Source organism: Patagioenas fasciata, chromosome 15 (assembly GCF_037038585.1).
Source record: "Patagioenas fasciata isolate bPatFas1 chromosome 15, bPatFas1.hap1, whole genome shotgun sequence".
Taxonomy (NCBI): Eukaryota; Metazoa; Chordata; class Aves; order Columbiformes; family Columbidae; genus Patagioenas; species Patagioenas fasciata.
Genome location: NC_092534.1, coordinates 13590642 through 13703425, shown reverse-complemented (window position 1 = coordinate 13703425; position 112784 = coordinate 13590642). Strand labels below are relative to the sequence as shown.

The 112784-nt window shown below is 51.5% G+C and overlaps 4 protein-coding genes across 5 annotated transcripts; 2 read left to right on the top strand and 2 right to left on the bottom strand.

Moving 5' to 3' along the window:
• Positions 1-30292: 30292 nt before the first annotated feature.
• MAP2K3 (mitogen-activated protein kinase kinase 3) lies at positions 30293-63453 on the bottom strand. 2 transcript variants are annotated; one of them, XM_065850928.2, is made up of 13 exons: positions 63338-63453; positions 44869-44901; positions 44388-44457; positions 42474-42522; positions 39815-39928; positions 39229-39348; positions 38690-38806; positions 38512-38563; positions 37604-37731; positions 36898-36975; positions 34328-34467; positions 33479-33524; positions 30293-33002 (listed from the first exon to the last, which is right to left on the bottom strand). In XM_065850928.2, the coding sequence occupies exons 1-13, from the start codon at positions 63351-63353 to the stop codon at positions 32919-32921; spliced, it is 1047 nt and encodes a 348-aa protein (XP_065707000.2). In that variant the 5' UTR covers positions 63354-63453; the 3' UTR covers positions 30293-32918. The 2 variants fall into 2 exon arrangements, with proteins under 2 accessions (XP_065707000.2, XP_065707001.2); XM_065850929.2 differs by lacking the exon at positions 63338-63453 and adding an exon at positions 49676-50225.
• A 4927-nt stretch (positions 63454-68380) lies between these two features.
• Positions 68381-77580, top strand: NATD1 (N-acetyltransferase domain containing 1). Its single transcript, XM_065850985.2, has 3 exons — positions 68381-68589; positions 73670-73788; positions 74309-77580. Exons 1-3 carry the CDS (start codon positions 68493-68495, stop codon positions 74423-74425), a joined length of 333 nt encoding a protein of 110 aa, XP_065707057.1. The 5' UTR covers positions 68381-68492; the 3' UTR covers positions 74426-77580.
• Positions 77581-80158: 2578 nt separating this feature from the next.
• TMEM11 (transmembrane protein 11) lies at positions 80159-89052 on the top strand. The gene is made up of 2 exons (XM_065850777.2): positions 80159-80271; positions 88116-89052. The coding sequence occupies exons 1-2, from the start codon at positions 80207-80209 to the stop codon at positions 88630-88632; spliced, it is 582 nt and encodes a 193-aa protein (XP_065706849.1). The 5' UTR covers positions 80159-80206; the 3' UTR covers positions 88633-89052.
• A 2993-nt stretch (positions 89053-92045) lies between these two features.
• Positions 92046-102218, bottom strand: DHRS7B (dehydrogenase/reductase 7B). The gene is made up of 7 exons (XM_065851007.2): positions 102170-102218; positions 96937-97112; positions 95551-95666; positions 94650-94860; positions 94230-94322; positions 93173-93325; positions 92046-92835 (listed from the first exon to the last, which is right to left on the bottom strand). Exons 1-7 carry the CDS (start codon positions 102187-102189, stop codon positions 92630-92632), a joined length of 975 nt encoding a protein of 324 aa, XP_065707079.2. The 5' UTR covers positions 102190-102218; the 3' UTR covers positions 92046-92629.
• Between the last annotated feature and the right edge of the window lie 10566 nt (positions 102219-112784).

Here is a 112784-nt window from a genome sequence, read left to right as displayed (position 1 = left end):
CAGTGACCCTCCTCATCCCCAGCTCCCATCCTCTCCCCACCACGGTGATGAAGCATCGTGCTTCCCCTCACCATTCCCAAACACCAGAGCATCTCAGGGCGATGCTCACAGCACTGCCTCCTCTCCCTGTTGGCCTGTCCCATCTCACCCACCCCACAAATACTGGATTTTAACCAACACTGGGTGTAAAGTGCTGCAGAACCCCAAAACACTGCTCTCTTCTACCTATCAGGCACTCCTTTGCACCCTGGATTCCTCCTCTCCTGCCCCCCACACTGCTCATCACTCATGGGAACCTTTCCAAATCCCACCCCCCACGTCAATGCCCAGCCCCAGGCTCCCCGCACCTGGCCCCATAGCTCCCTCCAGCAATAAATATAATTAACATGCTGGGCAGCCCGGAAATTGGCTGCAGGGCTGGGGCAGCACTGGCCATGGGCCAGGGCCGGGCAGGGAGGCACTTTTCAGGGCCGGGGGAACAGCTGTGGGGACCCCTGTCCCGTCCCTGTCTCACCTGCTGCACCCCAACACAGTGCTCTGATGGTGCCAGTTTGGAGCTGCGTGGGCAGAGTGTCACTCCAGCAAAGTGGCAACTGGGAGATGTTTGAGGCTTGTATGGAAGGGGAGACATGGGCACCCTGGGGCGCCGCAGCCCTTGGGGATGGCAGAAGGGAGCTGGGCAGCCCAAACTGCTGAGGCTCATGTTCTCGTCACCCTGCCATGCTGGTGGCTCACCCCTCACTCCCCAGTTTGCTATGGGAAATGCAAATAAAATACCCTGGGATTTCCATCCTGGCAAGACTTGGGATTCACTCAACCCACCAGGGGGACAGAGAGGATCCCCATGTTTTTGCCATCGACTCTGGGCACTGGGGAGAACTGTGGGGAAGCCCGTCACCCTCAGCACAGTCTGTGGGTGCAGGACTGCAGCCCCAAGGAGCCCCATGACCCAGGGGGGTCTTGCCTGGGGAACAGCTCCGGTCAGGATCTGTCCTCACCCTGCAGCCAGACCAGCCTTGGCAGTTTGCTCAAGAGCTGTTGAAGCAAGTAAAGGAGGGCGAAAGGGTGAAACAGGGAGGGGGGTGCGCCCCAGCGGGGTCTCCAGCGGGTCTCTTCCTGCAGCGCGACTGCGCAGGGCTGCGAGCATCTCAGCGCAGAGCCATTAGGGCTAATTTAATCAAGACGGATGGCCCGATTGGAGGGCTGCCGCCCATAAATCCCGCACTCGCGCTGCATTAGTGTCAGGGCTCCTGGAGGAAGAGGCCAAGGGGGAGGCGAGGGAGGAGCAGGGCTAGGGAAACCTGCTAAGTCACCCATCGCACAGGGCTGCTCAAACAAGGGGCCACCAGCATGGCGTGATCCCCATCCTGTGGTGAGCAGTCTGGCCCTGGGACACAACCTGCCATCCTCCAGACCCTACAAAAACTCCACAGCTGGAGAGGACGGGATTTCAAGCAACCTGGTTTTGCTGAACCCCAAAAGGTGCGGGGTTGTTCACAAATCCCGCATGCCAAAGCAAGGGTTTGTCCCTGTGGGAATCTCCCCTGCTTGGTTCAGGGGGTTTTGCAGCAGAAGGTAGATGGGGTGCTAGGAGATATAGGCTTCAAGGCCCACAGTAGATCTCAATACGCCAAGACCCAAAAATACAAGCTGAGAAAGACCCAAGGCTGATGGATGCAGCATCCCCCTCAGAATCCAGACGAAACACCCCAAACTCAAGCCATGCCAGCCTGCCGTGGGGCTGCAGAACACCCCCGTGGGATGCCAGCTCCACTCTCCCAGCTCCCTTCCCACCTCTGCTCCTAAAAAGGTCATTTTTTGACTCTGAGTGATGACCCAAACCAGCCATGTTCCCCTGTTCCCATGCATTGAGAAACACACATGCCACTGTGCCACATGAGCCGAGTCAGGAAATAAGCTCTCATCTATCAAAGTTAAAAATAGCCATTATCTGTGCCATTAACACGCGTTACCCCTGACTCTCCGGCTGGCCGAGCTGGCTCCGATCTCACCACCTGCCCACCGAGGCCACCAGGCTCACGACCGAAAAATCAGCCACGGGGAAGGGACCGGTCGGCTGCTGCCATCTGCTCCGGGCACCGGCATCGCTGTCGGCGTGGGATGCCGGCTCTGCCAGGCCACGCTGTTGGCTGGTGCGGCGATGCGAAGGGCCAAGTCCTGGTGGGTTTCGGGAAGACAACGGGCCAGGGGATGCGGCGGATGGATGGGAGGACAGCATGGGTTTGTGAGCATGACTCTCACCCCCAGAGCTCTCACCGAGGCTCCATGGTCTCCCAGCAGGGGAGAAAACAGGGGTGCTGGCACGGTGCAGAAGAAAATGTACTTGTGTGATGAGGATGTGGGTTACCAGGGGGATCTCAGCCTGGGAGAGTGACTGAGGACATCAAGGATGATGAAAAGATGGATGCTCACACCAAGTCTCCGTGTTCGGTGCATCTCGAGGATTATGCCAGCAGCCAGTTAGCAGGCAGCATGACTGAAATAGCTCAGGGAAGCTGAACTCCATGCACAAGGAGCAATGAACCATTGCACTGCCATAGATTTATCTGGAAAAAGGAGACCGCGCATCCCTGTGCACCTCTGGGTTCTGGCTGTGCTTCAGGGAGGGCAGGGAGGGAGCCAGCTGCCGGCAGGAGGAGCACGGCGGCTGAGGCCAGCGCTTGTCCTGCTTTCATGAGACCATATGCAAGGTCCTGGAGACCAGAAGGTGCTGATGGGGACAAGAATCAGCCGCTGCCATGCAGGGGTGCAGAGTAGATCTTCGCAGGCTGGGTGCGAGCAGCACCATGTCCAGCAGGTCCAGCTCCCTGAGCTCAGCACCTTTGCATCCAGCTTCCCAGAAAATAAAAGCAAAGGCAGGATTGGGCCTGAGGAACCACCAGCCAGGAGCACCAGCCCATCCCATGAAAAGCCATGGAGCAGGTGAGCCATTTCTCCCCCTAAACAGCTGGCACAGGGGAAAAAAAGACATTTGTATTTCTGCCAGCCAACAAAATGAGACGCCACTTGTAGCCAGTGAAACTCTGCAGATTTTGCTAATAAAGGATTGCTCCGTCCAGCTTCCAGCTGGATTCCAGCCCCAGCCACAACGCAGACACTGCCAGCATCGGCTGTCGCATCCCAGCGCTGGTGTCCCTAAGCCCCGTGACACGCTGCGGGTTCAGGCTCACTGCAAACTCACGCACTGCCCCGTGGCAGGGACACAGCTCCCGTGCTGAGCTTTGCTCCCACCCTGTGTTTGCCAGGAGGACCGTGCTGCTGGGATTGCACCGCGTCCCTCGGGAGGCTGCAAGACATCTCAGGAAATTTTCCCTTTCTATTCATCTTAATTTCACCCATTAGAGCTTGTTTCGGCAGGGTCCCCAGGGAATATCGCTCCCCACCATCCTCCTCTGACTCTTCCTCTACTTCTCTCCTCCTTCACACACACACTGCTTGCCTCAGGGAGGATGGTCCTTGCTCCATCACAAGCAACGCTGGCCCAGACAGTCATATCCTCCATAAAACATGACCCTACCCCACCCTAGGTATAGCATGTACATTTTCCACGTGGTCGTGATAGTCTTTTTTTAGGACTTCAAAGGTGCTGACCCTGCCTCACCACATGCAAAGAGGTTGAGCCCAGGTCTGTGGGACAAATACTTCGGGAGAAGTTGGTCAGGACATCACACCACAGCCCAAGGTGGGAGCCTGGTCCTTATCTGCAGTGGAAAAGCGTAAAAAGAGTCAGTTTGGGAAAACCCTGTGCCCTCAGCATGACACCACCCCGAGATCAGGACAGAGACTATGTCATGCTGCAATCCTGCCCAGAAAATATAGGACAATGCAGTAGGCAAGAAGCACATCTGCTGCTGTTTTGACCTACGGTGTTTGGGGGCAGGATTTGGGGTAGCAGATGGGATTTCCTAGACCTTGTGCATAAGCCCAGCGCTAGCTCCACGTCCTGGACCAACTGGGATGAGCACAGCTTTGTTTTTTTTACCACGGGATACTCCAAAAGGAACAGCAAAGGGAAGCTCTCCTGGCCTCATGGCAGCCAGGAGAAACCTTCAATCCCCTTTCTGCTCTCCTCACTCCTCCACCAGTGCCCCGTTCCCCTCTCCCTCACCCCCAGGGTGGATTATTTAGGGACAGGGAGGAGGAAAGAGCATCAGCGACCAGCAGATCAATGGCTGCTCATAGCAGAGCCCATGGGGGCTGGACATCCCAGGGGCCAGACAGGTTCGTCGTGTAAGCCAAAGCCTTCCCCAAAGGGCTCAATGCAACCAAAGGGCGCAGCCGGCTTCTTACATAAATGACCTCAGGGCAGCGCCTCCGAGACCACTGTACCAGAGAGCAGATGCTCTGAGGCAAAATCCACCCCATCCCCAGCAGACGTCACCTAATCAGCATGTTGGCTCCCTCCCAAGACAGTCTTGGGGCACACAGTAAATATCTTACATAAGCATCTCTGGCCTGGGGTCAGAACCAGTTCAGCTTTAATATACAATGATGTCCTCCTGGACAGAGGCACCAGGGGTGACCCCAGGGGCCAGAAGGGGCTTTTGCCAGCATGGACCTGTTATACAGTTGTAGGAGCCCATCTCCACAGCTTCACCAGAGGAGGTTCCAGGAGGAACCCTGGTGTCTGGAGAAGAACCGTGCACCCCCAATGGTGAAAAAGGACAGAAGAGGGGGTCAAAATGACAAGTCACACCTACCCTCAACTTATTTGTCCTCCAGGACTTGGTAGCTGGGTACGTAGCTGGAGAGAGCTTGGAGGGCCCAGTACCCCTTCATAGCAAGGCTAGTCCTTCCAGCCATCACTGGCCCAACCTTAAGCACCAAACCAGGACTCACTCTTACCACTTGGGAAGTGTCAGGTCTCAATTCTGCTGCAGGTTAACCCCCTAAATTTCTCAGCACAAGAGACATCCTTCATTTTCATCGTGAACAGCATCCTGGAGCCCACTGGGGCTGCGGAGTGGGAGAGCTCATGGACAGACAGAGCCAGGCTGCAGAGGATGGACAACCCGTGAGCACCTAAACCATCAGCACTGGTCTTTCCTCCAGGCTGCTCCATGAGGTGGAAACTGAGGCAAGGGCTGTGCTGGCAGATGTTAATTCTCTTTTCAATGCTTTCCCTCTGGCCTCACATCTCCAGGGTGTTTAGAATGTGTTCGTACAGGGTTCTTGGTTTAGAAAAAAGAGCAGACTTGAGCCCCTCTATTGCCTTTACCTGCCAGCACCAGGCTTAGGGGACTTGTCCATCCATAGGACATCACCTTTCTGCCAAAGCAGATCACACAGGAGCATGGCGGGTTCAGACAGCAGCAGGAGGGGAATGCTCACATGCGCAGGGAGCAGACAGGACATGACCTGTCCCAGCATCCCTGCTCATCTCCGACAGGTCACTTCAGCACTGCAGCCAGCCACAACCCGTCCCCAACTCTCACAAAAGGTGTTTCACATCAACCCTCACTGCTAAATAATGAGAGAAGAGGAAAGTCCTCCCTCTGCCACAGCAGCGTGGGCCTTAAATTTTGTCCCGATGGGTTAGGAGCTTGGCTGTCACCAGATACATACACACACGTGAAAGCAGAAATGTATATATAATATGTTCTTCCCTAAGGACTGCAACCAGCAGGCTAGGGCTGCCCCTGCACCAGGCGCTCCGCACTTCTCAAAGATGCTTCTTTATATTTTCTTGGCTATTTTTACCCTCTTTCTCCATCCATTCTGGATGATAAAAGACAAAGCAGCAAAGGACTTCCCAGAGCCCAGGCTCAAGACCCCTCACCTCCCTTGGTGCAGGGGAGATTCCCAGTGTAAATTTTTATGTTGCTTAGCAGGTATCAAACTGTGCCTCTCCCCAGGGGATCTTCCACCTCTACTCCATTAAAGAAAAGTAAGAAGTGTTTTAAAACCCCAATGTTTAACAAGGCAGCTGCAGGGAGGCTACTTGACTGATTGAGTTTTTACCTGGCCCTTACAGACAAGCTACAGTACTTAACATAGAAATGAGGTTTAGTCACAGCAAGGCATGTGGGATTAGAGTCAGCTGGAAAAACCTCTGATGGAACCACGTTCCTCCAGAATATGCACTCTTGTCAAAATTGAAATGCTTTGTAAGATTGAATAGGTTTAGCCAGAAGTTCATTTTCTGGAGAAAATAAGTTGAACGAAAAATGTGCTTTTTCTTTGAGCCATACTGGTGTGTATGTTGTTAGGGAGGTTTTGGTTTGTTTGCTTACGGATTCTTTGTTCAGTTGTTTTGTTTGCTTTTTGTTTCTTTGGGTTTGTGGGGGGTTTTTTTGTTTGGTTGGTTTTAAAGGTCTACATTACTCGGGAATTAACCATTTTCTCTCTGATTACAAATTCACCCAAACTCAGGAATTCCCCCCTCCCTGCTGCCTCACAAGCTGGGAGACATGAAGACATTAATGTCTCCACGAGAGATGTTTGCCCCTGGACTCTAAGGCCAGCATGACTCAATAAAAACACGCTATTGAAAGCCACCTGGAGTGAGCCTGGGGAGGCAAGGAAAGCCCAGCAGGACCCAATCAAGCAGCGTAATTGCAAATACAGTGATGAATTTTAAGAAAAATTTTTTCACATAAAATGTTTTTGGGCATTGGAACAGGCTGCCCAGGACAGTGGTAGAGTCACCATCCCTGGAGGGGTTGAACAGACACGGAGATGAGGTTCTCAGGGACATGTGGCAGTGCCAGGATTGGTTTAATGGTTGGACTCAATGATCTTGAGGAGCTTTTCCAACCAAAATGATTCTAAGATTCTACAGCACAAACATCAGCCCATATTACAGCAAAACGCATTCCCCAGGCCATGGAGGAGCCGCACGATATACAAGAGGGTTTTTTTGGGGGGAAAAAAAACCAAGAACCCATGATCCAAGGGAGCAAATTCCCAGTTACCCACTCACTGCTGTTCAAAACCAAGGAGGGTTTGTGCTGGATCTCAGGCTGGTCGGTGGCCACGAACCCTCTGACCACTGTAAGCCCAGCTGTGTGCCCAGCCATCCAAATCAAGCTGTATTGGGGTTTGTTTTTGTTCCCCCCTCCCCTTGCTTTGGGATGAGAGGACCTTTATAAATGATTTCCGCTTAATCTCGTTGCCAAGCGGACGTTGCTGGGTTCTGCCACCACATCATGCTCTGAAGACAGAGTTTTTTGCCCGGGCTTAAAAAGAACATTGTTTGCAGAACAGAGCGAACAACACGTGAAAAGGAGAAGGAAAAAAAAAAAAGTCTGTGATGTTTACTGGATGAAAAACTCACTCATTTGTTTGGACGAGGATTCTCAGCACGTACAACCTCAGGAACAAAAGGAGATGCTTGTTCTTTGCCGTGTTTGTGGTAAGAGTCCTGTAAATATTCAGGCGTGTTCGCGCTATACAGAAGATCATCTACCTGTCTCCAGAAACTGTTCCCAGCACCCCCAAAAATCACTGCTGAGGGGTCCGGCCCTCACACAGTCCCTGTCCCCAAACCCTTTATGTTCCATAGGAAATAAGCAGCCTGTTCAAACAGAAGTAACCACAATAACAAAATTCCTTTGGGCAGAAGTTTTAAGAAGAAACACGGCTCTGTTTGACCTTGCTGGTACTTAACGAGATGTAGGTCAAATATTTTAATTGCCAGGTCACTAATCCCCACAGGCAGCATTTCAATATTTGTATTGCTGTGGACTTATCGCTTTCTGAAGCTGCGGGGGGGGAAAGAAATAGCTGTCTGGATGGATGGGCTAATAATTTCTGCCAAAAATACGGTGCTGGATACAACTGCTTGAGATGAATGGCTGTGACTGCAGGGAGAAGGGAGTTGAGCAGGGGGGAGTTGTTGCTTCGCCAGCTGCATTTTCACATCAGATTCAGTGCTTCTGCCACCTTCCCAAAATCACAGCTGCACCCTCCAGTGTCCAAGCACAACCGTCCCGACCTACACAGACAGCACATACAGTTCAAATACAGACTTCAAACCCCACCATCCCATCATCATCTGGAAACTCCGAGCAAAAGAGTGTGTTTTATTTTGGTAAGCAATTAGGGAACCAGCCCCACCGGTGTGAAGTCCTGCAAGTGTCTCACAGGCTCGGGAGCATCTCTCCAGAGCTCACACACCTGCAATGCAGCCACCTCTGGGCTGCAGCACTCCCTGCAACCCCCGACTCCTTCAGCAGGGAGAGGACTAGCAAATTGTATGGATGCTCACCGAGGAATGTGAAGAGATGTAACTACACATGCTGGAATTTGGCTCACACAAAAAAAACCAAATCCACAACAAAAAAAATAAACACAGCTCCTGGGTTACACAGGGACAGGCAGGAGGGAAGAGGACCCTGAATCATCAACTCCAGACCCCACCATCACCGGCAACCATGTCACATAATCCAATTCGGAAATCTATCATGGAAATCTTAAAATTAGCTCAATTTTCTGCCCTCCCACTGCTGCTGGCATCCTGCTTTGTAGCTGCCTCCTTGTGACAGCCCCGAGGATGCTCCAGCCCAGGAGCTCCCACCTCGGGATGAGCTTCCCCACGTGTGGGGGCACAGGGAGGTCCCACACAGTCACACATCACCTCAGGGCTGGTTTCCCACCTGGTTACAATCAGCGTTAGCTCAGTGACAGCATGTCTAGAGAGGGAAGAAAATGGAGAGCGAAAAAGTGTGGCACAGAAAACATCGCATTTTCAGGCCAGAATTAAAAGGTCAATTACTTTATAATGTCTCGAGTACAGGAACACTATTGCTCATTCAAACAGAGCTTAAGACCAGATCCTGGCCCGGAACAGAGATATTGCTGCAGACCCGAGAGCAAATAATAAATTCTGATGAAGACAGAGGTCACATCGTTAAAAAGGAGCGGGCTGGATTCTGGCCTTATATCTACCCCCATAAATCTTGGGCAACGGATTTTCTAGATTACGTATTTGCATTCCTTTCCCTGTTTCTTCATTAAACAGCACACAGTGTACACCGGAGAAATCACCCCAGGCATGCACAGAGCAGGCAGCCGGTGCTTTGGACCTCGGGGCTATCCAGAGAAGATGATGCTCTGAGGAAAGAAAAGACTGAGGGTTTTTTTCCTTTTTCCCAATTGTCAGGAATGATGTATCTTTGCTTTTCTATACTGGGCAGAAAGCTCAGGTGGTGACACCGGCAACCCACAAGGTTTGATGCACAGCAAGCAGTTGGGCAGCTTGTCTCGGCTGCAACAGAGACCTGGGACATGACGGTGTCTGCTGGGGCATCATTTGAAGGTGCTTCTTCCTCAGCATCAGTTTTGCAAATAAAAACAGGGTTTTTTTAAAATGCTATTTATTTTCTCTTCTCCTTAGACTCAATTAATGAAACTCTGTTCCTCGGACACCTGATAGCAAGGGATTCTCTAGCTTTGGGATGCAGGAGGATGGAAGAGGCTGTGCCTGCCAGGATACAAGGTTCATACCCCTCCTTTGCTTCATTTCCGCCACATTTGGCCACTACAAAGGGAGCATCTTGCTGGCAAAGTCATATGTGTAACTACACAAAGCCCATCCCACAGAGAGCACAGCACAGGTTACAAGAGAGGATGCTGCTCTCTGGGCCGGGCTGGTCCTTCCATACATGAAATCTCACCAGTGTCCCACGAGGACAATTATCAAATAGGAGAGTTAGTCATCCTGACCCAAAGCCATTAGTTACAAAACAGGGATGAGGGCTTAAAGCTTTTATGCTTGAACATGTTAGCTCAGCCCTTTAGGGAACTCTTGATGTGCCAGAGCATCTAATCTCTGCAAATCACTTTTATTCTGCCTTGCTCTGAGTTTTCCTTTTTAATCAACATAATCTTTATTCATGAGGTGTGTTGCTGCATTACAGGAACACCCAGATCCTGAGCATCAGGCTCAGGGAACGGAAACTGGGGAAACTTGGTGTTTGTTCCAGCCAGGGCTTAAGGCCTGGAGCGATTTATCTGGATTCGTGGCAGGCACTAGCACTCCTCCATGTCCCGGCAAGGAAAAAGGAGGAGGTGGTGGGGAATGACCCAAGCACGTACGGGACAAGCGCTACACCCGAGGCTGGCACGCTTTGATCAGTACATCTCATCGCTATATTTAATCAGCAAGGTCCACGCTCGCCTGGCATTGCTGATGGAGCCTTTAAAAAAAGGGAATAAGTTCTTTGAAATAAATATAATAAATTAGAGGGATCAAAGCAATGAGCAACCAGCAAACGAGAGCAGTGCAAAGAATAAAGGAAGCGCTAATGGGATTTCAAGGGGAGAAGCGGGACAGGAGGGAGGCTTTGCTCACAGAGAGTAAAGAGTCAGGATGCCATGATCCCACAGCTTGTCCCACACGGGCTCAGCCCGTTATCCTGATCCATCACCACCTAAGGCAGAATTTCATTAGCCGTCTCCAAAAAGGGACACAGGCAGAGCGTGGAGTGAAGGAGCACAGCTTGACACCCAGCACAAGCTCCCAGGAGCGTGCTGGGAAACACCAGTGCCAGCACTTCTGTTTAAGAAAGGTGGCAGCAACTTCCACACATGCTTCCGTGGAAACAAAGGGCCATCATTCTGGGTGACCCCATCCCCAACAAATCAGACCCAAAGAACCCCTGGTTTCCCCGTGCAACTGGTGGGCTCTTACTTGCATTCTCCAAGAATCAGCTTCCACGCACCCTCTGCCCCACCGAAACATGATCCCAAGGTACTAATGGGATTGTAATTCCTCTAATGAGCTGTAATTAATTACCCTGTTAGCACAAGAGATTTATATTTCTTTGGCAAGCACAGTGCCATCTTTTAGCTAGAAGGAGGCTCTTCCTCAGCACCATCCGGCTGTGATCGCAGCTGCAGACAAACCCCATCTTGGCACCTTTGTCCCCCTCCACCTCCATCCAACACTGTAGCTGAGGGAGAGAACCCTGGAAACAACCACACAACCCACAGATCTCCCCCAGGTTACAGACAACCAGGTCACAAACATCAGCTCAGAGGGGCCATGGACATCTCCTCCAACAGCCCCTTGAGAATATCAATTCACCCTGGCAAATTTAACAAGAAAAACACCCCACAGGCAGAGAAGGAGAGATACCAGGACCCTCTACAGTCCTTGCAGAGCAGGAGCATTAAAGCACTGACAATGAAGTCAAAGCGGTGTCTGAGCTGTATTATGCATCACAGCAGCTCCGGGATGCTTGTAGCCATCCCACAGCCTCCAATGTGCCCAGGTCACAGGACTGCACCCATGCACAGTGACAGAGCCCAGTCACCTCTCCCAGCTCAGTTTCTCCATCACCTCCACATTTAATAATTGAAGGACCAGTGTAAAGGCATTAAAGTTTCAGGTCCTGACATAGGCTGCTGCTAATTAACCCTGCACAGTGCAGGCAGCGAGGAGAAGGTCCCTACTCATCTTCCCCCATGGATTTATCCTTCCTGTCCCACAAATTTATGTCTTCCCAGCTCTGCTTCCGAAGAGCATCCACCCCACGCTACAGGCAAAGTTTTCAAAACATCAGCTGCCTCTAAAAATTTGTAATAGAGTTGTGGCTCTTCCCAGAGAGGGTGTTTTTTTATAAAGCACGTGGCTTTGCATGGAGCCAGCTCTGAGCAAGGGTTACAAGGTACCTTTGGCTGGTTGTGGATGCTGAACAGGAGGACGCTTCTGCGGGAACAGATGGAGCCAACGTGCCTGGGAGCCAGCCCAGCCCAGCCCTGCTGCAGTGACAGACTGTCCCACGCCGCCTCCCCCAACGAGGCTGCGCTGAGACCCCCGTGCAGGAGCTGGAGATTGCCAGGGGACTGAGCCCCGGCACGACTCATCCCACCACCAAACTCCACACCAGAGAGCCCTTCTGCTTCTCCTCCAGCATCCAACTCACCTTACTTGTTTCCTCCTATATATAACCAGCAGGCTGGGGAGGAGATGCCTCTCCCCTCGTTAGGCTCAGCTGGGCAGAGTGCACCACCTTCCCTCACTCACAGCAATTAAGCTAATTGCATCCCCCTGGGTAGCTGATGCTGGTTCCCTGATCACGCAGCCCAGGCTGCCCCAGGAAAGAAGGTTCTGGGTCCCTTTGCATTTTGGGGGATATGAGCTCCTTACACTCAGGATGGGATCCTGCAGAGAAAGACTCTTTACATGCATTATTTGCTCTTAGAGCCTCGTTGAATGTGACTCCAGCCAGGGTAGGTGCAGAGGCAGAAGTTTGGCTTTGGTGAAGCCCTGCCTGTGGACAGCAGGGCCAGGAGGGGTTTGGGGCTGGGAATGGGGTCCAGGAGGGCTCAGGCAGCCCCTTTGGCTTCCCTTTGCTTGCTGCATCTCCAAAAACAAGGCGCTATTTGCACAGATGAGTGGGGTCATCTGAACCGAGCCTGTCACCAGAGTCAGGTTTTGGTGTGCCAGGACAGCAGCTTGGCAATTAATCCTCCCCCGTGACACTGCCTGGGCCGGGGTGCAAGTGAGCATTACCTTGATTAAAAGAGATGGGCTAATGCAGTGTTTTGTCCCAGCAAAGCAAGGCAGGACTGTCCCCTGTCATCGAGTCCAGCTTCCTGAATTGCAGGTGATGGTAGGGAGTCCCATGGGTCCCCAGGACTCTGCTCAGCACCCCAGGCTGCCCGCTGCCAGACCCTCCTAGGGATCATCCCTCCTTGCCAGGCAGCCAGAGCTTGTTTCCCTCATTAATCCAGCATTTGCTCCTTTGAGGATGCTCCTGTTCTTTCAAAGCTTCTCCTGCTTTGCCACTGCCTTTTCACATGCTGCAGACACAAAAGATCCTATTAACCTTGCAGTGCCGCCAGTCAGGTGCCTGGACTGGGCAAGCACCAGCACCCCTGGGTGCAACGCTGGAGTAGAGCTAGCAGTGCCACCGGTTGCCTTCTAGCCCAGCTCGTTGTCTCCCTTTCCAGCCTTGTTTCACCACTTTTGGTTTTTAAAGAGATTTTTTGGAGGAGTTTCTTTCACAACAGTGTTATAAATGTGATGTTTTGCATTTTGAAGGCCACCTTCTCAGAGCTGCACAGGACTGTCCTGCTGCAGCCAGCCCCATCACCCAGGCTGGTCCTGTTTGGGCTGGTCCCTCTCCTTCCCATCTCTGGAAGCTGTGGCCACCTCTCCCAGGGACCATCCCCAGGTCCTTTTTCCCCTTGTGTTGTTCTTGCACCTGCTTTAATTTGCTTAACACTAAATATTTTATTACCTCTCTGGAAAGTTACTGGGGAGATTTCCTAGAATAGAATCATAAAATCATAGAATCACAGAGTAGTTTGGTTTGAAGGCACCTCCCCAGCTCCCCCAGTGCCACCCCTGCCATGAGCAGGGACATCTTCACCAGCTCAGGTTGCTCAGAGCCCCGTCCAGCCTGGCCTGGGATGTCTCCAGGGATGGTTCATCCACCCCCTCTCTGGGTACCTGGGCCAGGCTCTCACCACCCTCAGAGGCAACAATTTCTTCCTCATGTCTAGAAGGAAATAGAAAGAATAAGAAATATTCAGAGCTGTGAGCGGCTCCTGCAGGTGCACCAAGCCCAGGGATGGCTGCAGCCACCCTGACCCTGAACAGAAGAGCTTGGCAGAACCTCCAGCCCCAGCCTTTCCAGTTTGTCCAGGTGCCACTGAGCACGTTAGCTGTGCTTGGAATGAGTTTTTTTTATATTATCAGCCCCTTTTATTTGGGCCTCTGACCAAGTCGTGAACTTGCGCTGCTTCACTGGTGGCTTCCGAGATCTGTTTGGCGTCCACCGGCGGGGGGGGCGGTGATGCTCTGCGGCTGCTTGGCTGGCAGACATCTACCCTCCGCTTTTTTGGCAAGGTGATGCTCAGCTCCTGAGCACGGCACGAGTATGGCCAGGGACATGCAGCACTGTGGATGGTTGCAGGGTGGAGAAGGTGGGTTCACACCAGCACCTTGGCCCCATGGGCTCTCCACGATGCCCCAGTTCTCTGTGCTGGGTGTCAGGATGATAAAGCCGAGCCAAGCTCGCCAGAGCAGGTGCAGCACCCGGCAGCTCCCATAATTAATGGCACCGCCAGCATTACCCTGCCAGACCATGAATAAAACATCTTTTCTGAGAAACCAAACTTTGAAAAATCTCTTTTTTTTCCTGTTAATTAAATTTAGTGGGACACTGTGCTTTTATTATTTTCTCCTCCTGCTTAATCAGGGGTGGGAAAGCTGGTTTGCACCCCCTTCCTTCAGACTGGCACCTCATTTCTCAGAGGGATGGTGTAACTGCCAGGGAGTTTTCCCCTCACAAATCCCCTTTCCACCCCCTCAGAAAAGCGCCCACCTCTGCAGCTTCAAACCTAGGTTTGCTAAAGCGAGTGACAGGAGAGTGATTTGCAATGTGTCAGGTTTCCTGCCCTTTCTCTTATAGCTTCAGTCTACAAGAATATATTCCCACTGGGATTGCTTTGGTTCCATTGTTGTTGACCAGTTTAAATCCCTCTTTATTATTTGTATTAAGGGAGGGCGTGGGGAAGCTCACTGCCTCGTGGTACCAGTGCCCAGCGAAGGCCAGACCCCGTCATGGCTCCAGGATGAGGAAGGCCAATTTCCAAACCTAAGCAGATGGAGGGAGGTGCCCATGGACACATATGCAGGGAAGGGTTCACAGGTCACACATGCTGTTCCCCACCACCCCAACATGCTGCATTCTGCCTCCCTACGGCTTCACAACCATCGCTAGATGTAGCTTTTACTGGGGAATCGAGACAGTCTCTGCTTCCTGGACTGGGAAATGGGAGGGTGGGATGAGATGAAGCAGTTCATCCAAACCCATGCAAAACCTCAGCAGCAGATCTGAGTCCCAGCCTGCAGCGTGGCGGCGAATCCTCCTGCAAATCTCTGATTTATTGAAGAGCATCGGGGGATTTTTTAGTGGCCCTGTTTAGATTACTCATGCATTTTCCTCTCCACCTTGGCAGAGTCAATTATCTTTATTAGCTCTAGGTTTTCACTGCAGTGATAAAGCTACTAGAAGATCCCTTGCCTCTGCAGACCCTTCAGCTCTTAAACATGTGAAGCATCCTTAGCTTGTGTGAGCAGATGCGACTGTATTTCCTAGTGCTAAAGGTGCCAGTTCTTCCCTTGGAGAGCACTTCAAGCACTTATACTCCAGCTTTTGAGAGTTATGGCACAGAGCTCTCTGAGTATTTCCAGGACCTTCAGGAAAACAGAAACAAAGGAGAACACGCAGAGGATGCCATCAACCATCCAGGGGGATGAAAGGAACGGAGAAGGCACCTTGCAGGATGGGTAAGCCAGGCAGAGCAGGGACTAGTGACCATCCCAAACTGGTTGTAACTCTTGATTGTGTTCAGTTTGAGGTGCTGGAGCAAGTTGAGAGAAGGGAACGGGGCTGGGGAAGGGGCTGGAGCACAAATGTGATGGGAGCGGCTGAGGGACCTGGGGGGTTCAGCTGGAGAACAGGAGCTGAGGGGGAGACCTTCTGATCTCTGAACTGCCTGAAAGGAGCTTGGAGCCAGGGGGGGTCGGGCTCTGCTCCCCAGGAACAAGCACAACGATCAAAGGAAACAGCCTCAAGTTGCGCCAAGAAAGGATGAGATTGGATCTTGGGAACAATTTCTTCCCCAGATGGCTGTGGGGCATTGGAACAGGCTTCCCAGGGCAGTGGTGGAGTCACCATCCCCGGAGGGGTTGGACAGACGTGGAGATGAGGTCCTTAGGGACATCGGTAAGTGCCAGGGTCAGGTTATGGTTGGACTCGATGATTGTGAGGGTTTCTTCCAACCAAAGTGATTCAATAAGTCTATAAAGGAAAACCAAGCAGGGTGTCCTAGAGTTGGAACATGGCCCCATGGGTCCTTCCTGGAGTCAAATCCTGGCAGCAGCACCACTGAACCCCAGACACCATGAGCACCTCTTTGACATTGACACAGAATCTGGGATCTGCAAACAGCCATCAGCCCTCAGTCAACCTACCCTGCAGGTTATAGGAGACACAGAATGACTTGTCCATACACAGAGATAAAAAATCCCTCTTGGTGACCAAAAATCCAGGGAGTCCCATCAGATATCACCCTACAAGCTGTGAACAGTCCCCAGGAATGGGCATGGCGAAGCTGACAAGGGCAGAGCAAGTGAAACCCTTCACAGGAATGGTTCCCCCAAAAGCAAGTGCCTGGTCTCACGTTGTTGCCCAGCTGGGAAAGAAAAGCCCTGCTCAGGGGCTGGAGTACATTTCTTCACCCCAGGGTAGACCAGGAAACCACCCCAAGTCCCCTCAAGCACCAAGAGAATCCCCAGGACACCACATCCATTCTTCCCTCCACCATTGGGGGCAGACAAGCAGCCCAGACCTGGAGAAAAACACCCAGTTTCCTCCCAGCCGTTCTGGGTCCCATGGGAAGTGGCTGGTTTGTTCCCTGAGCTCCTAGGGCAGCTCCAGCAGGCATGGACTGTTGAAGATCATCCCTTTGAACCTCCAAATTCCCCTTTCTGGCAAGTGAGGAGCCTCCTGGACTATGGTGGGAGGTGAAGCACATTTGAAGCAGTCACACATACCCATCCCATCCCAACTCACCCACATGGACTCGGGCTCGCTCAGCTCCTTCTTTCCCAACACGCTGAAGATGGCTCCTGGAGCTCTCCTCTTGCTCCTACCTCCAAAGCACTGGTGGAGAAAGATCTCACCTCTTCAGAGCCAGCGCTCACCACCCTCCTCTGCCACCGGAGCCCAGAGATGACCACGGCACATCCACTCCTCCCGTGGGTGAGGCTGAGGAGCATCAGCAGCTCAGAGAAGATCTTTCTCCATGGATGGAAAGAGCTGGAGCAGCAGGAAAACTTGCATTTGAGCCAGCAACGCTTGCTCAACCACTGGTTAGTGGCTTCACAGGAAACACCTTCCTGTGTTTACCTGGAAAGGCATGTTCCTAGTGCGGCAAGGCCGTCAGCGAGCAGGGAGTGGACGGGTGGCTGCAGGAGGCACACACCTTGGCAGGTGCAACCTCATCTTTGCCACAGCTGGCAGAGGAAAAGAGGCTGCCAGAAAATCCTTCAGCTCCCAAAACACTTTTGCTCTCCGCTTTGCAGCATTGGGGTCTGCTATGACCGTTCCTTGAGGAAAGGGGTTTTCTCATTTAGGACTAATCCAGCTTGGGCTTGCTCCTAGGTGGCGCTGGTATTTGTGGTTATAATACACCTTATATTCTGTAGTTTTATTTTAGACTGAAGCCATGAGGTCTCATGTGAGGCTTTTGGATGAACACTGCTCCCTGCCCCTTCCTGAGCTGCCCCATAGCGAAGCATCTGTAAACAGAGCTCTGCAGGGACACAACATGATCCCAGTCCAAGCTACGTCTGGTTAAAACCAGCAACTTGGGTGAAAAATCAGTGGACCACGAAGCTGTGGGTTTTCAGTTGCTGTAGAGCTTCTTTGACCCTTGACAAATCCTGAGCAGTAAGTACCAGGGGGCTGAAAAAAGTCATGGGAAGGACCCCAGGCTTTACCACCAGCTCACCAAGACATCTCAGCAGTAGTGATCCTCCTGACAAACCTGGCTGAAAGCGTCCCAAAGGGCTGGGGAGAGCAAAAACCTGGAGCAGGAGGTTAGGACAACGTCATGCCCAGACAGGTCTCACCTGCTTTATGGACAACAACCCAAACCTGCCTGTCTCACTCATGCAGGACTTTCTGGGTGACAAGGAGAAGCCACCTAGGTCCATCTCCCCACAGAAGTCCTCTGTGGCCACCCTCCTGCTGTCAGCTCTCATGGACGGGTACTAGATGTGGTGGCCATGCTTTGGGACACAACGCCCATGACTCCTCCACTGACTTCCCTGGAAGCACAGGATGCAATAAAAGTCCTCACTGTCAGGAGAAGGTTACTCAGATCAAAAGCATGTACTTGTGTGTCATCAAATGAGATGCTGCTCCCTCCTCCCACCACCCTCACCACGGAGCTGTGTGCTATCTCCAGTGCTCACCACAGCGCTCCAACCACACGGCTCTTGGCCTTGCTGGCCAGGAGCACCTTCTCTGTCACACCTCTCAGGGCATGGGCTGGAGAAGAGGAGACCTGCATGGACATGACAAGAGTAATTACAAAATCATAGGATAGTTTGGGTTGAAGGCACCTTCCCAGCTCCCCCAGTGCCACCCCTGCCATGAGCAGGGACATCTTCACCAGCTCAGGTTGCTCAGAGCCCTATCCAGCCTGGCCTGGGATGTCTCCAGGGTTGGGGCATCCACCACCTCTCCGGACAATCTGTTCTACTGATCACATCCCTGAGGGGTCCAGCAAGGCTCTCCCAGCTGGTACCCAGCTTTACCTTGTGACATGGGACGTGTCACCCTTTCTCCTCCTCTGCCACAATGGTGCCAGCTGCTCAGAGCAAAGGAGCATCGCTCCACTGTCATCAGTGCCACAACTCTCAGACATCTCCCAAAGGCTGGTCTCACTTCTCCCAGGTGTTGGGTACTTTCCATGCTCAGATCCCCCTGCAGATTCTGCTTCAAACAGCTCTGGATGGCTGATTAAGGCACATATCAGCTACCTTCCCACATCTCCATGAGGCCACATGCCTGTTCTGGTCCAGAGCCGTGGCTTCCCCAGGCTCAAGAAGGCTGGGACATTAGGTGGGGAAATGCTGATTTCGCAAGGGGCACAGAAGAAGCAAAGCCATGCTTGGGAGAGCTGCAGATCAAACCAAGCCAGGAAGCATTTCTTGCCGATCAGGAGTGAAGGAAGGAGAAGAACCAGGTGAAGCTGGGGACAAAGCACCATCTGCCATGTGTCTTTGCAGGATGCCAGCCAGATTTTGAAGCTCTGAAATGGAGACCTCTCATTTGCAAACACATGATGGTGTTTGGTGAAATCGAAGGCCTGTAGGGTCAGGATGAAACACTCCTCCACAGCCATGAGTCAGCCTGGAGCATTGCTGTGGACAGGAAACCTGTGAGTCATGGGCTGCAGCTGCGTTGGAGATGACCACCTAGAACATCCCATGTTCTTTATATCCAAGACACTGATCTGGGCAGAAAGACCCCAGCAACTGCCCTGGGACACAGGTCATACAATGCATTACCAACACATCTCTTCCTGGGTATCTTCTGATCTTATCTTCTGCATCCTCATCTTGGATTCCCAACTTGGAGGTGAGTTCCTGGTGTGCTGGATGTGCCCCCTCATCCAGGCGACACTCTTCATTGAACAGAGAGTCCTGATGCGAAAACCAACATCACTGGTTGGCTAAATACAGCATTTCCCAAAGCTCTCCCCGCATGGGTACCACCGCTGGAAAAAAATGCATGAAAGAACAAACACATATTTTGCAGAGGGATTTCTTACATAATTTATCCACAATTCAGGAGGCGCTAAGGAGATAAAGGAACTCTTGAATGAAGCATTTCTTCTGCCTTGGAGGGCTTTCCAGCAAGATCGCACCTGGGTGGCTCAGGACTCTCCTCTTGACTCCATAGTGAGCCTTCACCTCAGGCTCATCCTCCATCCTCCTCTTCACCCTCATTTGAGGCATTTGGGTTGAGCATCACCGTCGGGAAAGGAGCAGCTGTGGGCACAGCACGCGGAGCTGCCAGGCCAGGAGCAAAGCTTGCCAGGAGATCTCAAGAAGGGCTGGTTAGGAGTAGCTGCCCTTTGCGAGCTCGTTTGCCTCATGCCTCCCTTCCGACTGCGTGGTGCGCTCAGCCAAATATCATCAAAGGTTTATTCACACACTGATCACGTTATTTGCCTTCAAAACTGGAGTGATATCTCTCTGCCTGGGTTGCAACATCTTCAAAGCCAAGGGAAGCTGTGTCCACTCGCTCTGAGCTTTGCGTGGCAGCGGGAATTCATCAGAAGGCCTTGGAAAGAAGTGGCTGATGCCTTCAAAGTGGAGTATGGTTTGATAAGAGTGGAGTGGAGAGAGAGATTTTAGCTCCTGCTGCGTAATTATCACCTGAGGAAGGCTGAGGAGTTAGCTGGTGGGAGGGAAATTATAACCTCACATAAAACCAATCTCTTTCCCAAATCCAGTCCCTTCAGCGTTCAGGAGTGTTTGGTCTGGTTCCAAGGCTCAGCTTCTGAAGGAGTTTGGAGAGGTCCCTCGATAGGCCTCCAACACGGCTGCAAAGCAGAGACTGCATCCCTTCTGTTCAGAAGAGCACAGAAAAATGGGCGATGCTGCACAGCAAGAGGCTGAAGGAAAACAAATGGCTTCATTCAGGAGAACCAGTTGTGGTGAGATGAGAAGTGACTTAATTACAATAAGTCCCTTTACAGCAAAACTGCCAGGTTCTAAAAGACTTTTTAATTTAGCAGAGAAAGGCAGGTCAACACCAAGCATCTGGAAGCTGAACCCGGAGAAAATCCAATTAAAAATCAGGCAATGCTGCAAGTGAAACGAGCTACGAAGTGATGGATTATTCATTCCAGGATACCGTGAATTCAAGGGAGGGAGAATCTAATAGATCCTTCCAACATGATATCTACTGATGATGAACATTCCTGCTCAACTTCTGGGAGCATGCTCACTTCATTGCAAAAGCAAGACCAAGAGTTTGGCTAAATACAAAGTTCCCGTGCGTGTGATGGAGGACAGCCCACAAGTTCTACTAGGTAAGTCGCACTGTTTTATGCTTGGAGGCATTAATAACCCAGAACTAGCAGCCAACACCATGGAAACCAACTGGTACTCAGTGACAAGTTCTCCTGTTGCTATAGGAACAGGGCCCAAACAAATAAAAATTACCTATAATTTTTCCTCCCCAAAGTTCTCCCACATTGCATTTCCATAGCAACTAATTAGCTCATCAGTGATCTGAACTGAACCACTAGACTGGTGGAAGTGTCCAGCTGCCATGCCCAGCTCTGTCCCCTCTCAGGGTTTGCTGAGAAGAGCCATTAAATAGTTTATGCCGGGTTTAAGGGGAAAGGCTTGAGCCCAAGGAGTTGGGTATCTCAGGGCTGGATTTCTTCATGCTTTCCTGCGATACCTCTGACAAAAATATCACTTGGTCCCTTCTATTTCTGGCTGTCACCTTACACTTCAGTTTCTCAACCTTGTTGTTTCCTTTCCAGACTCCCCACATCTCCTCCAGCCTCAGCGTTGGTCTGTTTGACAGCTGCATGCCTTGGCAATGTTCTCTTGTCCTTCTGGCCCTGATATTCAGGTCTCTTGACTTGTTGCTATCTTCTGCTCCGAGCTAACACGCTTCTTCTGCAAGGCCTTTGCAGAAGTCTCTCTTTCCTCATTTACACTCTGCAACTGCATCTGTTCATTCTCCACAGGCAGTTTACTGTCATGAGTGTCCTCCATCTCCAAGACATGATGGAGATTTGTTCAGCCACTTCCACTTAATTCCCCTGGTCTGACCCCTGGGGAAGCCACTGCTCAACCCCACTCAGCCAAACCACTGCACAAGTCTTATGAGGCACAGCTGAGGGACCTGGGCAGTTCAGCCTGGAGAAGAGGAGCTGAGGAGAGACCTTCTGATCTCTGAACTGCCTGAAAGGAGCTTGGAGCCAGGGGGTAATTGGGCTTTTCTCCCAAGTAACAGGCCACAAGATGAGTGGAAACAGCCTCAAGTTGTGCCAGGGGAGGTTTAGATTGGATATGGGGAACAATTTCTTCCCGGAAAGGGCTGCTGGGCATTGGAACAGGCTGCCCAGGGCAGTGCTGGAGTCACCATCCCTGGAGGGGTTGAACAGACATGGAGATGAGGTTCTCAGGACATGGGGCAGTGCCAGAGGTGGGTTAACGGTTGGACTCAATGATCTTGACGGTCGTTTCCAACCAAAATGATTCTATAAATCATGCTGGTCTGAAGAGACCCACCACTGCCTTGTTTAAGGGAGCAATGGATGCTGTTGTCACCATCCTGGCCAAGGAAAGACTGCAGCTAGATGCAGGACTAGAAGGATGTGTTGGATCACGCTCTCTTGATTTCAAGACATTTTGGACACAACATGACCCTCTCCCAAGGCTGATGGACACATTCATACCCCACAAACTGCCTGTTCAGCAGAGCTCAGGCTGAACAGCTGGCCTCAGCAGGCACAGGAGGTGACCAATACAGAGCAATCAGGTGTTAAAAATCACCCAGGGAATAAAAAAATAACCAAGTAATAGAATTGCTGTTGACAAGTGTTGGTGTAATTAACACAAACATGTGCATCTAAGGAGATTAGACGTATTAAACCACAGCTGCATGCTCACAGAGAGGAGATGCTACCTTTGATTAGTGTCACAAACTTTGGAAGACAGAGATCGAGTCTAATTTCCTACTCTGTAGTAGAAATCTGCTGAATATCCCCAGAAATCTGCTGACTTGCAGCCACAGGGAAACACAGCCCAGGTCTTCTTGGTTTTATTTCCTATTATTTGAATATTTTGACACCTCTCAAGGAGTAAGTTATAAAAAGATGGTATAAAGGGAGGGGAGAAGAATTAGCCATAGTTATCACTCAATTAGAAAAGCTGCTGTTACAGCTAAACCAAGTAAAACAAAGCTGGGGGGGGTTGAGGGAAGTTCAGACAGAGCAGGTCCACCAAGCCTCAGTCCCGAGGCTTTGCGAACTCGGTGCAAGGCTTACGGCCCCGTGCAACCACAGCACCGCCTTACAGGGCTGCAGGCATCCACGGTTGCATTGGGGAACCCCATCTTCTCACCTCCAAACACCCCAGGAAAGCAGCACTGTCATGCTGGAGTGAGGACAGATGTGTCCCGTTGATGCCTCATTGAAGAAGTTGAGGTCAGGGTGGAGAGTGTTTTCCCCACAAGCTGGGGGATAAATGCCCAATGTCTCAGGCAAGGGATCGCAGCTTGGGATCTCTGACACCTTTGCTACTGCATTCAGGCCACTGCCAAGTACTGGGATGTAAGATCATTCTTCCCCGCCTGCTTCATTACCTCCAAAATTACACACATAAACAACCCGTTAAACACTTGCTGATAGAAAAGCATTTGGAGCAGGGGGCAGCACGGCTCTATAAGGAATATTCCCCCATCCTAGGGGCTGCCCTTTGAGGTCAATTGACGTAAATCACACATGAATTCCCATCATTAAACACTGCCGTCCCCAGCTCTGCACATGCGGATGCAAGTGATGGCAGCAGGGTGGGCATGTGGAGGAGATGGGAGCTGAGCCCACATCCCAGCACCAGCCAGGCCAGGGTGAGGCCAAGCTGGTACCATGTGTGCTGGAGCAGGATTGGATAGTTTGTGTTGAAGGGACCTTCCCAGCTCCCCCAGTGCCACCCCTGCCATGAGCAGGGACATCTTCACCAGCTCAGGTTGCTCAGAGCCCCGTCCAGCCTGCCCTGGGATGTCTCCAGGAACGGGGCCTCCACCACCTCTCAGGTGGTAGCAGCAGCAAGGGGTCCTGGGGGTGCTCCACCTCCAGATTTTGCCCAGCAAATTGGCAGGGGGGGGTGTTGACCAAAACCAACACAACTTGTCTGGTGAAGTCCCCCATTAAGATATACAGTAAATTCACCTAGCACCAAAATAGGATCTGACCCCAGGATGGATGGAGCCCAGCTTCCATGTAGCTCATCTGGTGTCTTGTAAGGACCAAGCAGCACCAGCACACAAACCCCCATCTCACCTCCCTCCTCCACCAGCCCCATCTCCATGTCACCCGTGAGAATCTGATTATCAGCGAGATCTCTGCCGCTGTCAGACGTGATCAAAACCACAATTCAATTAAATTTGATTGGACTGAAAGCAGAGGGTTTCAAGGAGACAGGCACATACACCCAGAACGAAACGTCATCCCCCAGCAAAGTGGGCTGAAATCTGCAGGATGGTCACCTCTAGGTGACAAAAAAAGCTGGGAGGTGGCTCTGGCCCCAGGATGAACTCCATCCCTTGGGGCCAAGACACTTTACCAGTTCACACATCCACCTTCTGGAGAATCCCAGATAGAGTACGGTGAGCCCAGCCTCCCAGGGATGCTTTTAATTCTTTCTCATCTTTTGAAATCAAATAAAATTCCGAAGGAGAAACTTTGTCATTTGAGCAACAGAGCAGGGGGAGGGAAAGGCAAAAAAACCCCACACACATGCCTGGAGATGAAAGGGAATTGTAGATGGGTGTTTCATCTCTTGCTCTTGTAACGAACATGAAAACAGAAAAAGAAAGAAACAAACAAAAAATCCCAGACACAGTTAATGAGCTTTGCATTTAAATGTGGCACCGATGTCACCGGCGCAGACTGTTCCCTCAAGGTTCCGCGTACAGGCTCATGCCAGACGATGGGCGTGGGACAGCCCGTCGGAGCAAATATTGGAGGAGATTAAATTTCACTAGGGTTTACTAAATAAAACATGCGCTTTGAGAAATCAAGAAAAAGTTTGTTAAATATTTTAGTACATCTGGCCTTCTCTTCCCCACCCATATACAAAATGCTTTGCATATTTATTTTAGCCTGCGCTAGATTTATTTAAAAATAGCATCACCAGCACTGGAAACAGCCCACTTGCTTTTCATCTAGATCTTTGCATTTAATCAATGAATCCAAAATTAAACAAGGTTGGGTGAACTAAATCTATACATGGACCTATTTGCTGATCAATACAGAAATGGATGCCTGGGATCTCTTCACTGTGTGAAATATGAGGGTTTGTGAGAGAGAAATTGCTCTTGTTATTACATTAAAAAAAAAGATCAGATTTAATCTCCCCACATTAAAAAATTATTTATCAGAGAGATGCTTTCTCCTAAATAATTCATGCTGGTTGTATAGTACCCAGAAGAAAGACAACTCCCATCTTCCATTCCTGATAAGAGGGAAAAAACCTCCAATATTTTTCTTGGATTCAGTTTCATCAGCATAAAGAGCTGGAGCTGCCCTTGGCTTCAAGTGAGTGTCCTCCTCCACCACCACGGGGAGGCTGACGCCCCCAAAACACAGAGATAAACCACAACGTGCTGCAGATGGAGGGTGAAGAGCTCCAGATGTGTCTGGAGGCCAAACTCAGATCACCAGTAAAAGGCACCTGTTTTTGGCCTTGAGGTTCAAGTGGTGACCATGGTGGTGGCAGAACCCATCTGACAAAGGGAAGAAGGTTCTCCTGAAGAAGCCACCTCAATATGGCCATAAAATAAGTCCAACCTCCACTCCATCTCTCCGTGGCTGGATGTGTTCCTCCAAAACGGGATGGAGGTGAAGCCACCCTGGGATGAACCAAGCATCAGCTCCCCCGGCAAAGGGGAACTGGGAGACGACCAACAGTCAACCCAGGCCACCCCATATGAAGTACGTGGGAGACAGGAGCCACAAAGGTCAGCGGAAATATCTCTTGGCCCAGAACAGGAACAGAATTGGGACTGAAGAGCATGGATTTGGGAAAGATGATTGATTGGCTTATTAGCTCGTTCTGGGGACAAAATTCAGGGCTGGCTTTGGGAATTACATTGCACAGCCGTGTTCTCAGCCAGGTCCATTTCCCCCAAGCATGCAGCAAGAATTGATCCATCAAGGGCTGTACCTGCTCTGCTCTTTATAAATCTGCATATCAGCTGCTTCCATGAATGAAAAATGCATGCGCCAGTAAATTGGAGGTGAAATAATACATCTGTTGTCAGCATTCTTTCTTTTTTTTTTATCCTCTCTTCCCCAAGTTTCATTAAGAAGAGTCATATCATCTGTGATAAAGTTAACATCACCGCTTCACTAATTGTTCCTGACACTTCCCTGTTGCTTTGATGATGGATTGCTGCAGAAACACCAGCCCCAGGCAGGCAGGGAGGGATAAAGTCACCTCTTGGGGCTATTTCTGGAAGAAAACATAAGGAAGCTGCAAAGCTCATGCCAGGGAACTGTCGCGAGCCCTGGCGAGGCTGGGGACACAGGGGCGGGAGGGGTGTCCCAGGAGCTCTGCAAGGTGCCAGCGCTGGATTCGGGTCCTGCAGTGCCACAGCCAGCTCACGATGTGCATGAATGGAAGCAAGAATGAGAAATAACTGGCCCTGGCCAGACAGGTAGAAATCACAGAATCATATTGGTTGCAAAACACCTTTGAGTCCAACATCACATGTCCCAGGGGCAAACTGAGCTCAAGGGACAATCCCAGCCCCAGCTTCCCCCATCACCCTCATCTACCTACATGTTTCAGCCCTTTTCCAGATCAGGAGCTGGGCAAACCCAAAATAACCGGTTTGGGGTCCAGTGTCCTCTCCCTGGGGCACTGGCACTCAGGCCATTCGCATCCCTGCAGGAAGGGACCCCATGGTGTTAGGGATGCAGAGGGACCGGGTGCTCGGTTCCCACTCACACCTCAGATGATTTCAGCCCCCATAGGCACAGCAAGGGTGGTGGTGGCAGCCAGCTCTGCTCAGTGTCACCTCGGGATCCCAGGAGAAGCCAGGTGGGGCAGAGGTAGTGCCAGTGCCCCATCCTGTCCCCATGCTGTCCCCAGTCCCATCCCTGTGCAGCCAACAGTCAGGTTAAAGACTTGAAACACACTGGAGAACATAGCAAAGAGGCAACAGCTGCTTCTCACTGGCCCAGATCGAGGTTTTTAATTAAGGAGAAGATTTGGGGGAATAAAGAGGAAGATCCCTCCCAAAGCTGTAATTAAAAAAACACAGGGCGAGGCAGGATGACAAGGGACACATCCTGCTGCCGATGGGCTCAGCTCAGGAAGGCAGCACAAGGGGAGCAGACACCCCCATGGCCTCGTGGTGCTGGCGCAGCCCCTTCCCCAAGGGGAGGCATCCCCCACCCGAGGGTCACAGGGGCTGCTCTGTACCCCCAGAAAACACCTTTCAGTCTTCACTGAGGTTTCCCAGACCTCTGGCAAGATTCACTAAATACAGCCCCTTGTAAAGGGCCAGAGCCCCCAGGTGAGGCGTGGAGCAAAGTGACAGATCTTGGTACACAACAACCACAGCGTAAGTCTCCAAAAAACACCCCAACAGCCCTAGAAAGACCAAAAAAAAGGTGGGAAGACAACCTGAAGGCACCGCTCCCTGAAAAGCGCTGCTGCCACCCCAGCACCTCACACTGGCAGAGCTCCAGGAGCCACCAACACCTCTGCGTCCTCCTGGTTCACCCCAAATTGCACCCACCATCACCCATCGCTCTGGCCTGGCTTTGCAGGTCACTCCCTGTCCCCAGAGCTGTGCAGCACCAGTGGATATTGATCCGATTCGCATGGCAGCTGCTGTGTGTTTACACAGCGATTACAAGCCCTGCAAAGTGGGGAGGCAAAGAGCATCACTGGGGCTCCCATTCCCAGGGCTGGGGACAACTGCACACCAACTAAACACCTCCTGCCACCAACAAGGGCTCCCCAGGCACAGCTTCCATTGCAGGGCCACATCCTGGGGTACCCCCAAGCTCGTTCAACAGCTTCTCATCACGGATGCTGAGCAGGACCTGTTGCAGGCGGTGATGTTCTGCAGGGCCTTTGCACAGGGGCAGGACGACCTAGGAAATACTTAATTAATTCCCCTGCTGAGCCAGGGCAGTGATACTCAGAGAAACCATGCACGCAATGCACGGTTCACAGCATGGAGCTTTTGTCTGAAACCTCGGATTTTATTTATGAAATCTCAGCTTCCATCAGAAGAAAAGAGCATATCGCTCTAGAAGAGACATAAGCAGCCCTGAGGAGGGCATAACACCAAGGAAAACACAGCTGATAGCAAGGTAACTGCTTTGGTTCATCGAGGTGCCCATCTCTTCCACTCCGAACTAATGTAAATCCGATGTAAATCAAGTGCAAAAGCCACCATGGCTCACCAGGCTTCTCCTCTGCCCACGTGCCTGCAGCACTCGCCGCCGTTCCCGGCGTCTGGAAATAAACAGCCTGTTCCAGCACCACTTGGTATTTCGAGAAAGGTTAACACAGCATGTGAGGGGCCAGAGTCACCGCTCACGGGGGCTGGAAAACCTCCAGGCGAACTCGCCGGAGGATGGGGGCTCCCTGCGTGGGAGGCGACCTCCTCACCCCCCTCACAGCATTCACTTCAACCTTCGATATTTTCAGGCATTGCACTGCGAAGGTTTCCTTCTCCCACCCCCATGTTTCCCCATTAGCATTCCCACCTCTGAAAAAGCAGCAGAAATTTCAAGCTGAGAGGAAAGCCAGGAGGTCTGTGTTCACTGGGCAAGCTGGGAGATTTCCCCCTGCTTTGGGGCTCCTGCTGAAGGCAACAGAAAATCACCCCAGTTTTCCAACACCCCATCACTGGGGAGCTGCTGTCAGCCCTGGTGCAGATCCCAGGGGAATGCAGGGGCACAAGGACTGGTCCCCATGGCTCAATTCATAAAGACACACTCGTTGGGGCTGTATTTGCAAACCAGGCTGCTAGGACACACAGAAAAGGCTTGGAGATGCTTTAACCGAGGCAGTGGTGAAAACAGAGCAAAGCTTAAAAACCTTATATCCAGAGATAACCGGTTATCAGGAGGAAAAAAGGCCACCAAAGCACATGGATAACCATCATTAAACCAGAGCTTGAGCTCTCCTCACCCTAAAATAAGCCACCTACCCTTCTGCTGGAGAGAAGAACTGGGAAACATCTTCAGCAGCTCCCCATGTTCAGCAAAAACCTTCCCCCCCGCCTCATTTAACCCCTTTCCTCGCTGATGGGCTGCACCAGTCCCTCCAGGTACCAGCTGAAAAGATTTTAAAGCTTCTGGCTGGACCTGGAGAGGTTGATCCATATTCCTGAGGTGTCTCATCGGTATTCTGCAGCTTCAGCTCATTAGCACTTAGGTGCTACAAGAGCAGGAGCGTTGGAAGTTTCTGGGCGAGACAGCTATTAGGGGAGGATTGAACACATCTCGCACCAACTAACGGCCTGCATGAACTCTCTAATTTATACTATCGATCTAGAAGGTGCCCAGAGGCCACCTGAACCAAAAAAAACCCGCCCTAGATACAGTCTCAGCCACCTGCAGAAAAAGAAAAATTAAGCAAAATAAATAACCCGCAGCCCCAGAAAACTGGCTGCATCATCACGCCCCCTGCTAATGCTATTAGCCAGCCCTCCTCCACAAATGGATCTTCAGGAACGGTGGGAACTCCAGCTCAGCAGCTCCTGGAGAAACCCACCAGCCCAGCAAAGGACCAGTATACCAGTACAAACACCCACTGTATACTGGAGGACACATTTGGGTGGCTGCCCCCTTAGAGGGACCATGCTCCCAAGACGTGCTGCTCAGCAAAGGGCAGGGAAAGCTGCTGACCCCTAAATTCAGCTGCCGCACCCTGACAGTCCCCATGTCCCCTCCCTCTGTTGGATGTGCTGAGTTTTCCCTTCTCTGCAGCGAGATCTGTGTCCTCGTCACCCGCATTTGGGCACTGCCTGTTTACACCTCATGATAGACCCACAGGTAGGTCACTGGACAGAAATAACCCCTTTCAACCTGTATTTGAGACAAATGGGGGGAAAAAACCCACCATTTCTCCTAATAATGGAACTCAAAGTGATGAATTTTCCGCTTCTCCTGAAGTTCTTTCCTCGGAGGCACTGATGCATTTTTAATGGGTCTTGATGTAGCTATTAAGCTGGTAATTTAAATGAAGATCCCTCCAGCTCGGAGGGGGCCCTACAGCAGGTTGGGGCCCCCCAAACCGAGTGGGCTAGTGGGTTTTCCTGAGGTCCCCACTCACCCACAGCACCCCTGACTCCAGGCTGAGCATCACCACCAAGTTCCCGGAGCTTGAGGGACTCGGTGTCCCCAGCCTGATCCTGCCCAGTAGGGGCTGACAGGGGCAATATTTGGGGAGGGAGCCATTTCCCTTCTCCCGGTCCCATTGAAAGGGGGAAGCGAAATAACACACACACACTCCCCAGCAGCTCCACATCCCTGGGCACGATGCTCAAGTGACTGCGGATGCCCCCGGCCACGCACCCCGAGGCGCAGCTGGAAGAAGCTCGGGTCGGGGGTGCAGCAGGCTGGGGGTGCCCGGGGGGGTACAGCGGGTTGAGGGGTACCCGGGGGGGTACAGCGGGTTGGGGGTGCGGAGGGGATGGCGAACCCCGCCCGGTCCCGGCGGCTCATCCCTGCAGGGCCGGGCGCTGCCTCCCCCTCGCGGCCGCGGGCGGGCCCTGCGCCCCGGGACCCCCCCGCGACCGGGACATCCCGGTCCTGCGTGGCCCAGGTGGGGAGCAGAGCCCGGGGTGCCCCCGGCAGCGCTCCCCGGGGGGTCGGGGTGCTGCTCTGGGGACCCCGGCTCGTACAAGCGCCGGATCGGGGCCAGCGTTACCCCGCGGTACGAGAAGGGACACGGGCGACAGGACCCCCCTCCCCACCCCTGAGCAGCCCCACGGGGATACTCGAACAGCAACAAGAAGCAGGTTTGAGGGTGAATTTTATTGAAAATAACGACGGGGTTTAATGGGTACAGACCGTTCTCAAAAATACAAGGCTAGAGGGGCTTTCTGATTTAAGTTTAATCCCTCACCCACCACGAGGACGAGCTGGTTGCCCCCAGGGCTGGCATTACACCCCCCCACCATGGCAGAGGGGACACGGCAGGACAGGAAAGTGTCAGATGGAGAGGGGCAGGTGAGAGGCTGAAGAGGGACAGGTAGGACCCGTGTGGAGCGCAGCAGAGATGTCACAGGGAGGGGTTGTGTTCGTGTTTGCCCCTTCACTTTATCCACAGGGTCCCAAGCCCACCCCAGAGGCATCTCCCCAGGGTTTGAAAGGGCAGATGCTCCCTTTCCCCAAACATCAGGAATTGCTCCGGCAGCCCAAAAAACCAAAGTACATATATAATCGCCACCCCCCAAAGCACAGGAAGACACAGGAAGGGGAAAGGGGTCAAAACAAGGAGAGAAGGGGGGAAACAAAAAAAAGGACAAACAAAGCTCAACATCAAAACGAGAAATAATCCAAAGTAACCAACTACGAAAAGAAAAGTAAAAAATAAAGAACAATTATACATCTCAGCTGCAAAGCTGTCAAAGCAAGCAGGGAAAGGTGCGGGTGCCCCAGGTGGTTTGCAGAGCAGGACCAAAAAGGACATGTGAAGAAGAATCATTTATTTTACATGAAGAGGTGGTGTGGGGGGGTCAGGGTCAACCCAAAGCTGAACAGCGTTTGTCCAGCTCAGCCTGGGCTGGTTCTGCCAGGGATGGGAGCGGTGACAGGGGCAAAGTGCTGGTGCATGATGCCCCAGCACAGGGGCACAAAGGATCAAACCCCTTTGGCCCTGAAGCAGCTTCCCCCAGGAGCAGCTCACAAAAATAAATGCTGAGCAGCCAGTGCCACAAACCCCAGGTTGCAGGAATGGGGAGCAAAGAATTGAAGGGGACATTCTTCATCGGGTGGGGAACACTGGAAATGCACCTCAAAATCCAGACCTCCAGGGCATGAATTTCAGGGGAAAAAAAAAACCCAACATTTTTTAAAGATTCAGTTAAAAAATAGATGCATTTCTTTTAAAAAAGAGTCTTAGGCCAGGGTGTCTTGCAGTGACCCCTTCCCCCATCACCCCAAATTGAGCCAGAAAAACGCTAGCCATTTCACCAAATCTGCTTGCCACATAGACATTCACACATTCATCGATTTAAAAATATATAATATATATATAATTGTGCACACACATACACACACACAAATATATATTAGAAAAGAAAAAAAAAATCCCTCTGAAAACTCAATCTGTTTAAAAAAAAAACCCAACAAAATCCACAGCCGGTGCGTTTATCCCGTGATCACATACAGTAGAAGACAGAAATTCCTTTTGCTCCCATAGCTCCTCGCAGAACGTTTGGGCTGGGAGAGTGAGGGAACACATCAGGTTTTCACAGTGGATTTGTTAGCAGAGAAGGAACTGCTCCTCCCTCCTCCCACACAGAAGGGCTTTAATTTATAGCAAGTTAGATTAAAACTAGGCAACATGTTACAAAGTCCATTATATATAGACATAAAATGTACAAGTGGCGGCAGCCCCCATGCGAGTCGCTGGGGTTTCGATCTCGGTTGATGCCTCGGCTGCAGCTGGGGGGGCTGAAGGCAGTTTGGGACACAAGGGGTGCGAGTCCGGCCTCCGAAACGAGCGAGTGTCACAGTGCGAGGTCTTACGTGAGCTCAACAGGTTGGGAAATGGAGCAACATCTTCTCCAAGAGCCGGGGAAGGTGGAGGTGGGGGCTGCAAAAGGCATTAAGATGCCCAGGGGGAAGATGTATCCTCTTAGCCCAGGGCTGGAGGGGTGGGAGGCAGCACCCGGGGACCTGCTTGTCACCCCCCGTGTCACCTCATGCCCGTGTGTGAAGGGAGCACTGTGCGCTGGATGGAGGCCCGTGGGTTAAAGTGTGTGTTGCAGCTTGCATCAAGGTGGGCTCATCAAAAAATGCCGTTTTACTTTTCACTCCCCCAAAAGGAGCAGCATATCGATGGAGGGAGGGGGGCGCCTGGTCTGGTGCTGCCTCGAAGGGTCATTAAGATGTGGAGCCAGGCATTAAAACAGCCACTGGTGTGAGCAGTGGGATGCCAAAGATGTGTAGGCTCCTGGGGGCGGGGAACCAGGCACAACGGGAAGGCGAGACCAGACTCTGGGGAAGGGGCTTTGGGCAGGCAGGGGAGGACACAAGCACAGCAGCGCTTTTTTCCTCTCTGCCTTCCCCAGGCAGCAAAGAAACAAACTCCCTGCGCTGTGCATGGGGCTGCAGGGGAAAGGAGATGCCCTTGGGCAGCCTCTGCCCTGGCCCCACTCAGACCCCACGGACACCGTCCTCTCCCCGGGCGGGACACGTTGGCTTCGGTCTCTGTGGCTTAGTCGGGAAAGTGTCGGCTTCAAAAGGCTTGTCCTGGGGGATTTAATTTTCAGGGCAAAGAGAAAAGAGATCACGAGGCCAGATGAGGCCGGAGATGCCCACGGTTTGTGCAAACCACCACTAACTCAAGTCCTCGTTCGCTCTTCTGCGCAGGAGCCAGGATGGAGGGGCTGCATGAGGCCACGAGGTCGGAGTTAGGAGTCGTCCCCAAGGATCTCTGTCACGAAGGAGGCCATGTCAGTCTCTTTGGTGTCATGCAAGGTGAAGAACGGGTGTTCCTGCCAACAAGAACCAAGATGACATCAGCTCACACCCAGGGACAGACAAACCCAAGAGCAGGTCCCAGGGGAAGTCCAGCAGCTGGCAAGGTGCTGGGGGAGAGCTGGACACCAGCCTCCTCCCCAGGTTCCCACAGACACCACCCTTTAGCTTAAACTAACACCTCCAGTTTTGGTGTTTCTAGACTCAACCCCACCAGGGTCGACCACCTTGGCAGCTGCACTATCATCATTTGAGCTCTAAACTCACCAAGAGCAGATAAGGAGAGAGGGAAAAAACACCTAGAAACCCTGACCTTACCACCCATGAACTAAACACACCCTTCCACCTTAGACATGCTACACCCATCCCGCTCTGTGCCTGAAAAAATATATCACCCACAAGCCCTGTTGTCCTATTGCCCCAGGACCTGCTGGACCATTCGACTTTCAAAATGCATTGTGATAAAGACCAGTAGAAACGGCTCCACGCTTACCATAAGTTCTAAATAGTTCATTCTCTCAGCAGGGTTCTTCCTTAAGCTAGAAGACAAAAAAACAAAAGGAGAGAAAGGCTGTAGGATCTTTTTCTTTCGCTGTGTGTGGTCTGTCACAGGGGATTCTCCCCTCCCAACCAACAGGACACCCTTCTCATGGGCAGCGCCTATTCCTTTCCCTCCTTGGCTGAGCAGGTTTGAACCACCAGCAAAGCGGCCAGGCAGGTAACTGGGAAAGGCCAACTCAGAGTGTTTTGCCACCAAAAGAACAAGCCGAGCAGCTCGCTGCAGTCTGTCCCGTACAGCCCTGCTTGTCCGCACAGACCAGAACAAACCAGGGAAGGAGAGGAGATGGTTTCCCACCCGCCATGGGGTGAGTAGACCATCTCAAGGCTTGTTTGAGCCTTGTCTTGGTGGGTCAGCCCGGTCTGGCAGCTCCAAGCAGCACCTGGGGAGCAGAGGGACACCCCGAGAGAAGCAGCTATCGTACGGAGCACCCACAAAACCACAAATCAGCTTTCACCCAGAGGCACCCAGATGCTGCCAGGGGGTTTGTTCTCGTTTCATTGCTGCTCTGCCAGAAATCACCAAAATTTCAGCAGCAGCAACGGCAAAAGGGGAAGAGAAACCTCAGCACCTTCCACCCAGCCTGGGTGAGTCAGGATGAAAGCAAAACCAGTTTGGGCAGCGCTTCCTGCCGTGGCCGAGCACCAGCCTCAGTACGGTGAAGTGGGGAGAAACGTGCTCAAAAGGATGACAAACCCAGCCCCAGGCTTTGCTCCAAGCCCTGCAGATCAGGGTTCCTCTTCAGCCAGGCTGGGAGAAGCCACCGGTCCCCGGCAGACTCACCACTGCGCTGTGAAGTCCACAAACTCCTTGGAGAAGCGATCGGCGGGCAGCTGGGGCGAGGGCTCCTCCACCACTTGCTTGAGCTGTTGGAAGGGCGTCCCCCAGGACTCGTATGGGAAGCGAAGAATGGCCAGTTCGATCTGGGGATGGAGACAGGACTACATGAGACATCGTGACGAGCGCGACCCCACGCAGCCCAACTACCTTGGCCTCCGCAACCAGCTCACATTCAGAATGAAAACCCTCTTTCCTTACAAACCATTTTCAATTTGGGTCACATAGCTTCTTTTTATTTTTAATACAAAGACCCAGAGGCCAAAAATACTTCCTTTTGAGGTTGGTTCAGCATATTAATGCATTTACAGGAAGCCACCAAAGATATGTAAAATTGGATTATTTTAAAAGATAATAACAGCACACTTCTTCTGCACTGGTTTCCAAAGTGCTTTGCTCTCCATGAGCCAGCCTGTGGGCTTCAGGCTAGTACTGTATGACCTAGACACACAAAAAATCCACAGACCCAAGAAAAAATAGGTGTTAGGACACCACTGAAGAAGATCTTTGCCAAACCACTTCCATTATTGGGTCCCTTCCTACAAGTCTCCTCTGCTCCATCACCCATTCAAGCTGGAAAAAGCCCATCACAGCTCTTGGCCACTCTCCTCATTGAATCATTTTGGTTGGAAGAGACCCTAAAGATCAATGAGTCCAAACGTTAACCCGGCACTGCCACTAAACCATATCACTAAGAACCTGTTTTACATGTCTTTAAAACCGCTCCAGGGATGCCAAGGGCCAGGTCCCATCTTGAGGTGGGCAGCAGGACCTCCAAGCCCTGCCTGGCAGGGTGGGATGGGATGAGAAACCTGAAAGGACACGGGGCAGAGGCAGCTGCCCCGATCACGTTGGGCTCAGGTTCAGGGAGCTCAGCTCCTGCTGCTGGAAAACAGAATGAAACCACCAGCCCAAAAATGCCTGGATTAGCCCTGCAAACTCAATGGCCCTAAAACCAGCTGGTGAAATTAAAAACAAACAAACAAAAAGAACAGTAAGGCAGCCCAAGAGGAAGACATTAGAGGGAATCAGACAGGTTGTGGCTCCATTCTGCTGCAGGCTGGCAGGCTTTCAGCAAGGTCCTCTCTCGCATTCAGCTTTGGAAAGGTTCGAGATTTCATCATTCAGGCAATCTCCCATCCCACAGGTTCCTGCGCCTTGGGAGGAAAGCTGAGCTGATGACATTTCCAGCCAGCCTGGCTCTGCACTGGCATGGGGACACCGAGGAAAGGGGCTTGGATTTGACACTGCAGACAAAACCAGCTGGGAAAGAGGTGATATTTGCTAAGAGATCCGTGCAGGGATGCAGCACCCAAACCAGAAGTCACAACTAACAGGGTGCAGGAAAAATTCTTGAAAATAACCATGAGATAGCCTCCTGGAAAGTGAGAACCGCATCTCCAGGCGGCATCTCCTTGGAGCCAACCGCTGGGATTTCCTTCATCCTCTGGCACCAGAAGATTTCAGCTTTCTGCAAGATCCATTTCTTGCAGGAGGTAGATAAACCATCCTGAGCAGCCGCGATTTTGGAAACGAAAGTTATTTCCCCTTCCTGTTGGCTGCTCTGAGCTACCCTGCAGGCAGGACTTGCTGAAAACCTCACACAGCAGTAGGACAGGTGAACTCATCCCGATCCTCCTGCAAGGCTTTGCTAACATGGGAGGGTTTGCACACAAGGCTGTGACCCAGCTGCAGCAAACCCCGCTCCACCGACTCCAGAACTGCAGAGCAATTAAAAGCCAGACTCTTGGATGCCCAACTAAGCCTATTGTCATCCAGGTATTGTCCCCCAGGAGTTTGCCAGCCACATCAAAATAATTCAGAGCCAACTGGAGGTATTTGGAGCTAGAACTGTACGACAAATGTGCTCTGTGCAACAAAGTGGAGGGGTACAAGGGAACCATGTGGGGATCACAATAGTTTGGGTTGAAGGGACCTTCCCAGCTCCCCCAGTGCCACCCCTGCCATGAGCAGGGACATCTTCACCAGCTCAGGTTGCTCAGAGCCCCGTCCAGCCTGGCCTGGGATGTCTCCAGGGATGGTTCATCCACCACCTCTCTGGACAACCTGGGCCAGGCTCACACCACCCTCAGCATCAAAAATTTCTTCCTCATTTCGTGATACATAAAAAGCCTGTATGTATCTCCCAGGATCCAGCAGGAACATGCAAGAAGGGAGAAAAGAGAAGGGGCAGGAGACGAATTATCTCCTGGCAAGCCTGCCAGCCAACACATCAAGAGCCACAGCAGTGGTAGCAACACTGGCTGCACAATCAGGCTCACCGTGACCTGTCCCAGGGTGAGGTGCCCCTGTGTGCACAGGGCAGCACCACCACCCTGTCGCTCTGGGTAACGTATCTCATGCCTCAAGCTCTCACACCCAGAATTTAGCCCCGTTTGCTGGGCAGCCATCCAGGGGTGCAGCCACCAGCTGCCACCACTCACAGCAGGGTCAAAGCCCCACCACACAGACCCCATCCCAACCCCAGGGCTGCAAGCCCCATCCCTCGGCATTACCATTGTGATCCCCAGACTCCAGACGTCCGACTTCACGTTGTAGCCCTTCTGGTTCAGCTCAGGGTTTATTCTTTCCGGCTATAACAAAAAACCAAAAGGTATTACAACTCTATTTCATTTTCTTAGTGCAAAACCCACAGAACAAACCTCTGGCTCCAAAACCTAGGTTGGGCAAGTTCCCCTGGCTCACGTCCCCATGGAGACAGAGTCTGAGGTTAAATCTTAGCACCGATTAAAGCCACGTCTTGCTCCATACAGCCTACAAAAACTCTCCCATCCACCTCCTGAGTGAGACCTGTACTATCCCTGCAGCATCATCCCTGTCCCAGCAGCAAAAACCACCCACACAGATGCCACAGATGGCAAGGGGAAATTCATACTGATCTGAGGACGAAATGAAACGATTCTGCCAATAAAAGCCTCAGCTCCAACAAGGAGCAGCCCTTCCAACCACCACAACCAGCACACCAGGCCAGTCTTTTACCCTGCTGCAAACGGAAGGTGGCAGAGGAAGAGTCTGCTGCAGGATTAACGCGCACAGCAGAGCTTACAGGGAGGGTAATCCCATCCTTGGGGGACTCTGCTGAGTCAGGAAGCCCAGAGCACTCTGAACTGGTTTCTGTCTCAGGACAGAGGTAAACCAAGACCGATTTCTAAGCAGCAGCCTCCTTGAGTCGAGGCTGAAGGCTGCCAGCCCCACACTCACAGCCATGTACGGTTTGCAGCCAGCATCCATGGTCTTCGCAACTGAGTCCACCAAGTAGCCGCTGATTCCAAAGTCACACATTTTCACGTGTCCCTCCTTGTTGATCAGCACATTGGAAGGTTTCACATCTGAGAGAGAGAACACGAGAGTAGATTGGGCTTTTGCAGGGGTGTCACAGAGCCTGAGACAAGATGGGAAGCTCTGCACCAAGCTGGCAGAGGACCAGGCAGGACCCAACACAGGAGAAGGGAGACACAACCCCACCGCTCTCTTAAGTCAATAAAACTCCTTGACAGGTAAAACTATAAACCATGCTCTCCAGACAGAAAAGGCTGAAATAAAAGTAGTTAATGCCCAGATCCTTAGGAGAGATTTATGTGCCCAACAGACTCTTAAAGTTTTCCACTACCGAGTTCTCAGGACACCTTGTCTCATGCTCATCATGATCTGTCCACAGCTACACAAGGAACTACATCAGGATGAAGAACAGAACCCAAGTGTTACAATTCCCATGAGTGATTTGCAAGGTGTCCTTCAGCCCTCACCTTGCTAGAGCTACCCAGCCAGGAAGGTCTGGGGATTCTGTCCCCAAGAGCTGCCTTCAAGGTACCTCTGTACTCAGAGAGAGACAGAGATGCCCATAAAAACGCAGGTAGTGAGGAATTCAGTTACTGTATTCAACCCTTCATCTGGAAAGGAAGATGGGAACAACATCATGCAAGCAGATGCATGAAGGATCCATCTCAGGAACAGATCTTGGGCATCTAGATTTGTCTACCATGGTCCCAAGTACCACTGGACCCCACCACAGGCATCCCAGAGGGACACGCCACGCATCTCCCAAGCAGGAGTCCTCACATAACTTATTTCAAAGACACCACATCGTGCTGATCCCATCCAGCACCTACCTCTGTGGATTACGGACAGTTTACTGTGCAGATGCTCCAGAGCTCGTACAATCTGGGGACAGAGTGAAAGGGTACCTGTTAGTCACACACCACCCATTTCCACATGCTGCAGGCCTCAGAGACCTCCAACGGGCTCAGGGGATGGACAAAACCAAGTAAGAATCCAAGAGGCACTCACAGACACAGCCATTTTCCCCAAAATGTCTTCAGGGATGGTTTTCTTCTTCTCCAGTACTTTCTTGTAGAATTTATCTAGGGAGGTGTCCATGAGCTCCATACAGATCCACACATCGCCCTGTGGATGGAGAGAAAGCAGTTGAGAAGGAATTCCCTGGAAATCCCTGGGAGCTGAAGGGAATGGTGGGGACAGATGGACACACAAGGCAGGCCTAGGTCCCTGCCACACAGCCACTAATGGCCACACCACCGGCACAACAAGGGCAGAGATGTCCAGGTACCACCAAAACTACCTGCGATGATCTACCCCAAAGTCAGTTTGGATCACGGATAACACGCTTGGGCATCTGCCAGGGAAGTGAGGGACGGGACCTGTTCAACGCTGCCTGAAGGAGGCCAGCCTTTAGGTCATGGCAGCATCTCCAACAGCCCAGCTGGGCTGATGGAAGCAGGGGTGGTTTGGGACAGTTGGGTGCCTTCAGCACAATCACATAGGGCGCAGGTGTCACGCAGCCCACCAGCCATCCAGCGGCTTGGTACCTCGCGGAAGAGGGCTCCGTAGAAGGTGACGGTGTAGAAGCAGTCAACGGTCCTCATGGAGATGTCCAAGTCCATCAATAACCTCTTCTGCTCCTGCGTGTTCACAGTCGCTCGAATCCTCTGAGACAAAGAAAAGAGGTTTGGTGTAGGTGGGATAATACAACTATTCCTTCGGCTGACTCAGGACCTGTGGTTCTGAGGCCAGGGCAAGTGTTTTGGGCTTAATTTGCAGCCAGTAGCACCCCAGAAGATGCCCAGATTCCATCTTCCAGATGCATGACAAACCCTTGACAAGCTCTGCAGCCAACGCAGGATCAGGCCAGCAGCCTGGACAGACTCTGACACCCAGACCTCGCACCATCTACCTGCAGGCACCAACCCGGCTTTCAGAACCTGCTCAACAACCCCACAGCTGGTATCAGCACAGGTCTCCAACAGCCAAACCCCACCAGGGACAGCAGAGGCTGCAAAATCGGGACAAGACTGTCCCCGTTTTGCTGTGACTAGTGGGGTTCAGCAGAGTCTCTCCACTCCCTTGGAGCTGCACATCCCAACCTCCCTCCCGCTCAGCACCAGTTCTCCTCACCTTCACAGCCATGATGGTGCCGCTCTTAGCGTGCCGGACCTTCTCCACCACACCGTAAGCCCCGCGGCCCAGCTCCGAAATTGCCACCAGGTCATCGGCTTCCACCTCAAAGTTCTTTAGGGAGAGAGACAATAAAAAAAAAACCCCAATCAGACACAAGCACGCTTTTCACCAAGGGCATCATCAGAGGTCCAGCACCTGCAGCTCATTCATGCAGAGCATTTCCAAACAGTCACAGAATCATGGAAAAATCTGGGTTGGAAGGGACTTCCAAAGCTCCCCCAGTGCCACCCCTGCCATGAGCAGGGACATCTTCACCAGCTCAGGTTGCTCAGAGCCCCGTCCAGCCTGGCCTGGGATGTCTCCAGGGATGGTTCATCCACCACCTCTCTGGGAAACCCGGGATAGTGTTTCACCACCCTCAGCACCAACAATTTCTTCCTCATATCTATCCTGAATCTACAGGAACAGGCCCTGTTAAAAAGAAAGGAGTTCACGGGAGTGCAACTAAATCTCGCTTCAATTTGGGAAAAAACCCATCACCAGTGCTCAGCCATCGAGTGCCCCATGCAGCAGGGAGCCCGTGAGCTCCTGCACAGCCCACAAACAAGTTTCCCTAAAGACGCGTTACCCTCTAATTGCCGGCGCTGCTGGGCAGGGCACAAACCCAGTGAGACATGGGCTATTTTTGGATGCTGCGTTCATCGCTCCTAATAAGTCACAGCCTTCTTTTAGCCGGGCTTTATCCAGCCTCCAGTTTTCCTCCGGTCTCAGGGAACAAAGAAATAATATAATACCAGGATGCCAAATCGCCCCAGTAGCCACAAAGGCAGTGAGGGTGGGAAACACTGGATAGCGTGTGCATGCGAGCTGTGCCCAGAGCAGAGAGGAAACAGCTTTTGGCGTTTAGGAGCCAAGCTGGGAGATGTGGCTGCCGGGCTCCTGGCCAGCAACCTCCCCTCAGCATCGGCCGCAGCGCAGTCAGCAGCCACCAGCTCTGCCGGACCTTCCTGGCAGCCCTGTCTCCGTTTATTTGAGCCAGATGTGGCTGGCAGGCGGCCGAGGCGGGAGCAAGGGAGGTGGGAGCCTGAGCTCAGCGCTGAGCTATGCGCTGCCGGCACAGGAAGGTGCCGGCCCTTTCCTGGGCAGGACAGGACGGTGGGTGCAGAGATGGGAGCAGGGCTGGGGGGACATGTCCAACTCCCTGCCCTGGGCAGCTCCAGAGGAGCAGTGCAGGCTCCTACAGGGGCCTCCAGGAAGGATCTGGTGCCTCTCACAACACATGTTCTGCAGTTGTCTCAGGTTATTATATTATTTTTTTTCTTTCCTGGCATTTACCCTAAGGCTTCCCCAGAAGCTGGCGGTTTCCAGTACGCTCCAGGAACCAGCATCGCCCTGCCCAGCACCAAGAGGTGATGCTGGTGCTCCCCTCCAGCATTGCTCACCCTGGGGTTACTGAGCACAGATCTGATGGACCCAAGGTCACCATCCATCCCCATGGCCCAAAGCCAGCCTTCTGTCCAAGCCCTCTTCCTCCATCCCACATTGCAGTGCTCCAAAAACACCTGGATCAGACCCCTCCTGCAAACACCAGCACAGGGAGAGCAGGGGAAGAAGCGAGTCTAGAGAGCTCTCCCTAAGCTACAGCACCCTCCCATTGCACATGCCATACCCTGGCTGTTACACACAGCATCTCTCCCCAGGCTATTAACACAGATGACACAATGGCCAGAAAATGATCCAGGCATCAGAGTTGTTCTCTGGATCCAGCCAAAGCTTCCTCTCCTCTCCTATCTGTCCCCCAACCCTAAAACCTTGCACCAAGGTGCCCAGATCCCGCCAGTCAAGTCACCTCCCAGCCTGGAAGGTAAGCAGCTTCACATAGAGCTGATCCAATGCACCGCACGGTATTTTTAGCTCCATTACAAACAGCCTTATGCAGCCCCAGGAGAGCCCGTAATGAGAGAATGAAATAAAAGAGAGACAGTGGCTATTTCTAGCAGTGTTTTTCATCAGGTCACTAGGAAAGGCTTTGGAGAGCCTGAGAGCTTCATGCCCAGCCTCTCCCGGGCCACAGGCAGTGACACAGCCCTGTGGGTCAGCAGGACAAAGGGACTTTGTCTGGGGCAGCTGGAGAGCACGGTGAGGCCACGCTGATTTAAGGTGGATGGGCTGGGTCTGTGCATTCAGACCAAGGTGGCCAGTGGGGCCACTGTGATCTCCCACTAGGGACAAAACTGCCCACCCAGCCTTTGATGCCACCCATCTTGCAGGCAAGGTGACATGTTCAGCTCCCCACCAATCACTGCTCTAAATACATAGAGGGGAAAGGTGAGATGTCCCATCCCTGCAAAGATGTGGCCCATGAGGCCGCACCAGGACAGCACCGCTCTTCTGATGGGGTGCTCTGAAATCTCAAGAGATGCCCCATCCCTGGGGATATCCCAGGCCAGGCTGGACAGGGCTCTGAGCAACCTGATCTGGTTGAAGATGTCCCTGCTCATGGCAGGGGTGGGCCTAGATGAGTTTTTAAGGTCCCTTCCAACCCAAACTATCCTATGATTTGACAGCAGGTTGTCAGGCATGATCCACAGAAACCTCCATATGAAGGGCAAACAAAATCGGAAGCAAGCAAACAAGAAACCACATTGACACGTACTTTATCTCCAATGGTAATGAAAGCCCTGGAGTCCAAGTTCCTCGGGGGCCTGCAAGAAAAAGAGAAAGAATCAGGAGAAAATCCAGCCTTACCCGTCTTGGCCAGAGCCAGGTTTCACATTCCTTCCAGCACTTTCAGCCGCCACTTTCCACCATACCTTGCTGTTGTGGGTTCAAACCAGCCCCCTCCAAATACTCACAAATGCTTTAATCGTACCAGTAACACCCCAGCCCACACCCACAAGGCACTCGCTGTATCCAGCTAGTGAAAACCCCCGAGAGCCAGCGAGGCGAGACATGCATCAACCCAGCCAGCTACAAAACCGTCCCCGCTCGGGAGACGAGCCTGAGGAACCGAGACCGGTGGGATGAGATGCTTTTGCAGCAGAGCGGCTCAGCTGTCATGTTTTGACAGGCAGGTGTTGTAAGAGGATGGCCACGTAGCCCGAAACACACGCCGAGGGAACAACAGGTAATTCCTCACCCGTGAGTCATTTGTGTACACTCGCGGGCCCGTTTCAGGCAGCGCAGGCAGCACGGCAGCGGCACGCTTCGCACAACGCCGCGCAGGCAAAAGTCTTCCTTTATGGCTTTTTAAATCCTCATCGCTGCCCACTTCCCATTACGGGCAGCAGGGTACTTTTAGAGCCACCGTGAGCTTTTTGGCCCTTGTGCCTCGCTTCTCTGCTCTCCCCATCCCCTGGGACCTTCCAAGAATGGAGGTTGCCCAACTGGTTCAGCTTCTCAGTTCCCATCAGACAAATACAACCACCTCCGGCTTCAAGGAAGTACAGCAGGCTCGCAGCAAAACCTTGCACTGTGCAAATATTTGCGCTGCGCCTTGAAAAGTGTGGAGCAAAGGAGCTGCAGGGAGCTGGCACCAGCTTTACAGGGGCACTCCAGGCATGCGAGTGCTCCACAAACTCTGGCGCGATGCCTTCTCCAGGGGAAATCCAAACGTGGAGAGGAGCACAGACAAATGCAGCCATGGGGGAAAGGAGGCGGCTGCTGTGCGCAGGGCTCGGCGTGTGCACACACAGCTGCACAGTATTAATGGGGGAGTTTCCCTGGCTCCCCCTCCAGTAGATCTGCCCTACCTATCTGGGGTTTTAGGTAACCATATTTCCCCTTCAGGGATTTTACTGCTTTCCCAGAGCTGAGAGGGTGTTTAGAAAGGGTTTCCAGAGCAAACAAGGCTCAGCAATGGAGATACAGCCCAAGGTGTTTTGGAACAGCACCATGGAAGTGAAATTTAAGCCATCTGGTCTTTGTCAAACCAAGTGACGCTACCCTGGGCTCTCCTCCCCCCCAGCACAACAAGCATCAGCTGCATGAAACAAACAGGGCAGAGAGAAATTCCAGTGCCCTGAGATACTGCTGGGCACCAGCTCCTGACACCGAGCAGCACAACAACACAAGGCGTCCATGTCCTTCTTGCACTGAGGCGAGGAACTGCAAACAACTTGAACTGGTGCACAGGTCCGGGGACAGACATCCTGCCATGCAGAGCAACCCCCAACCCTCACCCCCCTCCTCTTGCCATGGTCCTGCTGCCATCACCCCTTTCCCTGCACTAAAACCTTCTCCTCCTCCCTCCCTTGGGCACATTTGCTCTCTCCATGATGTCTTTGCCCTTTGGTATCAGCACAGCCATAAGCAGAGAGAAGAGAATCCCCCAGCGCTCTCCCAGCCTTTACCTTTCAGCCATTTCAAATCAAATGAGCACTACCCAGAGAGACACACGCTGTGTTGGTGTGTCGCATGCACAGGTGTGTGGAATTCCCTCTCATCATTTGCAAGACAGAGCTAAAGAGAAAAAATTAACTATCCTGATTTTGTAAAGTCTACACAGACCATTTCCATGGATCCAGCTCCAGAAAACCACCGGCTGGCTTTAAGCAGCAGAGACACTTACGTTGCGTTGGCAACAGGCTGTTTGATAGGGACGCATGTTATCCTCAGTTCCCGTTTCTTCTTGCTTTTCACTGGAAGAGAAGATGCACACGTGAGCAATTGGCATTTTTACTTCTCTGCCTTCAAGCATCCCCTTGCCTCCGGCCACCAGGCAGGGCCTGGATCCCCACACTGTGCAGCTACAACAAGATGACAAGAGCGTCACAGTGCTCACACCCATTTGCCCAAAATTCCAGGCAAGAGCCAGAAGCACAGGTAGGTCTCAATGGCCCTGCTGGGCACTTGCCTGCAGAAATACCCAGGGGTGCATTGCCAGAGACCATTTTCCACGTCTTGCAGCCAAGCATCACCTTGCAGTGCTCTCAGACACCCCAAACATACTCTTTACCCTTCATGGCCATTAACAGTGCCCTCTCTTTGGGGATTTTCATTGCTTATGTTCAGGAAATGGGTTAAAGCTGCAGTTTCTGCTTGGTGCTTACCCGGTTTGTGTGGCTCCAAGGATCCTTTGGAATCTGAAAGAGAGAAAGGAGACAGAGGCTGAGCCTTCATCCTCCAGACCCATCGGGTACCAGCCTGCATCCCTTGTGGACCCTCACACAGCCCAAGGTGAGCAACCCTGGCTGTGCTGCAGGCACAGGGAGGCAGCAGGGCTGCCAGAGCCAAGCCCAGCAAAGCCTGGCCTTATCCCCGTTTCTCCAGCCACAAGAGGTCCCCATGCCATTAGCGATGCTCCCAAAAATGCTCCCTGTCAGGTCCCTCCTTGCCCCACAGTCCCCCAGCACAGAGGGTGAGGACCACCAAACCTCAAGCAAAACCAAGGGCTCAGTCCCAGCAGGAGAGGGGACACCCAACACTCAACAAAGGGAAACCAGGGCAAAGCCAGACATGAGCTTTGACTACAAGAGACAGTAGTGAGCGAACTGGCCACAAAACAGGTTTGCAGAGGCTGAGACCCCACCAGACAAGGCAGGACCCCCCGTCAGGAGTGACTGGGGGTATGATGCTCTTCCCACTCCTCCCCACCTCCAAACGGCACTGAGAGAACAAACCCCATCACTGCAGAGGGAAATGGGGTTCGGGCAGGCCCAGGGCTGGCCAAACACTGGCAGATGACACTACGGGGACAAGGGACAACGAACACGGGGAGCCAGCAGGCAGGAAGGGGCAGAGGAGACATGCACAGGGCTGAGAATCAGCTCCCCACGGTGCTCCGCACCCCAGGCTGTGCGCCAAAGCCCCAGATGTTCCTCCATCAGAAACAGCTCACCCACCTATCCCAGACCATGCAGGGCTGGGACGGGGGCTGAAGTGACACAGCTGAGAGCATCAAAGTCCTGAACCTCCCCAGAGAGACAAGGGGACAGCTCCACTTTGCAGCTAAAGATGCTTTTGGCTGCACAGACCTGGGAAAGAGATTAAAAAGCACCAACAGTGAGATGTGCTCTGGGCACTGGGATGGGAGCAGGCAGCTCGGTGTGGCCTTGGACAGCCCTTGGAAATGGCTCTGACCCGCCTGGCTCCTGGGAACAGGCACAGGGACAAAGTCCAGCACTCTGAACGCTGCCGGAAAAGGGAGTGGAGAGGTGAGGAGCCGGGATTTCAGCTGGAGATGCAGCACATGAGAGCTCCCGCAGCAGCGAGACAGATGGACGATACAGGCACAGCTGTTCGCAGGACAGACAGACTCCATCCCTCCCTTAGCAGGCCCAGGTGTCTCAGATAAGACAGGTGCCTGAAACGCACTTTTCCAGTCCTGTTGTCCTCCAAACACAAACCTTGCTGAGGCTGCAGGGGAAAGCTGGTCTGCAACACACTGCAAAGGTCCCAATGGCGGGACCAGCAGCATCCCTGCTGAGGGGATCAGCACCGATCAGTCCATGTCCCCACCTCATCTGCCACCTTTCCCCAAGGTCTGGTACCAGCACAATTCCCATGAGCTACGAGAGTAATGGGAACTTCCAGCTTGGCAAAACCTGACAGCGAGCTGTTCCACGCCAAACCGATCCTGCTCGGCTTGGAAACCATCTCTAGAGACCTGACCATGTCACAGTGATCACAGCTTCCAGTTCGTGAGCCTGCAAAGTTTCCCCTCCTCATCAGCCACCGAGCAGAGCTGGAAGGGGGAGCTCTCAACACCCCAGCGCACCCACTGACGACACTTTGCAAAAGATGAGCGACGACAGGAGCAAACGCAAAAGGGAGCCAAATGAAAGATGCCATCCACACATTCAGAAATGCCATCCCTTCCCACACTCAGCCTCTCACTACTCAGGATGGGGGGCTGACCACAGAGCCTAAAAAACAGGGTTCACAGCATCCCTCTGCACCCAGGAAGGTTGGGAGGTCCCCGTGGGCACGTGTCCCGTCCCACCCAGGGGGATGGATTTAGCTTGCTGCTGACTGGGGCCTGGCACCGAGCATCTCTATCCATGACCTGCTCAAAAAGGCGAACAGCATTTGCACGCAGCTGCCCCACAGGCACCCACCAACCACACCTTCACACGAAGCCCTGAAATGCCCCCCATCCTGGTTGCTATTTTGCTTAATCTGTTTGCTCTCCCTCTCCCCAATTGCCATAGTAACCCCACACAGCCGGCACAAAGCGCCTTCTGTGCCACCAGCTCCCCTGGCAGTGCCGGTCGGTGACTCACGAGCTAGGAGCAGAGTCCCCGTGTCCCCAAGCCTGGCATCCGCAGGCTGGGGTGTCAGCCCTTCTGCAGCCCCGGCTGCAAGAGCAAGGCTGGAGGGAGCTGGGAGCACCCAGTCTGGGGTCGGGAATCAATGGGGTGCATTGTTCGGTGGAGCCCAAGCTCATAGGCAGGATTTGCAAACACAGGTTGGAGGGGCAGCAAAGGGACAGGCAAATTCCTCACTAGAAACCCCCTGCACCATACAAGAGTGACATTTAGCATCTCTGAGCACTGGTCATCCCCTGTGAACTCTGCTATACTGGGGATCCTGCACATCAGCCCCCTTCTCTGCACCCCAGACTGCTGCCTATGACTTCCCCGAATCATACTACCGGGGTCAGCAATGATCCCCTTCCTACCCCGTCACACCTAGCCCCAAAAAGCATTTCCTGGCTCCAACCTGAAAAAGCACCAATTAAACCGGAGATATCCTGCCACCACTCCCAGGCTCTGGCTGGGCCACCTACGCTGCTGGAAAACCCAGCTCAGCCCACGCCTGCAGGAATAAAATCACTGGAGATGCTGCCCTGCAGCCGGGGGAGCCAACACAGAGATTGGATTTGCTTGTCATGGCTCTCCCAAAATTTGCTACGAGCTTCTTGCTGCAAACTTCTGCTGCAAGCGCAGGTCTGGCGGGGCGGAGGTGGAGTGGGCAGGCGCTTCCCCTTGAGCACAGCCCGAAAACAAAGAGAAAGCACCGAGTAGCCCTGGAGCTCTGCACAGCGTGCTCGGGGCAGGCAGAGCCGCCCCACTATTGCACTGCCCAGCAATCTCCTCCCACGGGAAAAAGCGAGGAACAGAAAGGCAGTGGGATGGGCACGCCAAGACCTCGCAACCCAAGCCCTTCTGTCCCACACCACAGGGCAGCATTTGCTTTGAGCCCCCGCAGGCAGCTGCTGTCAGCTCCTCCTCACCGCCGCGGCCTCGGCACCGTCTCTCCCATTTAGAGTCAGTGCAGGAGGAATTGCTGGAATGTGAAGAACAGTTTATGTCACCTGAAAACCCTGGAAACACTCCGGTTTCCCAGGGCACTGAGCTCCTGCAAGAGGGGTGGCTGCAAGCACAACGCAACACAGTTGCCCTCTGGAGATCCCTCCACCTGGGCAAAGAGGCAGCAGGGGGACAAGGCAATTTGGGGACATGTCCTGGGTATCCCAGGGTCCTGCTGCAAGCCCTGGGGACACGGGACAGCCAGGTGCTGCCAGCGCAGTGGAAGGGGCTGCTGGCCGCAGGGACATGTGGCACAACGCCTTGCACCCGGGCAGGGAAAATTAGCTGACAGGAGTTCCTGGTGCAGAAGAGACTGTAACCCACGTGATGCTGCAGGCACGCAACTGCATCCTTTATGGTAAGAAAGGAACCATTTCCTCCTAAAGAAAAAAAAAACACACACAAAACCCTAGCAATTTTTTTTTCTCATGCTACAATCTCCACCAGATAAGAACTGACAGACGTTTCCTGGAATTGCTTATTTCAAGATCTGAATCCTCATCTTTGCCACCAGCGACTTCAGTCCCATTAAGCTGCACCCCTCCCTGGAAGGTTTATCCTGCCCACTCCGCTGGCCTGGGCGGAGAGAAATGAACAGGACAATCTAATGAACTGTAAATAAAACTCTTTGTCTGAGCCAACCTTTGAAATTAAACCTCTGTGCTGCCTGGTTCCAGCCCCAGGTGAAGCCCTGGGGACGGCTGTGGCACAGGAGGCTCCTTCCAGAGCCGTGTTGCTTTGCTAGTGCTGGGGAAAAGGTTTCGGATGCACCCCGGTTCTCCTCAATCTGAGGGGCAGAGGGTTGGAGGAGGGTGAATCGCAGCCCTGCTGCAGAGAAAGAGCTGGAATTAAAGAAGCACCAAAAGAAATTTTAAAAGAAAACAAATGAAGGGCAGGGTGCAAAGCAGAGGGGGGAATTTGGTTGCTTCAGTCACGAGAGCCAGCTCCTCACAGGCACGCTTTGTGCTGTTTTCCGCTGTTGAGAGTGGAAAAAGCTATCTGTGGAAATGGAAAAAGAGCTCTCAACCTGCCGAGAGCTGTCACTCATCAACCCGCCCGGGTCCGCTGCAGCGAGGGGCTCCCGAGGGCCATCGCCGCCCCACGCTCGCCACTTCTGCAAAAAAGGCAAGCGAGGAGGAGGAAAAATCCACGCTGCAGAAAAAGCCCCTTGCAGCCCCAAAAGAACCTGTCAGCCTGTGCTGAATCACAGCTCCTGCCTGCCGGGGGCACCCCCTTTCCAACACAACAGGCTTGTTTGCAGGGCATGACCACGCCAGAGCTGCTGGAAAACTCTGCGTCCCGGGAACGCAACCAAAACCGGAGCCAGGAGCTGGCTTTAGCCTCCGAATATTTCCCTTTAGCTATGCTAGATTTGATATTTTTTTAAACAATTAAGATGCCAGTGTTTCAACCCCCCCACAAAACACACAAGTTTGCAGTGCTTTAAAAATCAGATCCTCGGCTGCAGACACCGACCCCCCGCCCAAGCAAGGAGAAAGAAGTAAAACGCTACGGATTGATCCAACAAAGTTACACGGCCCCTTTTAGCACCAGAATCGGCCCTTTGCTCTCCCCCACCACGTGCTTTGGACATTGCAACATGTACCTTGCTTCTTGTCCATGGTTTCTCAGAAATGAAGAACAGCGCTGGCACGCCTGGCAGAACAGAGGGATGGGGAAAAAAAAAACCCCGCAGGATCCGGCCCACGGCACTTCTTGCAAGCACCGATGATTATTTTCGGTGGGAATGCACGGCCCGGATGGCTCGCTGGCTTCACGCAGCTCTCCTCACCCAGTATCCCCGGTTCCCTGGGTTCCGCGGGGCTGGTGGGAGCAGCGGGGAAGGCGAGCCGGGGGAGATAAGGAACGTAACGCCGTGTTCCCTCATCGGCAGCTGCCGAGGTTGGCCCGTCTCGGCTCCAATTACCCTTGAAAAGCTCAACAGTTGTAAAAACTGCAGCGGTGAAATAGCAGGTGACGTCAACAGGAAACTGGGGGGGAGCCAGATCCAGCGCCGGGAGCCACCGAAGCTCCGGATTGCTACAGCGCATCCCGCTGGGACGCGTTTTCTTCCGATAAATTCAATTATTCAAACCCAGCCGCTCCTGCCTCCTCGTCCCCCTCCCCAGGGAGCCCACCGGAGCGGCCCTGGCTTGGGGACAGCGCCCGCTGTCCTGTCACCGCAGCAGGGGGAAGCCCACGCTCGCTGGTTTGGGCGCCAAGGGGATGCCGGGATAGAACGAGGTCACATTTCTTTGTGCTGCAGGTGACACGCTAATTGCTTTGCCACTAACAACTATTACCACAACAAATAGTAGAAATATTGTTCCATGGCGATATCGGCACAGAGCTCAGCAGCTATTCCAGGGTGACAACTGAGACGGCATCTCTGGTGGCAAAATATAAATTGCTGCATGGATTTGGCTGGTAAAAGCAAGGGAGAAAGATGAAGGCACGGGGGCGGGGAGGGGGGGAATAATTTTCCTGCAAAGAAATGCAAGAAAAGTCACAGCAAAGTATCACTGCTCTTCCCCTTTCCCTCAAAACCAGGTGGCAGAAGCCAGCGCTGAAGTTCTTGATCAAAGACAGACTCGGCTTTGATGGGCTGCAGTTTTGTTTTCAATTTCCCTGTCAGCCTGAAGGGGAGATACTGTACTAGCTTCTTTACCTTCAACTAATTATAGAAAACATGCCTCCGGTTCGCTCCTGAGCTGTTCCCTAACTTGCGGGTTGTGCCGGGCCATACGCGTTTGTAGGTAGAAAAGTCAGAGGTCAAGGTAAATGCACATACCAACATAATGAGCAGCTCTAATTTTAAATAGTGTTTATATAAGCCTCAGAAGGACAGCAGAAGATATTTTCTCAGGCGCATTTCCACTCCCAGGGTATAGTTTCAGGCACAGATCATCAGCACATAAAGGATGCTGACGCAGGAGCCACGATCGCAGATGGCACCAAGAGCCACCGGCACCTGTCCCTGGCACTTCTGGGGTGAACGATGCTGCCTTGTCCTCCCCTCATTAACCCTCTGGCTTGAGGGCCAGTTCCCTGACCCAGACATAAAATGCTCCAAGGCTCTTTACAGACACCCACAAAGTCAGAGGTGCTTCGGAGCAGAAAGTCCCTAAATCCAACGGGTGGGATGGGTAACACCATTTCCTTTGAATAAGCCCTTTTAGGTTTCAGTAGCCGAGCAGCAGGGATGGTGTGAAACAGAGCTCCATAAAAGCATCTTAAAAAGAAGAAGAAAAAGAGGGGAAAGAGGCAATTTTCACAAGATACTCCTTTTTCTTCTGGCTGCAGAAAGGTCCATGCCATGGTGTGCACTGTGTGACTGCTCCTTGCTACCCGACCGGGAATCGCAGCAGCTTCCCTGGCCAGGGCTGTATCGCAGCCGCTGCCCCAAGCTTGGGATGCGCTCGCTTTTCCACGTACGAGGTGCACGTCCCACGGGAAAGCCCCGGGTCCGCGAGCCATGCACGGGACCCGCAGCCTGGAAACTCCGCGGCAGCTCTATTTTTAAACAAAGCCTTTGAACCAAATCCAGTTGGAAAGGGAACAGGGTCATCTTTCTCATTTTGGGGACAATCAGTCACTAATACCGTGCGGGGCTCGTCTCCTCCGACAGAGCGGGATGTCACACCGATGGTGACACCGGGGCTAGGTGAAATCAACACAACCTCCTGGTACCTGTGAGGGATTTGGGAATGGCACATTTGCCAAAGGCACCAACAGCCAGAGACACCTCTGGGGCCCGGAGCCGCACCCTGGCTCCGTGCACCGGCCAGATAACGCCACCACGAGCCACACCGGCTCTGCCAGCAGCTCCGGGAGGATGTCACCGCCCAGTGACGTCCCAGTTGTATTTTTAGGTTACCTGCACAACCCCGAGCGCTGGAAAAAAGGTTCAATTTTGTGTTTTGTTCCAAGGTGGCAGCTTGGTATCCTGCAGCCCCGTGAAGGTGGAGCACACAGGCTGCCCTCTGAGAATCCCACACAAGTAGAGAGCAGACTGGCTTCAGGAAGCTTAAAGTCACCTGCTAGATGGCATTTGCACTGTGCCATTATAGGACACGCTATTGTGCCGCTTTGCACCAGAGCTGGTGCGAAACCTCAGTGTGAAGGTGGTTACGGCCACAGGGAGCAGGCACTGAGCCAAGGTGACAGCAGAGCATCCTCTGCAGGGCTGGAGACCATGTCCTTTGCATCCATCACTCTGGCTAGATTCTCTCCCCAAAAAAGCAGCAGCAGAGACCGCACTGAGCAACCTGATGTGGGTGAAGATGTCCCTTCTCATCGCAGGGGTTTGGACTAGATGAGCATTGAAGGCTCCTTGCAATCCAAACTATTCTGATTCCGTGATGCCAAAACTCAGTTGCAGCACAATGTCAACGTGGACCCACCGAGGAGAGGACAGGCAGTGGTGGGAAAATGCTTGGGACAGGTAATTAGCCCAACCCACAGCTTGTTGGGAACCACGGGTCTGGCCAGTCCGCAGGGTGCACGGCCAGCGTGAAACCCGTGGCCACCAGCCATCTCGTGGGACCAGCACAAGCTGCAGCGACTCAGCTGCAGATGTTGGTAAAGCACCACGAGACCAAGGTCTGGAAGTAATCCCGGCCCCAATGCCTTAACTGTTGGGAGGAGGCAAAGGAGACAGTGCTAGAGAGAAGCAAAGAGCAAGCTAAAAACCACAAAATCAGAGAAAGAGGAGGAGGCAGAACCACCATCACCGGTGCCCATCTCCCTGCCAGACGGTGCCCACCCTCCCAGAGCAACGCTCCTCCCTTGGACTTCGCAGCCCAGAGGCAAAGCCATGAAAAACTAAAACCTGTTTGGAATTGATGTCACTGGCTGGTGATAATTTCCTGATGGGAGAGAAAACTCAAACCATTTTTGGAATAGATCATCTTGACGAGAGGCACACCGTTAGCTTTTTTTCCTGTCTGGGGAAGGAAAAAGAGTCATTTGACTTTTTAATTGTCAGCTGTACAGAGTCAACAGAAACTCTTTTTCTATCCAAACTGATGTAACACAAGTACTTCCAGGTGTCCCAAAAACTCTGTAAACTTGGCAAGAGAGAAAAGTATTTCCTCTCTGCTTCTAAGGCAATTATGAAAAAGAAAAAAGCTTTCTACTGCTCTCCCTCCAATTTATTTTTGGGTAGGCATAGAGTGATTTCATCTCTGCAAATGATGTAAGACAGAAGAGGCACCTGCCCTGAAAACTGAATTTATGCAGGGAAGAAAAAAACCAACAAGAAACACCACAGCACGAGGAAGGTCCCGATGTCATCCCACAGCCTGGAGTTTCTTGCATCCCAGGGACCAAGCAAGGACAATTTACACACTTCAGGTTTGTTATCTCACCACAGATGTGGTAAATTCATCTGGGGGGATCCAGGAGTCAGAGCAGGTCTGTCCGCCAGCGCCAGCCACTGACCGTGCTCTGCTTGCCTAAACCAACACGCACATCTATGTCCAACACACCAAACAAGCTCACCTGCTATTTTTACCGTGGTTTTCCCCAGTTACATCCATGCCAAGATCCTCCACACAGCTGAGACAGAGGAACACAGGAGAGAGGAGCTTCTCCACCATCCCAGGATGGCCCAGGGATGCTGCCATGGCTCAGACACAGCATCTTCAGTAAAAAACATCGGTCTCCGGCAATGAGCCAGCACCACATCTCCAGGGTGGAGGAAAACCTTTGATTGTCTCTTTCCAATCTGGCAGCTTACAGAAAGCAGCAGGCAAGCACCATGGCATGCTCCCCTATGCCTCCTGCTGTCCCACACCAATTCTTCGCTCTTTTTGGAGCATCTTTGGTGCCATCCCTTTTCCCTGCCTCCCTCAACCTGTCCCCTCCCAGCTCCATGGAACCGAGCGGGAGACACAAATGGAAAGGGCTCACCACACCAGAGGGCTGGTGCAAAGCAGACACAGACACTTGGAGCCTCCAGATCCTCCATCAGGGTTTTCTGAGAGAAAAATCCACCCCATCACAATGAAAAAGATGAACCAGGAGGAAGGAAAACCAGAGGCTGAGAGCGGCCGGGGAATATGGACACTGTCCAGTTCCCCTCAGGCCATCACTCATCCTTATCTCCATGTAAAGCCTGTTATCGCACACAAACCTCAGGGCCCAGCCGAAAAGCTTCAGTCTTACCCACTAACAATGCTCCCAAATTAAAAGAGGCAGCAGGCGACCCGTTTGGTGCCCATGACCTGCTTGCAACAGGGGCCGGGAAAAAAGGCTGATACAGCAAAGGGAGATCTGGCTCCTGAAAGCCACAGTGAGACAGACCTGCAGCTTCTCCTGCCACTAACCAGACCTGCAGCCCCTTCTGGCCTCAACCTCATCATCCGTCTGACCTGCACCACATACCTCCTGGTCCCCCTTTGCTGCTCCTCTGCCCCAGAGGACCGATGTTCATCCACATTCCCAGAACATGTCCCACATCCAACCAGTCCATGAGATTATCTCCTGCTGCTCACTGCTTTAGGGAGTTAAATAGAGATATATCTGTCTTATAAAGAGATAGAAGCACCACATACTTGCTAAACTGCATGTTTTGCAGAGGTCACCCACAAACAGTTCTACTTTTGCCCCTCCAAACTCTCTGCTGTAAAGCTTAAAAATCCCCCTCCCAATTAAAGCCTGGACCATTAGTACGCCGAAAGCCGCTGCCAGCCCCACTGCCCAGCATCACCCTCTGTGTTCCCCTCCCACAGGCTCTTCTTTGAGTCTGCAAAAGCTTTGCATGGGGAAAACATGTATTTTGGGGCAGATTTGCCTGGTACCCACAGGGCAGCTTTGATTCACACCTGGGAATTGCAGGCAAAGTGCCCGCAGCTCAGCAGCATTTCACTGATGGGAAGGGCACAGCCTCATTCCGCTGCTTCCCTTCGGGTGGGTTTTATTTGTCTTGCTCCCCTTTTTTTCCACTCCTGGCCTATCTCTCTTGAATCCACCCATTGCACTGCAGTTTCGCTGCCGTTCAGGGGAAGTGAGCGGTGCAGGCTTTTCCTAGTAAAGCCGGTTCCAACGTATCCGGCTCATGAGCGGTGACTAAGGGCAGCCCAGCCTGCAGCTTCTCATGGGGCACACTTAGGGCTTCCAAAAACCATTTCCATTTAAATAAGACATAATAACATTTTAAAAATCCCCTTTACCCCCCAAGACGGAGCCTCACAGCTGCGTTTTGGGGAAAGGAGCGGTGCTCTGCAGGGCGGCGTGCGAGACGGCAGGGAGAGGAGCTGGAAGGAAACGTGTGAAACGTCAAACCTGTTCGAGATAAAGCGAAAAACACGTTGGCTCCTTTCCCTGCGACGGTTACACATGGTTTCCCTCACTGAGCTGCAATTGTAAAACCCCACGGGGAAATCCACAGTTACCGAACATGAAATTCTTTGTGGATCCAAAATTAAGGGTAAACTCTTGCAGCAACCTGGAACGTACACAGAAAAGGAAACCACACGTACAGGAGAACCGCTGGAGGAAAAGCTGAGTCGTTTTCTAGCACCTTAGCAAACTACACACAAGGCTGATAAGAGTTTCAATTAAAATTCACCCACAATTTCTGCCTGGTGATTTCTAAAGGCACCTCCTGCAGGCTCTGCTTTACTCTCATCACCCCAGCATCCTTCAACAAACCAGGGGCAGGTGTAATTAATACCTGCAGAAAGCTTCTCTTGGGCAGGAGAGCAGTGTCTGCAGAGCACAAGAGGCAGCACAGCTACGGCACAGCCCCTTGGGTCTCCTTGGCTTGGAGAAGAACCCCAGCCCTGCCCCGTGCCAGTGCCCTCCGGCACCTGGTGCTCACCGCGGGTGCTCGAGGGTAACGATGCTCGCAGCAAATGATGCTCGCAGCCAGGAAATCACTAGGATCAACTAAAAACCTGGAGGAAACAGGCTGCAGAGGCTGATGAAGAGTTCAGACAGCGGTTGTAAAAGCAGCAGATTTAGAACACCCACCACCACCTCCTTTTCTTGGCAGCCTTAAGGCAGCTGCTTCCAGCCTTAACAAAAACGGGTGCTGCCAAAGAGAAAAAGCTGGTCCGGGTCCACGCTGATCCCCCGGCAGCATCACCACCCACCTCCCACCCCCCAGCACCTGCATCCTCCTTTCTGCACCTTTGGCTCCTCTGACCACCAAGCTCCTACCGATGGGAACAGCGTTCGGCAGGGAGCATCACAGGCAAGTCCAGTACGGATTGGGCACAGGGTGGATGATTTTAGTTGCGGGGAGACGCGGGAAACCTCAGGAGGCAGCTGAGCACATGTGCACGCACACACACACAAAGAAAAATGCCTCTCACCGCCCTGCCCGCTGCCGGCAGGGATTTTCTGGGTGCAAGCACAGGGTTTTACAAACAGGCACATGGGGCTGGGGCTGCCACCTACCCCCCCAAGCACCTTTTAAAAGTGCTTGGAAGATGACAAAGAACAGCCAAAGCCATGTATCAGCACACGATCACTTCATCTTTGGCTGAGGTACAACTTGGCAGCAGGTCAGGAGAGAGACCAGGCAGTGCGCAGCGGCAGGGGATTCTGAACTATGCAGAGCAGCTTTCTTAAAAAGCCTTGACGGTGAGCACATCTGGCGCTCAGAAAAAGAGCCACGTCATTTTTTAGTGACGAGCTACAAAAACACCCTCCCCCTGCACCGTGGGGCAGGCGGCCAGGTCTGACTCAGAGGGACCATCCTCGCCGGTCCTCGGGGCTGCACGTTCGGCTGCTCCATCATCTCCCTCTCAAACCTCAACTTTGTCACTCCAACAGCAGGAAAAAGATCTCCATCCTACAGCAAAAGGCACCTGCACCACGCAGCGTGCTTGCCCTTCACTGCCTTTAATAGGAAATGTCTGCTGCAGGGAGAGATGCCGGCAGCAGGAGAGGACATCTGCTCCAGCTGCCTGGAGATGGGTGGCAAATGTCCTCCAGTAAGCTAGGGCAGGGTGCTGCCATCTCAACGGGCTACCAGTAACATCACAGAACCACCAAATAGTTTGTGTTGAAGGGACCTTCCCAGCTCCACCCCTGCCATGAGCAGGGACATCTTCACCAGCTCAGGTTGCTCAGAGCCCCGTCCAGCCTGGCCTGGGATGTCTCCAGGGATGCTTCATCCACCACCTCTCTGGTGAACCTGGGACAGTGTTTTACCACCCTGAGGGTCAAAAATTTTGTCCTCACATCTGGTCTGAATCTCCCCTCCTTTACTTTAAAACCTTGCCCTGTCATAACCAGTAAAGATGTCTAGGGCTGCACAGCACCAACCCACCACAGCCAGCTCCCACGGCAACGGCATCAGCCATCCCTGCACAACTTGGGCTAGGAGGGAATTTATATCCACACACCACAAACAAGTATCTAACTGGCCTGCAAGCCCAGACAAGCTGACACTCCCTAGATAACCCTGTCATCCTCCCCAAAACCACCCCCAGCCTGTCCACGTAACCAGCCCTGCGTGTTTATGATCTGTCAGACACATGATTGTCACCTGCCGAGCCCTGCGCACGGGCTTCTTCCCATCCTGTCCCTCTGCCCTGCACCACAGGTCACTGCACCACTGGTCCCATTGGTCACCGGTGAGGGACAACACGGCTCTCGGCATCAAAGAGATGCCGGCAGGACCCCATCCCACCTGTGCATTCCTTACTGGAAATGTAAGGTTTTAAATCATTAAATCAATCATTAAATTAATTTTAAATAATTAAAAGCTGCTTTTAAGTTTCCTTAATGATACAACAGGGACTATCACGGCAGAAGATGAGAAGAGCAAGGTACAAATGCCCCGTGACAAAGGACAGTTGGTGCTGTACAAGCAGGGCCTGGGGAGCAGAGGGAACAGGCACCGTCATCCTCAGAGGTTCACCATACAAGCAGCGAGGTCGATGCCAGAGCCAAACCACAGCTCAGGTTTGCAGCCTCTGGTGGGAAATTACTTGTATCGAGCACTCTGGAGGTTTCTTCCTTTCCAAAACTAGGTTTTTCTTTGGTGGTGGTGTAGGGGGAGGAAGGGTGGATGCTCTACAAACAACTTCTGGTAAGTGTTGTCTCCTCCTCATCCTTCCTCCTCTTCCACTCAAATTACGGTTTTAAGAGAATTTTATCTTTTTCAAGAAAAAAAAAAAAGCATTTCACTTGAAATGATGAAATTAAGGCTTAGAGCATGGGATGGACCTAGTTCAGCCACAACCTTCCAGAGCATGGAGGCTGCAACAGGCTGGGAGGTGCTGGACTCCCCCAGCACCCAGGGGAGGGGGTAACGGCCAGACCTTCATCTTCACCTTCACCCTTCTCCCTCCCCAGCTCCCCGGGCTATGAAGTCACCACTCCCGGGGACAGGGCAGAGACATCTTGCTGCACCACACAGCTCCCCGAGGTCACAACACTCACATCTCAGAGAAACCCAACAGCACTGGATGTCTTTACAAACAAGATTGGAACACAATCTGGCTTAATTTGCCCAAAAGCTGTTGAACCAACTGCAGTAATTTCTGGAAGCAATGCCCTGACCTCAGGCAGAGCCCAATGTCCCTCCTGACCCTAAAGCCCACAATTCAAGCATTTCTCCGTTTCCCCCGTGTTAGACCCAGCTGCACATCAGGGCAATCACGGCACACAGAAAAGCCCACCAGCCTGAAATGCTCTTCCAAAGCGCTGCCCACCTTCTCTTGCAAGAGGTCGATGGAGCAGACAGTGCACCAAGGAGCCCTGTGGTATTAAGCCTGTGGATTAATTAAGCCACGTGGACAACACAGCACAGGATTACTTGGGGGGGAAAGATGCTGGAGAGGGTCTGCTTTGCTCCCACCTTTACCCTGCTGTGGGTTCAGAACCTCTCCCAGAATTAGGCAGCGATTCCCTCCTTCCCCAGCCTGCTGGGACCACAGGACCCCCAAATCCTGCCCTTCGCCTTCCCCACACCACAACCCCCTGCATCCCGCACGGGCACCAACCTTTTGCTGGTTGCTCCAGCCTTTTGCTGGAAGGAAAGGTGCAGGCAGGGAGCCCCATCCCAGGGCCAGAAAAGGGAGCAGAGACTCGGAGCCAGCGCAAACCGAGCCCAGCTGGGCCACAAGACGCTACCACGGTATCTGAGATAGCTGCAATCCTGCCCGGTAATTATGGCATTCCTCAGGGCAACAGTTAAACTCAGAGCAATGCCACGTATCAGTGCAGCATCGTCCTCACGCAGATAAGAGGCTGCAGGGAGATGGGGTATCTCCCAGGCTAAAAACAGAAAACTTCCAGTTTCCACCATGAAAAAGTCCTCTTTGTCCTTTCCCCCACTCAAAATCCCTGGCTAACACTCAACCTGTGCTAACAAATTGTCAGCAAAGCAGGCGGTGAGTGGATTGAGCTCCATATGTCCCCACAGGCGATCCCGAGTCACGCCAGTAAAACCCAGCATTTTTTATTGGTAGAGTAAAATCACCTCCTCAGCCAACACAAGTTCCTCTCTCAGCTCCTTCCCCAGCAAACAGCCTTACTAATACCAGTAAAAAACATCTTCCGTCCAAAAACCCACAGAGCCCCATGTCCACAGCGGTTGCCTCTTGGGTCACAGAATCACCAGGCCCAGAAACCCAAACCCACAGAGAAGCTCTACCAAGCACAGCTGAGTTTCCTCCAGCAACGACCACCCTTTGCAAACAGAGGCAAAGCAAACTCCAGCTCAGCCCTGGACTGCAGCCCAGAGCTGGAAAATAAAAGCAGCAGCCTTCAGGGAGAAGTATTATCCAGCGAATAAAAGCAGGGGAGCATCCCTCCAGGGAGGCAGACAGATTGCCGAAGCACAGCTAAATATTTATTGCATCCAAGGTGATATTTTGCAGGCGCTCACTGTTATTCTAGCAGAAAGCAGCACGAGGAGGAGGGCAGAAGCAAAGTGCTGCGCTCTCTATATGGTTGTAATTAATTAGATGCAAGCTTCGTGATACTTCTTCACCTAGAATTAAACTATCTGTTTTAGTGGGACGACAGCTCCCAGCCCTGCCACCCCCTGCCCACACACACCCAGGGGACATCAGGTTGGCGGCTGCTCTGCCCAGAGGTGACAGGAGCCCAAAGCCAAAGCTCTGCTTCTGCAGGTCACAGCCACACGTGTATTTTCAGCAAAACTGCCTTTCTTTTCTGGGGGGGGGGGGGGTGGTAGCAGGAAAAGCGTGAATGGTACAGGAGACAGTACGGGATTCACAGCCAACTGACGTGCATGACAGTGACGTGCTCCCACATAGGCCACAGCCAGAGGGACCTGTCCCCATGACTTATTTACCCACCCAGAATAGACGCCACCAGAACAAGCACCCGTTCAGCCCCAGGCTCTGGCTTTTCTCACCGCTGATTTTTTCCAGCCTCAGTGGCAAAACAAAGTTGCCCCCCCAGAAACAGCCTGGTTCCCCTGGATCCTGCCCCCCCTCCCCAACAGCACCTGCCTTTGCAGAGGAAGATTTCTCCCCTAAACAGAAAACTTTGCTTTTGAATTATTTGGGCACTGGGTGAGCACAGGGGATGCCAAGTAGGTCTTCTCCCTCCAGCCCCCACCGGTGCATCTTCCATCCCCGCAGCTGCTTTCTCCAGCAAACTCCCCATTTTTGGGTGCATGCTCCCACCTGTCCCTCCAGGAGGGGCTTCCCATAGGCCACCCGAGTGACAGCCAACAGCCACGGCAATGGGTGCACGGGTCTTCACACACAGGTAGAAAATTTGCCTCAAACAGCCTGGATTTGCACGCACAGAGTTTAACACAGACTCAGCATCCTCCACCGGGCTTCTACACACACCAAAGGCTGCAAACTCCCCAAGGCTTCCTCCCCTTCTGCTTTAACCTCTCAGGTACAGCACTCCTCCCTTCACAGCAGCTGTTTCACCTAAAAGCTCCGGAGCTTCACACGCGATTCCTTCCCTCAGTGCCACCCATCCAATGAAACACAGCTCGAGGGAGTTTTGGTGACCCGAGACAACGGAGTTTTTGCATATTTGATGGCGCAAGATAACACCCAAACACAAGTGTTTTCCCACACACCTGATCCTATAAGGTAATTTGGATCCAGCAGATAGGAGCAATGGGAAGAGGAAGAAAGCCGAAATCCTTCCTAAGCTTCGCATAATCCCCAGAAGGTGTTTATCTCCCAAGCTATGTTTAGCACGGAGCGGAGGCAAAGCTCTCACCCAGCACCATTCCTATCACGCGTGTCACAGCCAGTTACACGCATCCCCAAAAACTCCCGAGGCAGCAGACACCCGTGACTAAGCCAAAATGACGGCACGCGAGTTTTGGCACGCATCTATCATGGAAGTAGCCAACACGACAGTTTCGACCCATCACCCTCCATCGACTACCGTGACCAACTCAAGTCCAAGAAGAGAAGGCAACCAGCAAACCTGAGGCCACTTGCTGAATTTCCCTAAGGAAAATTATGGAAATTCAGCTTAAACTCAGGTTGCCCGAAAGGAGAGGCAGGAGGAGCTGCCGCGAGTGCTGCCAGAACCGTCTGCAGGCCCAGCAGCAGATGCACACATTCAGACCTACAAGCATCCCTACACGGCAACTGGCAAACCCGCTCGGCAGGCCAGCACCGCCGAGAGAAATGCAAAACCCACCATGGACACACAGCGGGGTGAGAGGAGAGAGTTTTGAAGAGGCAGATGCATTATAAATGCTCAGGATCCATCCCCATGCTGGATGCTGCCCTGATGGAGGCAAAGGAGCTCGGGTCAGATGAGGACCCGGAGCTGGAGGTGCCAGCAGAGACCAGGCGCACTCGGCACATGTGCGGCACCACCAGCAAAGGACATCAGGAGTAACTGTATGAATGAATGAATGGGTTCGGCACAACCACCAGCCCCGTGCAACCAAAAACCTGCAGACACAGATGGGTTCCAAACCTCCTCCATGGCCACACAAGCTGGCACCATGCTCCCAGGTGCTCCCACAGGCATCACTGATTGCCACCAGCCAGATCGCTTCCCCCGAAATCCTCCTAGGTCCAGCTTGGCTGTTGTCCCCCAAGAAGTCCCCGGGTCAGGCTCACCTCTTCCCTCCATCCACACATCCACATGCGGCACCTGCGAAGCTGAGCGACAGGTCTGGGCTCCGGCGCCCCAGCAAGAGCCTTTTTAAGAAGGCCGGTTGATCCCTTTCAACACGGGACGGCAGCTGGAGGCATGTGCTGCTACCTGTGAGTCAGCAGCTCCGCTCAGCAGCACCGTAAATCGCCGCTGATTCACCCCTTGCTTACACAGCAAACAGGAAACTCAGGTCCACATTCCCTCCAGTTAAGACACGGATCATTTAAAAAGGGGAGGAAAAAAAAAAGTCACGCCGAGGTGCGTTCATCTGCTCACATGGTTCCTGACTTCGAGTTTCCAGTGCATCACTCCCAAATGAGGAAAACCCCTCAAATTTTATTCCGGTGATAAGAGAGGCAGCAGCCGTACTCCGTGTGCTCCCTCCTCCGTCCGGTCTGCGCTCACGGCGCTGATGCAACCGGCTCCCCGGAGCACCGAGACGCCAGCGAAGCCATTTCCCTGTCTTCCCGGCACGCTGGCGGTGTCACCCCGGGCCAATGCCCGCCAGCCTGTGCTCACCTGGGGACTGCGACCAGGCCACCTTAGTCACAGAGATGCTCTATAAATAACACCTGTGACGCACGGTCACGTTTGCCGGCCACGTACAGCAGAGACAGCGGGAAACCCCATCACGGGCTCGGTGATCTCGAGGGTCTCTGCCCACCAACACGACTCCGTCATTCTGCAGCGCTGCCAGCAGCGCGCTGGGTCACCAAAACCAACAGCCACACGTGGGGACCGGGACTCTGTCCCCTGGTCACGGGCTCTGCTCATCCTCCGTACGAGCTGTTCCACGATGTTTGCTGAGCCGCCACGGCCGGTTTCTTCGCGTGGCACGTTAAACTTGCATTTTTTTAATGATTATTTTACCAAAACAGGCCCCTCACGCCCTCCCTCCCACGCAGGTTCAGCGCCCGGTCGCTCCCTCTCCCTCCCCGCCGCCGCACACACGCCCCGGGCTCTGCAGCTCCCTGGCCCGGCTGCAGGCGCAGAGCAGCGCGACCCTCAGCCGGGACCCGGGCAGCGGAAGCCCGGTCGGCAGCGCGGAGCCCACGCCCGGCGGGTTGGGCAACAGCCCCGCCGTCCCCGCGGGTTACGCCAGACCCGAGGAGGCGGCTCAGCCCGGCCGCAGCCCAGCTCCCCTCGGAACACCCGTCCCGCAGCCCCACCGAGCACCCCTCGGTCCTACCTCTGGGCAGGGACATGGCGGCGGCCCCGCAGCGCCCCGGCTGAGCGCGGCGCCCGGCGGAGTGCAGCCCAGCGCGGCGGCCGCCGGGGAACAGGCGACGGACGGCAGGCTCCGCCCCCCGCGCGGCGGGATTGGTCAGCGGCCGGAGGGAGGCGTGGTTACTTCCTCCGCGGGAAGAGCTTCGCGGTTCTCGGGCACAGCTGGGAGGGTGAAGTGAGTCGGGCGGGCGGCGCTGCCCCGCGGGTGTCCCCGCTGTCCCCGCCACCGGCTTGACACCACCGTGGCACCCGTTTGGGGGCGGTGTCCGAGTGGCAGCACGGCCCAGGGGGTCTTTGTCCTGCCTCACGCCTCCCCTGGTACAGGGACACGGACCGTGGGGGTGAGGGTGATACTGGGCTGGGACGCTGATGCTGAGACGGGACAAGCTCATCACATCACGGTTCAAAAAAGAATCTGGACAGGAGGAAGACATTTTATACAGCACTGGCCCAGGGAGCCCAGAGAGGTGGTGGATGAACCATCCCTGGAGACATCCCAGGCCAGGCTGGACGGGGCTCTGAGCAACCTGAGCTGGTGAAGATGTCCCTGCTCATGGCAGGGGTGGCACTGGAGGAGCTGGGAAGGCCCCTTCAGCCCAAACTATTCCATGATCTTCCATGGGTCCCACCAGGGAGTCTGGCTGAAAAACCGATGGGGATTTATCCCTCTCCAAGTCACTGGGGAATCAATCCCTCCAGGCCCAGCAATGTGCCATGGCACGTCCCTGGGCAAGGATGCCTCCCCAAACCCTGAGCAGGGCTGCAGAATGTAGTGGTCTAACCAGACATGAGTGATGCAGTTGTACAAGCTAAAGGGAGATCACAAATGCCATTTTCTGGCCAAAATTCCTAGCATGAGCCACACAAATACAAAGAAGGGGTTGGAGGGCTGGCAGCTGCCAACAGCCCTGGTGAAACCACAGCTGCTCTGCCTCAGCCTGTTCTCAGCTTTATGTTTTGCAGAGTCTTTGGGATCAGTTTGAGGGCTGGAAAAGCCGCCCCAAAACCAGTCAGCTCAAGGGAATCACTGCAGGCTGGGGTCAAGGATGGACGCCTCCAACGGACCTGGTATAAGATCCAGCAGCTGCAAATTGAAGCTAGAAAAGTTGAAATGGGAAATAAATTACAGGTTTTTAATAGGGGGAGCAATTACCTTCCTGAGAGACGTAGCAGATTCACCACCTTTCAAGTCTTTCAACACACGCAAGGATTATTTCTTAAAGAAATGCGCTGCAGCTGAACCACGGGGTCATCAGCTCTGATGCAAGAGCTGCAGATGTCACAGCTGGGCTGGGTGAGCAGGAGCTGGGAGCAGACTGGACCTTTCTGGCCTTTAGCCGTACGAATCCTGACAACATATTACCTTAAAACTGTGGTTGTATGCGGTATTTGTTCCCTCATTGCCTTTTTTTTAGCACAGGAGGCAAATGGAGGCAAAAATTGCTGTGAGCTACCTGTTTAACTTCTGGGGAAGGAATACAAGTTTTCATAAAAATGATAAAATCAGTCATTTTTAGTTCACGTATTTTATGGCCTAGTACATTTTCAAAGAAGAATTTTTAAGGCGTTTTTTTCCCATACATACTTAGAATCATAGTCTTAAAACAAACAAACAAACCTAAAAGGTCTTTCCAGGACTACTTTAGTCTCTTAGCAAACATTAAAGGAGAATAACAGCCCAAACTGACAGCAAATTTAATTGTTCTGGGAAACTTTCCGTTTTGGCAATGTTAGCTTTACGGTTGGACTTGATGATCTCTAAAGGTCTTTTCCAACCTAAATGATTCTATGACTTCGGAGAATCTCTGAATCAACAAAAGGGTTTGAACTGCAGCCTGGCTGAGTCGAATGGGTTTGGGCTGGGCCAGTGCTGGGGTGCGAGATTCGGGGGGTGCTGCTGCAGGGCAGAGCATCATTAGCACTTTTGCGAACGTGCAGCTGGTTGTGGAGCTACAAGGACCGGTGGGACCGGCTTTGACACCCGGCCCCAGCACTGGTGGCACCTGGGGTGTCACTGCAAGCGCAGGGCACGACCCTGCTATCCCCGAGCATGTTGCATGCGACGCCCTTCCTTCTCCTGCATCCCCGGGCATGGCTGCAGATCACTGCTGGCTCCAGCTGCAATTACAGGGTGGATGAAACAGCCACTCGGTTTTTATTCACCTGCCTTGAACCGCCAGGCACTGCACTGGTGGGGGTTTGTTGCCTGCTCCAAAGCCTCTTGGCGCTTGAATGCTGCAGAAGCACAAATGGAAATGTGGGCACCTAAGAGGTTGGGAAGGCGTGGGGCTTGGGGTGGGACACTCCATGGACGCCCACAGGCTGCAAGGAAGGGACCAGAGTCACCATATGGTCACCTCCTTGTTGGTGGCAGGGCATGGAGACCTCTTGAGAGCACCTCTCTTTTTATTCTCCAACCTCTCAGCGCCTGCCAGCACGGCTCCTTCCTCCCGCACCTCCTCATCAGCTTGAGCTGCTGCCATCGCACCCGGCAGAGGCTTTGCTGGAGAAGTGTATCTGGAAGATCAGAGGCAGCAGTAATTGCTGGCCCGAGGCAGAGAGAATCATCACAGGCAAAGGCAGAGACAAGAGTCCTGATGGAGCCCAAGTGCTCCCAGAAATTTTGGCAAGGGTGCTGGATTTTTGGCACCCCTGGAAGGCTGGTCCACATTTCCAGGGTGCTGTAAATAAACCCGTGGGTTTGCAGGGCCTGGAAGGAAAGTCTAATGGAGGAGGAGATTAGGAGGTGCGGGTGCATCCCAGACCACCTGACACATCGGCACTGGCCCCTCGCTGCAGGGCTGTGCCATGCCCGGGTTGGAAACCCACCCACAGCAGGATGGGGCATCCCCAATGCCCCCAGTACAGTGATCGGGACGGGGGGAAGCACCAAGAAAGCCATCAGGGAGCCCCCCTTTGTGCAAAACCTGCTTCTCCTTTCCCTTCTTTACTCAGGCTTCCCAGCACAGTGACTGCCTTTCCCTCGAGCATCGCTGGGCGCTGGAGGGCACCTGCTCAACCTCGCAGCTCCAAGGGGGTGCAGAATTCAGCCTGTCTCCGTTTGCCCCAGGCTCCCCCTTGCCCTCAGGCTTGTGCCACTCGTCTCCTTCCTCCCTGCAAAATCCCAGCTGTACTTGGCTGTTTGCATCATTTTTGCCTTCCCCCGCATTCCCTTGCTCTGGGCGTTTTTCTGCCTTGATTTTCCCGCCCCATCGTACGGCGTGCAAACACAAGCAGAGTGAAGGCTGCCAGGGAAAGGATGAGGAGAAGGACAACATCTCACCACCAACATTTTTCAGCCTTTCATGGAGAAGGGAAAGGGTAACGAAGCTCTCTTCCTAGCAGACACCCATGTCTGCAGGCTGGTGGGTGCTGCAGCCGCTCATCCCCAGTGGGAACAAGAGAGCATGACCCCGAGGGGCACGACACCAGCACCGGCCGACGGAGCAGCACAAACACAACAAACTGAGTGGCCTGATGATTTAATCAGCTGATGGACTCTTCACTGGGAGCAGGAGCCAAAGGAATGAGTAAACAGGCCAAGCTACATGAGACGGTATTTAGGTGCAGAGTAGCTGCTGGTGAGCTATTAAGAGTTCCAGATTAATTCTAGGGGCTGCTGCTTTTCCTGTTGCACAGGCAGCCACCAGCCCGCCCCGATGTGCAGCCAGCATGCAGATGCCTTGGACAGGCTCAGCTCCTGCCTTCAAGAGCTTTCAGTTCAAATACATCCAGGTGTTGGTGGTACCACTCCGCAGACATGGAGACAACCTCCCCGATTTCCTCCCTCAGCTTTGCACGTGGTGCACGCACCAAGTTTATTGAGTTTATTGATGTACACGATGCAGTATGTGGAGCTCAGGTTACTTCTGCGTTTGAAGGTGCACTTAGCGCAACCATCCCACAAACACCGATTATGGCACTTGTGTCCCCCCCGGGCATCTGTGGTGTCCCGTGACAGCTGGCGCACAAGGTTTCCTTTGCTTTTGGAAGCTCTGGGACGAGCACCTTGAAGCCGGTTGTTTGTGCAGCAGCGTGGCCACTCTGACCAGCCCCCTGGTGCTTTCTGGGGTTTTGTGTCCTGCAGGGTGATGGGATGTGACCTGGCCCTGCAGTGGGGAACCGCCAGAGCCCCTGCCCTGGGAAAGGGCCTGGCCCTGGGGGGACAGAGCACCACATGGGGCAGTGACCTGGGGCTCCCACTGCACCCCGCAGTGTCAGCGCAGGGCACTGGCATTGCACTGGTGCACCAGTCCTGTGTGCCGCGTCAGCACCAGTACAGCAGGGAAGCAACAGTGCAGCCCCAGTACAGGATCAGTGCACCAGCGCAGCAACAGCATAGCACCAGTACACCAGTGCAGGACCAGCACATCAGTGCAGAGAACCCAGTACTGAGCAGGGTATCCAGTACAATAACTACTGTAGAGCAGGTGGCACAGCAGGGCAGCACCCGTGCCCCCGTGCCGGGCTCCAGTGCAGTACCAGTAAGCCAGTAGAGAGTACCCAGTGCAGGACCAGTACACTGGGGCAGGACTGGTGCACCAGTCCAGCAACAACGCAGCACCAGTACACCGGTGTAGGACCAGTACACCAGTGCAGAGAACTCAGTACACGGGCAGGGTTCCCAGTACGGTAGCCCCTGTAGAGCAGATGGTACAGTGGGGCAGCGTCGCCATGCTAACGTAGTACAAGTAAACCAGAGTACCCAGTGCAGGACCAGTACAAGACCAGTAAACTAGTGCAGGACCAGTACAAGTGCAGTAAACCACTGCGCCACTCCAGCACCAATACAGATCAGCAGAGCCCGCGCCCGACGCTCGCCGGTGCGCTCCGGTGTTCTCGGTGGTGCGCGGCCCCTTTAAGAGCCGGGCGGCCGTACCAAAACAAAACGGCGGCGCGGCCATTGGCTGGTGCGCGGGCACGTGGCGCACAGCTGGTTTCCTGCGGCCGCGCGCCGGTGCAGCCCCCGCGGCTCCCGCCGCCCCGGCCCGGCCGCTCTCGCCGCTCCCCCCGCTCCCCCGGCGCCGCCCTCGGGGTTCCGGGGCGGGACCCGTCGCTGCCGCCGCTGCTGCGGGGGCTCCGCGTTGCCGGACGGCCCGGCCCAGTCCGGCCCGGCCATGGCGCACTCGGCGCCGCTCGGCCTCCTGGAACAGGGCTGCCCCATCCAGGTGGAGCACGATCGGAAGCGGCGGCAGTTCACCGTGCGGCTGAACGGTAAGAGGCGGGGGTCGCCGGTACCTTCCCTGCCCCGCTCTGCCCTCGGTTCTGCCTCCTTGGGGCCCCGCAGTACCTACAGTCCCTCATTTCCCCTTCCCAGCCCGTGTCCCCCCCGCAGCCGTGTGTGTCCCCCCCTCTGCTTTGTCCCCCCAATACTCTTCTGACTCCCCCTGTACCTTCCCCAGCACCCCTGGTTCCTGCTGATGTCCCACATCCTTCCTACCCCTCCCCATAAACCTCATCCTGGGAGGTCTGGGGGGGTCTTGGCTTGCTTGGTTATGGGGTGTGGAGCCCCATGGTGACCAGGCAGGTTTTGGGGGGTCTGTCTCAGTCCCCACAGGAGCAGGTGCCTTTGGGTGATGTGGCTGTGCCAAGTTGGCATTAGGGACGTGGCTTGGTGTTTGAGCTGTTCTATGGCTCCTTGGGTTTGGGACTCCTGCAGGGAAGCCTCTCAGGGGTGCGAGGGGCCAACGAGGGCCCCCGTGCTGTGGGTGCTGAGCACCTGGGTCGGTAGGACCCCCAGCACGGAGCCAAACTGCTATTGGCATCTGTGGGACTCGGCCAATCCCCAACAGCTCTGTCACAGATCGGGTGGAGCGGGCAAAAATAGTAAGTGCCACTAAAATTTGTCTATGGCACATCAGTTCTTTTCCAGCTGTCCTCTTAATGGTTAATCCCAAATATTCCACAATCCCAAAGCCTCTTCCCTGTTTGCTTGTCATGCTGAGAACAACTCCGGGGAAAACAGGCTGCCTTGCCATCCTACAGAAATTGCAGGGTAGTTGCCTTTTAAAAATAAAAAATAAAATGGGTAGTTAAAAAATGACACAGACTGCAGGAGCCATTCTCAATAAAACAACAGGAATGGTCTGGATTTTATTTTAGACTCTTCTCCCCCCGCTTTTTTATTTTTTTTTAATTCCAACCACTAATTACAAAGTGCCGGCTGCAGGCTCGGCAGCGGTGGAGCAAGGAAGGAGGAGACGTGCGTGCTGGGTGCGGAGAGAACAATTTCACCAACTGCTTATTTCAAACAGGGAGAGATCAAACGAGGTCCCAGGTGACGGGTCCCCGCCGCCATCGCGGGAGCTGTAACAGCGTTGTCGCTGTCGGCAAAGTTTGTACTTGTGCAAAATAGAGGGGAGAGCTAAGGACCAACAGTTGTTAGGGAAATGTAATCTTTTTATCATGGTTTGCCAAATAAAACCTCTGCCAGCCACGCTGTGGGCCAAGTAGCATTTGATGGCTGAGGGGCATGAGTGGGGTCGGCAGAGGATAAACTTAGAGTGGGAGAATTGACTGTAGAACCCATGGTGGGAGTGGGGCGCGAATCGGTATAAAACCTCCTGGTTCAGGAGGGGACCACTACAGTCTTCCCCAAGGTTCCCAGTGGATCCCAGTGATGGAGGTGTTTTTTTCTGGGAGTTCAGGGAAGCAGAGTCCTGCTGCTGGGCTGACTAACATCCCTGCGGGGCGGGTGATCGTCTCTCCTTCTTGTCAGGCATTTGCTGATAACAGCCCAGCCCTGGACGGTGCTCAGGAGATAACCGGTCTGTGGGAATGCGTGGCGGGGTGTTATTTCCTGGGCCGCTCCCTTCACCGCTCCTGGCACGATGAGCATCAGTGGCACTGAATGTGCTGGCAGGTTTTCTCTGCCCCACTCAGGGGAATGACAAGAAATGGGACAGGTGTGGATTTTAGTGTCAGTGTGTCCTGTGTGTCTCTCTCAGAGCGCTTTTGCCCCATGTTACTGCACTAGAGATGAACAGCAGCTCTTGGGGTGAACCTGCAGCTTGCTGGTGGGCACCAGGGTGACCTTGTCTCCAGTGTCAGGGTCCTGATTTCAGCTGGCTGTCGAGTGTGGGTGGTGTCTGGGAAAACACAGCTGTGTTGGGCTTGTGGACCAAAGAAGCCAGGCTTTGCTGGTCTCTGGGCTGATGGTTTTGCCGTTTATGGTAATGTCATGTTGGGTTGAAAACCTTCCATGGTGATATTTTTATGGAAATCCCTGTAGTAAGAGGCCAGAAACACTGTGAAAGCTGTGAGCTTGTTGTGAAGGTGTTTGTTTTCAGCCTCATCCCATGTTTGCCTCTGTGCCCCCATGTAACTTCATGTCAGGACTCCCTCCTTTTACCCAAGGAAGATGAATTACATTTGGTGTTTTCTGGGTTACCCCATCTTTCCCTTCTTTACTCATTGCTCCCCTCTCACCCCTCATTGCTGCATGTGGCTCCTAAAACCATGGTAGAAACAGCTGCTTTGCTTTAACACATTCCCTTTTTCCTTGCATCCCAGATCCAGAAGCACTGAGAAGCTGAAAGTAAAGCTGATTATAACCAGACCTCACAGAGCTTCGTTATGCCTCAGAGAAGGGGGTAGAAAGAAGCGCAGCTGGATTTGTGATGGGTTAATATAAGCCCTGTGGCTCAGGGGCTGCCTCCAAAGGCTGGCAACCAAGTGTAGAAATCGTCCCACAGGTAGCCAGGCCTCACCAGGCCCCTGCCCTGCTCCTCGCTGGGCACACAGTGGTGTATTTGTGGGCTGGGGTCAGCACAGAGGGACAGGGGCATGTCCTCATGCTGGGGGACGGGTCCTGCTGTGCTGCGGGATCCCCTTGCCAGGCAGGTACCGTGGATGACCTGGGGGAAGAGACCAGCGAAGGATAGGCTGGAGTGGGGTGCCTGTGTCCTCCTGGATGCCTGCCATGTCCCTTACTCAGCTCAGGGCTGGGGACAGGCTCGGGATTTGTCCCCAAGGCTCACGAGCCACCTGGCTTGGGGACTCATGTCTAGCGGTGCAGCTGAGCCCAAACCACCCACCCTGCTGGGGTGGGAGCTCTGTGCCACTGTTCCCAGTAAAAACCCTCTGTGGAGAGCAAGTTTAGACCTGGTCCAGCACCCACTTCCCAGAAAAGCTTCCCCTTCCCCATGCACCCTGCGGTTTGGGGGAGAGAGGGAGGGCTGAGGACCAGCTGCGCTGCCACTGCTGCTGTTTTCATCGCATGGCCCCCTCTCGCTCCTCTTTCTCCCTGGGCTGATTTGCATCGGCTCAGACTCTCTCGCTCGCGGTGGCCTCGACACCGAGTTGCTGCACTGGGGAGCATCTGCGAGTCAAACATCACGATCAGGCCCATGGGGCCTGTTTTGCTAAGATCAATCTGTGCAGGCTGATAAAATCCCCGTCCTGAAGTCTAAGGGGACAAGATGGATGGGAGGGCAGCATGCAGCATCCCTCTTCTGCTCGTGTTCTCTCTCTTTGGGGGCAAATGGCAGCAAGCTGGGGCTGGGCTGTTCCTACATGGGGTCAGTGCTGCTTCCTGCTCCCCCAGCTTTGCAATGTTCCCTTTCCTGGGAGCAGCCCCCCGTGCTAAGGTACCACGTAGCAGAAATTTTGGCTTCTTAGAGCATCATCTTGCAGTGAAGTGTTTCTGCTCCCTCGTCTGGTCCCTCTGGCCCCAGGGTGGCCTTTTGGTGAGAAATGGAGGGTTGTGCCTGGAGGTGCTCATGGAGAGCACGGGAACAGTCCTGGTTTGGGGGTACAACCTGCTTCACCCTCCTTTTCCCAGAGGCTCTGGGCCACGGCATCGGAGAATCCTGGCAGGATGCTGTTTCACAGAATTGAAATCCTTTGGGATCCTGGCTTGTTTCAGGGCTTTTGCCCACCTCCAGCACACTGAGCTCAGGTAAACACATAGCACATGTAGGTGAACCTTGCAGCCCTTCACCCTCCGATAACCACTGGAGGGAATGGAAAGGTTTCCATGATTTAATCAAGCTTGTCTCTTTGATTGGAAGCTGGCATTTCTGAAACTCACTTTCAAATACAAAAGCCTGCTAGAAATGAAATGTTTGCTTTTGTGTTGGAAACAGAAGCTCAGGTTCTGCAGATGAGGGATGCTATTGGCTCTTCTCAGATTGACATGTGTGCTGAAACTTTTTTTCCTGTAACTGAACGGCTGTGAGAAAGGTCAGGGTGTTGCAACAGGAAGCCTGTGTGTGTGTCTGCATGTAAATGTGTGGGCAGAACCCCCCTGCACGCCCGTCTGCGCTTTCCTGTGTGCTTGTGGGATTCATCTCTCCTGGCATCTTCCCCAAAATGTGTCTGTCCAAATGCTGCAACATCAGGCCAAGAAGTCTTGTCCTGTTTTATATGCCACAGCAAAAACCTCAGTGCTGTAGAGAGAAAGGAACTGGGTGTTACCTGGGTCAGCTTTGTCCTGTTCTTCCCTTTCCTTTTTTTTTTTGCTTAGTCCCACATCAGCACATCCCACCCCTCCCAGGTGCTTTCCTACCGTAAAGGTGTCATGTTGGCACATTGGCCTTGATCCAGGGCTGGGTAGACAAGGTCCAGGGGCTTGGAAAAGCCAAACAGATCCTGCTCATTCATCAAGGGGACCAACAGGTGTGTCAAATCCTGGCATCAGTTTTGAGTGCCTCACGACAAGAAAGACCTTGAGGAGGCCTCGCTGGAGCGAGTTCAGAGAAGGGAATGGAGCTGGTAAGGGGCTGGAGCACAAGTGTGATGGGAGCGGCTGAGGGACCTGGGGGGTTCAGCTGGAGAACAGGAGCTGAGGGGAGACCTTCTGATCTCTGAACTGCCTGGAAGGAGCTTGGAGCCAGGAGGGGTCGGGCTCTGCTCCCCAGGAACAAGCACCAGGAGCAGAGGAAACGGCCTCAAGTTGCACTGGGGGAGGTTGAGGTTGGATCTGGGGAACAATTTCTTCCCCAAAGGGCTGTGGGGCATTGGAACAGGCTGCCCAGGGCAGTGCTGGAGTCACCATCCCTGGAGGGTTGGACAGACATGGAGATGAGGTTCTCAGGGACATGGGGCAGTGCCAGGGCTGAGTTAATGGTTGGACTGGATGATCTTGAGGGTCTTTTCCAACCAAAGTGATTCTGTGATCCTAAATGTCACTGGAAGGATGATCTCTGAAACTTTCCTGCATGAGACCACCCAGCACCACAGCTGTTCCCACAGGCACCAGGAGCTGTGCAGGGCTGGCATAGCTGTCCCAAAGCTGCTTGTCCTGTGCTCCCTGGAGACATCCTGAGTCTCATCCTTCTCTTACATCCCCCAGGTTGCCACGACAAGGCGGTTCTGCTTTATGAGTATGTGGGGAAGCGAATTGTGGATTTGCAGCACACCGAAGTGCCAGACGCCTATCGCGGAAGAGGAATCGCCAAGCACCTCGCAAAGGTACAGCCCCAGCCACCCCTTCCCCTGTCACCATCCCAGCCGTGGCCAGAGACCCTGGCTGAAGCCAGGCCCTGTCACATCGGCATCGCATGCATGGGGGTGCTGTGGCAGGATGCCCATGCTCTCCCCACTTCCTTCTCACCCCCACCTGCCTCATGCAGGTGGTACATGTGGACAAGGGGAGGTTGAGGTTGGATCTTGGGAACAATTTCTTCCCCAAAGGGCTGTCGGGCATTGGAACAGGCTGCCCAGGGCAGTGGTGGAGTCACCATCCCTGGAGGGGTTGAACAGATGGAGATGAGGTTCTCAGGGATGTGGGGCAGTGCCAGGGGTGGGGTAATGGTTGGACTCGATCTTATGGGTCTCTTCCAACCAAATTTATGGTTCTATGATAACCTCCTGCTTCCCCCAGCAGGGGGGTGCACTGGGTGCAGGAGGTCAGACCCCCGGGAGCTTTCAGAGGAGAGCGTAGGCTGGGAGTGCCGGCTGTAACCCGTCTGTCCTTTCTGTCTGGTTGCAGGCAGCCCTGGACTTTGTGGTGGAGGAGGACCTGAAAGCTCACCTGACGTGCTGGTACATTCAGAAATACGTCAAGGAGAACCCGCTGCCGCAGTACCTGGAACACTTGCAGCCTTAAGGCAGGACAGCTCTGACACCAGCGCCTGTCCCTGACTGTTCAACGCGGCCTTCGCTTCTCTGCAGTCTCAGGAAACCCCCCATCCCACACTCACAATTCCCAGTTTTTTTTCTTTACACGTGTCCGTGTGGTGCATGAGTGTGGGCACAACCTCCTCTCTGCCCACGTGTGAGTTTGGCTGTGGCTCCTGGACCAGGCTGGTTCCAAGCACCCGTGGTGCCCCCCAGTGCTCTTCTCAAGCCAGGTTGTGGAAGAGGATGATTTTTCCACCAAACTCCATCACAAGACCAGGAGATGACTTGCTCTGTGCCTCATCTTCTCCTCTCTGCATCACCAGCTGTGAACTTGCTGGGGGATGTTGGTTAGGGGTGGTCGTGGGGTACCAGCTCCCCTTTCCTCCTGGCAGGTGGGTAAGATGCTGTGGATCAAGCCTCATGGGACACAAGGAGGTGCTGGAAGAGCCCCAGCCCCGTGGTCTTGCCCAAGCCCACGTGGGGCACAGGTGAGAAGATATGGGCCATGGTGGTGCCTTGGGGGCTTTGCTGCACCAGCTGTGGCGACACTGGGATGGTGACACTTTGGAGCCTTGAGACAGGAGCCATGTGAGGAGCAGGATTCGGCCCTGAGGCTGTGGTGGAGCAGATGCAGCACGAATGTGCTGAGGAGGAAAGGCAGCAGAGTAGCAAATGTTACTCCCTGGAGATGGCAGTTCCTGCTCAGCCTTCTGCACAGAGCCCTGGTGTGGCATCGCCGCAGGGTTGTGGGCCCTCGTTCCTGCTTCTGCTCCCTGCTGTTGGAGTTGTCCACGCTGCTGTGGACAGAGCCTGCTCAGGAGAAGAGCACCAGCCGCGATGGCCAGCCCTGGCCTAAGTGATAAAGGGACATCCCAATGCTTTTGCAGGCACCAGGGTGGTTTCCTGCAGCTGAAGAGGAAGGCTCCCCCCGTCTCCCTTGACTCCAGCTCTTCACCTGTCTGTGCCACAGATCATAAGGCTTGAGCCATCATCACATACTGAGAGCAACGAGGATAAGGCCTCCCGGTCCTGGCCCATCTCCAGGGTTTGGTGCTGGAGCCGCCTGCCTCTGCCTGGATGCTGATGGCTTCTCTGTACGGCCTTTGGAAAGAAGCCCTGGCTGGGGCATCACCCATCGGCTTGCTGGCCTCCTCGCAGCTTCAAACCCCGGGCACTGGCAGCATCATGGGGTCCCCAGCAGCAGCAGGGAGAACCCCCTCACCTTGTGCCGTTACCTCTGCGGGTGATGACCCCGTAGCACAGCTCAGTGTTGCCACAGTCAGATGTAGAGGTGATACCGTGACAGCAGGGTGCTGCCTGTCCTGCCTTGCACAGGTTTTCCAAGGCCTGAGCACAGGTTTTCCAAGGCCTGAGCACAGGTTTTCCAAGGCCTGAGCTAGACCCCAGAGCATCTTCCCCCCTGAGCTCTTGGGATTTTGCCATGTCCCAGAGCTGGGCTGCAGTGGGAGACATGGTTCTGTTCTGGGCAGCTGCTGGGCACTGCAGCCAGGCAGAATGAGATAGAGAGCCTTTCACCTGGAGGCTAAATCCAGACCTAGCTTATCTCTCAGCAGGGACTAAAGTTTACAATCTGTGCCATGGACTGAGTGAAGCCCCAGCCAAGGGGCAGCTCAGCTCTCTCCCAGCACCCCGTGCAAAGTCCATTGCAGCAAAGGCAAAAGCTCCTACAACTTTTTCTCCTGCTTGGGTTGTTTGGAGATGGAGACCCTGTGCCTGATCTCAGCTGTGGAGGCACTGAGCTGTTCCTCCTGGCTTGAGGCAAAGCCCTGCTGCTTGCCTGTGCTTGTGGGCTGCCCACCACCAACATAACACAGCCCTCTGCCCACAGCCTTGAATAAAACTTCCCGAACTCCATCCTTCCACAGCTACAGAGTGAGCTCTGGTTTGTGCTGCTCAGGAAGAGGCAGCAGCAGGGCTGATGTTTATGTGTCTGCCCTCTTGCTGCCTAGTTAAGCTTGGCTGTGACCTTCAAGATGGTTTAGAGGGAGTGGGAAAAGGTTGCAGGTAACAAACTATAGAAAAAAGGCTCAAGAAGAAATCTGGGCTTGTAAATGTTTGCTCTTTAGCGTGCAAAACGGACTTCAACATCTGGAGCGGGGAGCTGGCTCTGTTATAGTCAAGTGATGACAGAACCATCCCTGCTCTTGATCCCAAAGTGAAGCTGAACCGTCTCCTCTCTTGCAAGCCAAGATATGCAAGCCTCTGCCCTGGTTTTGTGCTGATTTCCACTGCGTGGCAGTTCCCAGAAGTATCCCTGTTGTGTCTGCTGCATGAGAGCGGCTTGCTGAGGGCCGTGCTGCGGTCACTGCACGGGCAGGGTCCCAGCGTCCAACCTTGGCCCTGGAGCCCTTCATGCTGCTCTGGCAAGACCCTTGTGCTTCCTGGTGCTGGATTCCAAGTGGCAATTGCTGCCTTAAATCAGGCACAACACATGGTTTTGCTGCTGCTTCCCTTTGAGGTGCTACAATCCCTCCAGTGTCTGACTTGACAGAGACGTGTGCCAGCGTCCGTGCCAACTGTTTCACTTCAGCTATCCCTTCCCTGCGGTCTCTGATGCTGGTGAATAGCAATACCCACAGGTCACCAGCGATGCCGAGGTCCGCGGTGCTCCTGTGCGTGGCAGGAGGTGGGCAGCTGTCCCTCCTGCCTCTCCACCAGCCACCTTTGCCCAGCTCGTCTCTGCAGGAAGGAGCTTGGAGTCCTGTGCTGACCTGCCCCTTGGTGCTGACTTAAGCCTGGAGAAATTGGGGATCCTGGACTCTCTCCAGCAATGGCAGTGTGGAAGTGGTTTGGTTGAATATTGAGGTTCCCCAAACCCATTTGAACTGCAGACCTTGGTGGGTGGGGAAATGCAGATTGCTGTCAAACCTGCTTCCACATCACCCAACTTGAAACACCCCCTCCCTCGTCCACTTTCCAGCATTGTCTTCCTCTGTCCGAGGTTTCTGTTCTGTTGAATTCGGTGGTTACAATGTGCCTTTCCTTCTCAGGACCTGTTACAAAAGACCTTTTTGCTTTTGTTTATGTCTAACATTTATCTTTACTCACTCCCTCTGTCATACTATAAAACATGAACATATTGCATGGAATACAATACAATAAAAAGTGTGGTTTAACTGACCCGCAGCAGTTTGCTGTGCTGGGTGGGAGGCTGGAGGAGGTGACTGCAGGACCAGGGGACCTCAGGCACCCTCAGCTCTGTCACCACCAGGCCAGGTCACTTTGGCAGAGACCGTTTCACAAGTCCTACCAAACATCTCTGTTCTCAGTCCATGTCCAGGGTATGATTTTTGCTGTATATTAGTTTTCTAGATAGATGCAAGCAATCTTTTTCTCGTCCTGGAAAAAAAAAAACATCCTCTAACAAATCTAACCCCAAAGCTCTTAGGCAGTGACTGCCGTGCATCCGTTGGTGTCACAGAGGTGAGAGAAAAGGCAGATCTGCACATGGGCGTACTTGGCAGCTACTCTCCTACTGCCTAATGTTCCCCTCCAAAAAAATTAGAAAATGCTGCTTCTCTCCCTTGTGAGGAAGAGGATCTTGCATGAGAAGGACGCCATCCAGGCAGTGAGGGTGATGGGGGGCCTGTGAGACCCTCACTGGGTTCAGGAGAAAGGGATCCTGGTCCCAATCCCAGTGCTGGCCACAGCTCCCTGTGACCTGTTGTCTTTTCGTCACCTGCGCTGGGTGCTGCCAGCTCCCTGCAGCACCCGTCTCCCATCAGGGAGCACCAGATCCCAATGTTCCCACTGCAAACCAACTGGGAGGCCGAGGCTGGAGCTGGTGAATGTTATTTCAGATCGTAGAGTTGGCTGGCACCGCGATGACTGCACAGAGCTTGGGGTGAGCAGGATCACAACCGGTTCCTCTCCTTTGCCGGCTGATCCATCCGTGCTCACGCTCACCAGTCCTGCCTCAAGATTTCAGGCCAAACAGTCTTCAGGAGTTATCCTGCAAGTGCAGCTTCTGATGAGCTGGTGCTCAGCGCTTCTGTTCATCAGTCAATGTTTGCAAACATTAGGTCCTGACAACATCTAAATAGCCAGCTGGTGGAATTGTTTCCTGCTGTCCAGGTGACTCAGAGGGATACAAGGTGCTTCCCTCCTGGTGCCAGCGCTCCTCAGCCCTGGAAACACAGCCCAAGCAAGTTTACATCGCTTCCTACAGTCGGGTAAGAGCTATGCAGGCTGAGGCCAGAGTTTCAATAGCTGAAAATGCCAGGACTGGGGTAAATGGTGGGCAGAAGGGGCACAGCTTATTTACAGTTACAATTTGATCCAATGTGACAAGTGGCCCCTGGGCTGCAATCTGACCCAGCAGGAGCGTGGGTTTTGCTCCTCCCCAGAGACAGCGGCAGGTTTGGGTGGCAGCACCAAGCCGGGCTGTTGCTGGTAACACGCTCTGTTTACATTCCACGTTCCAGACAGGCCGATGCTCCAGCCTGTCCCAGCAAAGCCGCTGCTCTGCCAGGCTGGGCGTGCTTCCCAAATGCCTCTTTGTGCAAATGCACCATTTACCTCCAGTGAAACATCTGAACCCCAAATTATGGCTGAGAAAGCAGAGGTGGGGTGGGGTCTTGCATTCAGGGAGCACAGCCTCGTGATGTGGAGGCAGCCATGGGCTTGTTCTCATTAGTTACATCATTTGGAAATAACATGTCAAAAAGAGGCATTTTCTAGGAAGGGGAGATGCAAAGTCAGCCCTGTGCTCTTCCAAAACACCTGGCTGCACTGGTTGTGCTCTCCGATGGGATAGCACAGCGGTGCCTCCAGGAACGGGGAGGCTGCAGAGCCAGGAGCTGCTGGTTGTTGAGGGAAAACAAATTCGTGAGGAAAAGGTTAATCTGCTGAGACGAGTCAGAGCTGGGAGCCAGAGAGGGCCCTGAAGAGGCACAAGGACCCCGAAGATGCAGCATCCAAACACTGACACACATCCCTGTGGGTGACCCTGCTGAGGGCAGGGGGTCCTGGGACACCCCCTGAAACCTTCAGGATCAACTGCTGCTGGATCCAGGGGAGCTGGGAAACCTCCATTTCATGTCCTGTGAAGCGTTTGGCTATGAAATGTTGCTCCTCCCCAGAGGAGTGGTGGTGGAGCCTCCCCCTTCCCTGCTCCTCTTTCAGAATTGCCTGAAGGGGCTAAACTGACCCCACAAGCCCCACATCTTCCCAGGGAGGTGCTGCTGGCAGGCGGTTCTCCAGGCCTCCGCCTGCGAGCAGAAATCGTGTTTCTTTTCAAGCAGGAGAAGAGGCCAACGCTCCGGCTCTGGGGCACTTAAGTCAAGAGCTGACCCGGCCTGTCCCCGTTCCTGCCCGGCCCGGGCCCCACCGCCCGCGGCAGAGGCCGCACCGCCGGCCGCACCTCCTCATGGCGGGGCCGCGGGGCAGGCCGGGACTCGCCGCGGGGCCCCGCCCATAGCCGGCTCGCTCCTCTCGGCGGGAGAGGCCAAGAGAAGGGCCGTGGGGCTCCTCTGCCCGTCGCCGGTGCCGGGGACACCACCCGGGCTCCCGCCACAGTCCCCGTCCGGCCCCACCACCCCCGCACCAGCCCAGGGGACTACGCGTCCCAGGAGCCCCCGCGGCCAGGCGGTGGCGCGGGGCACTGTGGGACTTGTAGTCCGCGCCTGAGAGCGCCTCCCGCCTGCTGAGTGGTCCCGGCAGCCCCCGCGAACTACATTTCCCGTCGGGCAGCGCGGCGGGCCTGGGGTCCGGTGGTGGAGACATTTGCGAGCCGAGTGTCTCCAAGATGGCGGCGTGGGGAAGGAGGCGCGCTGGCCCCGGCAGCACCAACAGTGGTGGCGGCCGGGAGAGGTGAGCTGTGGCCGGGCTGGAGACTGTGGGGCCGCTGGGACGCCTCGGGCGGGCAGGGAAGGGGGAGGAGATGGGCTGCAGCCGCCCGGGGCTCCCCGCGACCCCGCGGCAAGGGCGGGAGCCGCGCTGAAGGGAGCGTGGCCGGGCAGGGCGGGCGGCGGCCGCGCTGCGGTGCGGCCGGGCCGGAGGGGCTCGCCGGGCGTCCCGCTGCGGGGGGGCGCGGAGCTGGGGCCGGGCCGGGCCGGGGAAGGTCAGCGCGGCCCCGCAGGGTGGCGGCGGCCGCAGCGCTTCCCGCCGCGGGGATGCGGCGCTCGGGGCCCAGGGGAGGAGGAGGGCCGGCCCCGGGGAGGCTCCTTCCACGGCTATTTTTAAAGGCGGTCAGGGCAGCGACGAGTCCTCCAGGGTGACCTCCCCTTCTGCGGGCGGTCCCGGAGCCGCCGCGCTCCCCCCGGTCGGCGGAGCCGGGGCGGGCGGCTGTTGCGGCTCGGGCGCTCGCAGGGAGCTCGGTAACGCCCGGTGCCGCTCGGTAGCGCTCGGTAACGCTCTGTCTTTGCCTCTGCCAGGCCGGAGGAGCAGCCAGGACGTGCTGGAACTGCCTGCCGAGTAGCTGTAGAAGTTTGTGAATCGTAACTTTAAAAAAAAAAAGGAAAAAGAGACAGAGGAAAAGCTTGTTGAGCTACTTTTAAAATCTGTATGCACAGTTCTTTACCTACTTAAAATGTGTAGTTAAATCCTGTATTTCCTTATGTTGGCGTTTTCCCTGTTTTGCCCCAGGGCTGACTGATGCAACCAGCAGCGGCTGAAATCTGCTGCGTTTTTATTGTGAGGGTTTTTCTTTTGTTCTGCTGCCTTACTTAGAGATTTTAATATCTCTCATAATTTTTGCTGCGGCTTTTGCCTCATTTTGTTCCCTTGCTGTAATTCAGCGCCGTTCTTTTTGATGGTGTTGGATCTACGTAGCCAAGGAGAGCCACAAGCAGCCCTTAAAATTCTGGTGCTAATGTGAATTGCAGGAATGCTGTCTGTGTTCAGGGAATTTTAAAGTAATTGAACTGAAGGAGCCAATGGAATTACTGCATCAGTGTAGGTTCTATAAACAACTAAGAATACCACCCGGCTCAGTGGTAAAGCTGTCTGCACCCCGTGCTGGCGCCTGCCCCAGTGTTAACATACGAGGTGTGGAGTTCAGTGTTTTCATGCAGCAGACCTGTCCTGCCAGCAGAAGTGAAGGAAAAAGAAATATGGGAAGAGCACTTAATAACTTCAATGAAAATTGTTCTACCAGGCTGAAAATTGATGCAGTTTTAACAGTGAGTTGTTACCTTCTAACTTAAACTGTGACCTGTACAATAATATAATAGTAATTTGAGGTGGCTTTTAAAGCTGTGATTACTCTTGATCTTATGATCAAAAATGCTTATTCATGAACATGAGTTACTTCATGAAGCTGCAGCATGTATTATTTTTCCCTTGGCAATGAAAACTATGTAGCGAAGTGTAAGAAATCACAGAAGTAGCAGAAGGACAGATACATTGACCAAAGTTTCACCATCCCTGTCAAAAGATGGTGGTTCTTTTCAGTGTCATACTTTACAAATGTGACAGGAGATCATGGTTCTAATAGGTGTTGGGTGATGTCAGCGTGGTTCTTCTCCTTCCTTGCAACTGCAGAGCGGGAGATACGTGTGACCCAGCCTCTGCCTCTCTGGATTGGTGGCTGATCCTAAATTGCCCCCACTCGCCTCTTTGGCTGCTGGCGACTCGCACTGTGTAACAGGCAGTTCTGACAGACCTGATGTCATCAAATGGTGACATCTGCTTTTTAGACGGTGAATACGGTTTTCTTATACCAGGCAGGTTTCTTGTCCAAAGATACATTCCTTTAAACTGAATATGCTAATCCAACATTCTGCATAAACAAGCTCCTTCAAGGCGTTTTTGGAGTTGTCAGCCAGCGAGTCTAAAAGGCATCTGTGTGTTGGGAGGTGGTGTGAGGAGATGCAGTACTGAATAAAATACTGTCTGCCATTAGACTAGACCAGCTTTCATTTAAAATAAATCCAGCAGCTCTGTCTGTGGAGACTGTATCCCTTTATAAATGACTATATTGATACAAGGAAGTCTGTCATTGGTCAAAAAGTGCTTTCCTCAATAGGGCGAAATGTAAGGACATGAATTTCAAAGGATATTGGCTGTGAACTCCAGCTGGCGCTCTGGTGATGAAATAATAAGGTTAAAGAAAACAACCCAAAACACTGAAGAGAACCAACTAAATATTTGGTTTTCTTCATTCTGGATAGACTCATTAATGGAGACTGTCTAAAGGGAATTGTTAATCTGTAGACCAAAACAAGTTTTTTATACAGAACAGACACTGAATTGTACTTAGTGTTTTTGTATAAAATTCAGCACGATGACTGCCAGAGCACAGGACAAAATGCCGTTTGTTCCCCCGGGAGATGTTCTAACAAACCCCAGAAAGAGCAGCTTTAATGTCATCACCACTGCTTGTCTTGGCTTCTCTGCGCCCTCGCCGAGATCTCTCCTTTCACTACCTGCGCTGCTCAGATTTCTGGTACTCTGTTTGCTCACAGCAATGATTGACCTATTTCCATTAGCCTGGCTAATCATTAGTTGACTTAAAATTGACACCTCTTTTTGCTCTGGAGTTTGTTATGGTCTGGTGATGTTTTCCTTAGTGTTGCCTTCCCTTGCCGAACCTGCTTGAAGTTCTCACCCGTGTTCTCCTGTTTTCTTTCTTATTTGTATTTAAGGTACATCTTTGGAATGAAAGTCTTGCTTTATTGCTACGTTTTTCCCGTTCTTCCCCTGCGTGCGTTGACAACCTTTAAGAAGCCGTAGGCCTGACAGCCGTGGCGAATGGCCTGAGACTGGTAGATCATGTGGATGTTCAGCAGAGAAGCAATTCTTCAGGTGTTTAAGCTTGGATGTGTTAGTACTTACCCTGGAGCTCTCCTGAGTAGGAAAATACACTGTTGAATGTAACGTTGAGGCAGAGTATTTCCACTGAGAATTAAGGCCAGACCACAGCTCATTCCTTAGTCTTGAAATTAAATTTCAAGAAGGATTTATGTGGGGGAAGAGATGTTTAGTGTTTGTATTTGTTATGCCTTGACTTTATTGACTTACTTAAGCATGGCTGAGTTGCTAATAACGACCCTGGACACTGTGCTTTGGCCATCTGTAATGTCTTTTTTGTGCAGTTCACTTGCGCAGCCAGCGTGAAATCCCTCTGCATTGCTAAACCAGATTTAGTGTGCGTGTGTGCTGCTCCTGATGGGCATTGAGACACCACTGCAAGCCTTTCCTTATTTTTTTAAAACTACTGATCAGACTGGTCTTCATTTACACTTAATGTGTTTGGTGCCCTGAGCAATACTGTTGTCTAGGAACATTCTTCTCTTAAAAAAAAAACCCAGCAAACTTGACCTAAATGTTATGGGAGGGGTTTTAAAGTAACTTTTTTTTTTTTTCACAGAACTGTACTTGTGCTTTGTGCAGATTGTTTCTAACTGTGATTCTGAACTTCTTGGAGAACTGAGAGAGTTGGACAACTTGAAGTCCTCACCTGGAGGAACACTGTTGGGCTGCAGGCAGCACGCTGGGGAGGTGCAGACATTCTCCTCTGCAAGCAGACAGTGGTAGAAGGATGCTGAGGTTTCTCCCGGGCTGTTTTCACCCGCCTTGTTTTCAGGACTCCGTTCATTTGTTTCTCTTTTTGCCAGTTAGCACCTGGCAAAACCAAAGCTCTTTTCGCGTGGAGTGGCATTGTGCCTCATCTTTGAAGTTATTTATTTCTTCCTCTGTAAAGAGGCTCCAATTGTGATTTATTTTTAACAGGCTGCTTGTTTCACGAGGCAGCTGCGAGGCTGTGTCTGAGCTGGAGGCAGAGAAGTGGAGCTGCTTTGGGGCTGCACCTGGGAAAGTGCTGGAGTTGCTGTTCAGGCACCCGCAGCACCCCGCTCCCGCCATGCTCCGATATTCCCATGTTAGGAAGATAATCCAAATGTAATTTGAAGCGTGCCCTATAGCTAAGACAGACACTTCTGCCCCTCCTGCTGGTGGTAGCTCTGGTAACAACCGATTTCTTGTTTATAACTTTGGCAATACCAACATTTTACATCAGTGATCTTTTAGGTGATTTTCATCTTGCTGTGCTGAATGGTTGAGTACTGGGACAGTCCCCATCTAGTTGGCACCAGGAATGAGAAATATAAAATTTCTCAAGTATAGAATGCACGAAGCTCCAATAGAATAAACTATTTGGATATAAGGTCCAGAACTGTTCTTAACAAAACAGCTGTACAACTTTTTAACTTGGCTCCCTTTTTTGAGGTGGGGAGATAGGTTCTAGAAAATAATTCGATTGAATAATATTAACAATTGCTTTTAGGTTGTGGTCTGGCTAGTAAATGGTGTGCTGGGCTTTTGAACACGTGGCAGCATTTTATGACTTCTGGAACTAGATCCTCTCTGACACCGGTTATTTATTATTCTTTTCAGTAAAATTGATTTTTTTTTTTTAAATGAAATTGCCACACGTCGTAACTGGTGGATGCCAGTGTGGAGTTGATTGCATAGCTCTGCATTTTTGTTCGTTATCGCTGGGGCGTGGGGGACAAGCTCCAAAAGCTCCATAGCCTCCAGTGTTTGAGCAAATCCAACTGCCATGACTGGATTTGTCCGTGTGCAGCTGCTGTGTTCAATTGACAGGCTGTGTCAGGTCCTTCTCTGTGTGCCAGCGAGGTCTAAAACCTTCTCAAGCCCACACATCTCATCTGTGTCTCTTTCTATATAATCTGAAAACAAACCACTTTTTAGCTTTCCATCCTCCTGGGGATGGGAGTGGAAATAAAACATGATAAACTCCACTTCCTGTGGTACAGAAATGGAGACTTTCTGCTTATGTTACTGATTCTTTACGTGTCCTATTGTTTGAGCAGCTAGTTTTTCATGCTTTCTCTGTTGTTTTTGGATTGCCCATTTTACCATTTGCAGCTTGAGCGCTGTGATGGAGATTTATTCCAATATTAGAGGACTGATGTAGAGAAACAGCATAGTTAAGGGGCCAGACCCCATCAAGGATGAAGCCTTTGTGCTGCTTATTTCCCAATGATTTTTTTCAACAGGACATATTTTAAGATCTGCTTGTTTTGGCTTAGGATGATGGTGCTTTTCTTGACTTTGTTTTAAAGCCCCAGAGCCTGGTAAGCCAAAAGATTCCAGAAGAGATGGACAGCGCTGCCTCTGACCAGAGGCGGATTCCTGCTCCCTTGGAGACGTGGCTGTTGCTTGTGCTGTAGTTCTGCTTGTGCACATGTGAAAGGCAAGAAGGGATATTCCAAAGGAAGAGCAGCAAGATGTGAGCGGGGAGAAGTGAGGCTGGTAGTGCCACCTATCCCGATGCTGAGTCTGGAGAAATTCCGCATAACATATTATTTGACTTAATTCCTGGAGTTAGAAGCCCAGTTCCCCATGGCTCCTCTACAGACAGAGAAGAAATGGCTTTGCTTCTCTCGATGACAGGGAGATCCCAGGGTGATGAGGTTGTCGTGCTGTTCTGAAGCCTCTGCAGAGTTCTTATTGTATTTGGATTCTGTTTCTCTGTTTTTCAGACCCACGCTGCATGTTCCTAGTGGTTACAAAATGCTGAAAATGCTCCTTGGTAGGAAATACTAATTTTATCTGGAGGGTTGTTTTAGGTCTGGGTCAACTTCCAGCTTGCAAATGCCTTTCAGCAGTAGCTTTTGCCTGAAGTCATTATGCCTTAGTCAGCGGTTTCATGTAGTCTGTTGGTGTTGGTTTACAGAGTTACCTTAAGTCTCGGTGTGTTATCTGTAATGAAACTGGAATTTTTGATTTGGAAGAAGCTGCACTTGGTACAGTTGTGATCAAGCAAAAAAAATCCTTGGCAGAAACTATTACCAGCGGTGTCCTTAACATAGCAGTGCAACACCTGGTTACCTGGTTCTTTGTGAAGAACTCTTTAGTGTTAGCTGATAACTGAGTACTACACCTCTAATATAACTAAGTGTAAATTCTCATATAGGTGCTGTCTTTCAAAATTTTCTTTAAATACTTGCCAGTTCACCACAGAATGTCAGAACCCACCACATCCTATGCTAAGGAGTTAATATGAATTTTCCAAGCAATGTCTGACAAGGTAATGGCCTTAAAGAAGCCCCTGGGAAACAGCATTCACATGGGTTTTTATTTTTCTTTCTACCCATGAACAGGCCAAGGGGGAAATGCACTGCGGAGAACTCAATAACTGGCTTGCAACTTGAGTTTTCCTTGTAGTTTATATAAATTCCAGCCAGACTTTTAATAAAATGGCTTATTACTCTGCTTTGAGAGAGGCTGGTGCGTCTTGGGTCCTGGTGTTTGATGTGTTTGCTGCTGATGACAAAAGCAGCTACTTCTGGCAACAGCTTGAAATGTAACAATATTCTTGATTACAGATGGTCACTGCGCGATACCCTTTGCAGCACGGATGGAGCTGCACATTAAGGGTAACGTCTGGTAACGCAGCAGCTTGTGAATGTATTTTTCTCTCCCTTATTTTCCAGTGCATGCACATAAGTACTGTTGTACTAATGGAGCAAGAAGTGCTATTTTCATTCTCCATTTCAGCCGTGTCTTGTCTTCCAATATCAGGCGGATCTAAATGCTGCTGGGATGAGGTTATTTTGTCTACTGTGCTTGGGTCAAATATGTGTGCAAATTGTTCTCCTTCTGCTAAAGGAATCTGCTAGATATTTATATCCTTCAGAGGCCACGTGCTCAGTGTTGCCCTGGTTAAGCACGAGTGTGTCAGAAATAGTTATTTCTTCTGCTCAAGAGGATTTTGCCTTGTTCTAATGGTTTGGTTTTTATCCTCTGTGCAGGTAATTGGTCATTATCGTATTTTGTAGCAGTCTGTTATGTTAATGTAGCTTCAGCTAAGGCGATGTGTGTGAACCGGGTGGAGGGAAGGTGGAAATCAGTGTGGGTTTAGGTAGCAAAAAGCTGCTGCTCAAACAGGGGACGTACAAGTCTCAAGAATCCCCGGTCAGTAGCGAGTGTGCTCCCAGGTAAAGCGAGCAGCTCTTGGGCTTCACTGGTAAAGCCTGCCTGTGTTCAAAACATGTTGCTTTATTGCTTTGCTGTGCCCTTTTCAGCAGAGGGAGCGAATTGTTCGGTCTCAGAATGCTCCGCTGCCTTTTTTACCTTTCAGCAGTGTTTCTTGGCCATCCTTGTTGGATTTACTATGGATTTACTAGGTTGGATTTACTATGGAGGACTAAATAGCAAGCTGCATCAGTGGCAGAGAGTTACTGTGGGGAGAAACCAAACGTCTTCATCTGAAGATGCTTCCTCTCTCAAAAGCCTTCCAGTGCAACTTGCCCTCTTGGTGGATGAGCTGGTTATCTTATTTTCTGTGGAAACTCCTTAAGTCTGTACGGTTCATTGCTGTGGTGTGGTCGCTAATGTGTGACATTTCCAATATCTCTAGAGAAAGCCCTTAGGTACTGGTGTGAGGAACCAGATCGGGATTGTTAACAAGATCCTCTTTTCTCTAAATGTTCTAATTCCTCCAAGTTAGAAAAAGGTAAGGAAAAATCAGTTGGCTCTTTTTGGCATGACTTATGTACCATAGGCATAATTAGCTGATGTGAAATGAATCTGGATTTGAACAGCTGCTTGTTGGTGGGCAGAGGCAATGACTGACCTTGAGAGGCTGACCTAATTTGGGGAATTTTTCTCTCCTGTTCTCACAGCTGGGTGGCTGAAAAGTCTGTCTTTAAGCTCCGTAGTTTTAATTCCGCCTTTCCTGTTCGCAGGGTCACCTTGTCCTCCACGGACTGTTACATCGTGCACGAGATCTACAACGGAGAGAACGCTCAGGACCAGTTTGAGTATGAGCTGGAGCAGGCCCTGGAAGCGCAGTACAAATACATCGTGATAGAGCCCACTCGCATCGGGGACGAGACAGCTCGCTGGATCACTGTTGGGAACTGCCTGCACAAGACGGCTGTGTTAGCGGGCACCACTTGTCTCTTCACCCCTCTGGCACTTCCAGCCGATTATTCTCACTACATCTCCCTGCCTGCTGGCGTGCTGAGTGTGGCGTGCTGCACCCTTTATGGTATCTCCTGGCAATTTGATCCCTGTTGCAAGTACCAAGTCGAGTACGATGCCTATAAACTTTCCCGGCTGCCCCTGCATACGCTCACCTCCTCCACTCCGGTGGTGCTGGTGAGGAAGGACGACCTGCACAGAAAGAGACTGCACAACACGATAGCACTCGCTGCCCTGGTGTACTGTGTAAAGAAGATCTACGAACTCTACGCCGTATGACTTCAGCAGGGAAGAGAGAAACCCACAAAGACAAGTGTATTAAGACTCCCACAGTAACATTTTGTTTTTTCCTCTTTGAGAAGCAGTGGAGACTGGGAAGGATTTGGTTTAATAGAGCTGTTATTTTTAAAATAACACATCACTGGTGCACCAAGGTTTTTCAGTTCTTCGTTACACTTAAGATGTGGATGTGTGGTGACTTGAGAGCTGTACGTTAGGCCATGGGAGTCCAATCCAGCAGCGGAATGTCGGTGAAAGGAAGCTAAAGGAGGCTAAAGAAAGATGGGGTGTGAGAGCTGCTTTTTTTTTGTTTTGTTTTGTTTTTTTTTTTTTTGGAAACATTTAAGTCTATTGTTTAATTGTATTACACAGAACCAGCCAGAAGTTATCATTGACCATTAAAGGATGAGAATTTCAAATGCTTTTGCTCTCTTGTTACTGTTATCATAGTTCCCTTGTATAATGAGCTTCCAGAGGCTGGAGGCTTCGCTATGAGAGGGCCAGTGATGGGGATTATTTGTGTATTCATGTGTGACCTGATATTCCTCTTGTCTATGGCACATGGCAGCAGCATCCATGTTACTTAACCGCAGCCATCTGTTGCAGGAATAGCTGTAGAGCGCTGCTTTCCCTCATGCTTGACTAGTTGTGTTTCCTCGAAAAGGGCTTACTTGTTACCCGGGTGCTTATATCTTATTGGTAATTGCTTAAACATTGGGGCTAAAGGTGTCCAAATCCTCTGCTCCCCTGCCTCCTCCAACCGTTACTTCTCTGCACAAGGGAGATCACAGGCAAAGTTTCCAGCTACAAACACATTCCGCTCAGTTCCTGTACAAGTTCTTCCTTACATGGATACATTCCCACCGAAATGCGTTGTACCGGGTGCTGCCGAGGGGGAAATCAGCTTTGTTCCTGCTGCTGCGCCCTGGCTGCCCAATTCCGCTGCTCTTGCTGGGAGCACGCGCTTCTAGAGCCCCTGCTACTGATGTGAGGCACCCACGTGATTTTTATCTTCTAACTGTGTTATCTGGAGTTTTAGAATTCATTCTTGTGCATTAATTCATCTTTTAGCTCAGAACTGTCAATCATGTTCTTAGAATGGGAAGCATTTACTGTTTTGCAAGATCTGCCAGTTATGTTTTAAAAAGATAGGGCTCGTTTTCTCCAATCTCCGCCTACCAGCTGAAAAATAGGTGCGGTTTGCATTTGCAAGGCCAGCTTGGCACAGCTTCAACTGTTACGATCTGCACGCAAGAGCAAAGCCCACAATAAAGGTGTAGCGCTTAACTCTAGCGCTGGTTGCAGTCCCGGCCCCCGCGGCTGAAGCACTGACCTTGGACGGGAGTCCCACGAGGTCAGAAACCCAATTCAGTAGTTCTATCTTTATCTTTCCGAACTGCCCCCCCCTGCCTCCAGCCTGCAGCAGGCGCTTCTGGCCACGCTTCCAGCTTGTGCTTTTCTGCTGATGCAGCTTTTGGGCAGGCGCGGTGTGAATCCCGGTTCTGTGTCTGCTGGGCAAACGGGGTTTGCTGGGAGCTCTGTGCAAGTGTTTGGTACGTGGTACCTGAGCAGCCACATGGGCTGGGGGACCGTTTGGTGGCATCCAGACGTTTCTAGGTGGCAACAGCCCTTTTGCTGGTACAGTGGCCGAGTTGTCTCCCTCCAAGGTTAAAATGAGCTGGATCCAGTGTGTCTCTATTTATAGCAACAATGTACAGTTGCCTTGGCAGAGGAGGGGAAGAAATGCAACTACTTCATCTTCCTGCGGTTAGGCCAGGACTACTGGGCAGGCTGCCTTTCAATTCTGATGTTGTTTTTTCCTAAAGTCCTGTCTAGTGGATGAATTTTAAATGAGTGGCAGATCTGCTATAGCTAATATGCGCTTTATTGCTGCAGAAGGTGGCAACACCACAAATATTCTTGTGCTAGCCACACAAAAGACATTCCTGCTCTTTTTTTAATCTATGCACAGTAATTGTCAGGGCTGTTAGTTCATTTTCTCCACCAAACCTCTGTGGTCCTGGGTGCTTTTTTTTGTGCGTGTGTTAAGCTTTCCCTCGGCTGTAACAGTCACTGTGGCAGAAGGACTGACCCTTGGTAGGCTCCCTGAATACACATCTGGCATCAAAGACGAGTTAAAAATGAGTAAGTTTCCTGTGGTCTCTTATTGCAGGAGAAAAAGGTGAAGAGTAGGCTGTCACAACAGGTAGGTCTGGTTTAAAACCACAGCTTTCACTCTGTCTGAGGTGTAGGGGACAGAGATGGAGGTGGAGGAGCTTGTTTCCTAATTGATATTGGTGATAACCCAGGTAACATGCTTGGTGACAACCTGAACATGGAAACCACAGAGGAAAAAACACAACTGCCACTTAGAGAAACTCCCCTTGTGGAGAGGGAGAAAAGGTAAGGTCTTGGTTTCCTGTCTTAACAGCGAAAAAATACATAAACGTGAAAGCTTCAACTTGTAACTTCAGCTTCAGGCCTTTATGTACCAAATTTGCAACCGCAGCCTCAGTGAAAACGGTAGAGCATGTCCTAACTGAACAGCAGCGTTGTGTTCGTTAAACATGTCCTGGCATGATCTGGGATGGATTCTCAGAGATCGTTTCTAGATCTGCAGCGGTCAAGAAAAGGCTCTGTGAAGGAGAAGGTCCTGCTGGGCCCGCACGCCTGTTGATTGGAGGTTTGCGGTGACTAATCTGTGTGGATCCAGCAGGTGATGTAAAGAGGGCTGGGATGATGTATGTTGTTCTGCAACTACTACTGGTACAATAGCACCTTGCAGAGAGAAAAGGAAAAAAGCAAAGCCCTCCTGCTTTCCCTTCCTCTAATGTCACCTGCTGTGGGGAGCTGCAGTAGAGCAAAAGATTAATTTCATAGCGATGTAGTTTATTTGTCATCAGCTATGCACCCACAGGCGGCACACACAGGGCAGCACACATGGAGAATGCTGGTAGATGCACACAGGGGTCCGGACCTTGGTTCCTACTAGTAGGCTTTATTTCAATTCTAAGCTAAAAAAGGATGATTTTTGTCCTTTCTGAACTCTGTGCAGCCACTCTTTTTGGTATTCCTCAGTGTGATCCTAATTAGCACCTGTGATTGCTTTAACACAGATGAGAGCTCAGAGTCTGTCTCCTATACTGCCCAGCCTATGTATACAGATTTTCCTGTGCACACCAGGAGATGGTTCTTGGCACGTACAGAATCACACCTGTGCTGGCCCTGAGAGGGGACCTGCTGTATTATCAGCTGCACAGGATTTACACACCACAGTGTACCTTGCTGTGCTATTTTTTATCTGTTCAGTGGTTCTCCTGCATTACCTTGCACTGGGGTTGATACTGCACTGTCAGGTAGTGCAGAGTTAAGTGTCCCTGTACATCAGTAAGGCATGATTCAGACAGATAAAATAATTGCCAAATAAAATTTATATTTTACATCAGTTACTTCTTTAAAAGTGGCACTGGACTTCAGGTCAACGTATCACACGATATGGCACGTTAACAAACAGAGACTCTGGAGTTTTCCACTTCAAGCAACATGTTCTAGACCAAACTGGAAGGAGTGGGAAGGAGACACTGATGATGAGAAATCCCAGCCGAGGACTGCGTTTCACAGGGGCTGTGGGGTGGGGAAAGCCAAGATCTGCTTGTGTGAAGACAAAATGGGTTTTATTTGCAGCAGGCCAGCAAAGCTGAGCTTGCCTGGAGTCGGGCGAGGTGCTGCCTTCCAGCACGTGGTCTCTCCTGCTGCAGTTCCCTTCTCTGCAGCCTCAGCCCTCCCGCCTTGTCTTTTCTTCAGGTGAGATTTAGGTGCTGATCTCCAGCACCTGGGACCACCCCGATGGGGGGAAACCGCTTCCCACTCTCCATACACTGGTAAATTGCAGCATTTTGAAAAAGTTTTTTCCTGCAGGAGCAGTTCCACTGCTGTCCCAGCCAAACCGCAGGGGGTTCAGCCTCTCCCTACAGTTACCGCTCACATGAGCTGAGCTCTAAGAGTCCTTTGCTTTTCTTTCCTTTTTCGCTCTAGTTGCCATTAAGGTGAAGAAGATACTGGGGAAGAGGTTTCGCAGGTAGACAGCCAGGGAGGGTGTCAGGCCGGCCACAAGCACCTCCTTCTTCTTCTGTCCCACTGCACTGAGAACCACCTGAGCGACCTCTGCGGGCGTCTGTCCCTCGGCGGTGTTCTTGTCCATAACTGCCAAAGGAAAGCCCAGTAAGCACCAGCAGGTAAGCCCATGCTTAAGTACCTTTCCTAGGAATGCTCTGTTCTAACTGTTGCTGTTCTGGTTTTTACACCAGTTGTGTATGGGAGCACAGGCAGGTATAACTCATGGCTGGGCTAGAAATCAGTAATTGCTGTCTAGGAAGGCTAAACTTTGAGGGTTACTGTTCCTACCTTGCATCCAAAGTTGTCTTTTGATACTTCAGGGCTAACTTGTATCCCCACCAGAGGCCCTTTGTTGCTAGGATGCTTTGGAGTAACTCAGTGAGGTGGAGATGCTTTAGATAGAGGGCACAAAATCGTATCTTACCTCCATAGTGAGATCCATCTGCCGTTACAGCATTGAGAGAGAGGTTTGTCTGAATGTATCCGGGGCTTATAACTGTCACATCAATGTCATACTGCTCCACCTCTGCTCGTAGACAATCAAAGAAAGCCTGGGTAGCATGCTTAGAGGCAGCATCTGAAAATCAGGAAAAGGATTATGCATTAAGGAGGAGGAGTGGGGCTGAAGATTCACTCCTCTGCCACTTCTCAGCAAGAATGCAACACCTGTTCTCTAAATTTTAGGTTGGGGGTGTGTGTTTTTTTGTTTTGTTGTTGTTTGGGTTATTTTTAGTGAGTGGCAGCAACAGGTAGTGGGGGGTGAGAGTCAATTTAAGAAGGCAAAATATAAATATTCAAGTTGGAAACTGGCTAAGATCCTGAGCTTAACGTCACAGCCATGCCAAAGCACTATGGAGTGAGCCTGAGCTGCCTCCTGCTTGTGATAAAGGGGACATGAAGCCCAGCTTGGGAAGCATTTGATAAAACAGGCGGGGGAACACAATGGCAGGACAGGAGAGCAGAGCAGAGCTGACATTCGCTGCACTACGTGGACTGAGCGTTGTGGATTTGCAGAGCAGGTTCAGAGCTTGGCTACACACAAGTCAAAACCTGATCACCTGAGCAGGTGTTGAGGCTTTTATTTTGGCATTGGTTGTACTATGGCACTTCGCAACTCATCAAAACAAAAATTTTCTACTTTCTTATATGAGAATAACCAAGCAAGGATAAAATGCAATAAAATTGTGGAATTAATCAGAAAGATTATCAGGACTCTCAAGTGTTAAGATGGGAATATCGAGCTGTTTTCAAAACATTGAAAACACATTCTCCTTCCCCATCCCTTAACAACTTGAGGACACAGCTAAGATTTTGTATTTGAGAGTGTCTTCCTCAACAGCTGTCAGTGACGTGTGAGCTCAGCTCTGCCTTCCCTGCATGCAGCCACCTCTACAGAGAGCTCAATGTGGAAGCAGCAGCCAAGTATTCATTCAGTCTGGTGCCCCAAATATGTCTTCCCCATCCTCTGTAGAGGTACTTACACGCCGATCTGAAAGGAATGCTTATTTTGCCTTGAACGCTGCTGATGGCCACAATGTGGCCTTGTCTCCTCTTGATCATGGAGGGGAGAAGTGCTAGCAAGAGACAGAAAAGACCCATTCAGAATAACAGTCCTGCCATTGCTGCTGTTGAGAATTGATGCTTTCAGCGCATTCAGAGATCTGAAGTGAATTACAAGATCCTCATTCAGTCCAGGGGTTGGTTAAGGGATTGTACTTAGAATCATAAAATAATTTTGGTTGGAAAAGACTTAAGATCATCAAGTCCAACCATTACAATTTTCTCCCCTCTTACACTGCACTGTACCAAATACAAACATTAGTTAAGCTGTGCTTAGCTGTGCTGGCCTGCAGAAGGTATTGGACAAATCCATTGTTCCCTGTCATCTGGTTCACAGGTACCTTTGGTGAGGGCTATAGGACCAAAGTAATTTGTTTCCATCACTTTCTTGTCCACATCCAGTCCTGTGTCCACAACTGTGCCTCGGAAGCTGATGCCCGCGTTGTTGATCAGTATGTCCACGTGACCCAAGTACTTCAGGATCTCTTCAGCAGCATTTAGGACAGTTTTAGTATCCGAGAGGTCAAATACCACAGTGTGAGGTTTGTGTGTCTGTGAATAAACAGAAATTGGCAAAAGATCAATTCAGGCTGTGCTGAATGTGCTGAATTTTGACGTTCGTGATGGGATTTCCCAGCTCTGGAAGCCCAGAGGCAGGGACATCTACACCTCATGCAATTTGAGCGCAGCAATTGTATTTGGTAGGAATACAGGACAGAAGCAGGTTGTGCTCTCATCCTTCTCTGCCGCTGTAGCCTGTTCCTTAGACCAGATCCTAGGAAAGGAGCAAGCAAGACCTTCCAAACGTTTGCTATTGTCTTATTAAAGAAAATATATCTGAAATAGTAAAAGCCTTAACCAATGTGTCTTCTTCAGGGCAGCAATAGCTCTTTTAGCCACTGTCAGCAGAAATAGATGTCAAAAATAAAGGCCAACACAAAGAAAGTCACTTTTCCAAATTCAACATATGACATACAGATGCAAAGGGGACTGGCCACTCTGTACATTCTTTCTCCTCCATTACAATGCAAGGAGTCTTTCAGCTGGCCTATTTTTGTAGGGTTTTTACAAGATATGACATGTCAGCTCTACGTGCTCCTATAGCAATATCTATCCCTAACCACACAGTCGTGTTTTTCCTATCGCTGAAAAGAATAACCCACAAGCAATTCTGTAACTTTGGTAATAACACGACAGAAATCCCAGCCGCACGAGCCAACAGGCCTGTCCTCCCACACTTACGTTCTTCCGGTGATTGGTCATGGTAGAAAGCTCCTGCACCACGTCTTTGAGTTTCTCACCATCTCTGCCGCAGAGCACCAGCTTGCAGCCAGCTGCATGGAAAGCTTTTGCACATTCTTTGGAGGAAGCAAGGAAGAGAGAAAAGTAAATGTTTGAACGCCAGAGACAAACAGCAGATGCACATCGTACCTGTGATAAGCTAAAACATCTTTTAGCTGGTGAGGATCTAAGGTGGTTTTATTACTCCTGAAGTCACAGCAAGATGCCATTTTCCTGTGATTATGACAGACATGACAGTGGTGAGGCAGCTGGTGTGTTCCCAGTCACCGTGCTGGTTATGCAGTCACCGTGCTGGTTACGCATCCTCCCTCATCAGCTGGTCAAATTTGCCTGTTCTTCTTAATTTCTGACTATCCGCCCTTCTTAAGAGGGACTAGATTTACCCTGTGTATGTCAGTGCAGTGGGGTCTGATCTTAGGAGTTCCAGTTTTACTGAACACCTCCAGAGGTTTTGGGAGCCTTGGAGCTAACAGCTTCATCAAGGTGATCCCCTTCACCAGGAAAAGGCTGCGGAACCAATGTTTTTGTCCTTTCAGTGCTACCAGCTGCTGGGGAATTGTGCGTTCTTCTGTCCTTCTCCTCTGTGATCCAGCAAGAAAAATGGCTTATTTGTGCAAGAGATGACCGTAACAAAGGGTGTTTAAGAACACACAGTAATTAGAGGCAGTCTAGTATATTAATAATGGAGCAGGATAGTATAAAATCTTGACAGTGTGTCAATAAGGGAGGAGACTTCACTGTACAAAGGTGGAAATTATACACCCACCAACACGGAGCTTCATCTGCCTGGCCTAGCACAGCTGGAAGGTCTCTCTGAGATACTAGTTCTGTTTCTTGATATGAAATACAATTTTTGTTACCATTCCCAGCTCTTTGGTTGTGACAGGCAGAGAGGATCACTTCATGTCCTTCGGCCATTCAGTTACTGAACACCCCTATAGCTAAGGACAAACTCACATGCAAAGACAGCATCAATTTAAGCTCTTTGTTCTATAAATGTACTCATCCTAATGAAAGGCCTGGATAGCAGAGAGCACCTTCTCTTCTCTTCAAGAAGCTTTTAAAGCAATTATAGAAAGCAAAATTAGAGAATGTATCCACTCAGACAAATAAAAGCTTTTATTTGGAGGAAAAATACTGTGTTTTTATTTAAAAACAAAACAAAACCTTCACTAGTGTTAATATTGCCAAGAGTTTGAATTGAGAATGGGTGGATTTGTACCACAGGAGAAAAGGTACCTTAGGTTGGAGGTGAGGGACAGGGAGAAGGAGTGGAAAGTATGGCAGAGTATGTGGAAATAATGTGTCCTTTTTTTCAGTACTTACCTTTTCCCAGGCCAGAGGTGGCCCCGGTGATCACGACCACGGCCTCCTGCAGGTACGTTCGCATCCGCATCCACTGCAGGAGCCGAAAAAGCCCAAAGATCCCCAAGCTGCCAAAAAGCAGCGGGATGATCACTGTACTTGTGAAATCCATGAGTTTTCCTTTCTGAATGGTCTTCCTAGAGGGAGAAGATGAAAGGAAACAGAGCACTTCATCAAGAAAATTAGCAGAGGCTTGAAAAGTAGTGAACTCATTTTTCTTCACTCTGCCTTAGACCATCAGTAAACCCAATCCCACACAGAGTTATCTTCAACAGAGTTCCCCTCCCCTTCATTTAGACTTTCAAAAGTTCACATTAGCGTTTAAATGCTAATGTGGACATCCCAGCAGGACACTTGCTGTTGGATCTTGTCCGCTGTCACATAACAAACTCAGGTTGGGAGATGCTGTTCCCTCATGTTTTTCACTCTCTCACACAAAGTGTATTTAGAGTGGAGGCTCTTCAGGGCTGGGATATGCCTCTGCATTCTTTTAATTGTAATAAAACCGCTTAGATTTCTCTAGAACAGCCAGTACCACAGTATCTACGTGCCAGAGACCAGTTACTGTGTGTTATCCCAGATGGATATAAGCCAGTCTGTCTGCTGGAGACCCACAGTGAATTTTCTCTCTGAGCACGTTATTTGCTTAATGCACTGAAATCTGTGCTTCCCTCTCCAGTGTCTTTCCCCACCCATCAGCAAAGACAAGTTATCTGGTTTAAATGAACCACACGCCCAGTCTAGTAATCCGGCCACCTTCATGCTCTTTTATGCCAACATTAATTGTCTAGTTTGACAACATGAACCTGTCTTCTAATATACTGAAATTAAACCCGTGAACGAAACCCAAGCTAAAGGTATCTACAAGGCCTAACTCAGCCTGGAATCAGATTCTGATACCACTGCATGGCTCTAATCTCCTTGCTAAGCCACTGCCTTCAAGGGAGTAGTTTATGTTACAGCCTACGACACGGTCAAAAAGTAAGCGATACTTGTGCTGTTAAAAAAGGTCACTCATTTTCTCACTGCATATACCCCAAAGCTTTTATGCTTGATGTCACAGTAAAGTCAGTTACAGCCCCTTCCTGGAACCTATACAACTTTTGGGTTGCACATAAAGTCAAACCCAAATATTAGTGTGTCTTCCCTGTTGTGCAGATAGAGTTTGAACTCCCACAGTTTGACTTGCAAGACAGATCTTTACCAGGAAGATACTGGAAAGGTCTGGGCACACGACTCATATAGTACTTCAAAGAAAGGGCAGCATGAGAAGCAGAAAACAAGAGGTTTTCTTGTTTTTTCTAATATTCCTAATAATTCTAAGCCAGAATTCAGTGGCTTAAAGTACGACTGAGCTTGTGTGGAGCTGCAGGGATGACAGAGGCTCTACATGCTGTGGAACAGAGCTAATGTGGAACATATCAGCTCTTCCAGATTTCCATCAGAGGCTTGGACAGTATTCCTCAAATAGCTGGTCAATGAACAGACAAGTTTGCAGAAGGAGTAGCAAACTGTATAAAATAAGTATTTCTGGAGGTACAGCTAGAACACAATACAATAACACATATGGATCGCTGAGCTAGCTCTAAGTAAACTCGACAAGGTCTAAAAATAAAACCATCAAGTTAGTACACAGCTCTTCTCAAGGTATGAAGGACCTTCCCATTCCTGAGCTAATTCATGTATCTACAAAATACTTTGTCAACATCTAGGCCACAAGCTCCCTTGGGCACAAGGAATATTCTCAAAGTGGGAAATCGGAAACCCAAAAGAAGGATTCAGCTCCTTCCGCTGCAGAGCAGCGTGAGCACAGCACCCAGCTGCTCAGCTTATTCCTCCACCTCTTTGTGCCGAGTGCAGACAGAATGTGTATTTTACACTGATTTACAGTGAGTTGATTTAAGGTAAGGCCATGTAAAATAATGCCTGGGAAAGAGCTGTTTAGACATGAGGCCATTGGCCTTCTTTAGGCTGGAGGAGAAGATTCTCCTTACCCGTTCATGTTCAGCAAGTCACTTAAAGCAGCTGCGCTCTTTATGTTGCCTTTTTGTTGTCGTCGTTTTGCTCTCAAAGATCTCTTGAGATTCAGAAGATGAGATGTGGGCAGGAACAACAGGTGCTGCGCTGACATTGAGCAGCATGGCTTTCAGGGCATTTTGGAATCAAAAATCTTCACCACCCCTATTTAGGACCTTCCTTTACTTCCAAAGCGGGAGCTGACAGCTGGAGTGGCGCTTCCTTTACTTCCAAAGCGGGAGCTGACAGCTGGAGTGGCGCTTCCTTTACGAGCCCAGGTTGAAGCTGAGGCATTTTTTAAAATCTGGCCCTGACAAGCTTTGCTTCTGATGTTGGTAAAATGCAGATGACAGTGTAAAGAAGATGAAAAGGTAATTGGGAAGGGGGGCTTTTCTGACACATTTTCTAACTAAACCACAGCAGGAGATGGGAGGGAGCCCCATGTTTGATTACAGCACATTTTTATCCTATTATTTGGCAAAAATATATGTTGACTTCGCAAGGACTGAACTCTCTGCCACAGGGGCTGGGGGAAAAGAGCCCCCACACCTCCCAGCTAAAAGTCAGGCAGCACCCATAGCTCATCAGTATGAACCAGTTCACAGAATCACAGAATGTCAGGGACTGGAAGGGACCTGGAAAGCTCATCCAGTGCAATCTCCCCCTGGAGCAGGAACACCCAGCTGAGGTTCCACAGGAAGGTGTCCAGGCGGGTTTGAATGTCTGCAGAGAAGGAGACTCCACAGCCTCCCTGGGCAGCCTGGGCCAGGCTCTGCCACCCTCACTGAGATGAAGCTTCTCAAATTTAAGTGGAACCTCCTGTGTTCCAGTTTGCACCCATTGCCCCTTGTCTTACCATTGGTTGTCACCGAGAAGAGCCTGGCTCCATCCTCCTGACACTCACCCTTTATATATCTGTAAACATTAATGAGGTCACCCCTCAGTCTCCTCTTCTCCAACTAAAGAGCCACAGCTCCCTCAGCCTTTCCTCACATAGGAGATGCTCCACTCCCTTCAGCATCTTTGTTGCCCTGCGCTGGACTCTCTCCAGCAGTTCCCTGTCCTTCTGGAACTGAGGGGCCACAACTGGACACAATATTCCAGGCGTGGTCTCCCCAGGGCAGAGCACAGGGGCAGGAGAACCTCTCTGACCTACTGACCACCCCCTTCTAACCCACCCCAGGTACCATTGGCCTTCCTGACCACAAGGGCCCAGTGCTGGCTCATGGTCACCCTGCTGTCCAGCATGGGTAACGTAAGCAAATACAGGTGATTGGAAACTTTTTGAAAGGCACACCATAAAATAAATCTCATATATCCAGTTGAAAAAAACCCAAACCTTTCCCCTTAAAACAAAATCTGGATGTTATTTTGTAAAAGCCAGGATGATTTCTGAAGGAACAAGGATCTTATTTAATAAGGTCAAGAGTCAAGGCAGCAAAGATCAAGTCCTAAAAGAAACTAAAACTGCGACAGTTTCCCTAAACAACACCTAAACAACACCTCCTTCAGCTTCAACCACTGAGAATCACATTGTCCTTTACGTGACAAATGGCAGCAACTGGGAGGCTATTTTCAGAAATCAAAAGGTGTCATTTAAAAGGTGGGGGGATAAGAGGAAAGAAAAAAAATCCTTCTTTTCTAAGGAAACCCGTGTGCAGAAGCACAGCAGCTCTAAGCTCGATTAGGTACCGACTTTAGTGTGAAGAAAGCACAATATCCTACCTTTGGAAAGAACTGACTTGCCAGTGACTCTGAGCTGGTGTCTCCCTCTGGTCTTTTAACGGGACAGACCTGACTTAAATTTGGAAGTGGCAGCAATCCGAGCAAACGCGCTGTGTCCAATGTCAGCACAGCCAAGAGCTGCTGCTAAAAACAAACCTCGGGAATACAGCCTGTGACCTTTGCAATGTGGGGGGATTTTAACCCCCAGGTTAAAGAGAAAGGTGAATTCAAAATGATACAAAACTTGCAGTGACCCTGTGATTATTTTTAGTATTAAATGAATAATTTATAGTGTTGAATCCAGAGCATCCATGTAGTCCAACACTAGTATTTCCACACTCTAGATTAGAAAAAAAAAGGCAACTTGTGAATCAGTTGCAATTCTCTATTATTCTAATTCGTTTTGGGGCATACTCTGGTTTTATACTGCACACTCTAAAATACGCAACATGGTAATGAAAAGAAAACAGACCTCTTTTTCATTTCTTTTGTAGGATTCTTGAGAACTTGGAGCACAACTGAACAGAGAGATGAGGTTCTACTCACACTGTATCAAAACGCGGTATTTACTGTGGAAATGGGCATTCCCCCCAGCAGGCCAAATTCACTAAATCCCTTATAAGCCACGTTTGACAGGGAGAAAAGGGAGCATCACTTGTGTTTTCTAGCAGCTAAATAGATTCACTGACTCAACTGCTTTGGAAAGAAACTGAAATCAATCTTAGAGGCATCTAAGCCAGAAAAAGAAAAAGGTAATCTGGCATTGTCTGTTAAACCAGTGAATTAATATGAGCCAATGGGAAATCTGCTGACAATTTCTCTGATGCACACGATCCCCATAAGTTAAACTTAAAAAAACTCAAAATCCAATGAGAAAAAACATTGCTTACATTGATTTAAAGAACTGAGCTGCTGAAATGCCACTGTGAACTTTCATCATCAGGTTTCATTCCAAACTTTATGCACGTAAAATAATGTAAACAACACCCCAAAACCAGAGCAGACTGGAGAAATCATCTCCTAACTTCCTGCTGCTTTTATTGAGTTACGAGCTCCATTTCCAACCCTCCCACTCGAAAATCCTCGATTGGTGTTTGGGACGCAAAGAAAGGCGAATCCAAGTGGCACAATTAGAAAATTTACACATTTGCTGTGCCAAAGGAAGCACTTTGCAGACATTGACCAAATAAAGACTCACTTAAAACATCGTGAGAAAACGAAAGTTGACTTCATGTCTCCCCCCGCCTTGATGTATAGATAAACATGTACTTAAGAGACCAGAGCCCGGGGGCGCTTTCCCCCTCCTACACCTCGCACACTCCGGTCCTCAGGGGCCGCAGCCCCGTCCCCTCCCGCGGGTTCCCCAGAGAGATGGGTGGCGGGTGGGCTGAGCCCGCAGGGTCACAGGGGGACCGGGAAAGGCCGGGGAAGAGGAGAGGCCGCCGGGCCCTACCTGCTCGCCGCCGTCACCATGGCCACCGCCGGAAGTGCGGCGTGCGCATGCGCCTGAGGCACTGCCAGGACAGGGGCGGGCTTTGCGCAGGGCGTCCAATAGCAGACGGCCCCTCCTCGATCTAAACCGGAAGTGGCGCAGCCACCGGGCGGTTGCGTTCTCGCCGGTCCGGCCGCAGGTGCCGCCCGGGTGGGGAGCGGCGGCCCCGGGGCTGCGGTTCCGCCGGGGATCTGCGGCCTGGCCCACCCTAAGCAGCGCTGAGGCCGAGGGTTGTCACCCTGAGCCGGGACTCCAGCCCTTCGAACGGGTATCGCTTCTCGTGGCTCCGTCCCGGACCGACCGAGGGGCCGGGGGGAGGGAGGGCCGGCCATGGGGGGCGGGATTTGGGGTGGGTGCAGCCAGACACCTCCAGACCAGGCTCATTTTTGCCATCAGAGCCAAGACACAGCAACGTGGCTGTTCCGAAGCGGTTGTGCTGGGCAGGGTGTATCTGTGGCCTGTTTCAGGGGAATCTGCCATAATTCCTAGTTAACGTTTGGACTGGGTGATCTTAAAGGGCTTTTCCAACCAAAATGGTTCTATTCTATGAATGACCAACTTGTCCTCCAAACTGGGTCTCTGGTGAGCTCGGAAGATTTCCCACTTGCCATGGTCGTTCTTGTGTGTGCACGTTGTTGGTTACACTGACCTAAATTCTGTTGTTTTCTTTGACATCTCCGTGTAAAGTTGAAGATGGAGAAGCCGCGCGGGTCGGGACTGTGAGGGATACAGGACTGGACTATGAGGAACGATGGGTGAATTCCTGTAAAAGGAGAAAAAGGCATTTCCACAGGGTCCCTTTCGAAGCCGTGATCAGGGCAAATCTGATTTCTCAGGTTTTAATTGAGCTGTTTGCGGTGGTTTGGAAACATTTCGGTTTGTCTGTGATAAAACGGGGCCTGAATGTGCTACAGGTTCCGTAGCTTTAAGGCTCCTGGTTGAGGTAATGTTTCTGGTAAGGGTAATAGAGTATTTCCAAGGTCCCAGCGATCCCAAAAGCCCAAAGTCCAAATGGACTCAGTGGTTGAAGGAGCTTTTGCCCTGAGGAAGGAAAGGGCGTGCAGCTTCATCCCAGCATCGTGAGCTTTTCCACCTGTTTGTTTTGATGTGCGTGAGCAGAAAATACATTTACAGAGGGAGTTGGAAATACTCTAGTGTTATCCAGACACAAAGGTGGTTAATCCCGGATGTCTTTTCCCTGTGAACAGCAGCACGATAAAGGATCTCACATGGCTGTTTAAAAGACAGTTTTATCACAAGTTTTTATGATAACAGTGTTCTGCTCCTCTCTTCTAATAGGAAAAACACTGAAATGAATTCACAGCTTCAGTGTTTGTCATCAGTAAGTGATCAATATTTCAGGAAAAAGGAGAAAAGAATTCAAGATCTTCCGAAAAAAAATCACATTCTGAAAGGTCTCACGGTAATGCCCTTTTTTTGGCTGCAGAACCAATATGAAATGAAAGAATTGATAATTTTATTTACACAAATGAAACTGAAAAATGAAACCCAGAAGCAGGCAGTTTATGTCATGGTGACCTTACTGGAAGCTGTAGTCAGTTCAGTCTTCTGAAAATCAGAGCTGAAAAAAGCCAGTTCAGACCCACCAAAGCAGGGCAGGGTGAGCTGTAGCCTGGTGTGTTCTCTTTCTTACAGGGCAATAGTTGCCCACGAGCTCTGTCCAAGCTCCTGTGGTTATTTACCTGCTATCTGCCAGCCTGTTTATTTTAAGAGAGACTAGTCTGTCACCAGCCTGGCAAAGTCGATTGAAACCACATGCCCTGCAGAGACTGTGTGAGCAGCAAATCATAGAGCAAAGGGTTAGGCTGGAGTTGCAATTAGAGGAGGAAATTAATCGAACGGAGTCTTGTCTTTGTTGCTTTGATCAGGAATCTATTTTCTTTGGTTAACCCAGTGTAATTAGCAACAAATTCAGCGTCAATTTAAACCTGCTGATTCACACATTGCACATTGGAGGGCAGTTGGGTGGCTGAGTTATGCCAACGTGCCTTTGTTCACAAAACATTGGAGGGGAGTCTGTCTTAAATCGAGGACTTTTGTTTTGGAGACGATACTGGTAAATGTTGATCCAGTCTTCTAAAACTCCGCCTGTTGTTTTTATTAGCGCTCAGCCTCATTCATTCTCACTGTGTCAAGCCAGAACTGCAAAGGGCTGGAATCCTTTTAGCATTTTAACACTTCCTTGACAAACATCCTGCTGTTCTATCGCCGAACTGTAGGAGCTCTTCTTGAAGGGAAAAAAAAACATCTCCAGACTCAAGGAACTATTTGCACTTGTGTTTGATGACATCTGTTTTAGTGCAGGCATCACTGAATGCACATCCACAGCCTTTTAACCCTGTTCTCTAGGGCAACAATTTTGTGCTCTAGTTCTTCCAGGCTCTTACTTGTCACCTTTTTTTTCAAGGAGTATAAGATGGAGCTTCTGTCTTAGGAGAAGCTTTGGTTGCTTACCCTGAGAGCAACGATCTGTGCAGAAATCCCCACAGAGTGACAAAAACCTTCCCCAGGGAAAAACATCCTTGAAGTAGTTTGAACTGAAAGCTCCCAATTTCACTGTGCCTTTGGCTGGAAAATGTAAATGTTCAAAGGGCTGGGGCATGATTAAAGATTTTCTTGTCTCAGCCTTTGATGTAAAAGTGCAGACTCTCCTCCTCCCCTCTCTGCTCGCATAGGTTGAGTTTATAAGGGTGAATGAAAACAGACTAGGGAGTTAGGGGAAGAAACAGAGACCTAAGGTAGAAAATAGAGAAAAAAGGGCTTCTTGGGGCTTTTTCCATTCTTTGCCCCTGCAGCTCTGTGCGGATCAGTCGTCTGTGCCCCTTCCGGGCAGTGGAACCAAGAAGATGGTCTTGATTTTTGCAGCAGTTCTAGCTCTGGTTTGGAACTGGGCTTTGACTCATGGACATCAAACTCCTTTTGGAGAACTCATGCTGGACGCCTGGTCACTCGTCTCTCAGCTCTTCGGGAGAATTTTGCTGTAGGTTCAGGTCATAGGTTTTTGCATCACCCGAGTCTTTTTTTTACTTTTTGAGTTAGATTCTGTGAGGTTTGGTTCCTGTTGTTTATAATTAGTTTTCTCCAGCCTCTGCACTGCAGCATTTCCAAGCTCGGTACAAAAACAGTGTAGATGTAGTGAGACTGCATTTCTGATCTATGATCGTGCTGCAAATCCCCAATCTTTGCAGCTAACGCAAAAGCCAGGAAAAGGGAGCAATATCCTCTCTCTTCCTTCAAATAAAAATCCTCAAAACATTCACCACACAACCATTTAACGAGCTGAACGCCTCCAGGGACACAGTGATGTTCTGTCACACACGGAAATAGAGACGTGGCGAAGCCGAGGTACCATTTCCATTGCTTTAATTGTTGAGCGGACACTTCAGGCCCAGTGTACAGAAATATCTCCTAACTGCAGCTTTGCTGATCTCAGGATATCCAGCCCTGTCTCTCCCTGCTGCCTTCTCTTTTTGTTTTACAGTGGTAAAAGCAGGTAAGGTCTGAGTGCTGGGCCCCCGAGAGCTATAGGGCAGCAGGCACCTATGCAGGGAAGTGTATAGCTGACCCCTCTGCTGCTTTTTGGTGGGTTAGGAAAGAGTTAAATGACACCAGAGGGAGAGGCTGTGCTATTGTTCAGGCATCCCTGGGTCCAGGGTGGCCGATCTCTATTCCCGGATCTGCCTCTGGCTTCCTGCATGGCCTTGGACCAGTCACTTACCTTTTCTTTTCCTTAGCTCCCAAATTATAACATGGAAATCATTCTCTTCCTGTGGTGCCTCGTTCCCTGTGGGTTTCGGGGTGGCTGAGAGTCTGTGAGAGATGATGGGAGGGGGAGAACACATTTCCACTGGAGAAATATTTACACAGAGGGTAGCAATTTTGGGACGTGTTCTTGTTCACTCAGATACAGTGCAGGCTGTGCATATGGTGATATTTGGGTTTTTTTTTAGTAGGCAAACCTGTGATGAAAGTCGAATTCCATTTGTCTTGGATGCAGCTGCTGAGCAATGCCAGCTGCAGTGACCCTTTTCTTCACTAGATGGTGCTTTGCATCAAAGATTCAAATAACTGCAGTTCTTTTCTGCACAGAATTTCCTAATTTTTCTTCCCCGTTCTCCATGTCTTCCCCTCTTCTTTCTGTGCTTTTAACACTACGGGGAACACTTATTGATGCTGGATATTGAGCAAGGCTGAGCTGGTGGTAATACAGGCTCTGAGCCACCCGCACCCACCAGCCAGTTTGTCTGCTGGGCTTTGGTTTCTGAAGCGCGTATCGGTGCTGCTGGGCTGTGGCAGAGAATTGAATTCTTTCCGTGTTTTCTATTCCCATAAGGAAAAGGCTTCAAAGAGTGGGTCCCCTCCCCCTCTCTGCTGGTGAAGGGCATTTAGGGAAGCTGGGGGAAAAAAACTCCAGCTCTGACAGGCATTTATTTAACAAACCACCGCCTTTCCCTACCTTAGCAGAAGATTGGTTGATTTTTTTAAAAAAGGGAATTACTGCGTTTATATCCATCTTTGTATTCAGGAGATGGTTCCCTAGCCAAGGTCATTGCTGCTGCATGCCGGTATCCCGCAGCGAGCCACCTCCTCTTCCTCAAACGAGCACCGATTTCGGTGAGGCTTCCCCAGGTAGAGGACGGGAACAGCCTTGAATCTGCCAGTGCGAGGTCCTGCGTCGCCGCCGGGTAGAGGAAGCCACAAGAACAGCCTTCCCTTTAGAAAAGCAGCAAAGGAGAGGAACCAAATTGTAATCAAACATTTCCTGTGCAGACATGCTTGGGGATCGGCTACAAGCTCCTACAGCATGAGGCACAGTGGGGCGTGCGGTGATGCGGTGTCACCATCCGTGACAGTGTGTGCGGGGCAGCTCCGGCTGCCCGTCCAGCACCCCCATGGAGCACACGCAGACCATAACCCGCCCCAGCACCCCAACAGAGCACACGCAGACCATAACCCACCCCAGCACCCTAACGGAGCACACGCAGACCATAACCCACCCCAGCACCCCAATGGAGCACACGCAGACCATAACCCGCCCCAGCACCCCAATGGAGCACACGCAGACCATAACCCGCCCCAGCACCCTAACGGAGCACACACAGACCATAACCCACCCCAGCACCCCAATGGAGCACACGCAGACCATAACCCACCCCAGCACCCCAATGGAGCACACGCAGACCATAACCCACCCCAGCACCCCAATGGAGCACACGCAGACCATAACCCACCCCAGCACCCCAATGGAGCACACGCAGACCATAACCCACCCCAGCAACCCAACACAGCACACGCAGACCATAACCCACCCCAGCAACCCAACACAGCACACGCAGACCATAACCCACCCCAGCAACCCAACACAGCACATGCAGACCATAACCCACCCCAGCATCCCAAAAGAGCACATGCAGACCATAACCATCCTGTGCTGGAGCCCTGACAAGTCGTCCCCGAGGCTCTCACGCCTCTGGCACTTGCCTGCAGCCATGACGTTTGGTCACATTCATGCACTTGCAGGGTTACCTGCCGTGCCCGTGCCATCGCATGCTGCAAACTTGCATCCAGACACTCCCATTGTCGAGGAGGCTGTGAGGTTACATCACTTACAGCTCCCTCCCCGCCAAATTTTATGAACATTAATGAATGGGGCTGGATTGCTGCTATGACGCCAGTCAGCCATGCACAGATTTATAGTCTGAGGTCAGGGGAGATGATGCTTCTGCCTCTGGCACCGCAGCAACGACAGCAATTTCATGCGTGTGCTGACAAGCCCCCAAGGCCGGTGCCGCCGCAGCCCTGTCCTCACGTGCTGGATGTTGCGCTGATGGCAGTGACGTCCCCACAGCAGGGACACGAGCTGCGCTAAACTGCAGTGTGACACAAAACTCCTCTCGGGACTGGGAGCTGACAGCGATTTCTTTGTCGTTCCCCCTGTTGTCATCTTCCCACGCTGCACGTACATTTGTTCATCGTTAGGGAGATATTGCTGATGATTAAACCCTGGGTCTGCATCACAGGGAAAGCGTTGGAAGGAGCAGCCCAGAGCTGCAGGGTTCAAACTCGGAAGAAGAGTGAGAAGTGGGGACAGTGCATTTCCCACATCTATTCGATCTGGAGAGCAAACCGCTCTCCCAGTCCCTCCCGGCTGAGGGGAAATTGCATCACTGCTGTGTGCAGATAGTTTTTCTGAAATCTGCTTGGTTTATTGTTTTCTCCCAATGGGATTTGCCAGCGTGTCCCAAATTATGTGGTTCTGAGATTTAAAAGTAACATACCTGTGTGGGGGAAAGAAGGAGTGGTTTTCACTTTGCAGTCTGGCTCTTCCCTCCCTCTTTCCTTTTCCCCACATCCCCACATGTTACGGAGCTGCTCGTGGAATAGTTTGGGAATGAAATGTCAGGGTTTGAAACTGGTGAGTCACACTTTGTTGGGGCGGGGGGGGGGGGATATGAAATCTTGCGGTGTGGCAAAGCGTCTCTGGTGAGAACAGATTCCCTGATGGTGGAGTTGAGGGGCTTTGAATAAAGGCTGCTGGGTGTGCCCGTGCTGCTGCTTTCTGCAGGAGGAGCTCAAAACCCTCAGCAAACTTTAATTTTCTTCCTTAATGTGCCCAGTGCAGCTGGATCCCAGAGCCTCTTCCAACAGAACCAGGTTGTATCTGTCTGACAACACACCTACAGTGACTCTCTAATTAAGTCTCCCCGCACCGCTGTGAGGTATGTAATTACAGCGAGACCTGACTTCAGCAACCACTCAAGGGACCAACGAAAAAAACCTCTTTACCAGAGCAGGGAGGAACAGAATTTTCCTGAATACATTTTTGGTGATATTTTAAGAGAGGTTTATTAAACAAAAAGGGTTGATTGTTCTAGTTTCTTCTCAGTATATCCCAATATTAGGATGATGCCTTTAATACACTGGGTGTTAACATAATCAGGGCTTCTTTTCTTTCCAAAAGGATACTAGGAATCTTTTGTCTCGTAACAGAGATTGTTATTAAAAAGTCTCAATTAGTGCAAATGGTGGCGATGGTCTTGCGAAATGAACTATTGTTTATCAGAAGCTGAGCAGTTGTCCCTCCCTGCCGAGGCCCTGTCCAGTGGTAAACATTTTTAATGAAAGTGCAACATTATTCAGGACTCCTGCTCTAAGGTATCATAACCACCCCCCTCTTTTCTCTTTTCTGTATTGTTGCCCTTTTTTTCCTGAACTCAGGCTGTTTCTGTGATTTGTTTTACGCTGTGGGTCTGCAAAGAGTTGAACCAGCAATGCTACGGGAGCTGTAAGTTGTGGCAGCAACGCAGAGTGAGCCAAGGAACCAGGTAAGAAAAGCGCCCTCCCATGGGTACCTGCTACACTATCAAGTTTGAACCTTCAGATATTCCAAACCAGTAACCCTAAGAGATATGAATGCCAGTGGATTGTCAGTTCTGAAGCATAATGACAGTATTTTAGTGCTTGATATTTTCTCCTTAGTCTCTGTTTCTTCTGGGAGAGCTGTCTGCCTGGCATGTTTACCTGCCCAGATCCCTGATGGGGATTCCCGTTAGCTTACAGTGCCCTGCAGATAACTCCCAAGATAATGCTGTACAAATACATCCTACCCAAAAGTAGCTTATTTCCTAGAATGAGGTTAGTGTCATTTCAAACTGAGCAACAAAAGATTAATTTACGGAGTCTACAACCCACTGAAGTACTGAATTCAGTGAGCGTTTGAAGTTTCAAAGATAGGTGATGATTTCTTTAAAACTTAGATTTTTGCCCAAATTAAAGGTTTGTGCCTCATCACCTCCAGTGGGATTTCCCAGGGTGCCTGAGACCACACATCCTCAGCCTCTTAAGCCTTGACAAAACTGATACATAATGTGTGGAAGTCTTCCTAACTTGAACAAACATTTCAGTTCATTCTGAAAGGCCCAAGATTACTACTGATTTGTTTTTTGGGGGAAAAAGGACAACTGAAATGACGTGTGAAATTCATTAGCAAAGCATTGTCAGAACACAATAGAAGAACAGACAAAAAACGGTCCAGATTCTGTGGTATTTCCTAAAGGGCTCCCTCTGGCACATGGCTATTCCCTGCCAATCCTTTTGTATTGTTTTTGATAATGAATAGAAGCTGAACAGATGATTGTTGCATTGTCCACTAAGTGATTCATTTACATTAAACAGTGCTCCAAAAGTAGGCTTCGGGTTGACTTTTTTAGTCACTTCAGTTTTTTATTTGTACAGTTTAATTACCATCTTTTAACTCTCTACGTAATTATTTCCTGCTTGGTTCAGCTAAATTAACATGGGGGGTGACTCCTCTAAGTCAGTGGTCCAGCGAGCCCTGACATAAGAAGCAGCATCTGCATTTTTGGAGATGCTTAATTTTGAATGGCCTGTAGAGAATTGGTCCCAGTTTGGGAAGGTGCTGAGGTTCTTAAGGATCTGCAGGTCCCTGGTGGCCTTGGTCCCTATCTCTGAAAGTTGGCCATGAAGCACAAACTTTGCTGCATAAACCATCACAGTTCCATTGATTTCCTCATTAATCTCTCAACGCCTGCTGCATGTCTGCACTAAGGTTTCTTTATTAACCCAGGGCTTCCATGACAATTTCATGCTTTTCTGGAGAGGTCAAAAGCTTTGTGTTTTGTTTTGTTTTGTTTTTCTGTTTTGTTTTGCAGGGTGAGACAGATGTTATGTGCTTGAGGGCATATTGGCTACTGCAGTTAGAAGAACTGCAGTGTAAGAAGCTATTTAGTCCCAAATCCACATCCAGAACTGCAGGTTCACTAATTTGGATATGCTAAGGGATGGGGGAGAGTGACACATGTTGAAGGGCTTTTAGATGGTTGAAGAACCTAAGGAAATCGAGGCTTTTGGCCTTTCCATCTCCCGGTGTCTGAGAGTTGCATGACTTTGCATTTGTTGAAGAGCTGTAGTCACATCTCAGAAGCCCTGATTTTCTAGTTATTCTCTGTTCCCCATTTGATGGACCACAGAGAGGTTCAGTGTGGGCTTTAGGTTCTGCCTGTGTGAAACAGTGGAGTCTGGGGCAAGGGAGGAAAATAGTGATGCAGAGAGGGGAAGGGAACGGTCCCAATAGTGTTGAGTTGTTCCTGGAATATGGCCTAGGTTTAAATCTCCCAGGGCAGAGCAAAGCAGCCTTTGCAGTCTTTTCTGACATATTCTCCATCTGGTTAGGAGAAATGAAATCACCAGTCCTGTGCCACGATATAAAAGAAAGGAGTTTGTTTTGAAGGGTTTATATGCCTGTACCTGCCAAGATGAGCCAAGAAAGAGCTTAAGTCTTTGCCACCAGTTTTTTATCAGCTTGTAAGGCAAATGAACAGTGAGGACAAGTACACCCCAGTAGCACTGTAGCCGTCCAGCTGTGAAAGACGTCGCACTACAGCTCTTTGCCCTTCCGCTCTGGCTACAGAACCTGGGCAGAAGCTGGTGGCTTCGGCTTCTGTGTGTGTTACGTTTCTGTTATCCTATTTCAGAAACTGCCTGCTCTGTGATTAACACAAACTATCCACCCCTTAGGATCTCCCTGAGATTTACCCTTCTTTTGGGTTCTATGGCATCTTCACAAACCCAGATGAAACTCGGCAGACACACAGATAAAACCAGCCCTTCCTCTGCATCAAACCACGAAGTGTTGCCAGGGTTTCCCCCGCTGCCTTCCACTTTAACCCTCCAGCGTTGCTCTCCTTGTATTCTCGCTCTCCCAGGAGCCCACATTGCTCTGTGTTTAGTGGCAGGCGATGAAATCAAACCGTGCATTAACAGCTCCATAATAGCTTTGCTCAGTGGAACCTGGCTTCCTTCATTAACCCAGAAAATGAGAGTTGTTTTTGTACATTTGAGAAGCTAATTATTTAAGTGCTGGGAATTAGGGCTCATCAGGTACTGGAGACTGATTTTGGTTTTGCTTCTCATGGGATGGAAGAAGATGGAAGGAAGCTGGTTTTGCACAGGTGTGCGGTGTGGTAATTCACCAGCACTTGGAGCAGGGAACAACAGTCGGCACATCCTTGTCTACTTTAAGCATTAAAGCCCCTCTCTTTCTACATCCCTTTTCTTCCAGACATCATCAGATGATTCTTCCCATTCAAATAGATTTTTGAAATCACCACTGATCAAATAACTCTATAGATTTACTTTTTTTCTACTGTAAAAAAGATATACAACACTTGTAGTTGATCTAGCCTGAATACTTTGCAATAAGACAATAATGCTTCCTTTCAGCTGGGTTTTTAGAGGGGAAAATGAGCTCACATCAGTTGTCCTACAATCAGTTATCCTTCACCTTTAAGGGGTTTAGATAGAATAGCTGCTATGTAACCCAAAATGGGACCTTCCAGTGGCCTGGGAAACAGAAGATGAATTGGGTGAAAACCCCCCTCATCTGTGGGAAACCACAGCTAAGGACAGACCTATTATTCTAAAGAAAGTTTTTACAGCAGAATGACTTCCAACAGGAGATGGCTGCTTTGACATTCTGCCCAGAAAATGACAGAGAATCTGTTGGTGCTATTGCCAATAACTATATGCTAAAGAA

Coding starts and splice junctions, on each gene's coding strand:
- TMEM11 (XM_065850777.2), top strand. CDS start 80,207: ATGGCGGCGTGGGGAAGGAGGCGCGCTGGCCCCGGCAGCACCAACAGT. Junction 80,272..88,115: donor AGTGGTGGCGGCCGGGAGAG/GTGAGCTGTGGC, acceptor TCCTGTTCGCAG/GGTCACCTTGTCCTCCACGG.
- DHRS7B (XM_065851007.2), bottom strand. CDS start 102,189: ATGGTGACGGCGGCGAGCAG. Junction 94,323..94,649: donor TCCTATAGCCCTCACCAAAG/GTACCTGTGAAC, acceptor GTCTCTTGCTAG/CACTTCTCCCCTCCATGATC. Junction 93,326..94,229: donor CATTCCTTTCAGATCGGCGT/GTAAGTACCTCT, acceptor CCTGATTTTCAG/ATGCTGCCTCTAAGCATGCT.
- MAP2K3 (XM_065850928.2), bottom strand. Junction 42,523..44,387: donor CAGCCTGTTGCCAACGCAAC/GTAAGTGTCTCT, acceptor TTTTTCTTGCAG/GCCCCCGAGGAACTTGGACT. Junction 39,349..39,814: donor GCACCATCATGGCTGTGAAG/GTGAGGAGAACT, acceptor TCTTTGTCTCAG/AGGATTCGAGCGACTGTGAA.
- NATD1 (XM_065850985.2), top strand. CDS start 68,493: ATGGCGCACTCGGCGCCGCTCGGCCTCCTGGAACAGGGCTGCCCCATC. Junction 68,590..73,669: donor GTTCACCGTGCGGCTGAACG/GTAAGAGGCGGG, acceptor TACATCCCCCAG/GTTGCCACGACAAGGCGGTT. Junction 73,789..74,308: donor TCGCCAAGCACCTCGCAAAG/GTACAGCCCCAG, acceptor GTCTGGTTGCAG/GCAGCCCTGGACTTTGTGGT.